This window comes from Hesperophylax consimilis, chromosome 20 (assembly GCF_061612785.1).
Source record: "Hesperophylax consimilis isolate HC1 chromosome 20, BYU_Hcon_1.0, whole genome shotgun sequence".
Lineage (NCBI taxonomy): Eukaryota > Metazoa > Arthropoda > Insecta > Trichoptera > Limnephilidae > Hesperophylax > Hesperophylax consimilis.
In genome coordinates this window covers 25,364,581-25,508,759 of record NC_142855.1, presented here as the reverse complement: position 1 = coordinate 25,508,759, position 144,179 = coordinate 25,364,581, and the positions used below count along the sequence as shown (strand labels likewise).

General features: G+C 35.0%; 2 protein-coding genes and 1 long non-coding RNA gene across 6 annotated transcripts; 2 read left to right on the top strand and 1 right to left on the bottom strand.

Annotated features, from left to right (window-relative positions):
• Positions 1 to 73,041: 73,041 nt before the first annotated feature.
• LOC149414424 (uncharacterized) lies at positions 73,042 to 77,278 on the top strand. 4 transcript variants are annotated; one of them, XM_089643813.1, is made up of 4 exons: positions 73,042 to 73,871; positions 73,950 to 74,898; positions 75,050 to 75,184; positions 75,335 to 77,278. In XM_089643813.1, the coding sequence occupies exons 2-4, from the start codon at positions 74,820 to 74,822 to the stop codon at positions 77,230 to 77,232; spliced, it is 2,112 nt and encodes a 703-aa protein (XP_089499939.1). In that variant the 5' UTR covers positions 73,042 to 73,871; positions 73,950 to 74,819; the 3' UTR covers positions 77,233 to 77,278. The 4 variants fall into 4 exon arrangements, with proteins under 4 accessions (XP_089499939.1, XP_089499938.1, XP_089499937.1 ...); XM_089643812.1 differs by having other exon boundaries at positions 73,042 to 74,039; positions 74,192 to 74,898; XM_089643811.1 differs by having other exon boundaries at positions 73,042 to 74,326; positions 74,478 to 74,898.
• A 3,877-nt stretch (positions 77,279 to 81,155) lies between these two features.
• Positions 81,156 to 115,834, bottom strand: LOC149414423 (salivary endonuclease-like). The gene is made up of 7 exons (XM_089644170.1): positions 115,681 to 115,834; positions 113,567 to 113,716; positions 89,892 to 90,079; positions 88,667 to 88,961; positions 88,291 to 88,544; positions 87,597 to 87,752; positions 81,156 to 81,161 (listed from the first exon to the last, which is right to left on the bottom strand). The coding sequence occupies exons 1-7, from the start codon at positions 115,832 to 115,834 to the stop codon at positions 81,156 to 81,158; spliced, it is 1,203 nt and encodes a 400-aa protein (XP_089500296.1).
• A 20,162-nt stretch (positions 115,835 to 135,996) lies between these two features.
• On the top strand, positions 135,997 to 143,976 carry LOC149414422 (uncharacterized). The gene is made up of 4 exons (XR_016304015.1): positions 135,997 to 136,136; positions 138,413 to 138,585; positions 139,356 to 139,544; positions 140,935 to 143,976. It is a non-coding gene; the product is annotated as an uncharacterized LOC149414422 (long non-coding RNA).
• The last annotated feature ends 203 nt before the right edge of the window (positions 143,977 to 144,179 follow it).

Here is a 144,179-nt window from a genome sequence, read left to right as displayed (position 1 = left end):
AGGAAGCAAACACTTTGTGGCTTGACATTATTACACAAATAAAAGAATATCTTTGTTTTAAACCACTTTATTACATTTATATACGTCGACCGGTTTCGGTTGAACTCAACCTTCATCAGGACAGTACAAATATAAACTAAAATATAATACAGAGTGTTGCGGCGTGATTGGACTGTAATTGCGGTATTTGTGATATTGTTTGATTGACTTACCAATATCTCCAAACTGTCGGCACCTTCCACTTTGCTCTGCGGTAATCACCGGTGGGGGTAATTGTTAGTATTGGAGGAGGTCAAGGAAAAGGAATAGTGATATTAGAATTGCGAAATGGTTCAATGCGTTATAGATTGCTATTTTTATGCACTTTTCACGGCGTTCTTTGCGGTATAACATTTGCCGTTTTTAGCGCGGCGCGGTGGTTTTTAACTCAAGATAGGTTATGCGGAAAGCGGTTGCACTTGCGGCGCGGTTACTTAAACAACTGACTCATGTAGGTGAAAGGCGCGGAACGCGGGTGGGAAACAACTCGAACCAAATACTATGCAACAATAACTGGCCCGAGCATGCCCCCCGCCTTGACCAATGGTCAAAGTAACTAATACAACAAAGAAAAAAAAATGAAAAACAAAAACACGTTATGAATGGATTCAATAAACAATACTGAACCCGCGGTAGAACTAAATTCTAAATTAACTAAATCTAAGATAACGTTAAAGTTATTGTGTAGGCAGGGGACAGAGTTTAACGACTGCCCTGCGATATGTTCCGGAGTTAGTCTTAACGTCCGCAACGCGGATCACCCCATCTACGCCGGGGTGGACGTTTACCACTACGCCAATAGGCCATTGTAGTGGTGCGATATTGTCACTCTTAATTATTACCACGGTGCCTTTCGTTATTGGATTCGAATTTGTATTCCATTTCTGACGCGATTGCAGCGTGTTCAGATACTCCATTCGCCATCGATTCCAGAAAGTCTGGACGAGACGATCGACAAGATGTTTTCGTTGCAGCAAATTTACTGGCGCATCTGACAAATCAGCAGCGGGTAAAGATTGTAATGGAGTGAGCGTTAAAAAATGCGCGGGTGTTAAAGGCAATGGAGCCGAAACATCGGTAACGCTGAGCACTGATAATGGGCGTGAATTTAGAATAGCTTCAATCTGATGAAGAACCGTTTGCATCTCTTCGTATGTGAGAAGAGATGTACCCACAACTTTATTTAAGTAACATTTAATGCACTTAATGTTACTCTCCCAGATCCCACCGAAGTGGGGTGCTTGTGGAGGATTCATCTTCCACTCGATACGGTTTTCCAACAAATTTTCTGAGAATTCTTTCTTGTAGTCCGGTGACTCTAAAAGTTCGAATAAAGCCTTCAAATGCGATTTAGCTCCTACGAAATTTGTCCCATTATCAGAATACATTACATTTACAGGCCCTCGACGGGATAGAAAACGTTTGAACGCGTTGAGAAAGACTTCGGTCGAGAGGTCTGAAGCGAGTTCAATGTGAACCGCGCGGGTCACCAGACAGATAAATAAGTAAATGTATGCCTTTTGGCTTCTAACACCCCGACGTCTATGCGGGATTATTTGAAGCGGCCCAGCGTAGTCAACCCCCGTGTGCAGAAAGGCCTTAGCTTCGCGGACGCGGCAAGCGGGTAAATCTGCCATTATTGGGAATTGCGGTTTGGGATTGACTTTAAAACATGTATTGCACTGATGCACGCGTTTCCGAATCAAATTGCGCGAAGAATGTATCCAAAACCTTTGCCTCAACAGAGACATAAGTAAGGTGGGTCCCGTATGCAAGTTCTTAGTGTGGTAATAATCTACTATTAAATCAACTATATGATCATGAGCGGGTAATAAAATAGGATGACGACTATCAAATTCGAGTTCGGCGTTTCTCAATCTGCCTCCTACTCTTAGGAGACCGTCCTGAATAAATGGATTTAATTTAGCAAGAACTTGCCGTACTTTCTTGCCGTCGTTCACTGACTTCATATCATCGGAAAAATGTACTTGCTGAACTGCCTTTATAATAGCGATTTCTGCAATGTCAATATGGCTTAACTCAAATTTACGCGGCAATTTCCTAATGAAGCGAAACACGTAAATGACAATTCGAATTAATTTCGACCACGAATGAATGCGAGAAGCCAACGTGCATAATAAAGGTGACACGATTGTCTTGAGGCGATTATCGGTTTTAGGTTTCATTTCGGGTGGATCAGCTACACGAGAGCACAAGCCAAAAGTAGTTGGCTGTTCATACTGATTGGGTTTCAATTCCGGTAACTGTTCTGAATTTGCGTGCTTAAATGGTGAAATAGGCCACTCGAAATGCGGCTGGCAAAGCCATTTTGGACCATTCCACCAAATGTCATTTGCTATCAATTGCGATGGTAGCATACCTTTTGACAGGCAGTCGCTAGGGTTATCAGCACCTGCGACATGATAAAAATGACTACTGTTTAAATTTTCGTGTATTTTTGCTACACGATTGGCAACAAAGGTTTGCCAGCGGTGAGGTGATGAATGAATCCAACTTAAAGTTACAGTCGAATCAGAAAAGGCAAATGTTGAATGAATAGTAAACCTAGCGGAGTAATTATCAATTACCTTTTTTAACAGGTGCGATAACAATAATGCAGCGCATAATTCTAGGCGTGCTAAGGAGACGATTTTTAGCGGCGCTACCTTTGATTTTGCGCAAACTAATTGAACCTTAATTCGGTTATCAGGAGTGGTCACATGAGCGTATACCACTCCTCCATATGCTTTTTCGCTGGCATCCGCAAATCCAACAAGTATTAACGTGCATCCTTCCGTGACTCCTATATGACGTGGAATACGAATCGACGATATTGACGGCAATTCCGCGTTGAACTGCTGCCACTGTTGTGATATCCTTGCGGGTGGGATTTCGTCCCAATCGATTTTCAAATTCCACAGCTCCTTTATTAGAAGCTTGGCTTGTACAATTATAGGTGCTACCAGACCCATCACGTCAAAGAGTCTAGCGACAGATGATAAAATATTGCGTTTCGTACAAGTTCGATTGTCTGGAGTAACTTCAAATGCGAAAATGTCATCCGAAGGATGCCATCGTAGCCCAAGGATTTTTAGCGATGCATCATTATCGAAAGTCACACTTTGCGACAGGCGAAGTTCCAATGGAACGTTTTCTAAAACTGTGCTGGAATTGGATGCCCACTTAGCGAGTTGAAAACCTCCTGACTGGAAGAGCTCAATCAACTCTTCAGCCGCGCGGATAGCTTCTTGCTCATTTAAAGCAGAGCTAGCGATGTCGTCTACATAAACATCTCTATTAATAATATCCTTTGCAAGAGGGAAGCGAGCGCCTTCATCTAACATTAATTGTTTGATTGCTCGAAGGGCTAAGAACGGACTACATTTAAGACCGAATGTTACGCGATTGTATTGGTAAGCCTGAAGCGGCTTTTGCGGATCGAATCTATATAAAATTCGTTGATACCGACGATCTTCTTTGCGAACATTTATACATAAATACATTTGACGAACGTCTGCGGATATTGCGATAGGAAAAAGGCGTAAATTCAGAAGAATGCAAAATAAATCATTCTGTAGGCTTGGTCCCGTGTGTAAAATATCGTTCAAAGATAAACCAGTTTTCGTCTTTGCGCTTGCGTCCAGAACCACTCTCACCTTTGTTGTCATTTTATCTTCACGCCTAACTGCGTGATGCGGGATGTAGTATGCGTTTTCTGACGGTAAGGCTTCCACCTGGGACAGATAACCTTTATGAATATGTTCTCTTATCACTTCATCATAAAGCGGTTTTAGTTCTGGCAGATGATTAAATTTTCTTTCTAGTGCATAAAACCGATTTTGCGCAGCTTGCAATGAATCACCTAAGTCACAAGGGTTGCTTTTGAATGGCAAAGCCACTTCATAAGAACCGTCCTCGAGGCGAGTTGTGGTGCCTTTAAAAATGTCTTCAGCTTCTTTTTCTTCGAGGCTGTGAACTGGTTCCGAACCAATATCTTCGATTTCCCAGAATTTTTGCATTAAGTTCTCAATTTCGTGCGTAGCGCAGAAAGTTAATGCGGTGTTTGGTTGAGAATTTACTTTTTTTTTTTTTTTTTTTTATATGTGTTTATTCAGTTTTTTTTATTTGTACATTATTTTCTCTTACTTAGATCTTACAAAACTGATCAATCAGTTTAATTGTAAGAAATCTCTCAGTTTTTCTATTTATTAGCTTATAACAATATATTTAATTTCAACTTGATATCTTGGTACCACAATATTAATTGTTTTTATGTTTGACGGAGGTAGAACGATCTAATTTTCGTTTTTATTTTTGAATGACATGTCTCATTTTTAATATCTTCTGGTAATGAGTTAAACAATTCCGGAATTTTATGTCATTTTGTTCTATCTCTGTATACATTTTGCGATATTTTAATAATAAACATTTGTGCTTCTCTATGCCTAGTAGGGTAGTTATGGTTTACAGGTTTTTTGAATTCTGTATTCCAGAATTCATCTAGCGTTAGTTGGTAATCTATCCTACTATGTATAGAGAGCACATTACACAAAGAAAACATTTACTGGGGCGTCACCCATAAAAACATAACCTAATGTGGTTTGAATCGCGACTAGAAAGCCGGGGGTGATTATCTTATTTGGTAGCAACAGTTGAGAGAACAGACTGACGCCAATTAGCAAATCGATTGGGCCTGGCATTGCCCAGGTGTCGTCTGCCAGCGGAACATTTATAAATTTATGTGACGTCAAGTCCACCTTGCAAGTAGGTAAATGAGCGGTAATTTTTTCTAAAACTAGATCGGTTATGGAGTATTTGAAGTAGGGATCAATCCTAGATTGAATTGTCAATGTGACACTTCCTCTTATTGATTGCGTTTTGCCACCTAAACCCTGGACTGCGAAGCGCGTTCCTGAACTGACTGCCAGGCCTAATTTTTCACAACATTGTGAAGTTATATAATGTTTTTGTGAGCCTGGGTCTAGAAGACAGCGGACGGTATTCTCTTCACCGTTTCGATCAACAGTGTGAACTTTGGCGGTAGCAAGAACTTCAGTGGTTGCCCCTTGTCGCGTGGTTGCTGACATAGTACATATCGGCGGTTCTGCATCGTTAGGTTGAGTTTCTCCATTGGATGTGGAGGCGTTTGCTTGACTGGGTTTATCAAAATGAAGAAAAGTATGGTGCTTGCCATGACACTTATGACAAGTGCCTTTTGATTTACATTTTGTAGATGTATGTTGCGGGCTCAAGCAATTAAAACACAAAGATTTTTCCTTTGCGAAGGAAAACCTTTTCTTTGGTGATAATTTTAAAAATTGTGTACAAGTGTACAGTTGCGTGTGGTTCTCATTTTGACAATAAAGGCATTTTGATTGCGTACTCGTGTAAGTATGATGTGTGCGGAGTTGAGCTGTGCGACCAGTTCCACCGGAACTGGTTGAATGTGTGTTGGCGGTGTTAGGTCCACGAGTTGTTGAAGTTCGTTGCAGAATTTTGACCTGATCTTGCACAAACGACACCAATTGCTTGCAGGTGGGAATCTCAATTTCTCGAACTGAGAGCTCAAATGCTTGTGCAGTTTGCGACTCTAACTTCTGCAAAGCGCATTGTAGTAATATAAAATCCGAAAGGTCTTCTATTCCCAATTGTTTTAGTGCGGCGATAGATGCTGAATATTTTTCTATAAAAACTGTCAGATTGTTTGCGTTGTGAGCTACGGTTTTTGAATGAAATATGTTATTCAGATAATAAGTGGCAAGAGATCGCTTATCTTGATATTTATTGACTAGCGTATCCCAGATTATTTTATATGTGTCTCCAGTTGGCACTAAACCTGACGTAACATTTTTCGCGGTTCCAGTTAATTTTCCAATTAAATATTGTACGCGTTGCGAATCAGATAGTTGTGAATTTAAATGAACATTTGTTTTGAATGTTTCATAAAATATGTGCCAATTTTCCATCCGTCCATCAAACGTAGGTAATTCTATAGCGGGTAACTTAATTAAATTATTATTATTAGTCGTAGCAGCACACGCAGATGTAGATGTTTGCGGTTTTGTAGCTAAATTTGGTTTTAAATTATTTCGTGCGCGAATAATACGTGTGTATAATTCTTCAAACTGTTCCCAGCTTGAATAATCTGGTTCAGAATTCGGGTCTGACGTAAGAGTATTCTCGTTAATTTGATCAATAATTAATTCAAATTTATTTTTAATTTCTAAAATACTTTCAGATTCGGACATAAATGCTTCACCTGAGCGTGACGCTTCGAAATTAATTGGCAAATTATTTGCAAGCAAAACTAAATTTTGAACCCTTTTTAGAATAATATCTCTTTTACCTTTTAGTCAAACTAATTGTCTTTTTAGTTTGTCTTCCATTTTTAGAATTATTTGCAAACTAAAAGTTTAATTATTTATAAAATAATGCGCAAGAAACACAAGTGTACTGGGCGACAATTTGTACTGACGAATTATAGTGGAGAAGTTATTTTCCAAATAATTAAATATATTGTGCCATAAACTCAAGCGATGTTTACGTACGTACTTAGGTTGGCATTAATACATAGACGAATATATTACGCTGGAATATCTTTGCGATTTGCACCGAATAAATTTGCTACAACAACATCGATAAATAATTTAATTACCCAAAATATCAAAGAGTACCTATACCTAGGCATGTAATTTCAAATAGCGGGCGAGTATTGCTAACTGAATTCTTACACAAAATGAATGTAATTTGCGATTGAATAGGAACAAATATGGTTCTAGAATTACCAAAATGTAATTCTCAATTTAAATAATGCGGCTCGAATAGGACCAAATGTTGCGGCGTGATTGGACTGTAATTGCGGTATTTGTGATATTGTTTGATTGACTTACCAATATCTCCAAACTGTCGGCACCTTCCACTTTGCTCTGCGGTAATCACCGGTGGGGGTAATTGTTAGTATTGGAGGAGGTCAAGGAAAAGGAATAGTGATATTAGAATTGCGAAATGGTTCAATGCGTTATAGATTGCTATTTTTATGCACTTTTCACGGCGTTCTTTGCGGTATAAAATTTGCCGTTTTTAGCGCGGCGCGGTGGTTTTTAACTCAAGATAGGTTATGCGGAAAGCGGTTGCACTTGCGGCGCGGTTACTTAAACAACTGACTCATGTAGGTGAAAGGCGCGGAACGCGGGTGGGAAACAACTCGAACCAAATACTATGCAACAATAACTGGCCCGAGCACAGAGGAAGATTATTAAGTAAACAATTGGTAAAAATTAATATTAATAGATAATACTCTGTACTTAATAGAATATATTTTATACAATTTTGCTTTTTCAGTCGTACTCACTGATATTAAATTATCGAAGGAAGCAAACACTTTTTGGCTTGACATTATTATATTATTCTTTGACAATACTTCACGTATTGCATCTTCAATGTTTTCTTCATTGATATTTTTTCTATTAGTTTTGGGTTTGTACGTGCGCACCATTTTCTGAAAAAAAGAAAAAAAACAATAAAATAAACTATTGTTTTTGACGGGGCACTTTAATACAATAAAGGGGCAGATTGATACGTATCATTGTACCCCGCACATTACCGTATCAAAGTGCCCCAAAGGACTTTTTCCACAAACTATTAATTTTATCAAATATATAATAATCTTGCAATCAAAAACATTTTAAAATACAATAATAACTATATTTACTTACCTTTAAATACAAATAATAACAAAAACAACTGAGAGTATCCTCCTGAGACACAATTACATTTCACGTATTTTTTTGTAGGCAGCGGCGCACGCCACTTTCAACACGTCAGTGACCGTAGAGGCCATAAATATACCACTCTCTAGATCGATATCTTCCGGCTTTTTGTATCCAACAGAATTATACAGTACTTAACCACAGATATACAAGCAGTACCTACCGTGCGGAGCAGAGCAGTAGACAAGGTAGAGGAAACTCAAGGCCATTTAAAAAAAGATACGACCATAGACAACATAATTGCTCTCAGCCTACTCTATTCACTCACTAGCCCAAAAAAACTATTATAAAAATAAAAATGTCCTTGAAGCAGAAAAATGTCGAAATGTTTTCCAAGGGCAAGGTTCATCTGACTAAGAAAATAAACTTTTACAGTGCATTTCCTTAAGATGAAACTTGTTAATCTGAGAAGAAGAAACCCAAAATGACAAGAAATTTGCAAAAACACTGAAGAAAATTTCCAAAACATGATTGTCCGACAGTACGACGAAAAATTCCGACATTTTTCAGCCTCATGAACTCATGGTTACATATGTTTAAAAATCTTTAATTTCACCAAAACAATAAGATAATACAGGATAACACTAATCAATAACATGAATAAGTTTATCGATATAATAAATAACATTTATACGTTGTGGAGGAAGACATATGTCAAGTATCAAGCATTGTTCAAAAAACCGAACGAATAACCTAAAACTGTTCATTCACTTTAAACTTGAACTTACGTAGGTAGGTTGAATATAATATGTTTATAACTCGCTAACACTATACTGGCTTATATTGTATTTTTATCACGAACAACTTTAACACGCAATATTTTCGACGGAAATGATAGTATTTCGGCAGCAAATGACAACCCGCGTGTATAAATAAACCACTGTCATTTTGTTTGAATGATTTGAAAACTGTCAAACGGCATAATTCCGTCATCTCTTTCTGTTACACGAGTCATTATGGTAGAGAGCGAGAGAGATCAAACCAATCCTTCTGTTCTCACCAATGAGATCTGAGCTTTTAGCCATATTATTCGTTTTCTATAAGAATTTTGAGGTGGGCGTGGCGGTTTCAAATGAGTTTCATGGCCAAAGCTTAGTTAAATGCCCCTGGTAGAGGCCCAACGGCAAACTGGCGGCGAGCGGCAGGGTTGCCAACCGTAAAAAAAAATTCCCTCGTACGGATGCAGCTAAAAATCTCGTACTTTGACTTTCAAACCTCGTACCAGGGATGGTATGCCCAAAATAATTATTTCCCCAGATTTCGAGGCGAAATTTCCCTAGAATTTCCCTACATTTCGCAAACCTTGAACAAAACAAGATCTTGGCAAACAAAACCCGCTTCGGGGGGGGGGGGGATTTGTGTGGTATTAAAAAAATTCTTTATTGTTACTCTAGTTAAATCACAAAAAATTAAATGTAAATCAAGGTAACGAATCTAATTTACATCTCCTCTCCAAATATTACGTCAGGAACATCCTCACTGTCATCGTTTCATCGTTTTTTTCTGCCGTATATATTTAAACTAAACAATTGGACGAAACAACGAAAAGACTAGGCATTTAACAATAAAAATCTTCTTCTTTTCAAAAACTTCAATTAGCTACACGTATTAACGTAGTACAACTAAACACGGCCGGCATGCAACAAATGGAACTCGTAAAAAACAGAGATAGTAGAAATTTGCGCTCTGTGTCACAGCGACGACTAATGCGAAGAACGAACGAACTGTTTTATTATTCAGGGATTTCAATAATTTTATTATTCGGGGATTTCTCGGTTGATGGGATAACTACCATAGACAATCATCGCGCAAATACGGCAATGTAATTTTTGGTGTAAGAAGTTCCTACAAGTTCTGATAGATGGCACTAGTTTTTACTGTTATATAATAGTGATGTAAAATGTTCGTATAGCCATAGGTATTATCGAAATCTCGTACATAATTGTACGAGGTTGATAGTCTCCTCGTACCTCGTACGGAAGGCCACAAATCTCGTATTTGTACGAGGAACCTCGTACGTTTGGCAACACTGGCGAGCGGTGTCACAACTGTCATTCTTGTGAATGTCCTTGAGCATTCTAGTGATGTGCCGGACTGTGTAGCGTTTATCGGTTTTGAGATATAGATACTGTACCAATGTGCCCCGTGAATCAATGTGCCCCCCTCCCCCTATGTGATGCTATCCCATGCTCTAGAATATGAAATCCGCTAGTAAAATCCCTCCCAATGGTTGATTCCTCAGCCCTTTTTATAATTATTTTAACATTGTTTCAAATGTGATTTGTAATTCATAGAACCAGTAAATAAAATAAAAACGTTGAAGGAACTTCTATTGTTCTAGTTGTCTGCGTGGGACCATTGTCGACCATTTTTCTGCATGCGCTATTTGGCATATCTGTTCATTTCTCATTCCAGGTAGCATTAATGTGGAGACTGTTATAATTAAGTCAAAACCTGGACCACTAGAAGAATATGGAAATGGAGTTCCTTTTCCGGTGATTGGCATTGATCCCCTCGACGTTAAAAACGAATGCTTAGAGCACTCTGGAAAAATTACCAAGAGAGAAGGTAAAACTGATTTTGTTGTTGTCAATATTCACAATTCGTTTTTTCTAACTTTTGCGTTATTTAACTGTACTATTAAGTTTCATTCGCAGTATTTTTCAGACTTATTCACAGACATGAAGACGCATCATGGGGAAAACACATTATCTTGTTCCCATGGTATGGGAAAATCTTTATCATATTCCGACTCCGACTGTTCGAGTTCTTACAAGGGACATTTAAAGTCACATATGCTGACTCACAGTGGAGAAAAACCCTGTTCTTGTCTTAACTGCAACTATTCGTATTCTCAAAGTGGAGATTTGAAACTTTACATGCCGACTCACAGTGGAGAAAAACCCTTTTCTTGTCTTGACTGCAACTATTCGTGTTCTCAAAGGGGAGATTTGAAGCGTCACATGCTAACTCACAGTGGAGAAAAACCTTTTTCGTGTACCAACTGTAGTTATTCATCACCACGAATGGGAAATTTGAAGAGTCACATGCTGACTCACAGTGGAGAAAAACCTTTTTCATGTTCCATCTGTAGCTATTCGTTTTCAATAAAGGAAAATTTGAAGAGGCACAAACTTCAATATTAAAAATATTTTACAAAACAATATGTAGCATCAACAAAAAAAGCAGTAACATCATCAATTCAAACCTATTTTATATTTCTTGATACTACCACATTCTAGACTCTTCAACAAAATCCCACTCCCATTCAAAACTCAACAGTATTTTATCATTTAAATCTCATATAATAGCTGGATCCCAAACATTGGGAGATCAGAAAGAGATAATATACTGACACCAAATACAGTCTGAAACCGCTCGACTGAAAAAAACATGTAATATATTTACAATTATTTCACAAGAACACTATTTAATATATTTATCATTACTTTATTTTATCCATACTACGAATTTTTTTGTAATATCGAAATGACATCCTCAGCACGGGAGATCTCAGTGAGGATATCATTTATATCAAATATATATATATATATATATATAGAGTGGAAGATACTACCAGTATCGCCCTGGTGTAAGACCACCATTCAGAATTGAAACGTTGCTCCAAATGGCTTTAGCCGTGTTTAGTGACTAGATCTGAATAGCCAGGTACTTCCCCACCTTCCTCTTCCCCATCTCCCTCCCCTCCCCAATACCCTCAGCCTCACAACATACCCCAATTGGGGATGCCATAGTCTCACTGGCTCCAGACGGGAGCAGTTGGGACTATTGTGCGGTAATACTGTAAAAAAAAATAAAAATATATATATATATATATTTATATGCAGAATAATGTTCTCGGTTTACCCGCGTAAAGTAGTCCTTAAAAGGACTTTTTAATTTCTGACGTTTCGGACAGATCTCACTGTCCATCTTCAGAGGCCTTATGTCCTGAATTTCGTCTCAAACTGTGAGATCTGTCCGAAACGTCAGAAATTAAAAAGTCCTTTTAAGGACTACTTTACGCGGGTAAACCGAGAACATTATTCTGCATCTTACACCCGTGAAAACCTTAACCATAACATAAATATATATATATTTATTTTTTTATTTTTTATATTTACTCCACACAGGAGGCCCTGAAGAAAATAATTTCCCTCAGGGCCTATGTCATCTTTGGGGATGCTGTGTGGAGAGTCTTTTTGTGGAGAGGAAGGAGTGAACATGGGTCTTGAAGAGTCCCATGTTGTAGGAGGGAGGAAACACAGAGGCCGGCAGTTCGTTCCACAGTCGAGCTGTTGAACTTAAGAACGAATCGTAGAAGCGACCCGTTCTCACGTGACAAATGTCAACCGTGTATAAATGTTGGGCGCGCGTTTGGCGTGTATCCCGACTATGCACCGGTGCCGAAGGGATCAATGAAGCTAGTTCCTCAGAGCATCTTCCATTGTAATACCGATAGAACAAGGACAGCATACCTACCTGACGCCTGTGCTCTAAAGATTGCAGTCCGCTTGTTAAGATTGGGGAATCTATCAAACGGACCGCCCGTTTTTGCACAGAGTCAAGGGTTTTTTTCAGGTATTTAGGGGCTCCGGACCAGAGATGGCTACCAAATTCGAGAGTAGGGCGCACTTGCGATTTGTACAGGGTCAGCAGTTGTGTACTATTAAAGTATCTGCGGGCCCTGTACAGTACGCCCAGCTTCTGAGAGGCCAACTTTACCCTGGCTTCAATGGAGCCCCCGTACCTGAGCTGGTCACTTATAGTTACACCAAGCATATCAATGGAAGGCCTGTTCGGAAGATTGCTTCCGTTGAAGGAGACTAGATTGTCATTCGGATCCCTTTTAGACGTAATCAGACGGGATTGGGTCTTTAAAACATTAAATTCGACGAGATTATTTGTACCCCAGGAGGAAATACTCCCGAGATAACCGTCCATTCTCTGCTTCAAAGCCCTCCGAGCCGTTGGAGTTTGTGTGCCCTTTGGGGGCTTGTCAAACAAAAAGCTATCATGAACTGTACTGTCATCCGCGTAACAATGAATTGGTGCACATGTCAAAAGGTCATTGATGTGCAACAAAAACAAAGTCGGAGACAGAACCGATCCCTGTGGGACGCCAGCATTTATGGAGTGTAAGGAAGAGGTGAAACCGTCAGCAACCGCCTGAATCTTACCTATCCCTTAAAAAGTCAGCAATCCACGTACACAGGGATGCTGGAAGTCCGTAAGAAGGCAATTTGTTGACAAGTCCTCGGTGCCAGACCCGGTCAAAGGCCTTGGATATGTCTAGTGCGACCGTTTGGGTCTCACCGTGACGTTCCAGGCCCCGGCCCCAAACATGCGTCACATACGCGAGAAGATCACCGCACGAGCGGTTCCGCCGGAATCCGTATTGACGGTCGTTGATAATTTTGTTCTTCTCGAGGTATGTGAGCAGTTTGTCGTTGATCACACGTTCCATAACTTTGGACATAACTGATGTGATCGCTATGGGGCGGTAATTGGCCGGGTTGGAGCGGCCACCTTTCTTGGGAATAGGGTGAATGATCGCTTTTTTCCAACCAGAGGGCACAGTGCCACACTTCAGGGACATTTTGAAGAGCTTTGTCAAAACTGGAACTATTTCCGCAGCACACCTCTGCAATACCAGGGCAGGTATTCCATCAGGTCCACTAGCTTTGTTAACATCGAGCCCCCGTATAACGTGGAGTACATCCCGATGCCAGATCCTCAGCTTTTTCATAAAGAAGCCGCAGTAAAACCGACGGCGGAACAGCACCCCCGTCATCGAGGGTCGAGTTTTCCGCAAACATTTTCCATAATAAGTTAGCCTTTTCGGTGGCGGTGTTTGCTAGTGAGCCGTCAGGTCTGGTAAGAGGTGGCAAACTGGGTTTGCGAAAATTCCGACCTATTGAGCCCGCAAGCGACCAGAATGCTCTGCTGCCATGCGGGCAGGCAGCCAGCTTTTTATATATGCTTTCACATATAAAAAAGCTGGCTGCCTGCCCGCATGGTAGCAGATTATATATGCTTTTTATATATGCTTTCATGATAACTTAACACAGTGACAATTCAAAACACTTTAAAAAAGTGATATAAAGTCATTAGAATCAATGAAAATAATAAAATTAAACCTAACCTAACCTAACCTACTTAACCCAGTTAATAAAGCTTATGTTTCATCATTTTCCATGACTTTATGTAACTTTTTAAAGATGTGATGAATTATCATTTTGATGAGTTATCCGGTTATATATATATATATATATATATATTTTTTTTTTTTTTAACATATCCTCTTGAAATATTATTTCATCATTGGAAATAACTAATAGCTTATTGTCGCAATTTATTATGTTCATACTCTTGCAATATCAGCTCTACTTTATTCCAACTAAAAGATAGATAACTATAACTCAATGTACTTACCACGTACCATTAGAGTGGAGTGAAATTTTTTTTTTCACTGGACGGTAATGTAAGGTAAGAGTCAAAATTTGGTGCCTTTTAGGTTTACTTTAAGCCATGTAAAATATTATACCATTTGGTTTAGGGTAACTGCCTCCGCAACGGCATCGAATTTATGAAAATAATCGGTTTTACACTCTAATTTGAAGTAATATTTATGTACGATATTTTTGAATAAACATACCTACCTATTTTTATCAAGAAAGTTTACTTGGTATAATATAGATTTGACACCATGCAAAGAACTCGGAGTGTATTCAAATGTCCTCTATTTGGTGATGTTTGTGAGATGAAAGAAAACGTTCTACCTACTTATGAAGATGTAGTGAAATACTATGAGTGGACGAGACATCAACTGAAATTGCAATTAGAAACTGCAAAAGAACCAATTTTTGGCGAGATAGCAGACATAGTAACGTCGAGAATTGAAAATATATGGCAAACGGCATCTATTCCTACAGTGACGCGAACAAGGATCATTCAAATGTTGAAAGCATATCATCTGAAGTGCAAAAATCTACTCAAATCTATCAAGAGGCTCTCTCCGGACGAGTTAAATAGTTTTTAGCAAAGAAGTAAGATACTTTTTGATATTTCAGCATGCAAGTGCAAAGAATTCGCTCAATGTATCTGTCCTAAGGATAAAAAGGTTCCTAAACGAGAGCAAACTTTTTTGACCGATCAAAGAACGTCTCGGATAATGGTAATCAGCGGAATCGACGTAACTGCTACAAAGAACATGCAAAAAACTCTAAAAAGGAACCATGAACGAGAGAATCGCCGAAACACATCCTTAAGCACTTCAACGTTAGCTGATTTAAATGCTAGTATTTCTTCAGCGACATCATCAGAGACAGAAAAATCTGATTGCTCCATGATCAAAGGCGTTATTAAAAAGAAAATAAAAAAAATCGACGCTTAATTTTCCTACGTTATCAAAGACATGTGATAGGTATGGAGTGTCTGACAGAGCAGCAGCAGCAATAGCATCATCTGTTTTGTTCGACATTGGGTCTGATGTTGAGGTCATTGATCGGCACAAGTTACGAAGAGAGAGAACTAAAACTAGAGAAAAAATAACGGAAAATGCAACATCAACATAAAATAAGACATCTGCCCTGATGATGGACACTGCAATGCTGTCCGAAACGTTGGCTAAAGAAGGAGTTAGCGCAACACGGCATAATACCCCAAAAACAAATAACGAAAATGCAACAATTACAGAGCTCTTGGCCTTATACTTTGACGGGAAAAAAGACAAAACTTTGAATATTGTTAAAAAGGGCGGTAAATGCTACAGGACTATGGTTGTGGAGGAACATATCTCACTAATTCAAGAGCCGGGATCCATTTACATGGGATACGTGGTACCTGATGTTGGGACAGCAAAAGGAATAGAACCGCGATAACAGGGTTTCCGTTACATAAAGAAGTTTCCCAAGATAGAATTATGGCAATTGGTTGCGATGGTACGAATGTAAATACTGGAAAGTATGCTGGAATTATAAGACTGCTTGAGAAAAAGCTACAAAAACCACTTCAGTGGATAATTTGTTTGCTTCACATGAACGAACTGCCTTTGAGACATCTGTTTCTTCATCTCGATGGGTGTACTTCGGGACCTAAATCTTATATTGGTCCACTGGGAAAATCACTGGAAACCTGTGAAAAGCTGCCTGATAAAAAATTTGAACGCATCGAAGGTCAAATGCTACCAGAAAAGGCCAAAGATCTGAGTTCAGACTAACAGTACTTGCATAAAATTGTCTCGGCGGTAATTTCAGGTGAATTTCCAGAAGACCTAGGCAATGAATCTCCAGGAAAACTATCACATGCCCGTTGGATCACGCGTGCTAACCGAATACTACGTTTGTATGTATCTACTGAAGAACCATCTGAAAATTTGAAAACTCTGGCTACTTTTGTGGTCAAAGTTTACGCACCGTCTTGGTTCTCAATTAAAAATAAACCATCATGCAAAGATGGCACGTGTCATCTGTTCAATATCATTAAGGCCTCCAGATACCTGCCAGAAACTCTAAAAAAATTATAGACCCTGTTATCCAAAGAAACGGCTACATCCTGAAGGGATTCTACTTGCAATGATAACAGATGATAAAAAAACATGTTAGAGAGCTGGCAGCCAGCTAGCATTTTGAAAAACTTATCGGACCAGGAAATTCAGAATATCGTGGAATCTGGTGGCGAAAGCGAACTATTGTTATTGTTTATAAGGCTTCCCTGCCATACTCAAGCTGTCGAAAGAGCTGTAAAAAATACGACAGAAGCTTCCATTTCTCAGTGCACAAGAAAGTCGCGACTAGGTGCCATAAATGCCAAGCTGGAATCGCGGAACATAATGCCTAAATTTGAAACTAAAAAGGATTTTAAACCTCAATAATAAATGTATAATTTTTCAAGTTTGTTTCAAATTTCAAGAGCTGTAAAGGCTACGACAGAAGCTTCCATTTCTCAGTGTACAAGAAAGTCGCGGCTAGGTGATGCCAGGCTTGAATCGCGGAACAAAATACCTAAATTTTAAACTAAAAAAGGATTTTAAACCTAAATAATAAATGTATAATTATGTTTCAATTTTTTTTTTAGAGCGATGCCTTAATAAACATCTTAATATATATTGTTTATCATTTAACACCTACTTACCACTAAAATTAATCATAATGTATCGCCTTATAAACTTTTAACTTTTTTACCCTAATTTTCAATTTTCGGGGTCACTGCGGAGGCAGAAGATCTTAATTAAATGAATTGAAAAATCCCACGTATTTTTATTTTAACATAAGGCACAAATCCCCCCCTCTTAGAACTCTGAATCATAATTTTTTTTTTTCATACATCCGTGCTCTAGGCTACGTACCATCTACTTATTAATCGAAATGTAATAATATTATTTGTATTTTACTGCATCCATATTCTTAATTTATTTACATTTAATGTGTATCTAATTTAGTAACTGCCACATTAGACTATTTCATTATCTATACTTTTGTTATCGTGCTATATAAATTAGTTTGTTTTCTTAATTTAAAAATAAAACTTTATTTCTTTTCTTTGTCTTATGTATATAATAATGGCACTACTCCCCAACTCAAATTCCGGAAACGTTTTTTTCTCTATTGAATTGGGTAGTTACGTTAAAAAGAAGACATTTAATTGTAATTACTTTTTAGAACCATATGCTTTTCTTTTGTAAATCTGTCATGTGCATGTATTTAAAAAAATGTACTTGTTACAAATTATCATTTTTAAATCCTATACCAAACTCAAGTTCTAGTTCTATTTACTGGCGTAAGAATACTAATTTATTGTTTTGGTGTTTAATTCGTAGAACTCCATTTTATTTTTTTTAAATAAATTTAAAATAAATCAAATTTAATAATGTTATAATAATTATTAAGTTCTGCAAGTATTTCTGTTATTTTTACAGTTTTTAATGTGACAGCTGTTTCGGCTTTTGAGGCCATTATCAAACTGTGGATATGTCCACACGGCAACGACTTATTTATATGATTTTATTTATCCCCACCCATTTAAATTTCTGTAATGTTCAAAAATGATTCATTAAGAATTGGAATAACCAAAATATTTGGGAATCCAGCAGTGTTTGCACACCTGTTGAAATTAATGACCTAAGGGTTTTCTTAATTGTTGGTACGTGGGTGATTATGTTAAGGAATTATATTGTTTAGGTTTTTTGAAAATAGCAGGGGAGAATTGATCATTTTTGTTTGATTATTAATTAGGGTTATGTTTGGATCATTAGTTCTTTTATTTGTCTCTAATTGTCCTAGTAAATTTAATCTAAAACCCTTTCTTTCTATGTGTAAAGGTTTAGGCTCGTTGTTGTCAAGCGGGGCGTGGTTTTTCTCCAAGAGGTAAGCTGCGAATTTTGAATCAATTTTATTATTTTTATAGCGACGCATATGTTCTTTGAATATAGTTGAAAAGGCTCTCCCAGTCTGTCCAATATAAACGGCATCACAGTCTATATGGTCGCATTTTAATTCATAAATGCCGCTATTTTTAAGTTAAGGGATTTTACTTTTAGAGTTTTTGAGTTTTTGAAATTGTGGTAAAATACTTTTCACCAGATTGAACCACAAAATAAGAAAATATTAAGGTCATATATGACCTTAAAACGCTGGAGGAGTTAAAATGTGTTTTAGTAAAATACTTAACACAAGATTGAACCTCAAAATAAGAAAATATTTAGGTCATATATGACCTTCAACCGCTGGGGGAGTTAAAATTTGTTATTGTAAAATACTTTACTCAAGATTGAACCTCAAAATCAGAAAATATTAAGGTCACATATGACCTTCAAACGCTGTGGGAGTTAAAATATGTTATTGTAAAATACTTTACACAAGATTGAACCTCAAAATAAGAAAATATTGAGGTCATATATGACCTTCAACCGCTGGGGGAGTTCAAATATGTTATTGTAAAATACTTTACTCAAGATTGAACCTCAAAATCAGAAAATATTAAGGTCACATATGACCTTCAAACGCTGGAGAAATTAAAATATATATTAGTAAAATACAAAAGATTGAAACACAGCATCAGAAAATGTTAAATAGATTATAAGAATTCGTCTTTGCAAGCTTTGACACCAAATAACATGTAGACAAGAAAAGAAACCTTAAAAACTTGATGATTGTACTTTATCTTTAAAATATCTACATATATAAATACAATACAGATGTATAATAAAAACACATAAATTTGTTTTTGACCACGATAGTTTTATTTTCACTCTTCCGAAACCGGTAGAGTGAAAATAAAACTATCGTGGTCAAAAACAAGTTTATGTGTTTTTATTATAAATTATGATGAGCCACAAAGTGAATGCTTTTTACAATTACAATACAGATGGTTCTGAAAATTCTTTTGGGTATTGAAGGCTCCGTAGTAAGCGTTTAAACATGGTATGAAAGGTAGATTTGTAAATATGTATGTTAATTTAGTGCGCTAATATTAAAAACCGATTATAATTAAGCGAAAATGGCGAAAATATTTAATAAAACACGACTCGTTTAAAATACAGCAAAATCTCTCGACAAAAGATTTAGTTGCATTTAAAGATCCACTGTGAATTTTTACATGCCTATAACATATTAAATAACAGAACAAATGTGTTTTTAATATTTTTCGGAGCCAACTTTGCGATTTTTTTCTTTCGAGGGGAATTTCATATTTTTAACGTTTCGGCATAACATATGTACAGATATTATATCATATATATTTTTTGGAACTTAAAGAGTTAAATAGAAACTTGTTATAAATCGGCAGAAATTGGGAATGTGGGGCTTAAATGAGCAAAAGAAATGATTTTGAAGAACCTTGTCCAACTGAGATGATGAAGTGATAAAACGAAGCATGGTTACATAATACGTAAGGTCATGGTTTATTTGTTTGTTGTTTGTGTGTTCTCTTTCTTAACTTTCCTTCTCTTTTCTGTTTTGTCGGGTCAGTGAGACTGACACCCACTTTTATTTTTGAACTCGGTTATTTTTGGAACCTGTTTCTTTTGGAATATTTATAAAAAATGATAAAATATTTTGGAATTTTACCCCCCAAAGTTTTTTTTAGTAACCAGTTCCAAAAGTAAATGTATAAGGGACCAGTTTCACATCGGTATCCGGTAACTGGAACCACAATTACAACCGTTTTAGGAGCCGCAATGACTTCTAAGTTCATGATAAAACCTTATAAAAAATGTCAAAATAAATAATAAAATAAAAATGGTTTGACTGAGGATTGAACCATCCTCCCCAGGGCAACAACTGAGCCAAATCCCGATCGGGTACGATTAACATTTACTTCATAAATTAACAGCTGTAATGTCATCCAATTCAAGAGAAATGCACATATGTTCGCGTTTGTGTGCGTGACTGCCATAAAAAATGAAGTTGAAGTAAAATACATTGTCATCTACAACGAGTCTATAAGCCGAGTTTCATCTCGATCAGACGTAGGGAAGTGGGTTAATTTCCACTTCCGAGATTTGCATTAATCCATTCAAATTTAAAAAAGGCCTTACTTTTTCAGAAGATATCTTGTTCGTTGATATAACTGCAAATCCACTTGTGTTTTGTACGACGATTAGCATCACCGGTAAAACAAGTAACTCGAGGTGGTATACTGATAACATGGCTGCGTTATTCTACTTTCAGTGTATTAGTATCTGTTTGTCTGCAATGACCACTGTAATAATTGCACTAAGTATAAATAGTTCATTTTATAATTGCAAGTTTGTGAACCAATCGCTTGCCTGCATTGTGTAAGTACAGGGGTGTAGTGCGAAAAAATTAACACAAAAATAAAAATGTATTATAGCTAGTGACATTCTTTTACATTAACGTGAAATATATGTTGGTACTAGGAAATTATTTTCCTATACATTCTTTGGGAATTCCGTGGGGATTGTTTTTTTAACCTTTCCTTATCTGCTTTGTGTATTTACTACACATTGCTTCTAATAACTGTAATAACTCTATAAAAATAATAAATTCTGGGTTCAGATTTTAGGCATTCCACTATTATACATTTATTAACTGAATTAAAAAATAATATTTTACACAGTTTTCAAATTCAATTAAAAATCAGAGATTTTTGTTAAAAATCGTAAACAAATACACTAAGACAATCAACCGTTTGACACTGCTACGCGAAGAGTGTGCGAGGAAATGACACGCTATTGATGTTTCGCTTTAGTTCGCTATGCGAGAATATGAGAAATCCACACGTCCGCAGTTGTATTTTGATTTAGACCATCGATACCTATGACCGCATGTGTGTGCCAGCCGACAGCCAGTCGGACGCGGACCGTCGTTAGGTGTGGACCCCTCGCACGTTTTTTAGCATCTACCGATGGTTTTTTCATGTTTTCAGCAATTAAATACAATTATTATCACTTTTGAAATAAAATATAATAAACATAAGCAATTAGCTATGAATATTCATATTTTTCCGATGGTAAATCGCTTATTTTGAGATGTGTATTAGCCTGGAGCACGGATGTATGAAAAAAAAAAAAAATTATGTATCAGAGTTCTAAGAGGGGGGGATTTGTGCCTTATGTTAAAATAAAAATATGTGGGATTTTTCATTTCATTTAATTAAGATCTTCTGCCTCCGCAGTGACCCCAAAAATTGAAAATAAGGGTAAAAAAGTTAAAAGTTTATAAGGCGATACATTATGACTAATTTAGTAGTAAGTAAGTAAATGTTAAATGATAAACAATATATATTAAGATGTTTATTAAGGCATCGCTCTAAAAAAAAAAAAAATTGTAACATAATTATACATTTATTATTTAGGTTTAAAAACCTTTTTTAGTTTAAAATTTAGGTATTTTGTTCCGCGATTCCAGCCTGGCATCACCTAGCCGCGACTTTCTTGTACACTGAGAAATGGAAGCTTCTGTCGTAGTCTTTACAGCTCTTGAAATTTGAAACAAACATGAAAAATTATACATTTATTATTGAGGTTTAAAATCCTTTTTAGTTTCAAATTTAGGCATTATGTTCCGCGATTCCAGCTTGGTATTTATGGCACCTAGTCGCGACTTTCTTGTGCACTGAGAAATGGAAGCTTCTGTCGTATTCTTTACATCTCTTTCAACAGCTTGAGTATGGCAGAGAAGCCTTATAAACAATAGTTCGCTTTCGCCACCAGATTCCACGATATTCTGAATTTCCTGGTCCGATAAGTTTTTTAAAATCGGTGGTTCGGTTAAGTTTTCCTGCCAATTTATTAAATCAATATATGTAGAAGCATTGAAATCTATCAATGGCACTTGAAACATTCTAGGTGTTGGAGGTTGAGCAGTACTGCGTGCCTTTAGTATGCGGCGGGATGCCAGCTCTCTAACATGTTTTTTATCATCTGTTATCATCGCAAGTAGAATCCCTTCAGGATGCGCAAAGTAGCAGTTTCTTTGGATAACAGGATCTATAATTTTTTTTAGAGTTTCTGGCAGGTATCTGGAGGCCTTAATGATATTGAACAGATGACGCGTGCCATCTTTGCATGATGGTTTATTTTTAATTGAGAACCAAGACGGTGCGTAAACTTTGACCACAAAAGTAGCCAGAGTTTTCAAATTTTCAGATGGTTCTTCAGTAGATACATACAAACGTAGTATTCGGTTAGCACGCGTGATCCAACGGGCATGTGATAGTTTTCCTGGAGATTTATTGCCTAGGTCTTCTGGAAATTCACCTGAAATTACCGCCGAGACAATTTTATGCAAGTACTGTTGGTCTGAACTCAGATCTTTGGCCTTTTCTGGTAGCATTTGACCTTCGATGCGTTTAAATTTTTTAACAGGCAGCTTTTCACAGGTTTCCAGTGATTTTCCCAGTGGACCAATATAAGATTTAGGTCCCGAAGTACACCCATCGAGATGAAGAAACAGATGTCTCAAAGGCAGTTCGTTCATGTGAAGCAAACAAATTATTAGCAGTCTTATAATTCCAGCATACTATCCAGTATTTACATTCGTACCATCGCAACCAATTGCCATAATTCTATCTTGGGAAACTTCTTTATGTAACAGAAACCCTGTTATCGCGGTTTCTATTCCTTTTGCTGTCCCAACGTCAGGTACCACGTATCCCATGTAAATAGATCCCGGCTCTTGAATTAGTGAGATATGTTCCTCCACAACCATAGTCCTGTAGCATTTACCGCCCTTTTTAACAATATTCAAAGTTTTGTCTTTTTTTCCCGTCAAAGCATAAGGCCAAGAGCTCTGTAATTGTTGCATTTTCCGTTATTTTTTCTCTAGTTTTAGTTCTCTCTCTTCGTAACTTGTGCCGATCAATGACCTCAACATCAGACCCAATGTCGAACAAAACAGATGATGCTATTGCTGCTGCTGCTCTGTCAGACACTCCATACCTATCACATGTCTTCGATAACGTAGGAAAATTAAGCGTCGATTTTTTTATTTTCTTTTTAATAACGCCTTTGATCATGGAACAATCAGATTTTTCTGTCTCTGATGATGTCGCTGAAGAAATACTAGCATTTAAATCAGCTAACGTTGAAGTGCTTAAGGATGTGTTTCCGCAATTCTCTCGTTCATGGTTCCTTTTTAGAGTTTTTTGCATGTTCTTTGTAGCAGTTACGTCGATTCCACTGATTACCATTATCCGAGACGTTCTTTGATCGGTCAAAAAAGTTTGCTCTCGTTTAGGAACCTTTTTATCCTTAGGACAGATACATTGAGCGAATTCTTTGCACTTGCATGCTGAAATATCAAAAAGTATCTTACTTCTTTGCTGAAAACTATTTAACTCGTCCGGGGAGAGCCTCTTGATAGATTTGAGTAGATTTTTGCACTTAGATGATATGCTTTCAACATTTGAATGATCCTTGTTCGCGTCACTGTAGGAATAGATGCCGTTTGCCATATATTTTCAATTCTCGACGTTACTATGTCTGCTATCTCGCCAAAAATTGGTTCTTTTGCAGTTTCTAATTGCAATTTCAGTTGATGTCTCGTCCACTCATAGTATTTCACTACATCTTCATAAGTAGGTAGAACGTTTTCTTTCATCTCACAAATATCACCAAATAGAGGACATTTGAATACACTCCGAGTTCTTTGCATGGTTGCAACGAAAGATTATCGAACGTATTTTTAACGATAAACGAGCGTGCGACTGATCCGAGCCACGAACGATAGAGCACTGACGACGCGCGACTCGAGACGCGACAAGTGCAAGCAAGCTCAGTATCACCTCCCGCGCTTCCTCTCTCCCCTTATTTAAATTATAAAACACAAATTCGAACTTCTTTTTATTTTGTGTCAAATCTATATTATACCAAGTAAATTTTCTTGATAAAAATAGGTAGGTATGTTTATTAAAAAATATAGTACATAAACATTACTTCAAATTAGAGTGTAAAACCGATTATTTTCATAAATTCGATGCCGTTGCGGAGGCAGTTACCCTAAACCAAATGGTATAATATTTTACATGGCTTAAATTAAACCTAAAAGGCACCAAATTTTGACTCTTACATTACCGTCCAGTGAAAAAAAAGATTTCACTCCACCCTAATGTGTATTGACTACACAGCACCGGAACGCGTGGATTTTTTAGCACAGTAAGGGAAAGGTTAAAGAAATTCAGGAGGGGAGGTACTGGGAAGGTATCTGGGGGTTAGTGTGTCCAGGAGTTACAAAAGTACAAATCTATCCCTCCCACTGCGGCGCAAGGCGATTAGTAACATAGTATATCTGCTACAGCACAATATATACCTCGTGCCTTGGTTCTGAATTATTTCCATTCTTATAACTTGTGTTTTATTGATAAAAAAACTGTTTTTGTGCAGTTAATTTAGTATACGTTTTGTAAACCCGTACTTCTTGGAGCTTGTTCAAAATTATTTTCAAAAGAGGTGCAGTTAAAAACAACAACTCTGGCCGCAAGAGGCGCTGGTGTACCATATTGACTTTGACATTCCTTTCAATGGCGTCAAACTGAATTTATTTAATACTGGCGAAGTTTTTCGTTTTCTAATTTGTATTTTGATAAATATTGAAATCAAAAAGTAGGTTTCCTGGTTCATTTACCTAGCAAACAACAAAAACATTCTCAAGTCATTTTCCAAGATGCCAAACGTTTGTGAAATTATTTTTTTAAATACTGGCAAATAAATTATAACATTTCAAAATCAGTTTTTAGGTTTCGGATACGTTCAGAAATATTGCATTAATTTGGATTTTATTGTCAAAAGGAAATACTTACACATATGACATAATATGCCAGAGGCCTGAGGAGTTTGTTTTTCGTAAATAATTAATAAATTTGGGAGGCGGGCTTGGGTACCGCCGCCCCGGGAACCATTTATTGGATAACTAACACCTCTGCCATAGGTCACCCAAGTGGTTCGCTACATTTGTTGACTTAGCAGGGTTCAAAGGGTGAGGCGTGTTCAGGATGCACCTGCCCACCAGCTGCATGGCGTGTCAGACCTAGTCGTCACTCCTGGACTCATTAAGGCGAAAATTAATGCCAAATCACTATTTAGATTGATCTTTATGACGAATTGGTGCACATTATGAATACTTAAAAATATGCTTTAGATAAATTGAAGGTTTTCCCTATCGTTTCGCTTGGGTAGAATACAAATAAAATAATAAATTACTCAATAAAAAATATAATTGTTAACTACTAAAAAGAATATTTTTTCAACAGAAATGTATGAACGCATAAAGAAAACAGCTTTTAAAAAATACAGTATTATAGCTAAGATTATCTGTGACAGTTTCATTTGATTAACTTTTTGTATTCTTATAAAATTATTTACAAAATAAATAAAAACCAGTTTTGTGTTTTATATCGACCGTTTTTAGACTCCGTTTGTCAAGAGATTTTAAAGCCTATTGCCTGCAATATAAGGTATACCAAGAATATACACCTTTTTGGCTTGTAACTTCCTCTTAATCCCTACCCACCCCTCATACCCTTTTCCTTCACAGAACTTCATCTCCTTCGTTTCCTTTTTTTTCCCCTACGAAGGACCTTTCGAAGTCAAAGAACGTGACGATAAAACTTATGTTATCATGGTCAACGGTAAACCAAAAAGAGTCTCAATAGATCGACTGAAACCCCAGTATGGCAGTGTGGAGTCGCCAGTATGATAGCGATGTGTTGAGTGTAATTTACGATGGCTGCCGGTATCGTAAATCTGTGTTCAAGGAATTCGGATGATTGAAAGATAAAGGTCTGCGATCTTTGTTGAATTTATTTGCGAGAGTGAATTTACAAGTTATGCGAACGCAGAGACGGTGGTAGTGGAGAGTGGTGGTCTGGTCGAAAGTTGAAACTAGAATGACGGAGAGTCGTCTTCCCGTCCGCGCCTAGCTCCTCCGGGGCTTCAGGCGGCGGAATAATTATTTTAGTGTTATCATATGTGGGATGAGTTAAAGTAGTCCCACAGATTTATAAGGTGTGTCAGCGGGAAGGTAATTTCTTCACTGAGATGTTTTATTGCATTGGTTGAGATTACATCATCCCCTGATGACAAATTGGTTTTAGGGAAGTAATTATGTTTTTGATTTCGTCAGCGGTTATTTGTTTGAAATTAAGTTCTTTTTCCAGATTTCGAGCTTCATTTGGTTTGTCTGCATCATTTTTAACACGTAATTTAATTTGTTTGGCTAATTTTGAACCAATATTTGTAAAAAAATCATTAACATGATCAAGAATTTTGTCAGGGTTTTCGGCGTATAGAGTGGGAACCTTATGTTATGTTTATGTTCAGTTCATCGATTTCTTATGTATTACTGGTGGATTTAGAATTCGTGAGTTCATTTATGATTTGCCACATTTTTCTGGGATTATCGTTACATGCTTCTATTTTATTTTTATAATAGGATTCTTTTGTGGTGTTAATGATGTTTTTGGAGTTGTTTCTATATATTTTATAGTATCGCAGCTTGTGTATATCATAAGGATTTTGTTTAAGTTTTTTATGTAATTCGTCTCTTTTTCGTATGCAGTTTATAATATTCTGCGAGATCCAAGGCTTTATGTGTATATTCTTGTGTGAAATTTTCTTCGTAGTTTTTTTGGTATTGGACACTATGTTATGTTGGATTATATCAATGAAGCTATTCCACTCATCATTTGTGTTGTCAATATTTTGAATTTTTTCCCAATCAGTACATTGCAAATTATGCTTAACGGCATTCCAGTTTGTTTCTGTTTTTTCTATTATCGACGGTCTATTTTGAATTTTCCTTGTTTTGTTTTGGTTTATTGCTAGGATTGTTGTAAAATGATCAGTTATTGTTGATTCGTATATGACAGATTGCGTATGTTTTTTAGTTTTACTCATTATATGGTCAATGCAGGTTTTGGAATTTTCAACTTTTCGAGTGGGTTCATTTATAAGACTTTTAAGACCATGAGAGGCTAATGTCTGGAGATATTAATTTTTTTAGGGGTGACCGTTATCGAGAATATTTATATTTAGATCTCCAATAAGAAAAACATTTTTAGTTTCTTTTTGTAGAGAGAGTACCTCATCCAAGGAATTAATAAAAGGATCCAAATTGTAAGATGAAGGTGATCGATAGATTGCTAGTATAGTTGATTCATTTCCAATTTTAATTTTAAGACAATTGGCATTTATTATTGTGGTTTCCTTCACTTCAGCATTTATATCGATTTTTACGTAGACAATTACGCCATCATTTTGTTTATTACTAATAAAGGTTGAGTAGGTAGTATATCCAGCAATCTCCATGGGTGAAGATTTCTCATTAATCCAACATTCAGTGAGAATTATGATGTCAAAGCGAAGTCCGATAGATTTTAATAGAATTTGCAATTCAACGAAATTTTTATTTATGCTTCTTATATTTGAACGTAGAATTTTGAAGTAATTATTTATTTTTAGGTTTCCCTGTTTTACTGCATTTCATGTAATATGGCAGACTGGGATTGCACTATCCTCCCAGTCCTGCTGGATTAAAACTTAAATAAATAAAATAATACATAATAATGATTTAAGGAAATATGATTATTGTAAAAATACATGTAAATAAACAAATAAAAATTTATATTTACTAAGAAAATGAGAACTAATAATGATTAAACTATGGATAACACAAGGAATATTAAACTGTATTCGTAAACGAGACAAAATTCACAAACAAATTAAACAAACACCGTATAACATGGAACAACTTAATTACTATAAAAGATATAGAAACATTTGCACTAAAATTATTAGAGTAGCTAAGGAGATGTACTACAAAGAAAAACTTAAAAAAGCAAACAATTACCCAAAGGAAATATGGAAAATATTAAAGGAAGTTACATACACACAAAAATACTATCGAACATCTAAATATTAACTCGAAAAAAATAGATGCCAAAACAAATATAGAAATGATGGCAAACCACGCAAATAACTTTTTTGCAACTATAGGGAAAGTTTTAGCGAATCGTAAAAAACACAGCACAAACACACTAACACAAACAAACAGATCAAACATCGATACCCAACCAACACAACACAGATTTATATTAAAAACAAGTTCAGAAATGGAAATTAACAAAATAATAAATACATTAAAAAACCAGATTGCTCCTGGATTAGATGAGATAACAACGGATTGCATTAAAATAATAAAAAATGAAATATTAAAACCTATAACACACCTAATCAACCTTAGCATAACACATGCCTGCTTTCCTAATACTCTTAAAAAAGGACTGGTAATCCCTATGTATAAATCCGGAAATAAAATGGAAATAACTAACTATAGACCAATCACTTTGTTAAACTCTCTATCAAAGATTTTCGAAAGACTATTAAAAAACCAAATAATAAAATACCTGGAAGAAAACAAATTAATCTCGGACAAACAATATGGTTTTAGAGAAAAAAGAAGCACAAAAGAAGCTTTAGCAAGTACAATAGATTATATACATAGCAACTTAGATCAAGGGTTTAAATGCATAGCGATATATTTAGATTTGGCTAAAGCTTTTGATTCAATATGCCACAAAACACTTTTTAAAAAATTAGAAAATATGGGTATCAAAGACAAAGAACTACAACTATTAAAAAGTTACATGAGCGACAGAACACAACAAGTCAAAATTAATAACTATATTAGCAAACCACTGCCGATTACACACGGAGTTCCACAAGGAAGCATACTAGGGCCCGTTCTTTTCATAATTTACATAAATGAACTTTGCAGCATGGAAATAGATGGAGAAATAATTAGTTACGCAGACGACACAGTTTTACTATTTAAATCTAAGGATTGGAATAAGGCTTATAACATAGCGAATCTAGGAATCACGCATGTGAAAAAATGGTTGGACTCAAATACACTCACACTAAACATATCGAAAACAAAATTCACAACGTACAGCATAACTAACACAGGACAGCCAAAAAACAATACAAACACCATAAAAATACACGAATGCATAAACACCAACATCTGCGATTGCCCCCCTATAGAAAAAACAGAACAAATAAAGTATCTAGGAATCGTAATTGACCATAATCTTAGATGGACACATCACATCAAACAAATCACAAATAGACTCCTCAGAACAATACACATTTTCCTAAACAAAAGAAACATATATAAAATAAAACAATTGAAAACAATATATTATGCACTATGCCAATCAATAATAGAATATGGAATAATTGCTTGGGGAGGAGCAACAAACGCAGCTATCGCTCAAATAGAAATCGCACAGAAAACGATATTAAAGGTAATACTCAAAAAACATAAACTAACCGACACAGACCAAATATTTAAAAGCTGTGACGTACTTGATATACGCCAATTATATGTTAAAACACTACTTAACTACATTTTCGACCAAAAAAACAAACCCCAACAAACACAAAATATCACTAATAGACCGGTCAGACAAGCATACAAAGAAAACATAAAAACTCCGACGGTAAACACTACCTTTGGACAAAGACAACATAAATACCACGCTATTAAAGCATTCAACAGTCTTCCACTTGAAACAAAAATTGAGGAAAATAAAAATAAATTCAAACACAAAATAAAAAAATGGATTAAAGAACAAAAAGACAATATTACCAAAATTCTATAACGTAAAAGAATAAAACATATACACGCAACACAAAAAAATATATAAAACACGCAACACGCACAAACACATATATCATTATAAATGCCGATTTACATTCTCTTTTGATATTTTTCTTTTAGTGTTATAATTATATTTTAAATTTTAATCTTTATTTTTATTTTAAATTTATCTTTATTTTAATGTTGTTTTTCTTTTTGTTTTAAATGTATAAATTCTTAAATTATAAAATGGGGGCCTCAGCACGGGTAAACAACCCAGTGAGGCCAACATTACTGAATTGAAATATGAAATATTGTAAAAAAAATGTAGAACAATAAAAAAATAAAAAAATAAAAAAAGTTAGTAAAATGACATGGTTCACAATGCTACAACTGGGCCACTCGGCCTACTTCTATTTTACAGTGTTAATTATAATGTTTATACAATCGAATCAAAAGATGTACATTTAAAAGAAAAAACATTAATTTATTATTAATAACTGGCTATCATAGGAGTTACAAATAAAGGTAGGTACGAGGAATAATAATTAGAGTTTTTTTGTATAATTTCGAACACCGATGAAGTATTATTATTGTCACAATAATATTTGGAAATACTCAAGTGGCTCGAAGGTAAATAAAGAATAAAGGGTTCCAAATATCACATTTAATTTTTTTTTAATAATCATTCGCCCATTTTGCATTACTTTCAGCAGATGTTTTTAAAAAACGAAAATTATTAAGAAAATAAAGCGAGAATAATGGGAGAATAGTTTCAGTTTTCGGTACCATCGGTTACATCCGCTGTCGTAAGCAAGACTTTGATGATGAATGTGTATATTTGTTTGTGAGATCATTAACATCCCCGTCCCGAGTTCACTCCGAGAGACAGCTAATTGCTTGCGGAGTAGTAAAGTTAAATTTGTTTATAAACCAGGTTATTAAACCAGAATAGCTGGTACTAGATATAAAGTATCTTTTTTGCAAAATATAGGTCATTTAGTACAATTTTAAATAAGCGCGGCCAATTGGCCGGCATTGTCGATTTTCAAAAACATCCATCATTTCGTTCGTGTTTGCCGCATTATCATTTTTTTCTTTTTGAGATACACTTTGAACGTTCGCAGATGCACGAGCTGTGTGAGAGTCAGATCTGCTTCAAACTATATAAAATGAAACAAAGCTTTTTAACCTTAGCTTTACTAACGATTATAAATTTTTGGTTAGCACCATAACCTTGCATTTCATAAAAAATTGATGAAAAGCAATGTAGTTGAATATTTAAAATAAAAATGTTTCCGGTAAACTTTAAACTGTGAGTCAGCATGTGACTCGTCAGAAAAGATAATTATTAGTTTCAATCGTAACGTGACAAAGGTTTTCTTTCACTGTGAGTCAGCATGTGTCTTATCAGATTGCCCTTCGGAGAAAATGAGAAGTTGCACTCGGAACATGAAAAAAGTTTTTCTCCACTGTGAGTCAGCATGTGACGCGTCAGATCGCCCCTTCGAGAACATGAATAATTGCACTCGGAACATGAAAAAGGTTTTTCTCCACTGTGAGTAAGCATATGGCTCTTCAAAGTGCCCCTTCGAGAACATGAATAATTGCACTTAGAACATGAAAAAGGTTTTTCTCCACTGTGAGTCAGCATGTGACGCGTCAGATTGCCCCTTTGAAAACATGAATAATTGCACTCAGAACATGAAAAAGGTTTTTCTCCACTGTGAGTCGGCATATGTTTCGTCATAAAGCCGCTTTGAGAACATGAATAATTGCACTCAGAACATGAAAAAGGTTTTTCTCCACTGTGAGTCAGCATGTGACTCGTCAGATTGCTCTTTTGAGAACATAAATAGTTGCACTCGGAACATGCAAAAGGTTTTTCTCCACTGTGATTCAGCATGTGCCTCGTAAGATGGCTTTTTCGAGAATTTGAATAGTTGCACTCAGCACATGAAAAAGGTTTTTCTCCACTGTGAGTAAACATATGTCTCTTCAAAGTGCCCTTTCGAGAACATGAATAATTGCACTTGGAACATGAAAAAGGTTTTTCTCCACTGTGAGTAAGCATATGGCTCTTCAAAGTACCCCTTCGAGAACATGAATAATCACACTTAGAACATGAAAAAGGTTTTTCTCCACTGTGAGTCAGCATGTGGTTCTTCAGCGTGCCCCTTTGAGAACATGAATAATTGCACTCAGAACATGAAAAAGGTTTTTCTCCACTGTGAGTCAGCATGTGACTCGTCAGATTGCTCTTTTGAGAACATGAATAGTTGCACTCGGAACATGCAAAAGGTTTTTCTCCACTGTGATTCAGCATGTGCCTCGTAAGATTGCTTTTTAGAGAATATGAATAGTTGCACTCAGCACATGAAAAAGGTTTTTCTCCACTGTGAGTAAACATATGTCTTTTCAAAGTGCCCCTTCGAGAACATGAATAATTGCACTTGGAACATGAAAAAGGTTTTTCTCCACTGTGAGTAAGCATATGGCTCTTCAAAGTGCCCCTTCGAGAACATGAATAATTGCACTTAGAACATGAAAAAGGTTTTTCTCCACTGTGAGTCAGCATGTGCATCTTTAGATGCCCCTTTCGAGAAAATGAATATTCACACTCAAGACATGAAAAAGGTTTTTCTCCACTGTGAGTCAGCATGTGGTTCTTCAGCGTGCCCCTTTGAGAACATGTATAATTGCACTCAGAACACGAAAAAGGTTTTTCTCCATAGTGAGTCAGTATGTGCCTCGTAAGATGGCTTTTTTGAGAAGATGAGTAGTTGCACTCAGAACATAAAAGAGGTTTTTTCCCTGTATGGGTGCTTAAGTGCCTTTTGAAATTCGACTTACGAAAGTTGGAATAGGTGCAATGAGGACAAAATAATTGTTTTTCCATAGGATGCGTCTTCAGATCTGTAGAAAAAATAAAGAAATACGATTATAAAGACTCAGTACGACTTAATATCAATACTAAGGATAAGAAAGCACAGAAAATTGATAAAAATTTACAAAAAAATAAGTAGGCAGAAATTATTCAAAAAGAAATTATTTTTACCGGACTGGTCAATTCTTTCAAAGCGTTCTAAGCATTCCCTTTTTACATCTTGCAGGTCTATATCAATTTCCATACAAGAGAATCCCCCATCATTATCTTCTCGGCGTCCGAGTTCCGCCTTGACCGTTATAGTCTCATCATTAATGTAAGCTATAAAACAACATGTTGGTATATATTGACAATATATGTAAAACAAAAAAAAAATTATATAAAATATTTTCGATAAAAAAAATCGTTGACTAACCCTGCAGAAGTGAGAATTAGGAGAAGAGAGTTCAAGATTAATTGAAGATAATTAATAAGAATGACCCGGATGTCCGCTTCAGGAAGGAAAAGGTATTTGTTCTTAAGCACCTTCAGTGTGGAGTCATTTTAAGTCAACGAAATGATGTTTTCTTCCATCAATATGTATTTTTAACGTATGAGTAAAAAGTGGACAACTTGATGAATAAAGCACTTATTGTGAGCATTGGCGTCTTCTGTGATTGAAGCGTATGGCTCTCGACTAGTAATCTGGAGGTCCCGGGATAAAATTCCAGCGGACTCAAGTAAATTTTATTTGATGGCTTCATGATATCTCACAATTTATTTTTGTAGTATATCTATTATGTTTTGTATATCTCACAATTTATTTCCAGCGTGGGAGATACTTTCGGTATCGCCTTGGTGAAATATAAACAATTCACAATTTAAACATTGATTGAAATGACACCATCTGAATAGCCAGGACTTCACACCTATGACCTCCCCATCTTCATCCCCTCCTTTCTACCAGCCTTACAACATACACCAATTAAACCAAGAGGTTCAGAGCAGTTAGGACTCATTTGGGGAATTCACAAAAACTAAATAAAAATTACTAACTTTGACTAATGTTGTAGTTTGGCTGTTCTGGTAAAGATATATATCATGATAAAAATTAAAATTACTACGGCAAAAGAGGATCGCGTGAACAAGCATATTATGTTCTGTCACCATGGCAATCCAAAATGGACTTGGATTAATAATATATAATTTATTTGACGTATGTAATGCAACTAAATGGCTGTTTGAGTACTCTCCACACATTCCTTCTTTACATCTGGGAGGTCGAAATCCATAAACGTGTTCGGCATTACACATCCGCCTCCTTCCTGGGGCCCTGGTTCCGTCTTGACGGAAACAGTTTCTTGGTTTTCTAGATCCATGGCACTGCTGTGGTAGGGTTTGGTAATTGGTACAAGCCCAAACAAATATATATGTACCTGAAACAGAACATAGTTGTAACGGAATCCTCCTTTGAAAGAGGTAAATATTTTTTGGTTGAAATGTTAAGTCAAAACAATGATATCTTATGCGAAACTCATATTTGGAAATAGGGATATACATATTGTGACTATCTTGACCTTGAAGGTGACATTTGAAATCTGTTGAAAGATTCGTCGTTAATCGTCTGTTAAGTTAATATAACACTAACTATAAGTAAAGTAAAGCTCGTAAACCCTTTGTTAAGTCGCTAATCCGCTTTTAATAAAATATTTGTAACTAATAATTAAAATATTTTCAAAACACTTTATTAAAATAAGCAGACGTCTAATTGACAGTTTGAACGTTACGCAAACAAAACACTTTATTAAAATAAGCAGACGTCTAATTGACAGTTAGAACGTTACGCAAACAAAACACTGTATTAAAATAAGCAGACGTCTAATTGACAGTTTGAACGTTACGCAAACAAAACACTTTATTAACCCTAGAAAGATAACCATATTTTGTAGTACATAAAAGATAACCATACGCTGCAGAGGCGCATAATATATTTATCATTTTTTAAAAATTAAATACCTAGGTAATGTATTTCTTTAGCGGAATTATTTTAATGTGTGGTTAATGAACTAATAATAAAAAACTTTTTTACTGAAATTATTTATTTATTTTAAACATTAAACTTAAATTAAAAAAACCTCTAGAAAAAAACAATAAAATTAACCGTATTCTGTTTACAGGAAAATATTATCACAAATTTATATTTTTTTTATATAAAACTAATAAAATTATTTTAATTTACTAATAAACTATAAAATAATCAGTCAAAACTATAATTATTTTGCTAAAAATTTGGTTTAGAGGCATTCAAAGCAAACATCTTTTTTGTGTTCGCCGCAAACTGTTTTTTTGCATTTGGCGCAAGTCATCATTGACATTCTTTTTTTTTTACTTAAGCAAAAGCTGCAATACCGTCTTTTCTTGGCTGGAGGTTCTTCTTCATTATCACTAGAGCTCTGCACATCTGGATTCGGAAGAATATTGGTGATATTTTCTCGCACACGCTTGAGCAAAGTAGGAGCTTCGAGTCTTTCCGTCATCCACGGTTCAGAAAACTGAGTGCTTAACTTTTTCATATATTCCCTTCTATTTAGAGGCTTTTCATGTTTCGCTAGAACGTTGTGACAGTATATGACATAAGAATTGACGAATGCCATGTTCAGTATGCCATAAAGCATAGCCATTGGCCACCTATTGGTTTTTCTTGAACATGACATTAAGGAACACATTTGATCGAACGTGTCCACCCCGCCTTTAGTCTGATTATAATACATTATAATATCAGGCTTACCGGTTGTGGCGTTGATGACACCTTCTTCATCACACGATGATATCAGGTAAACCATCTTAGAGGGCTTCGGCTTGTACGAGACTAGGGTCAAACATCCATCATAGCAGAACATTGACGTGCCTACGGATCGAGACCGTGTATTTTTCAAGTCTTCGGGGATCTCCCGTTTATTGGATCGTATGGTTCCAACGAGGGTTAGTTTGTACGGCTCGTGAAGAAGGGATTTCGCGAGAGGAACCGAAGTGAACCAATTGTCACACGTAATATTCCGGTTTGTGCCATGCAAGGGCCGAGACAACTCCTTTACATAATATTCACCTTGTGGCAAACCATTAGTGTTTGTGGCTCTTCCAATATACGGCATTGCATTTAGCATGTACTTTGTTCCGCTATCACACATCATAGGGATTTTTATCCCGTATTTGCTGGGTTTATTGGGGATGTACATGCGGAATGGGCACCGTCCTCGAAACCCCAATAATTGCTCATCAATTGTGACGTGCTCACCCGGTGTATAATTCAGTTTACACTGAGTTATAAATAATTCCCACAGTTTTCTAATGGGAACAAGTGGATCTTCATGACGTAAGGAGGGCCGTATAGATTTGTCATCAAATCTCAGACATCTAATCAAGAAATCGAAACGATCTCTACTCATCACTGCCACGTAACGTGTTCCTGAAAAACTACTATTGAACAGCTCATCGGTAGACAAGTGATTGTCTTTCATCGCCGCACTCAAGGTCAGTATCCCAAACAAAGCTCGGACTTCTGTCATAGACGTATCTTTGAAAGTGGCTTTGGTCATGTTTTCTCGACGTTTTACAGAGATCTCAATATTCGTCCAACGGACGATCTCACCCACTATTTCGTCGGTAACAAACAAAGTAAAACATAATACTGGGTCATACACATTGCGACACATACGCGTTGGACCTCTGTTTGTGCGAATTATATTTATGGCAGATATCCTACCACGACTTTGTCCTTTTATTGTTGACCAGCAATGTTGATTTTTACCCCTTAGCACACGGCGATCAGGAACAATTATACGGCCCGTCACGACGTGATGTTTCCAAACTTCCAGGCTCTGAAGATACTGGTGGAGTTATAATGTCTTCATTTTGTGTATCATTCAATTCTTCTGGCACCTCATCATCGATGAACTCATCTTCATAGTCACTCTGCATTTCATCTTCACTCACATGATCTTCTGTTTCACTGCCACTCTCCTGATGTCCATCATGCTCGTTCTCTTCTTCTTCAGTTAAAAATCTCAATATTTGATCATCAGATATAATTCTTCGGCTCGTCATTATGAAGGTTAAAAAAACCATGCTAAAACAAACAATAAAATACCTATAATAAACATGTAATGTAAGTATAAACAAATTTATACTTTTACTAAAAGTCACGCAAAAGATAACCATACGCCTTTGGAGCGCATTACCTGGTCATAACTTGAAAAATATGGTACTTACCGCGTAAAAACGATCGTCCCGCGACGCTGTGCACCGACGACTGAGCTAATGAAAAAGGACAGCTAGATGCGCGAGCTCATTAGAAAGAGACAGCGTTTTCTTACCGTCGCGGGCGCCTCTGAGGCGTAGGTTATCTTTCTAGGGTTAAAATAAGCAGACGTCTAATTGACAGTTTGAACGTTACGCAAACAAAACGCCAATAGATTTCCTAACTTAGGTGTACCGATAAGGGCCACTACCGAAATGATTAGAGTAATTATTAAAAGCATTAGAACTCACTTATAAATATCACAAGTATGGGAATATAAATTGAACTTCGTGGGTTAAACAGTGTAAGGGATAAAATGTAGAATTAGAGAGTAAAAACCGGGTGATACGACTGGCGATGACAAAAGGATGAGTCAACAAATTAGGTTAGTTTTACAAAGACAATAATGAAGTCATAGACAAGTATTATGACATCAGCAGAATCACACTTAGCCCGCGCCAAAGCAACGTAACGCGGCGCAACGTTCTTGTTCTTGTCGGTGTTTACACTGGCCTACGTACGTACGCGTGCACGTACCGCGTAATAATAAATTTATTCCCATAAAAATCATGCAATAAAACATGCGGAAACTTTGACTAGCCAACTAGGAATGGATACTGTTTTAGGCCAGTCAAATTGAAAAGTTTAGTTCGTATCATAATTTAGCACTTAATATAAAACAAAACCGGTAAAGTAAATAACAGCCAGATTGTAGTTGTGCGATAGCCGCGTGGACCATCAACACATGGGTGAGGTTATAATTAGAATAATCTCGGCAGGTGTGTGCCGATGTGAATTAACGCTTAGATCGCACACCAAACAGAAAGGTAATCGCATTGAAACTTACGGCTTCGGTGAGCGCTCGGTGGTGGAGGAATTCACATGCACCTGGAGAGGATTGCACATATCGGTACGGTACACGGTAAAAGTCGTTAACTGTCATTCGATCCTGGTTTCGTTAAGGCGCAGGCGCGGGCAGCTCAGTCAACTCAAAGCCACACTGCGCAGAGACAAACTGATAATTTTGCATCCTAGCCTTATTGGTTGGAGCGGAAAAAGTGTCGAAACAATACAACGTCACGAAACAGTGTTAATAAAAAGACATCTCACCGCAGGAGTTGTAAGGTAGAAAAAATGTGAAGTGTATAAGTTTATAATATAGTTGGGTGATTAGAAAATAATCGATAGCATTGGTAAATAAAGTATAGATTAATACAGAATAGACAAATGTGTTTAGGGGTGATAAATATGTGTTTTTATATTGAATGGTCTTTATAAAATTATGTATGACAATAATGCGCATGTATATTTTTATAATGAGATTATCTATTGATCTACAAACCTTCACTTTTTACCCTCCCTAAATCGGGGAGCCAGTCGTTGGCCAATTTGCGCAAAACATTTGTACTTTTCGTTTTCCAAGCATTAGGAATTATATTAAATAATTTAGATCCTAAGAACGAGAAATGCCATTGCCCAAGGGACGTCGAGGTTTTTATTGGGACTATTGGATAATTCCTTGAAAGTCGGGTGTCGTGAAGGTGGTCGATGGAAGGAAAGTGCTGACGTTGTTTTTGTGCAAGTAATATAATCTTTCTAATATACAGTTGTCTGACATCGAGAACTCTTATTTCTTTATTTTATTTTATAAACTTTTATTAAGTGGATTTGACATTTACTTTATAGGTTATGTTTATGTTATTCTCTTCTCAGCAGACGATAGCTTTGCCATGTCTTCTGAAAGCGATTTTGAAGATGATTTACTTCGAGTATTATTATTATTTTTTTATTTGTTATATAAGTACATTTTTGTTTATTTGTTACAATATATGATCAAATATTTCAAGACTCCTCTTCCATAGAAGCATTAGCTTGTGGCTGGAAGAGGAGTGTACATTGTTTTATTACAATAAGTAAGTAATTAAAAATAAAATGATTACTTATTTGAAGTGAGTTATTCTTAAGATTAATTCAATTGGAAACATTTTTATTTTTTGTAAGTTTGTCTTTAAAATATTTTTTCACAGTGTTTATTATTTGGATGTTATCATTAATGTTTCTAATTTCTTCAGGTAGTCGATTGAAAAAAATTCTTGCTCGGTAAGTGTAATAATTTTGTGCAAAGGAAGTGTTTAATTTTGGGCATGGAAAAATATATTTAAGTCGAGTACGGTTTTCAGTTAGAAATTGATACTTGTCTTTTTCTTTTATGATTTGAATTAATGCATTTTTAGTATAAAGATCTTTAAATGAAGGCACTTGAAATTCTTCGAATAATCGATCCGTTGGGTAATCGGAAGGTTTTCGTAATATTATTTTAATTATTAACCTTTGTATCACTTCTATTGGAGTAAGGTTAGTTTTGTATGTGGATCCCCAACTAATGATACCATATTGTAGAGTTGATTGGACCAAGGCATAATATATTAAATATAGGTTTTTTAAAGACAAAAAATTTCTGATTCTTAAAAATACATATATCAGTTTTCTGATTTTTTTTACAATTTGACATATTTGTTCCTTCCAATTCAAATTTTTATCGATAATTACTCCTAGATATTTGATTGTGTTTGTGTTTTTTAGTATTGTGCAGTTTTGGAGACAGTAATTTTTATTATGTATTTTGGAATTGTCATGAATGATAATGTTAAAATTTTTAGGGATGTCTTTTGTGTGTATTGCAAATGGAATTACATATATTTTATCACTATTTAGTGATAGCAAATTAATGTCGAAGAAATTCTTAAGAGTATTTATGTCTTTAGTGGCTTTAAGTATTACGTTTTCCCAAGTTTTTTCGCTTATTATTAGAACTGTGTCGTCGGCATACGAAGTAATTTGGCCATGTAGTGGTTGAAAAAAAATGTCGTTAACATATATGGTGAAAAGAATTGGTCCAAGCACTGTACCTTGCGGGATTCCAAAGTCAGAATGTTCTTTATCGCTATTAACATTATTTATTTTTACGACTTGTGGTCGATTTTTTAGGTAGTTTGAAATCCATTTAATCGCGTTGTCTTTTATGCCTATATTATTCAATTTTTTTAGTAGAATCTTATGCGATATGCTATCAAAAGCTTTCCTAAGATCAATAAATATACCTGCACATTTTTTACCTTTATCTAAAGATTCGTAAATGTATGAAGTTACGTTAGCAATAGCATCTTGTATGCTGAGAGATTTTATAAATCCAAACTGGTTTTTGTGTAGTATTTTATTATTATCTAGGAAATTGACTAATTGTTTTTTTACTATTTTTTCAAAGATTTTTCCTATATTTGAAATTAAACAGATTGGTCGATAATTTGTTACTTGATGTGGATCTCCAGATTTGTAAATAGGTGAGATTGTTGTATTTTTGTAGTTCGTTGGAAATATCCCTTTTGTTAAACTTAAGTTTATTAAATGAGTGATTGGTTTTATTAAATAAGGTTTCATAGATTTTAACATATGTGCCGTAATAGAATCAAAATCGGGAGACGAATCTCCTTTCATATTATCTATTATTTTTATGATTTCGCATTCTGTTGACGATTCAAACGTTGAGAGTATATTACGTTCCTGTAAGTTTTCATTATTATGATTTTCCGGGATAAAAGATTTTTGGATATTTTTCGCAAGATTTTTTCCGACATTAGCAAAAAAAGAGTTAAATATGTTTGCACATTGTTTAGGTTGCATATTGGCATCTATAATTTTGTTATCATGCTCAATATATTTTACGTTTTGTGTTTTTTTTTTGTATTGTCAATATCCAAATTAACTGTTTTCCACATTTGATTTGGTTATTTTCTGAAAATAATATTTTATTTAAAAAAAAATCTTCTTTACTTTTTTTAATATAGGCTGTTAATTTATTTTTATATTTTTTATATAAAATATATGCATTTTCATTCTGGGGATTTTTTAAAGTTGTCTTGTAAAGTTTTTCTTTGTTTCTAATAGATATTATAAGTCCTTGGGTAATCCAAGGCTTTAAACATCTTAATTTAGATTTTATGTGTGTTGTTGTTTCATTTGTTGAATTTCTAATGTGTTGCGCCAGGGTATTTTCAAAGTTAGTCGAACATGTTTCAGTGTCATCAAAAGATTGTTCCAATCCTCTTTTTTTAGCTTTTCAGTGAGAATGGTCATATTAATGGTGGATTTTTTAGTTATTATATTATGTTTTTTTTGTTTAATATTGTTATTATATAGAAGTAAGCATGAATGATGGTCAGTTATGTTAGTTTTCCAAACAATTGATTTTAATTTGTGAAGATTTTTAATATTTACGTTTGTCCAGATATGATCTAAGCAGGATGGAGTATGTTCTTTTATTTCTCTTGTGTTTTTATTTATGCAAGATATGAAGTTTTGTTCAGTCATACAGTTAATTTATTCATTTTTGCAACCATTTTCAATTTTGTCATTAATGTTTAAGTTAAAATCACCTACAATGAAGCAAAGCTTATTTTTAAATTTCGATAATATGCATTTAAGGTCATTAATAAATGTAATTATATTCGAGCCGTGCGTTCTATAGATAGCTATTAGATGGTACATTGATTTGCCGAGTTTGAAATGTATTTCGATGCAGTTAACTAAATGTATTGGGTGTTCAATTATTTTAATAATACTAAATTTATTACTTGCAAATATTACTATTCCACTATTTGTATTGATATCTATTTTGGTAGAAATATAATTGTATTCGGGTAAGCAATAAGAAGGTGACTCAGCATTTGTAAATGTTTTGGATAATACTATGAAGTCCGGATTTTTTATTAAATTATTTATTTTTAGAGTTAGCTCTTCAAAATTTTTTTGAACACTACGAATGTTTAGGTGCATAATAATTATATCACTGTTGTTTTTAGAAATAATTTTGTTACATGAATCAGTGGATATGCATTCATATTCTTGAATTTTAATATTTTTTTCTAATTCATTATTTATGAAATCATCTGAAATCATCATGAAATATTGTGTTACAGATGAATGAGTGTGCAAATAAATATGTTCGGAAGTATATTTTGTTAGTAATTAAGAACTCTTTTCTATTAATAACGTCATAATTGGGCGGAACAATAATAATCATATACTTATAAATAATAATGTAACTCGACTGTGAGTTGTTAGTACTTAAGTAGATACTGCAAATTTGAACAGGCGCTATTAAACAGGGTGTCGACATTGATATGCTGTAAACAAAGTATAGTTGAGATATTAATTTCTTACTTGTTTTTTTAAATGAATATAGCATTTTAATTATAGTCAATTTTCTGGTAAGCAGATTCTGTCATTTTCTTGACGTAGTGGCACTTGCTGTCATTCGCTCGATGGTTAGAATTTATTTTCCCATTTCTTTTTTTATTAAAGGCTAGACAATTGTAGCACTTTGGTGTTTGATTTTTATTTGGGCAGTTCGCTAGAATGTGTTCTTCTGCGCAGTGGAGACATTTGGGTTTTTCTGTTTTCTTTCGGCACTTGTTGGCAGTATGTTCGAACCACAGGCAGTGGTAGCATTGGGACAATGGGTTGGAGTCCTCTACGTGAACCCGCATAAATCCCAGGTTTATTCTTCCTTTTTCGATTAATAGTTTTCTCATTTGACCGGTTGTTTCTAGGATATAGTTGGATAGTTGATCGCTTCTTTTGTTTTTTATTTTTTATATTATTTTGGGCATGTGTTTGCTGTCTTCTTTGGTAAGTTGATAAATGTCTTCATTTTGTTCTATAAAATCTTCGTTAAAATCTTGAATGTTGTAGTCTTTATGTATTCCTTTGATGATAACGTTCGGTTTACGTTTTTTTTATTTCTGATGCAGATATGCTGTTATTTTCTCTTTTGTTTATTTCTTTCATAATTTTATCAGCGTCTTCTTTTTTGGGGCAAGTGATGATAACATTGCTATTAATTGTTTTTTTTATTCCAGAAACTTCAACTCCCAATTTACCGACTCTAATTTGTTTTTGTATGTTTATTTTTATTTGGTCAGTGTTTTCATTATTATTCGAAATTATCTTAATTGTATGCAGCTCTTCTTTTGGCAAGTTTGATTTTCCTTTTTCAATTACGCTAGCGTATGTTTTTTTGTCGTCCGCCGTTGATTGTTGCGGGGGTTGGGAGACAATTTTTTCATATGTCATTAATTTACCCTCAATTATTCCAACCTTGGTACCAACGTCAATCATTTTGCTTGAAAGGGTAGATAATTTTGTCAAAAGTTTAGCCATTTGGTCTTTAGTAATTTTGAGAGATGGATCCGTAATGGCATTATGGATGCCGTCAATGAGTTCTTTTGCTTCATTAATAGATATGAGGGCGTTATCGTTAATATTCATGTTGTTGTGTGTGACAGCCCTGCTTGAGTACACAATGTAATTTATTTGATGCGGTAGTATATTTGCATCATGTTGTGCGCACCGTTACACCGATACATGCGAGGTAGGTACTGTGAACTGTGATTGTATGCGTCCAAAATGAAATGTTATTATCACTTGTTCTGTCACTGTCACTGAAGATTTTAATTTCACTTTAAAATATTTAAATATTGTTCGGTTTTAACCAACTACTAATCTTGTTTATTAGTTGTCCCTCAAGGGACTACTTTCGATTTAAATATATGCTCTAAGCGGACTTTTTACCGGGTTTAATACAAATTTAACACGGAGCAAAGTGTCTTTGCTTAATTTAATATATATCGAATAACTTAACGGGATTGAAAATTACGAAGGCAAAGGAAGAAGATAAAGGCAATTACTGCATGAAGATAGAACTGCGGTACTCCATAACCAGTAGCATACAGGAAAAATAAATATCTGGGACATATCCTAACCGAAGATATGAAGGATATAGAAGACATGGAACGACAAAGAAGGGCAATCAATATACGGGCCGGAATGCTCTCAAGGCGGTTCTACCACTGAAGCGATGATGTCAGAAAACTACTTTTCAAGGCATTCTGCACTGCACTGTGGTGACACATCTGAGCTGTGGACACAATACCCAGCAGCGCAATGGGACAAGCTGAGGGTGTGCTACAATAATGCATACAGGCGGCTCATGCAACTACCGAGGTTCTGCAGTGCCTCCACAATGCTTACTGAAGGGAGGGTGCACTCATTCCCCGCCTTACTTCGCCACCGACTAGCCAGCTTCTGGGGTAGGACTCGGTAGTCAACCAACATCATCGTTGTGGCTGCATCCGAGTGGCTCAGTTCCCCACTCAATGAGCGATGGATGCAGATGATGCGGCGACCTCCCTGATGGACGGTTTGATTAAACTTAATCTAATTGTTTTTTATTGTATTCATATGATTATTTTATTTTTGATTTATATTTTAATTTTATATTAAGGTACCTGCCTATTTTTTTTTTCTCTTTGTTTTATCTTATTTCCATTTTTATATTTTTTTTTTACTTTATTTTATTGTTTCCCTGTTTTATTTCATGTAATATGGCAGACTGGGATTGCACTATCCTCCCAGTCCTGCTGGATTAAAACTTAAATAAATAATTAATTAAATAAATTTGAAATCTGTAGCAATTTATGAACATAAATTCGCCATTTCAGGCCATTTCTGGAATTAAAGTCCCACTACACAATACGTTTTCGATTATTTCGTTTTACGATTAATTAATTTATTTCAAATTTGAAGGTTTGAATGTATTTTACAAAATATAAGTATTTACATTAATTATTTTGAATATAAAATATATAGTGGACTGATGAGAAGCAGAGGGAGACGAGGGATTGGGCCAGCCGCTGGTGCCGCTCCAGTATCAGCACTAGCTGCAGAACGAGGGCGAGGTCGTGGACGTAGGCGAGGAGCTGTAGCTACAGCTCGTTTTGGAGTGTTAGTATTTTTTAATATTTTTAAAGTCTCTCTTTTATTGTGGATCTGTGTTGTGCTATCATATATTTTTTTTATATTTTAACAGTGATCCAGCTTTTCTAATAGTGAGAGAGGATCGCCAAGGCCCAAAAGGCAGCAAGGGCCCAGTCTGCTTCCTTCCAACTGGAATTTGAATTCAGAAAGTTCCAGAAGCAGGCGGCGCGGATCCTTCTCCCCACTGCGCCCCCAAGAAAAACAAAAAAAAGTAAGTGAACGTGTTTAAATATGCATGATACAATATTATTGTTTTCCTGAGTGTTCTGCAACAGTGAGAGTGAGTTGGATTAGCGTTAGTTAAATGTGCATTGTACACATGAGGTAGAATCGAAGCTGTCCATGACACTGATGTTGATTTTTCATTTATTTTACCTACTGGCTTTTTACAGATTCAGTTCACGCGTGAATGAGAACAATCCGTTAATGTGATTAATGTATATGTTTTTAGAATTCCATCTCCGGAGAGAATATGGTGTCTTTTTCACTAGGGACACCAGCAACATTAACTTCACCAGTTCCCCCAACGTTGACATCTCTCTGTACCTTCACTCCCTTACCTGGGACATCACGGGATGAACCGCGGTGGGGTGATGATAGCGAGTTGTGGGTGGACGTCCCACTCTACCAAGAAGTGTCTGCGTTTGGAAACGGTGAGTTTATTTTTTAAAACACTCTACCGGGTGCGGACCGTAATTGAAAAATAGACGCATTAAATTAATTTGTGATTTCTGTTGTTTCAGAAACGAACATGGTGGATAGCCGCGGGAGCGATGTGGACGATGAAGCGAGCGACGTGGACGCAGCAGCTCGCTATCAAGAAAAGTCAACACTTAGGAACCGTAAGTTAAAAAACTAAATTACTAACCACCAAATCCACCATACCATTTCCCCGCAGGGGTAGGCAGAAATTATGGACCGCTACACAACTGCGTCTTGGCAGACATACTCTTTGCTTTATTCACATGCATACATCGTCTCATACATACAATGATGTTATTCTAAACCTTGACATTGCCCGCCTCAAGTATTTGATTCGTTTGATCGTGCTATAAGTTTATTTTTTAAACGTCGTACCAGAGGCGGTCCGTAATTGAAATACAGACCCATTAAATTAATTTGTGATTTCTGTTGTTTCAGAAACGGACATGGTGGATAGCCGCGCAAGCAACGTGGACGACGAAGCGAGCGACGTGGACGATGAAGCAAGCGACGTCGACCACGGAGTGAGCAACGAGGATACTTTATGCATGTTACCAGAACCATCTCAAATTTTTAGCAATGCACTTGACCCCGCTTTGGCCATAGAACTTAGGAGACAAGACCAGGATGATAGGCCGGCAATGCGATCGATTCTGCCGCCTGAGGTTTTTTTGTGTGATAGCATCCCCAATTGGGGGTATGTTGTGAGACTGAAGTTATGGAAGGAGATGGGGAAGAGGAAGGTGGTGAAGTACTTGGCTATTCACTTGTGTTTGGAGACCAGATCTTTCCGCATTCTTTCCAGGTTCTTTCCGTGTATTTACATCTCATTAAAATGTTGTTACGACAAAGCCCCAAAAGGTTCGATTTTGGGGTCCTTTTGGAGAAGGTTTGGTGGACGTTTAATATGTATATTTCAATCCTGATCATTGAAATATACATATTGAAAAATGCATAGGTATTTTCGTTTTTCCCTGTATATTGTACACATTACTTGTTTTGTTTTTGTCTTTTTATATATGTTTTTTCAATTTACCTATATCTAGCAAAGTAGCTATTTTAGATCTAGTCACTATACATTATGAAACCATTTCAAGCAATGTTCAATTTTGAATGGTGGTCTGACACCAGGGCGATACTATGAGTATAACTCTGGAACGAGGCATAATGATACTGTATATTGATTTGTTTAAATTATATGAAACCAATATAAAATTTGATTATTTTTATTGCATGTAATAAATAAATAAATTGTTTGTTCTATAATTTATTTCCCTCCCAACTATTTTTTTTTAAAACCCAACTTTTAGGTATAAAAATCATAAAGATTTTAATAAAATAAAATACTTTTTGTTTTAAAACCACGAGTTTTAAATAATTTTTACAACCGACCGGTTTCGCTTTACTCAAGCATCTTCAGGGTACAAATTATTACTACTTGTGGTTTTAAAACTAAAAGTATTTTATTAAATATGTCAAACCACAAAGTGATTGCTTTCTACAATAATATAAAGATTTTAATTACCGATCTAAGCTCCTACAAGTTTGACATGAAAAGTTTCATCACCATCATCAACTTTGCTAGGTTAATTCGACGGGTGTGTACTGAGCTTAAACGCTGTCAGATCACGTATTCTGGAGGAAAAATGTCAAAATAACACGGAATTTAAGAAATTTACAAAGTATTTTCTAAAAGATTAGTAATATGTATTGCTTTGATATACCCATATCTTATTAAAAACCTTGTTTCTTGTTTTACTATCCAATATAAAAACATGGTCATAAATATCCATTATTAGATCTCAATTATATAAAAAACGGCGCTTCGATTTTGACATTGTAAAATAGACTGTCTGTATTATACTTTTCAATTGGTTAAAAAATGCAAAAATTGTAATAATTGTTATTGTTGATTGTAGACAATGAAATTATCTTTTTAATTTAATACAATTTCAGTGTGCTAAATATACTAAATATAATAAGTTAGTTCTTTACATTTGAACAGCCCGTGATCAAATTCTTTAAAATATTTTTTCACCCACGATCTTTAAAAGGTTGTTTACGGTTAAAATCAAGTCTTTTTTCCATAGACATTTACCATTTATTAACAAGTAAACCACAGACAACATACAGAAATATAAAATATTTAATGTTGACTCGTAAAAGTACCTGTCACAGCAGTTTCGAAGTAAAAAACACGCAGGATTCGCGCAATTATAAATTTTACGTTTTTTCAATATTTTTTCTATAAATCCTACAAAAATGAAAAAAACAACAAAATACAGGTTAACTCATTGGCTATATAGCTTATTAATAAGTTTGTATGACTTCGTGTAAAAATTCTAAGTTATGTTTTTTTTAATGTTGGCGAAAAATTAAAAAAATGATCGTCTGGATATCTCGAGCAATCGAGGCAAAATAATTTATTTCGCGTGGTCGCTCCAGTGGATAAGATGTCAGAGAATTAAATGTGATAAGAGAGTTCACAAAATTGAACTAGATTCTCTCTACGACACTATCGTGAAAACACTGAGAAATTCCCCAATAAAAGCATTAAAAAATAAAGGACCCAAAAAAAAGTTTGACATTGTTCCAGGGTGGAATGATCAAGTATCAACTCTGTATCACCATTCAAGGCATGCATTCCTTTGCTGGGTCCAAGCCGGAAAGCCTACGGAAGGTCGTATTGCAGACGAAAGAAAAACTAGTAAGAAATCTTTTAAAATTGCTCTCCCAAAATGTCAGCACTCGGAAAATCAAGCAAGAATGAATAGCATAGCTACGGCTATGCACAACAAAGACCTCAAAAAGTTTTGGCAAAAAACTTCAACTGTGCTGAAAGCCAATAGCAAAGGATCAAGGAGATAGCATGAAACCATATATGATGACATGTTTGCAAATGATGACCTGATCATGAACATTATTCCATGAAATGATCGAATGCGCGATTAAGCAAACCGCCCTCGGTAAAAGTCCTGGATACGACGGTATTGGTATCGAGCACATAAGGAAATCATCTCCATACTATTCTAGCCGTCCTGTACTCAAGCCTCTTACGACACACACATATGCCTATGGACATGAGTCGAGCTGATATCATACCAATCTTGAAATCCAATCAACTGGATGCATCGATACTAGGAAACTACCGACCTTTTTTCCATTTCCCTAGCGACAATGATCTCAAGACTATTTGAAAAAATTCTATTCACGCTAGTAAAAGACAAGCTATTTACCCTAGATAATAATTCGGCTTCAAAAGCACCTCATCAACCGATATGGCCATCGATGGAGTTAAACAAACAATAGAATACTACAAAAAAAGAAAAACCACCGTTTATGGGTGCTTTTTCGACCTAAGCAAGGCCTTTGACCGTGTTTCTCATAAATTATTATGGGAAAAACTCATAAAACGAGATGTCCCAGCAGCAGTTTTCAATATGTTGGCTATTTAGTACGAACAGCAGAAAAATTACGTTGAATGGGCAGGAGCTTCTTCAAGACACTTATTCCTAAAAAGCGGAGTAAGGCAAGGGGGTAATATGTCTCCTATTCTATTTAATGTGTACATTAATGACCTCTTACAAGAACTGAATGATACACGAATTGGTTGTCATATCTGCGGTCAAGGCAGTAACAATATTAATTACGCGGATGATATGGTGCTGTTGGTGCCTTCGATTAAAGCGATGAGACGACTTATGCAAATATGCGAAGAGTATGCAATCTCACACAACCTGCTATACAATGCAAAAAAGTCAGTAATCGTGGTTTTTAAATACAACAAGGAGCCAAATAAATATTCCTCCAATCTGTTTAGACGGAAAAGAACTACTTGTAGTCTCGCAGGTTAAATATCTGGGACATATGCTAACCGAAGATATAAAGGATATAGAAGACATGGAACGACAAAGAAGAGCAATCAATATTCGGTCAGGAATGCTCTCAAGGCGGTTTTACCACTGTAGCGATGAAGTCAGAAAATTACTCTTCAAGGTATTCTGCACTGCACTGTGGTGACACATCTGAGCTGTGGACACAATACCCATCAGCGCAATGGGACAAGCTGAGGGTGTGCTACAACAATGCATACAGGCAGCTCATGCAACTACCGAGGTTCTGCAGTGCCTCCACAATGTTTACTGAAGGGAGGGTGCACTCATTCCCCGCCTTACTTCGCCACCGACTAGCCAGCTTCTGGGGTAGGACTCGGAAGTCAACCAACATCATCGTTGTGGCTGCATCCGAGTGGCTCAGTTCCCCACTCAATGAGCGATGGATGCAGATGATGCGGCGACCTCCCTGATGGACGGTTTAATTTAATCTAATTGTTTTTTATTGTATTACCTATTTATATGACTATTTTATTTTTGATTTATATTTTAATTTTATATTTAGGTACCTGCCTAATATTTTTTTTTTCTCTTTGTTTTTTCTTATTTCCATTTTTATATATTTTTTTACTTTATTTTATTGTTTCCCTGTTTTACTGCATTTCATGTAATATGGCAGACTGGGATTGCACTATCCTCCCAGTCCTGCTGGATTAAAACTTAAATAAATAATAAATAAAATAAATTTGAAATCTGTAGCAATTTATGAACATAAATTCGCCATTTCAGGCCTTTTCTGGAATTAAGGTCCCACTACACAATACGTTTTCGATTATTTCGTTTTATGATTAATTAATTTATTTCAAATTTGAAGTTTTGAATGTATTTTACAAAATATAAGTATTTACATTAATTATTTTGAATATAAAATATATAGTGGACTAATGAGAAGCAGAGGGAGACGAGGGATTGGGCCAGCCGCTGGTGCTTATGTTTAGGTACCTACCTAATATATATATTTTTTTTTCTTTTTCTCTCTTTGTTTTATCTTATTTCCATTTTTATAATTTTTTACTTTTTTTTTTTCTTTGTTTTACAAGATATAATTAAAATATTTTGTGATCATCGATTATTGTACCTTATCAAGTCGAAATTATTGGTTCCTAACTAGGCAAATTGCCCGTTCCAAAAAACCAAAAAATATGTGAAATTAAGTGTGGGATTTGTGTATGTCTATAATATATCTCATTAATGTTTTAATTTGTGATGTTTAATCGTTACAATCTTATGATAGAGTCGAACTTGAGCTGTTGTGTATGTTGCAATTATGTATGAGCAATAATTAGAATAATGGAAGATATATATAGTGTGTGATTAGTCTATGTCTATTTATTACGTGACGTTTTTTAACATTTTATCAGATTCTCCTCTGCCCAGTCCAATCAACCATTTAGTTATTATTGGGCCTATGTTTGATATATTACAAGTTTTTATGTTTAATTCAGGGGGGATTTTGGTGTACAATTTAGGTCCCAAGTATGTGTGTGTCTTTTGGTACTTTGCCGTATTGCTCGTTGGGATCAGAAGGTCTTTATTTTATTGTTTACCGGTTTTACTGCATTTCATGTAATATGGCAGACTGGGATTGCACTATCCTCCCAGTCCTGCTGGATTAAAACTTAAATAAATAAAATAATACATTGTAATGATTTAAGGAAATATGATTATTTATAAAAATTATGATTATTATAAAAAGCATGTAAATAAACAAATAAAAATTTATATTTATTAAGAAAATGAGAACTAATAATGAAGTAAGTAAAATTACATGGTTCACAATGCTACAACTGAGCCACTCGGCCTACTTCTATTTTACAGTGTTAATTATAATGATTATACAATCGAATTAAAATATGTACATTTAAAAGAAATAACATTAATTGATTATAAATAACTGGCTATCATAGGAGTTACAAATAAAGGTAGGTACGAGGAAAAATAATTAGAGTTTTTTTGTATAATTTCGAACACCGATGGAATATTATTATTTTCACAATAATATTTGGAAATACTCAAGTAGCTCGAAGGTACACAAAGAATAAAGCGTTCCAAATATCACATTTAAATTTATTAATAATAATTCGCCCATTTTGCATTACTTTCAGAAGATGTTTTTAAAAAACGATAATAATTAAAAAAATAAAGCGAGAATAATAGGTAAGTTTCAGTTTTAGGTACCATCGGTTACAGTGCATCCGCTGTCGTTAGCAAGACTTTGATGATGGATGTGTATATTTGTTTGTAAGATCATTTACATCGTTCAATATCTCCGTCCCGAGTTCACTCCGAGAAAAGTTTATTTTTTTTCTAAACCAGGTTATTAAACCAGAATAGCTGGTACTAGATAAAAAGTATCTTTTTTGCGAAATGTAGATCATTTAGTCCAATTTAAATTAAGCGCGGCCAATTGGCCGGCATTATCGATCTTCAACACATCCATCATTTCGTTCGGGTTTGACGCATAATGATTTTTCTTTTTGAGATTCACTTTGAACGTTCGCAGATGCACGAGGGTAACCCCCATTGTGGGTAAGCATGTGGTTGGTCAGTAATATTTTTCGAGAACTTGAATAATTGCACTCAGAACATGAAAAAGGTTTTTCTACACTGTGAGTCAGCATGTGACTCGTCAGATTGTCCCTTCGAGAACATGAATAATTGCACTCGGAACATGAAAAAGGTTTTTATCCACTGTGATTCAGCATGTGCCTCGTTAGATGGCTTTTATGAGAATATAAATAGTTGCACTCAGCACATGAAAAAGGTTTTTCTCCACTGTGAGTCAGCATGTGACTCGTCAGATTGCCCCTTTGAGAACATGAATAATTGCACTCAGAACATGAAAAAGGTTTTTCTCCACTGTGAGTCAGCATGTGACTCGTCAGATTGCCCCTTCGAGAACATGAATACTTGCACTCAGAACATGAAAAGGGTTTTTCTTCACTGTGAGTCAGCGAGTGGCTCTTCAGATTCCCTTTTCAAGAACATGAATAATTGCACACAGAACATGAAAAAAAATTTTCTCCACTGTGAGTCAGCATGTGACTCGTCAGATTGCTCCTTTGAGAACATGAATAATTGCACTCAGAACATGAAAAAGGTTTTTCTCCACTATGAGTCAGCATGTGACTCGTAAGATTGTCCCTTCGAGAACATGAATAGTTGGACTCAGAACATGAAAAAGGTTTTTCTCTACTGTGAGTCAGCATGTGTTTAGTCATACATCCTCTTTGACAACATGAATAATTGCACTCAGAACATGAAAAAGGTTTTTCTCCACTGTGAGTCAGCATGTGCCTCGCTAGATGGCTTTTTTTAGAATATGAATAGTTGCACTCAGCACATGAAAAAGGTTTTTCCCCACTGTGGGTAAGCATGTGGTTGGTCAGTAATATTTTTCGAGAACTTGAATAATTGCACTCAGAACATGAAAAAGTTTTTTCTACACTGTGAGTCAACATGTGACTCGTCAGATTGCCCCTTCGAGAACATGAATAAATGCACTCGAAACATGAAAAAGGTTTTTCTCCACTGTGAGTCAGCATGTGCATCGTTAGATGGCTTTTTTGAGAAAATGAATAGTAGCACTCAGAACATGTAAAAGGTTTTTCTCCACTGTGAGTCAGCATGTGACTCGTCAGATTGCTCTTTTGAGAACATGAATAATTGCACTTAGAACAAGAAAAAGGTTTTTCTCCACTGTGAGTCAGCACGTGACTCGTAAGATGGCTTTTTTGATTAGATGAGTAGTTGAACTCAGAACATAAAAAAGGTTTTTCACCACTGTGAGTCAGCGTGCGCCTTGTCAGATAGCTTTTTTGAGAACATGCATTGTTGCATTCGGAACATAAAAAATGTTTTTTCCCTGTATGGGTCACTGTGAGTCAGCGTGTGCCTTGTCAGATAGCTTTTTTGAGAACATGCATTGTTGCATTCGGAACATAAAAAATGTTTTTTCCCTGTATGGGTGCTTAAGTGACTTTTGAAATTCGACTTATCAAAATTGGAATAGGTGCAATGAGGACAAAATAATTGTTTTTCCACAGGATGCGTCTTCAGATCTGTAGAAAAAAATAAAGAAATACGATTATAAAGGCTCAGTACGACTTAATATCAATACTAAGGATAAGAAAGCACAGAAAATTGATAAAAAATAATAATAATAAAAAAATAAGAAGGCATAAATTATAAACACAAAGAAATTATTTTTACCGGACTGGACAATTCTTTCAAAGCGTTCTAAGCATTCCTTTTTTACATCCTGCAGGTCTATGTCAATTTCCATACAAGAGAATCCCCCATCATTATCTTCTCGGCGTCCGAGTTCCACCTTGACCGTTATAGTCTTCTCATTAATGTAAGCTATAAAACAACATGTTCGTACATTGAAAATTGATGTTAAACAAAAAAAAAATATATAAAATTTTTTCGATAGAAAAAATCGTTGACTAACCCTGCAGAAGTGAGAATTAGGAGAAGAGAGTTCAAGATTAATTGAAAAGAATTAATAAGAATGACCCGGATGTCCGCTTCAGGAAGGAAAAGGTATTTGTTCTTAAGAACCTTCAGTGTGGAGTCATTTTAAGTCAACGAAATGATGTTTTCTTCCATCAAAATGTATTTTTAACGTATGAGTATAAAGTGGACAACTTGATGAATCAAGCACTTATTGTGAGCATTAGAGGCTTCTGTGATTGTAGGGTATAGCTCTTGACTAGTAATCTGGAGGTCCTGGGATAAAATTCCAGCGGACGCAAGTAAATTTTATTTGATGGCTTCATGATATCTCACAATTTATTTTTGTAGAGCGTTCCAGCGTGGGAGATACTTTCCGTATCGCCTTGGTGTAATATAAACAATACACAATATAAACATTAATTGAAATGACGCCATCTGAAGAGCCAGGACTTCACACCTATCACCTCCCCATCTTCATCCCCTCCTTTCTACCAGCCTTACAACATACACCAATTAAACCAAGAGGTTCAGAGCAGTTAGGACTCATTTGGGGAATTCACAAAAACTAAATAAAAATTACTAACTTTGACTAATGTTGTAGTTTGGTTGTTCTGGTAAAGATATATATAATGATAAAAATTAAAATTACTACGGCAAAAGAGGACCGCGTGAACAAGCATATTATGTTCTGTCGCCATGGCAATCAAAAATGGACTTGGATTAATAAAAAAATAATTTATTTTACGTAAGAAATGCAACTAACTGGCTATCTGAGTACTCTCCGCATATTGCAAACATTCCTTCTTTACATCTGGGAGGTCGAAATCCATAAACGTGTTCGGCATTACACATCCGCCTCCTTCCTGGGGCCCTGGTTCCGTCTTGACGGAAACAGTTTCTTGGTTTTCTAGATCCATGGCACTGCTGTGGTAGGGTTTGGTAATTGGTACAAGCCCAAACAAATATGTATGTACCTGAAACAGAACATAGTTGTAACGGAACCCTCCTTTGAAAGAGATAAATATTTTTTGGTTGAAATATTCTATCAAAACAATGATATCTTATGCGAAACTCATATTTGGAAATAGGGATATAAATATTGTCACTATCTTGACCTTGAAGTTGACATTTGAAATCTGTTGAAAGATTCGTCGTTAATCGTCTGATAAGTTAATATAACTATAACTATAAGTAAAGTAAAGCTCGTAAATATTTCTATTTTTGAGACCGATAATTCGTGGTGGAATTCCATTATAATATATTATAATAAAACAAATAAAAAACTTTATTCCACTTAATTTTATTTTGACCGTAACCGGTTTCAGCTCGTCAAAGCCATCTTCAGACTTCAGAGTCTGAAGATGGCTTTGACGAGCTGAAACCGGTTACGGTCAAAATAAAATTAAGTGGAATAAAGTTTTTTATTTGTTTTATTATAATATATTAAAGCTCGTAAACCTTTTGTTAAGTCCGCTAATCCGCTTTTAATAAAATATTTGTAATTAATAATTAAATATTTTCATTATTAAAATAAGCAGACGTCTAATTGACAGTTTGAACGTTACGCAAACAAAACGCCAATAGATTTCCTAACTTAGGTGTACCGATAAGGGCCACTACCGAAATGATTAGAGTAATTATTAAAAGCATTAGAACTCACTTATAAACATCACAAGTATGGGTGTTCGACGAACGAACAGGGGTTGGAATAGCCGCACTTTAAAGGGCTATTCCACACAGATAAAGTATAAATGAATTATATAGTTTGTGACAGGCGATGCGAAAACACAATGCATAACGTTAATTCACAATCAACTTACCGGGAGGAGATGGTGAAATCTGCATAGTGAGCATCATCTGTCAGCACTGGAACGTTTAGCGTGGTTGTTAGCACTCGTTATTTTGGTTAAATTGCGATAAAAAATACGTATTATGATTAATCCGATAAGACAACCGGGGATCGATATTTGACAGGACAAACGGTTTTTGTGCGACTGCTCGGCCCACGGCCTCCGTGGATCCAGCTGACATGTGCGAAATTTAAACTATACAGTTAAAATTCTGACGGTACGATTGGTTAATACACAGCCTGTCAAAAGCCATCGGCGTTACGGAACATATGGGAATATAAATTAAACTTCGTGGGTTAAACAGTGTAAGGGATAAAATGTAGAATTAGAGAGAAAAAAACCGGGTGATACGACTGGCGATGACAAAAGGATGAGTCAACAAATTAGGTTAGTTTTACAAAGACAATAATGAAGTCATAGACAAGTATTATGACATCAGCAGAATCACACTTAGGCTGATTTTAGTGTCACGCCGACCGCACGCGCACCGTCGGCGCTGATGGTCGAGATATATGAACTTCTAGGAAGCGTTTTTGAATAACGCGTAGCTATCAGCGCGCAAGGTGGTCAGCGCTGATGGCTACGCGGCCGTACGCGTCGCGCGTCGGCGCCGCGTAGCTGTCAGCGCTGACGATCGCACGAGCGCCTCTGCTTTCAGTGAGCGTTCTAGTGTCGAGCGGAGCAGACATTATCGCGTGTACAGTCATGGCGAATCGCGAAGTCATTGACATTCGAAAGTAATTAAAGAATTTGCTTTCGTCAGCCCTCAAAGTGCCATATAACAAGACAAATCTCCAGCAACGGCTCTCTGCTCAGTCAATTGATGAACATGGAGTCTTCGTCGTCGCCGGTTTTTATTTTTTGGGATAGGTAGTACAAAGCAGCAATAACTAATACACTCCGCATTTTGGTCTTCGACTGTACAGTAAGGCGGTCAGTACGATACTGAAACGAGCCACGCTGAGCCTCAGCGCTGACGAACTACACGCTGATCTATGAGCGCTGACGGTGAGCGTGACACTAAAATCAGCCTTAGCCCGCGCCACGCAACGTAACGCGGCGCAACGTTCTTGTCAGTGTTTACACTGGCCCACGTACGTACGCGAGCACATACCACGTACGTGCGCGTCAGTTAATAATAATAATAAATTTATTCCCATAAAAATCATGCAATAAAACATGCGGAAACTTTGACTAGCCAACTAGGAATGGATACTGTTTTAGGCCAGTCAAATTGAAAAGTTTAGTTCATATCATAATTTAGCACTTAATATAAAACAAAACCGGGAAAGTAAATAACAGCCAGATAGTAGTTGTGCAATAGCCGCGTGGACCATCAACACATGGGTGAGGTTATAATTAGAATAATCTCGGCAGGTGTGTGCCGATGTGAATTAACACTTAGATCGCACACCAAACAGAAAGGTACTCGCAATGTAAACTTACGGTTTTCGGTGAGCGCTCGGTGGTGGAAGAATTCACATGCACCTGGAGAGGATTGCACATATCGGTACGGTACACGGTAAAAGTCGTTAACTGTCATTCGATCCTGGTTTCGTTAAGGCGCAGGCGCGGGCAGCTCAGTCAACTCAAAGCCACACTGCGCAGAGACAAACTGATAATTTTGCATCCTAGCCTTATTGGTTGGAGCGGAAAAAGTGTCGAAACAATACAACGTCACGAAACAGTGTTAATAAAAAGACATCTCACCGCAGGAGTTGTAAGGTAGAAAAAATGTGAAGTGTATAAGTTTATAATATAGTTGGGTGATTAGAAAATAATCGATAGCATTGGTAAATAAAGTATAGATTAATACAGAATAGACAAATGTGTTTAGGGGTGATAAATATGTGTTTTTATATTGAATGGTCTTTATAAAATTATGTATGACAAAAATGCGCATGTATATTTTTATAATGAGATTATCTATTGATCTACAAACCTTTACTTTTTACCCTCCCTAAATCGGGGAGCCAGTCGTTGGCCAATTTGCGCAAAACATTTGTACTTTTCGTTTTCCAAGCATTAGGAATTATATTAAATAATTTAGATCCTAAGAACGAGAAATGCCGTTGCCCAAGGGACGTCGAGGTTTTTATTGGGACTATTGGATTATTCCTTGAAAGTCTGGTGTCGTGAAGGTGGTCGATGGAAGAAAAGTGCTGACGTTGTTTTTGTGCAAGTAATATAATCTTTCTAATATACAGTTGTCTGAAATCGAGAACTTTTATTTCTTTATTTTATTTTATAAACTTTTAAGTGGATTTGACATTTACTTTTTAGGTTATGTTTATGTTATTCTCTTCTCAGCAGACGATAGCTTTGCTGTTATGATGCAGGGCTAGACTCCTTTTGTTTTAATATTTAATTCATTAATTTATTCTGCATCATCACATTTATCCTCGCCGATTCTCTAACCTAGTTAGGAACTGGGCGATTGTCGCGGGTATTGGTTTTGGTAAAATTTCGAATCATAATTTAAAATTTAAAATCTGTACCGGGCGGAAACAAAAGAAAAAAAAAACACTTGCTTGCCTGCAGAGAAACCGGGGAGTGGGCCTGATCTCTCGGCAGACGACAGTCACAGTTTTCCGGAGTGAAATTGTTTGGGAATGGTTTTCCTTTAATCGGAGTGGCGAAGTCTAGTTTTATAGAGTCGTATAAATGGAGTAAAATACGAGGTTCCATAGTGGAATTGGTTCCGTGGCTCGTTCGAATATTGCAACCACGCGGCATCATGAATCGCAAACGGAGTCAGACGTATGATCTGCTTGAATCCGACCCATCCTTTATGGGATGAAGAAGCCAGTGGCTTAAAATATTGTGCCCGGTTACCGGAAACCTAAGGATAGTATTCTTTCTCGCGGTTTGGCACTACGCCAACCGTATTTTCACCAGGGCCGTAGGGAGGCCTATTTTTCCTTGCATTTTTTTTTTTTATTTTTTTTTTTTTTTTATTGGTTTTCAAGCTACAATCCCGTTAAACTTCAATAAAGCAGTTTGTCAACAGGATGTTAATGATCAATTACATACATACAAAAAATAATATTATTACTATAACTATACAATTAACACACCTAAATTAATATAAACTATCTCTATTTAGTAACCATTGTTTCAGCATATATCTCAATCTATTTGTGGAATCGCATTTTTTTATATTTATGGGTAACATATTAAGCATTTTTGGCACGTTAAATTCTAGGGTTCGCCGTCCGTATTTATTATTATATTTTGGAACAAGCATTCCTTCATTCTTCGTAAACCTTGTATTATATTCATGTTCCACTTTCCTTTTATAATCAGACTCAGATATATGTTTAATCAATATTTTGTACCATAATAAGGCCTGCACCGGTAATATTGTTAAATTCCGATACAACAAGGATATGTTTCGTCTCTGTGAAAAAATATGTTTTTGAGCTAATAACTTAACCATAGAATTTTGTACTGATTGCAGGTGGTTTAAATTAGTTTTACAAGAGTGACCCCAAGTAGTTAAACCATATCGTAAAGTTGATTCTGCGAGTGATAGGTAAATAATTTTTAAAATATTCACTGGAACGAAACATTTCAGTTTGTATATCCTACCCACTATCGCTCTCAACCGCTTGCAAATTTTGTTTATTTGTGTATCCCATTTGAAATGACAATCAACAGTCACCCCCAAATAAACGTATTCATTTACCAGTTCAATACTTTCACACATACATGGCTGTAAAATGTTTTGATGAATACATATAAAGTTATGTGAAATTATTTTAGGCATGATCTGAAATGAAGCATGTGGAGACCGTATGTGCATCAATTTAGTTTTCTTGGTATTAATGATTAGACCTGCGTCATGTGACCATTTTATCAGGGACGTAAAGTCATGTTGCATATATTTAATCGCAATGGATAATTGTTCATCAGATATGACAAGAGCAGTGTCGTCAGCATATACAAAGTGTCTTACATATTTAAATAATTTTTTCATTATTGATACAAATATAATATAAAGGGTTGGACCCAAAATCGACCCCTGCGGGACTCCAGCACAGATTTTTTTCCTCCCACTCATTTTTTCTAATATTTTTACACATATATGTCTATTAGATAAATAATTTTTAAACAAATTAAGTAGGTTACCTCTAATTCCAATTGCTTCTAAGATTTTTAATAATTTTTGTGGGTCAATTGTATCAAACGCTTTGGAGTTATCTATAAATAGTACTAAAACATGTCTTTTATGGTTTAATTCATTATTAATATAATTTGAAAAATCCTGTAATAAATTCTCTGTGCTTTTTTTCTTTTGAAAGCCATATTGTTTTTGGTCTATAATGTCAAATTTTTCTAAGTATTTATTTAATTTTAAGGAAATATATTTTTCAAAAATTTTTTCAAGTGCAGGCATTATACTGATAGGTCGATAGTTTCCTATTTCTGAGTGCTTTCCTCCTTTGTATACAGGTCTAATAATAGCACATTTAAGATCATTTGGCAATTCAGCTTCTATAATAAGTCTATTAACTAAGTGCGTTATAATAGGTCCTAAAATATCTATATGTCTTTTTATGTCGTACATTCTTATGTTGTCCATTCCCAAGGATTTTGAATTTTTCATTTTCTTAACAATATTTTTTATCTCAGTGAGAGTTGCCTTTGGTAAATACATACCGTGAGGTAATTCTATTTGATTAACATTGGATGCCTTAAAATCACATCTGTGCAACATTTGGCTTATACTATCTGAGAAATAATTTACATATTGGTTTGTTACACTTTCCACCATCTGTTCCTTTAACACATATCGTGAGATGACTTCATCACAATTACTTTTAGTTTTTCTTCCCAACAATTTATTTATTTCATCCCATGTTTGCTTAGTATTATTGAAACTACGTTTGAATTTATCTTTAAAATAACAATTTTTTCTTTTAGTAATTAATTTGTTGACATTATTTCGCATGTACCTGTATTCATTTTCATAAGTTTTATTACAAGGAGAATTTTTCCATCTTCGAAACAATAAATCCCTTTTTTTTATTAACTCTAAAATATCTGTAGTTATCCATTTTTTGATCGCATGTGGTCTTTTGGTTGGTTTTTCAAAAAATGATACAGTGCTTTTTTCATATAAATTAATGAAATTATTTTTAATTTGATGATACAAAAAGGTACTTTCTTGTGCATTAAGTAAAGAATTCCAATGTATTTCTCGTATGTGATTATCAATATGTTTTTGGGACAAAATTGTTATCTTTTTCATGTTTTTTAATGGTTCTTTTTGCATATCATATTTAATATTAACGGCTGTCATATAGTGATCTGCTATGGAAATCTCGCATACACACGATGATAGCGAGTCCACTTGTTTAAGCCCGTTACTGTACCTTACGTATATATGATCTATGCATGATTGTGTTATGCGCCCGCTAACAATTGCTTCCCGCGTCACACCGTCTATGCATTTGATCAAATAATTGCTTGCAAGAATATTTTCATATGAGTTTACTACAGGATCATTAAAATTCATCAAGTTTATATTAGTGTCCCCAAAGAACAAAACATTGTCTCGAAGGCCTATGAAATCCGTCAGAATGGATTCAATTTCCCTGATAAAAGATAGTTTGTTAAGATTCGGTGGTCGATATATCGCTAATATACTCAAACTTTGTTTATTTGGAAGAGTAATTACACCAAAAACATTTTCAAAATAATTTGATTCTAGTGGTGATTGTTTAAATACCATACTGTTTCTTATATATAGCGATATGCCCCCACCTGATTTATTATTACGACAATAGTTGTAATTTGAATAGCCCGGAATCTCATACATATTAATTTGGTCAGCTTGTATATTTGTTTCGCTAATCATTAAAATATCTATACGCTCCCAACAATTTCTTAAATAAACATGTAAAACATCCCAATTCTTACATAATGATCTGATATTTACATGAATACATATTAATTCCCCTACATCACTTTTTTTAATATTTATCCACTGTTGTAGATCGTTTGTTCTTAAAAAATCTACTTCATTATCTTCTTCTAGATAATTACTTAAAGCAATATTTTATAAAAGAATTAGTTCAAATTCTGTGCTATTAATATGATAATTTATTACAACCTCTCTGGTTACTATACCTAAGTATTTATTTGAGTAATGATTGAAAGGTAGGTTTACATATGTCATTTTTATATTTATTTCTATTTGAATGCAGTTTGTAAGAATTATTGGGTAATCTAAAATATTAACAATAATGAATTTCGTCAGAATGAGTACTGCAACACCTCTATTATTATTTTTGTTTATTGTCGTCTGAATATATTTAAAATAAGAGTGCCGTCGCTGATAAGCAATCGGCAGTGACTCATGATTTGTAAATGGCTTGTTTAACACTATGCCGTCAGGCTGAATATTTAAATTATTGATTTTAATTAAAATAGTGAATTTATTCTGCATTGTAATCAATTTTTTGTTTGGCAACTTTTAACATATAATTTCTAAACTTACATGCTATACTATTTGGTAGGTGATCCGTAGGGAAGTTTCTTTTGATTAGAATCCCAGCAGTTGGCACATTTGGGGGGGCAGTCCAGAGATTTGCATTCCCGGTATTGGTGGTCTCCGGCGCAGTGCATACATTTTGGATCCTTTATTTTATCTAGGCATTTATGTGCAGTATGGCCAAATCTTAGACAATGGTAGCATTGCGTTAAAGGGTAGCAGTCTTCAACATATATCCTCAAGAATCCTAAGTTGACACGTTTTTTTCTTATAAGGTAATCTCTCATGTTTCCATTTGTTTCGACAATTATATTGTGGGACTTATTTCTTTTGTTGTTGGTGATAGCTTTCACCTGAAATATATCAGGATTTTGATCTGTCATTGTTTTAATGTCATCATTTTGGAGTCTTAAGTCTGTTAAAAATTCTTCTTTTGTGTAATTTGTTTGTATTCCTTTGAATATTACACACGGTTTTTTTCTTTGTATTTCTTCTGCCGTAATGTCTTTTTTTGATATTTTGTTTATTTCATTTTTCAGTTTGGTTGCATCTTCTTTTTTAGGGCAAGTTATAATTAATCTGTTGTTAGTTATTTTTTTCATGCTGTTTACTCCGATGCCCAGAGCAGATATTTTAATTTTATTTTGTATTGTTTCCTTAAGTTGGTCTTGATTTTGTTTCGTATTTAATGAAGTTATTTTAATTGGAAAGTTTTTTTCTTCAATCTCTTCTTGGTGATAGTTGGTTTTTACTGCTGACGCGTACGTTACTCTTTCATTTTTAGTTTTTAGCATTTCCTTCAGCATTGTATTTTTTTCTTTCAGTTTTGCTAGGTCTATCGCCATATGCGAAATATTTTCCATAATAGAGCTCATTTTTTTCGAGATTTCTATTTTTGTTTCTTTTGTGATTCTTGATTCATCGAATAATGCGGTCATTTCAGCAATTTCTTTCTTAGCTTTGTATATGTAGTCATGCGGATCAACTTCTTCCTCCATCGCAAACGTTTTATTTATCCTGTTTTGTATTCGGGTCTCAACGTGTTAGTGCGACTAACGTACAGTTACACGCGTCCGTTGCCTGCCAGGTTGCAGACTGTACTGGGAAGGGAAAGACTGGGAAGGTAAAAACATAAAGGGAATCCTCGCCAGGATACACGGATGCGACCGCGGGCACCAGATTCCTCTTCCTCAGTCGCCAGATTGCCAGTTTCCTGCCACGAACAGTCGCCAGGAGGCGGAACTGACTCTTCCTCTTGCTCCGTCTGGAGCCCCCTGGAGCTCAGCCTGATGAGGTGCTGCTCCAGCTCGAGTGGGATGTTACTTAATTAGCTAGATAGATAAAGCGTGGTCGGAACCTTGGGGGTAAGCTTGTATCTGGCTTTTATTATATTGTTTTCATTATAACTCACACGGTAGAGTGTATAGACTTGTATTGTATTCGAAATAATATACATTAATGTTACTTTAAACCTTCTTTCCTTGACTCTAAATTACACATTGTAACCTGACACATTTCTGGTTTCGAACCCAACCCCCTGAGAACCCTGGGATCACAAACATTCTTGTGGGTATCTGACCCTCAAGAATTGGCGCTTCCAGTAATGGATAAAGTTTGTGATTCCACATTCATTATTATAACCTGAAATGTCTGGTGAGTATTGTAGGTTGCACGTAGCAGGTAACCTTAGCATCAACTCAACGTAGCATTGCCATGTCTTCTGAAAGCGATTTTGAAGATGATTTACTATGAGTATTATTATTAAATCAATATTCTCGTAAAAAGAAAAATAAAATAGCGAGAAGAAGTATTTGGGTCCACAACATTAACAAAAAAAGAAAAATGTTGGGAGAGTTCCATACTTTAGTGAAGGAACTAGAATCAGATAAGGGAATATTCTTCATGTACTTCCGTATTAGCAAAATGGCATTTGAAGAGCTTCACAGCATTATTGAATGTCATTTAAGGAAACAATACACGTTTTCGAAAGTCAATTGGTACCAGAGAAAGACTGGCAGTTTATCTAAGGTGTGATTGTCATTCATTATATGGGTATAATATTGAAAGTAGTTATTTATTTAAGTATTTATTTATTTTTTAACGCCCTATTGGGCTTTTAGATAATCACACTATGTGAGTACAAGTATGAATAGATTGTGATATTAGTTACAGTATATAAGTATAATACCAGTACAACAAGTATGAACATATTATTATGTTAGTTTTACGGGTCTTGCAATGAAAGGCTGAAATTTCTTCCCAAGCCGCACTACGTACAGCAGAATCTTTGTATTCTTTTGATTTGATGTTGTATATCACGTCATGCTGTCTAACAGTTTCAGTGAACTGTTCGTCACTCATTTTTTTATTATCGAGCGACAAAACCGATATATGCTGGTAGAGTGTTGCATAGTGTGATTCTAAAGCATCCATTTCCATTGAAAATGTATGGATCGTAAGTAGTCCAGATATGGAAATGGTGACGTCGACTCACGTTGCGTGGGGTGGCGCGGGCTAAGTGTGATCTACCTTTATGTAAGTAGTCCAGATATGGAAATGGTGACGTGGACCCACGTTGCGTGGCGTGGCGCGGGCTAAGTTTGATCTACCTTTATGTAAGTAGTCCAGATATGGAAATGGTGACGTGGACCCACGTTGCGTGGCGTGGCGCGGGCTAAGTGTGATCTACCTTTATGTAAGTAGTCCAGATATGGAAATGGTGACGTGGACCCACGTTGCGTGGCGTGGCGCGGGCTAAGTGTGATCTACCTTTATGCTTATATTTTTTTTTTTTACAAAAAACCGATGGATGCAAAAAGTTTCAGACGGGTTAATTGATTATTCGATATTATTATCTTAATTCTGTAGTTTCTATGAAAAGAAACCTCCCGCAAACCTTTCTGTGACTTATTTGTTGGTTGTGATATTTTTCTTTTTTGCGACAACATTTACACCATCTTTTAAGAACTTCGTTAAACCCTACTTTAGTTCTAAGTTGATTTCATTACGCGTCGTAAGGAACTGGTGTTGTGGAAATTTATTCTAATGTAATAAACCCGCCCGTGTCTATAATGTAATGAACGGTTAGGTTGGGTTAGATTAGTAAAGGTTGGTTAAGGTTGGGTTTAGTTAATATATTTTAGGTTTGGTTAGATCCGGTAAGGAGGGCTTATGTAAGGTTATTTTTTTTTTATTTACAAAAATATTTAAAAATCGTTTAAAAAAAACTTGCCTCAATACACTAATAAAAAAAAATAACGGGGTTTTTATTTACGTTATTTTTTATCGTATAAATAAATAAAAACATATAAATTACGAAAAATGGTTTATCATCAGTTAGCAGTTTCTACAAACAAGTGCGAAATATGCGCAAACTGCATGTTGTATTTCTGTCAAAATGGTGTGTCAGTTTGCAAATTTTCGAGTTAATTATTATTTAGGAAAATAATATTAAATATCAATCTTTTTCATAATCGTAAATGCAAATAGTTTTTGTTTATTGTAAATAAGTTGAATCAAATGTTAGTTTTTTTAAAGCGTAGTACAAACGGAAGTTCTAAATAAAATTTTACATTTTAAATGCTTTTAAAACATTTATATTTTAATAGGGAGACGTAAAATTGACAGTAAACGTTCTTCAAACAAAACGCCAATGGATTCCCCAACAAAGGTGTACCGAATCGCGAAAGTTAAGCTAGGTTGCGTTAGAGACAGTGCAGTTGTGCATTTGAGTATCCCATAGCCAATATCAAAGAAAAGTGGTCGACCAATCTGATTTTGTAATAACTGCCGTTGCAAAAATGATAAGGGTGATTGATAAAAGCATTAGTACTCACCAGAAACTATCACAAGTATGGGATGATAAATTCAACTACGTAACCCACGCAGTGCAAGGGATATAAAGTATAATTAGAGAGTGTGAAACGGCTGGCGATGAAGAAAGTCAAATGTGTCAAAAAGGTAAATTAGTTTTACATAGACAATAATAATGTCATAGACAAGCATTGTGATATCGGCATTATACTGGTATATTTTGTGAAAAATAACCGATGGATGGCCAATTTCATAATTCTGTTTAAAAAAAAACGCTCCTAATTTTAGAAAAATCTTTGGTTAAATAACGAAAAGCGCCCACTTATATTGTACACAGGTTCCTATTTTTAATAATTTTGTGATAATCTACTGTTACCAGCTCTGTACCGTTTATGTTAAGTATGTTATGTTATGTTTATGTTATGTTATGTTTTGTTATGTTTTGTTATGTTATGTTATGTTAATGTTATGTTTATGTTATGTTATGTTATGTTTTGTTTTGTTTTGTTTTGTTTTGTTATGTTATGTTATGTTATGTTATGCTATGTTATGTTATGTTTGGTTTATTTATGTTACGTTATGTTATGTTATGTAATCAATTTTATCCTGTAATTTGTTGTATTTATTAATAAGAATAATGTTGTAATGTATGGCCAAGATCACTCTTAATGGGTAAAAGCCAATATAAAGAATAAAAAAATAAAATAAAAACCGATGGATGCAAAAAAATACCCACGGGTTCTTTAATTATTGCTCTCTGGCGGCCAAAATGTGAATTAATTTTGCATTTAGAACAAAGGTGGTTGACTTTGGCCATAGCTTCTTGTAAGTTTCAACAGACCAGGCATGATCTAGTCTGCATGAAAAGGAAAAGTTATATTTATTTATTTAATTATTATTTTTTTGATAAATTAATGTCCCGTTGGCGTCATGTATTTTTTATCAGGATATTTTTTCAATGTGGATGAGTGTTTCAGGCGAACAATTATTGCTTATAAAAATATTTATTTATTTATTAATTTACGGACAATATGTCCATTAAAACCATATTATTGACACGAATAAGAAAACATGAATGGAGAGTACATGTATGTGAAGGACAAAGACAATGTAAAATAGAAAATGTACATATAGAAAATAACTACAAGTCAGAGCATCAATAACGATTAAGTTGTGAAAAATTACACATTACGTATCGCTTTTTGAAAGTCATTTAGACTTACACCAAAAAATTCAATGCTCTGACTTGAGTTTACAAGTCTCGACATTCTAGACAAAGAAGAATGGTACCCATAGTTAGTTGAGTGGTGATTGAGGAACAACAATTCATTATTTCGGAGTCTACGTGATGGGATGTTGAATTGAATGAGTTGTAAAGGTGCCTGTAAACGATCAAATTTGTTTGTCAAATTTTACGTTTGCTCGTCACGTGTTTGATGAGCAAGGCCTGGCAAGGCCGCAAACGTTCAAATGAAGTTTGTCAAATATTAGTTCATTTATTTACAGCTTTCGCCGGGAATTGTCTTTTGACGTTTATTGTATCCGGTCTGAAGTGGGGTGAATAGCGAAATATTTTGTGTTGTTAAAAATGACGGATGCGGACCAAGCATTTTTTGCGTTCACATTAGCTCTGTGTCTTAAAAAGAAAAAAAGAAGGTGTTGGTCTAGAGAATGGCTAAAATTAAGAGCTAAATATACCCATGAAAATTTGCTTAGGGATATATTACGTACAGAACCAGAAGATTATGGTAACTTTCTGCGAATGGATAACCCAGCCTTTAATTACTTGTTAGAATTACTTCGTCCTCGCATTGAAAAAAAGGATACAGTTATGAGAATGTCTATTCCCGCATCTCAAAGGCTATCGATAACTCTGCGATATTTGGCAAGTGGAGCTGATTTTGAAGATTTAAAATTCCAATCCTGCATTGCGCCTCGTACACTCAGCCTCATTATTTTAGAAACATGTGAAGCGATAAATGGAAAATTACTCAATATTCAGCTAAGTTTTATTAATTTTAATCATACAGTACATCAAAAGATTTTAAATAATTAGCTGCTGTTTCAACTTCTTCTTCATCGGTAGAACTAATAATTGTCCGATTTGACGGTGAACGAATGTAAATCACAGACTGCTGTCCTGACTGCAAAGTCCCATATTCTATTGCTGGAGTATGTGATGGTGGCGGAGTATGTGATGGTGATGGAGTATGTGATGGTAGTAGTAGTAGATTGGTGTAGGAGATGGAGAGTGTGGAGTAGGTGAGGAAGTGTATTGTCTATGGGACCATGTTTGGGTTTCAGGAGGTGGGCTAATTATGACAGAATATCTATGAAGGCTTCCAACTTCTCCTTCAAATAATATGTCATTGATAAATTTTTCTGCAAGCCTTCTTTGGTCAACAGACATTCTTTACAACTTAAAGGCCCAATTCCTCGCCATTACTGCAACTTCACTTTCCGGTTTCTTAAAATGCTCTTTTGCCAATAACATTTAGTCCTGTTGCAAATTATCATGTTTTTTCTTCTTTTTTGCCGGCTCTGAACTTATCGATGATTGAGATGAATCAAGTGTCGGTGTTTCCTGTAAACAATGAACAACAAATTATAAATATAATAATGCCCATTTATTTTCTTTCAGTTACCAACAACACAAGAAAATTGGAGGACGCTGGCGAGACAATTTGAAAACCGATGGCAATTTTCTAACTGCATTGGGGCTGTAGACGGAAAACATGTTACACTATTAAAACCTGAGAATTCTGGTTCCCATTATTATAATTACAAGGGATCATTTAGCATAGTGCTTATGGCCATAGCCAATGCAGACTATGAATTCATCATGGTTGATGTTGGCACTAATGGTAGAATATCAGATGGAGGAGTGATAAAAAATACAAAGTTTTGGAATCACTTTGAAAATAAACAGTTACATATTCCAGGTCCTGAAGCATTACCAAATACAGAAAAAAGAATGCCCTATGTATTTGTGGGCGACGAAGCTTTCCAGTTGCATCCAAATTTTATTAAACCTTATAACAAAAACGTCTTAAATGATAACAGAAGGATTTTCAATTATCGTTTGTCTCGTGCTCGACGAATTATTGAAAATGTGTTTGGTATTCTTTCAAATCGTTTCAAGATTTTTCAAAAATCTATAAAACTATCTCCAGATAAAGCGAAAATCATAGTCATGGCGTGTTGTCGTTTACACAATTTACTTATGAAACAAAAAAAATTATATTCGACCCGGAGAAATAGATGTCGAAGATGCTGTCACGGGGACTATTATACCTGGTTCTTGGAGAAATGAACAAAATCAAATGTTAGAAATTGAACAAACTCGAGCAAGGAACGCTGCTTTACAAGCAAAACAAGTTACAGATGACTTTTGTGAATATTTTAATACCGTGGGCGCTGTTACATGGCAAAACAAATGCTTACAGTGATTTAATACTACGTGACTACGATAAAATTGTGCTTCTACTGCTACCTGTTGCTCTATGCTGCAAATACTTGGGTCCTCTTCCATCTGATCCTCCAAAAATTGCAGCTCCTTATAGTACCACAGTGTGGGTGCATATACATCATCGATTCCAGAGCCAGAAAGCTTCGATTTTTTTATTTTGTTCGACTCACGTCTGTATGTCGTTCGTAAAATGTTGATTTTTTTTTCACGTCTTCTTCCGTAATATTGGCGCGAAATACTTTTAATAAATCCGTTATTGTTTTTATTCCTATGTTTCTTTTATTCTTGTCCATATAGTCCCTGCATTTTACTTTCCACAGTTGCGGCAGATCGCGATATATGGATATAAAATGTAATAAAAAGTCTCTTTCACTTATAACATTCGATGACGCAGCACTCCCCATAGTGATGGCAACACGAAACTGACGTTTGTTTGATAAACACCTGTTATGAAGCGATTTTAAAGTAGTTAGGTACTATTTCAATGTATTAGTCGTATATGTTGGCGGTACTGCTTAATTTTTTTGGGCGCGAGCGTGGCCGGCCTGTTTTGTTTTTCCGTTTCCGCACTCTGGTTTTGACAGCGGATTGTGCGGCCCGCTGTTAAAACGACAGTCACGGAATTTAAAATTGCAAATGTGCTAATGCAATAAGAAGTTCGGAATTGACGACATTCGGGCGAAGAAAATGTCAAGTTATTAATTAAAAAGTATTTCTGCATTCATCCGCGTAATAAGCGAGATTTTTTGGACTGGGATTTAAAACACGAGGACAGTGCCGGCCCGGCTCGTATGTTTAATATAATGTTCCGGATTAATCAAAAGAATCGTTCTACTGAGTAGGCGTTACGCCCGCGAGTTTTGATAACTGCAGCAAGAGATTTCCCGTCGGGAATATATTTAAAACGGATGCACCGCCAACACAATACGGGGCTCTCAATCTTATCGGCTGGAAGTCTGGATGATAATCACGCACACAGAAGGTCTAAGGGTCCCTTCCCACCAGCTGGTCGTCACGGAGGACGAATTATCTTGATGTCGCGCAGGACAAGGCGTCAAAATCACCACGAGGAGGCGAGATGGGCCTCTTCCACTGCAGATTTACCGCCGTGGATGATTCATAGTTAGTTTAGAGTAGGGAAAGTGTAATAATGGTCCCGGGGTGAGTCCTACTTTATTAATTTGTATAAATACTTATCATCACAATAGAATGTTCAAAATTATCTACCTACCTCTGCTTTTTATTTGTAGAGAAACCCTGATCAAAACCTTTGCAGGAATGTCATATTAATTAATTGCCCATGCTCTGAGACGGGGTATTCGTGCTCTCCGCATTTTAACATACTCTGATTTAGTCAGAGTTTGGCGTCCAAGACTCCCCTGGACGGGAGTCAAAGTTGATTTGCGGGGTCCACAATCAGTCACAAAGTGACGTATTATTTAGCTAACACACCCCCGCAAACGTTTAAACATGTTGTCAAATATCGTTCAAACTTTCCGTCAATCAGAATTTCTGACAAACACGTCAAACACGTAGTTTGTTTGACAAGCACATCAAACAAGGCCGCAGACGTTCAAATAATTTGACAAACACGTAAATTTGACAAACAAATTTGATCGTTTACAGGCACCTTAACAGTTCAGGTGAGTCGGTTATACTATTGATTATTTTAAATATGCAAATTAGATCGGAGTCTTTTCTACGTTTTTCTAAAGAAGATAGGTTTAAAGTTTGTTCAATTTCCTCATATGAGTAATCGCCTCTTTCGAGTCCTAACCTCCAAGCAATTCGCCGTAGGAAGCGATGTTGGACAGATTCGATGTGACTAATGTGGATAGCATAGAAAGGAAACCAAATGACACTGGCATATTCAAGGTTAGGGCGGACCAACGAACAATAGAGAGTTTTAAGTGTTCTTATATGTTTAAAGTCTGAAGTAATTCTATGAATGAACCCGAGTAGTTTAAGTGATTTATTTACGATGTTATTTATATGATCTCGAAAAGAGAGTTTGCAATCAAGAGTGACCCCAAGGTCCTTGATGGATGTGACAGTTGATATACAAGCACCATTTAGTTTATACTCAAACTGAATAGGTTTATTGGCTCTATAAACGGACAAAACTTTGCATTTATCAACATTAAGTTCCAAGCAGTTTAGTTTGCACCAATCATTAAATGAATCAATATCAAGATGTAATAGTTAACAGTCAAGAAAGGATTTAAGTATCTTAAGAATCTTATTTTCATCAGCAAAAAGCCAGAAGCGTGTGTGCGAAAAGACTTTAGTTAAGTCGTTAATAAAAAGGTTAAAAAGAAGCGGTGCCAAATGGGCTCCTTGGGGAACACCGGACGTTACATCAATGTTAAAGGATTCAAAGTTATTTATTTTAACTCTTTGTTTTCTATCACTCAAGTAAGATTGAAAAAATGATAACAAGGGGTTTCTAATACCTATAGCATAAAGTTTGGCCATGAGGATTGAGTGATTTACTTTGTCAAAGGCTTTAGAGAAGTCAGTGTAAAGGACATCAGCCTGAGAGTTGTCTTCTAAAGCTTTAACAATGATGTTTGTAAAAGACAGTAAATTAGTTGTAGATTTCGCCGATCTAAATCCATGCTGTTCCTCAATCAGAACATTTTTGAAAATAGGAGTGATTTTCTTTGTAATTATTGACTCAAATATTTTCGGAATATTAGATATAATTGATATTGGTGTGTAATTTCCAATATTTGATTTGTTCCCAGACTTGACAATGGGTCGAATATACGAAATTTTCCATGAGTCTGCAAATGTTCCAGATGATAGTGATAAGTTTTACAACATACAAATTGGGTTAGATAATGTATATTTACATTCTTTTAGTAAGATTTCTGGAATGCCATCAGGTCCGGAAGTTTTTTTATGAGAAAGATTATTTAAGGCTTGGTATACCTCTACAAGTCAATATTATGGTCATAGTTAAGTGGAGGGATGGTGCATGACGCATCAGAATATACAGAGGAGAAATGTTTAGCAAAAAGGTTGGCGATGTCATGACCATTAGTAGCATGAGTTTCATTATAAAACATACTTGAAGGGAGATCATTATCAGCACGCTTTTGCGCAACAAATTGCCAAAATTGTTTATGATTTTTGAGTAGTTTTGTCTCTGTAACTTCAACAAAGGATTTATAGCACTTGGCTGATTCGATTTTGGACAATTCCCTTAGCTGAGAGAATTTTCGATAAAAGTTTAAGTTTCCAATCACTTTAAATAACTTATGGGTTTTCTTTTTTTCAATTATTAATTGTTTAAGAGTCGAGCTAAACCAATTAGGAAACTTGGGTTGACAGTATAATCCCTTAGGAATAAACAAATCAATAGCACTTGATAAACATTCAATAAATTTATATACAGCGTCATTAATATCGTCGCCGTAGATGTCAAGAGAGTCAAGCCACAAATTTGGCGAAAATGAGTTAAGTATGCAGAAGTGTTTGAAAACCTTCAAAGTTGCCGTGGTCAAAAGATTTAAGCCATAAAACACTCCGTTATTGAGTATTTTGAAATTTGCCAATAGATCTAACACACATCGATGAAAACAATCAAAGCAGTCAAAAACTACAAGCCGCATAGACTTTTGACTTTCGAATAATTTTACACAAGTTAAAGCAGTCTATGACGACAAGCCACATAGATCTTTTGACTTCCCAATAATTTAATTTTATGCGTGGCTTGACGCCATTGGCAACACAAACTTCTCTCGAAAGCGTGCGCACCTCTACTCACATTCGACAATGATTTATAGTGTTGTCTTCCTCTAACTCAGCAAAATGCCTATCGTGTCGGTTTGTTCACGCTTGCACATACGTCTGCGCCCACGACAGTATCGCGAATCGCGAACTGTCAGTTCAGTGTTCAGTGCGTCGGTCAGTGTTATTTTAATACAACATCAGTTCGGTTCGTTCAGCGATTCTGTGCTTTATTTCGTTTTGTGCCTACAAACGTTTGTACTTTCAACTTTATTTAGTGAAACAGTGATAAGAAATGAATCATTCACGCGGAAAACAAATGGTTGCAGCAGCCAGAGCTGCTTTAAATCCACCGGTTCGACATAACATATTGGAATCTTCACGTGGCAAACAAATGATTGCATCAACTAAAGCTGCTAATCCACAGAACCTAATGAGTTCTTCACGTGCTAAACAAATGGATGCAGCAGTTTTAAATCCACAGGATCAACATAACCTCAAAGGTAAGAATCTAGTTAAAAATGTTGATTCCGATTGTTTGAAAACAATGCGACAATCTGACAGTTTTACTTGTTTTGTAGATTCTGAGGGGAATGCTGTACAAGCTGGACGTGCAGAACACGACCTGAACATGCAAAATCTGGACGTCTCTCGAAGCATGTATGTGGGAGGTTAGTATTTTTATTTGTTATCAATACAATATGCATACTAGTTATTATGTTGGCTGTGTAAAACCTGTGACTATCAGAGAAGCATTTGCTTGTAAAATTCAATGTTTATCTCGGTGTTTCAAAGAAGTAAACTACTTTGTTTTGTTTTACAGGCTCTCCTCTAAATGGTGTGCAAGCTGGATGTGCAGAACACAGCCAGAACGGTGGCATGCAAGTTCCGGATGAAATTGCTGTCCCAGCATTATACGCAGAGCTCCGAAGCTTCGCTTCAAGCACGCATGCGGGAGGTCAGTATTTTTATTTGTTATTAATACTAATGCATACTAGTTATTATGTTGGCTGTGTAAAACCTGTGACTATCAGAGAAGCATTTGCTTGTAAAATTCAATGTTTATCTCGGTGTTTCAAAGAAGTAAACTACTTTGTTTTGTTTTACAGGCTCTCCTCTAAATGGTGTGCAAGCTGGATGTGCAGAACACAGCCAGAACGGTGGCATGCAAGTTCCGGATGAGATTGCTGTCCCAGCATTATACGCAGAGCTCCGAAGCTTCGCTTCAAGCACGCATGCGGGAGGTCAGTATTTTTATTTGTTATTAATACTAATGCATACTAGTTATTATGTTGGCTGTGTAAAACCTGTGACTATCAGAGAAGCATTTGCTTGTAAAATTCAATGTTTATCTCGGTGTTTCAAAGAAGTAAACTACTTTGTTTTGTTTTACAGGCTCTCCTCTAAATGGTGTGCAAGCTGGATGTGCAGAACACAGCCAGAACGGTGGCATGCAAGTTCCGGATGAGATTGCTGTCCCAGCATTATACGCAGAGCTCCGAAGCTTCGCTTCAAGCACGCATGCGGGAGGTCAGTATTTTTATTTGTTATTAATACTAATGCATACTAGTTATTATGTTGGCTGTGTAAAACCTGTGACTATCAGAGAAGCATTTGCTTGTAAAATTCAATGTTTATCTCGGTGTTTCAAAGAAGTAAACTACTTTGTTTTGTTTTACAGGCTCTCCTCTAAATGGTGTGCAAGCTGGATGTGCAGAACACAGCCAGAACGGTGGCATGCAAGTTCCGGATGAGATTGCTGTCCCAGCATTATACGCAGAGCTCCGAAGCTTCGCTCCAAGCACGCATGTGGGAGGTCAGTATTTTTATTTGTTAACAATACTACTGCATACTAGTTGTTATGTTGGCTTGTAAAACCTGTGATTATCAGCGAATCATTTGCTTGTAAAATTCAATAATTATTTCAGTGTTTCAAAGAAATAAACCACTTTGTTCGGTTTTACAGACTTGAACGTGAACCTTTCCGAAAATGAAGACAATAACAGGCAAGAACATTCAAATCAACACCACGTTAATGCCTCAGGAACATCCATTTCTGAAATATTGGAAAGCAACCAACAGACAGATGATTTAAGTAGGAAACGCAAGAGAACCCCAAACCAATGGAAACGGAATTCCCAAAAGATATTGAGAATGGCAGGTAAAGAATACCAAAGCAGATCCGGAAAGACAGTTCAAGCAAGGACAATTAGAGATGTTAGCTGTAAATGCCATTATAATTGCGCATCCAAAATAGGAAAATCTCAACAGGAGCAAATGTTGGCTGACTATCTGAGTCTGGATTCCGACAGAGCGAGATGGGCCTTCATTGGTGGCAATGTAAATTGTATTCCAGTAAAACGACGATACCGTAGTGGAGACACCATCAAACGACAACATACATTCGAATATACGGTAATGTTAAATGGAGAGAGAGTCCAAGTGTGCAAAAAATTTTTTTTGGCCACCTTTGTCATCTCGGGAACAAAAGTTGAAAGTGCAATGAAAAAGTTGACTCCTTCAGGTGTCACTGAAATAGATCAGAGAGGTCGCAAGGAACCGCCAAACAAAAAATCCGAGGAAGTTAGGAATATAATCAGGGACCACATCAAGTCATTGCCCGTAGTTGCCTCGCATTACTGTCGGAGCAGCAGTAAAAGAAAATACTTGCCATCTGGTTTGAGCGAGACAAGAATTTACTTAGACTATGTTGAGTATTGTAAAGAACGTAACGTGGTACCAGAAAAGCTCGGCTTCTACAAACAAATATTTGTGACAGAATTCAATTATGGATTTCACACACCAAAAAAGGATCAGTGTGATTTTTGTACGCAGTACAAAAATAAGTCTGACGAAGAGAAGTCAAGAGACGAAGATCAATTTAATCTTCATTTAACAAGAAAAACAGAAGCAAGGGAACACAAACAAATTGACAAAGCCCAAGCTATGAATGATCCTAGCATCAGTTGCTTCACTATGGATCTGGAAAAAATATTATTGACTCCGAGCTTACAAGTGGGACAGTTATATTATACAAAAAAATTAAAAACGTATAACTTCACGGTGTATGAGCTGGCTTCCAGACAAGCAACGAATTACATGTGGCACGAAGGTGTGGGCACAAAGGGTGCTTCGGAGATCGCTACGTGTCTGTGGAACCTCTTGGTGTCATTAGGCCCCAAAAAAGTAGTGACGCTGTACTCGGACACGGCTTCTGGTCAAAATCGGAACTCAGTAGTATCCGCTATGTTCCTACGTGCAGTGGAACAGCTGCCGATTGACGTCATCAATCAAAAATTTATGGAATCAGGGCACTCAGAGATGGAGTGCGATTCTGTGCACTCCACAATAGAGGCCCGAGGAAGAAAAATAGACGTGTTCACACCAGATGGATGGTACGTTGTTGCCCGTACTGCAAAAACTTCTAAACCATACCACAAGGTTGTGGAAATGGATTATGCTGACTTCCTTAACTATAAAAAATACAGCAATAAAGTTATGACAAACAAAAATATATCAGAAAATGGAGACAAATTAAAGTGGCTCAAAGTAAAGTGGTTTCAATACCGAAAAGGTGAACCCACTACTGTTTTTTATAAGTATCAATTGAGCCGAAATGACTTTGATACCCTTAACATTCAGCGAAGACGGCTTCGAACGTTATCCTGTGCAAGCGTAGAAGTAGAAAGACTGTATTTTTCAAAGCCAAAAATAGGCCAAGACAAATTAAAGGACCTACTCAAATTGTGTGATAAAGGCAGCATTCCGTCCACCTATCATGATTTTTATAAAAATTTGCAGCCTGAGGACGGTCCATCTCGGGAGAATGATGGCTCGGAGAGTGACGGAGAAGATGGAATTTAAAAATTATTATAACATTTTTGTAATAAATATTTTCTTCAGAATCTAACTTTGTATTAATTTTTTTTATGTACCTCAGCCAACTTTATTTCAACAGGTATAAACATAGTAACCATACGATAGATTGCTTGACTATGGACCAAATTTTAAGGGATGATACAGTAGTACATTCACAGACTTAAAATGCAAAAAATGGAATGCTGATACCAATCTTAATGTGTATGGCAATGAGGCATAGAACTGGCAGAGGAAGTATACTATGAGCGTAGAATGATAGATTAGCCTGATTTATTTTGGGTTTTATGCCGTATTGCGCTACCTTCTTCTAATAATGGACACTAACGCTGTTCGACACATTGAAGAAGGTCGTAGCACAACACGGCATAATACCCCAAAAATCAATCGCTAATACTTTTGGTCGTGAAAATCTCAAATCTTGTCTGAATGAATTTTGGACAAATAAGATCTCTGAGGTGTATGTGTGGTAAAACCATGTTTTTATTGTGTGAAAAATGTGGTAATTTGCAAATAATGTAAGCGTGATGAGAAAAATTAAGAAAAGGATGGTTTGAGCGTGTGATCGGAATAACGAAGCATGTAGAGTGGATGAACAATGACATGTAGGAGGACTCCTGAGAAAAACTTGGCGCGATTAAGTGAACCAGATACTATTGTCGGGCCGTGCCATGAGTCAGAATAACTGAAGGGTTATGTATGAATGTGAATGAAGCAAGCAGTGCCAAGCTCTGTTTGGCGGTCCATCCTCTCTGCTCAACCCTTAGAGAAACAGCGCGGTGGTTAGATAGTTAATAGACTTTCCTTTAGAGTTTAGAGTATAGTCCAAAAAAAGTTAGTAATTTGTCCGCAAATTCTCAGTAGTCAACAGGCGTAAGAGGCTTAACTCTTTTGACTACCACACAAATGTACCATCTGTTTATTTCAATATTCAGTGGTCAAGAGATATAACCCAAATAACTTTTATAATACTGTTTTTTACATGTATTCAATCTAACTAATAAAAAGATAACATCACAAAATATCTATGTCTAAAATTACACTCTTCTATCTTTAAAAACAAAAAAGTTATGACAAAAAAATGTGATTTTTTTGTAGCCAAAAATCTTTGAGGGCCGTTTTCTCAGCTTTCTGGTTTTGTGGCTTGACTCTCTTGGCATCTACGGCGACGATATAAAAATTTAAAAATAGTGTTGACCAGTTAATCTGAGAAAGATAATTGTTTAAATTTGAATAGTCACCATAGAGAAATTTGTAGTGATATGAGACATTTGGTTTCAATGAAGCTAGTTTGAAAAAAATTGAGATGTTAATCGAGAGAGGTGGATGATATCAATCAATTGGTAACAAAGAGATATCAGCTTCAATTACTATGACATTTTGTATTCTAGTGAAAATTAAATCCAGGCAAGAATCCAAACAGTTAGTGACAGCATTTACTTGAAACGTATTCAAATAGGCAAAACAATTAACAATTTCAATAGCTTGTGAGGAAAGATTACTAGTGAGAGTGTTGACACCTTTATTGTCATTTAGCCACAATATTTTGGGCAAATTATAATCACCACAAATAAATAATGAACCAGCGTTTCTAGATACATGCTCAATTAAAGCAGTATGTGACTTGTAGACTTCTAACGAGGAAGACGGGGGAAAGTAAACACAACCAAGTACAAGCTTTTTGGTACCAAATAGAACACACAAGAATAATTGATCACAAACATTGTTGGATGATTCTAGAATATGGCAAGCGTATTTTTTGTTTACACATATCATCACTCCACCTCCTTTTGACTTCCCAGAAGTAGTAGAACGGTCACTACGAAAAATATTATAATCAAACAGTCCAAGTTCAGCAGATGCGACATTATCAGAGAGACATGTTTCGGTAAAGAATAAAAAGTCATAATGACATACACTGACGTTACAGCGAATAGTGTTTAGTTTTGTATTTAGACCACGGACATTTTGGTAGTACGCCGAGAAAGAATTTTTCACGGAATGATTGTTCAGGTTCAACCTAAAAAATTTGTCCTAGAAAGTTCACGTCTCTCTGCAGCTTGGCGGGCGGGGCAGTCTTGAGCTCCAGTGTTGTGGGAAGCCGGTTTCCTATAGAAAGTACAGGTGGCACATACAGGAGATTTCTCCTTTTTGGGGCAGGCATCTCGATTGTGGCCAACTTTGGCACAGTGAGGACAGGTGGGTAAGTCTGCTTGGCACTTCGAGGCTATGTGACCATACAATTGACAGTGGCCACACTTCAAACTATCTACCCAGTCTCTTACCCGGTGTAGCTGCCAGTCAATGGCAAGTTTAGTGCGAGATATCAACGAGTGGCGCACAGATGGAGGAACTCTGAGGAAAATGTGGATGCAATTTCCTATGCCGGGGCCAGATTTATGAGAAAAGGTCATATTCTCCTTTAAATGTTCTAAAGATAGACCTGTATCGTTGGAGGATTGATGATGGACGGCACTTATAATTTTATCAGGCGAAATATTTTGAGGAAGGTCGTGGATAGCAATGCGAGGGAGGCGGTTTGGGGCGATGGTTGCTTTTAGGCCCGCTTCAGATAGCGCTGGAGCATTTGCCAATTTTTCCGCTTCGGCTGAAGTGCTAGGGTGGATTAACACCCCACTACTTTTTGACTCACGCAACTCGGTCACTTGAATGCCCAGGGTGGCAGGATTTATGGCAGTTTTCAGTGTTTTTAGGGTAGCTTCAGTGGACTGTGAATTTTCAGCTGGAAAAACTAAAACTGAAGGTCTAGCAGGGCCAGGAAGGGCATTGTTCCTGGTTATAGGTGGCAAGCGGGGAAATTGGCTACTTGACTGAGAGTGGGTAGCAGCAACCGTATTCAAGGCACCTTATGGTCTTTGATCTACTTCCGACAGTTTGACTTCCAGGCACTTTATTTGATTGTCCTTTTCGACAAGCGTATTTTTCAGTGACTCAACCAATTTAGTAATGGTTTCCATTTTAGCCATAAGATTGTCATATTGTCTGCTGATCAAATCTCTCGAGTTTGTACTTTCTAGGTTTTCATCGTCAATTTTTTTTTATAATCGTTGATTAAGAGGCTTCTAGTTTTGTTGTCATTAATATAAAAAGCATAAATATAAAAATATAAAAAGCAATTCTGTTACGATGAATATAATAAGAATAATAATATGAGAAACTCTAGTTAAGGATTTATATAACGCAGAGGTTATTGTCTGATGGGGCGGGAAATTTTTTTCTTTTATGACTGTATAGAAACAAGTCAACTTCATAATAAATAGTTTCTGTGAGATATTTATTAACTAAGCTCTAGCGCATTCTCTCTGTCAACATTATTGTTTTCAGGGGCGTGTATGCAAGTTCAATAATTGAAATGGCAACACTGAGATATCATTTCAATTTAAATTTTTAAATCTTAATTCTGTACTTTCGACGGAAAAGCCTGTCGCTTGCTAGTTGTCACTTATCCAGGGGCTTATATCTCCGGTCTGACCTTGTAACCCAAGGTCCAGAGAGAGAGAGAGAGATCAAAGTACAATGTTTGCAAATTTAGTTTTAAAATTAACAGAAATTTCCAAGACGCCATTTAGCGTCTGTGTGGTAAAACCATGTATGATCATGTGAGGTATATGGAGATCCGCAAAGAGTGCAAGGCAGATGTCAGCGAAATGAGTAAGATTAAGAAAGAGACGAATAGACTGTTCGGGTATGTAGACCGAATGAGCGAAGGAGTGTAAGGAGAATATATGCGAATGATAGCCGAAGTCGGGGACGCCCGAGGAAGACACGATCAGTTGAATGAGATATATAAGAAGGGCCATGTCAAGAGTCAGAATAGGACGATGTATGAATGTGAATGAGGCAAGAAGTGTGTGCCAAGACCGAGTGGTTTGGCGGTTCCTCCTCTCTGCCTATCCCTGCGGAGAAACGGCGTGATGTTAGAAGTTAGTTAGAATAATTATGTGTACAATACTAGAATAGTGTATTCTTGGTCTCGAACTTTGTCTTTTTCTAGGTAAGAGGAAGGGCATTTCGAGCTTCATTGGTCCGACAGCAGCCTTTTCTCCCAGGAAACAGAAGACGCATTTGGAGATTTCGTGGACCAGGCGGCATCTGCGATATGTCAAAGGAAACCAATATAATTCTTTAAAAAAACCGCCATGAAAACTCTCTATACAGTGTTCAGCTTAGAAGATTCTTGTTTTATTTTTAATCACATCCTCTCTAGATTAATTTTTCACAAGAGGGAAATTTTTTTAAATTTACATAATATATCTTTATAATGGAATTCGACCACGAATTGTACCAAAATAGAAACTTCAAATGCATATTCCTAGCTTAAAATGCATATTAGGAAGGTGATTTTTTTGTTTGAATATAAGCATAATGTTTTGATTCGTTGTAATAAATACCTGTGATAAAACTGTGTTTGATTATTAGTTTACATACCAACCTTAACTTTCCATCGAAAAATAGGGCACAAGTAGGTATATTTTGGCCTACTGGCTGTCATTTACATGAGTACGCCTCTGAGACGTATGCATTAGGTATGTACCTATAAAATAGAATAGGCTTCTAGGGTTATTACTTACGCGATTTGTATCCCATGTATAATGTTTTATGTCTCATGATTTAAATTATACCATGTAAAAGTCGAAAGGCGTTACTATTGTTGTTCGTCAATTTAGACATTAGAACGTCTTTTCACGTAAACGCGCGAGATTTTACAAAAAATGATTTATTTCCATCACTAGTATACGGATTCCCATGATTTAAAAAACAGAGTATCGATGATGAATAACGCTACGCATGATGAATAACAATACTAAGTATTCAAGAATATCTATGGAACGTAGAGGTGCATTATCTAAGCCGATTGAAACTGTCAAGATGTTCGTTAATAATTTATTGCGTTTCTAAATAATTTATTAAAAATATTTTAGTTTGGACGGAAATAATGGTAAGCGATTTTTACATATTGTTGACGTTTTCATAAAATGTATATTTAGAAACGCAAAATATTTACGTATAACAACACAGTGCGATAGTGGATTTCATAATCTTTCAAAAACATTTTTTAGAACAAGGCTACGTTTCCCAAAACGTGAGTTATGAAGCTTTTAGTAAAACTCGTAAATAACACAAAAATTATCACGTTCTGACAGTTCTCAAAGGGACACATAATAAATAAAATTCTATGTCTGAGAGGTTAACTTATTTCGGATCGCTACTCTACGGGGGGGAAATCTTAACTTTACACTATCTGCAAATTTGATCGCTTGATGATAAAATTTAATTTCAACTTTTAAATACATTTCTTATTTTCTCTTGTTTGTTGACAAACCAAAATCTAGTTGGCATGATACATCTTTTACTACATGTCATAATATTAAACACTGTATATGTTATACAGGTGAGCCTCTATAATTATTTTATAAATGCAAATTTAATCGACTGCTTACAGCAAGTAAACTGACTAAATGAATACATATGCAACATATTTTGTCAGATTATATACCCCATCTAGCGGGGACAGATTTTCCACCCTTTTACGGCCGACAGCCAAATGAAACTATCGCGCCTGCCAAATTTGATATAAGCAGCGCATTTAAAGAAAATAAATCAGTTCATCTTTACCACTAGACAGGTCTTTTTATTTATTTATTGTTTAGGAACATTTACAGACTATTGACATGAAAAAAAAATCATTAGATAAGCTCTGCAAAAAAACGTATATGTCAACAGTCCACTTAAAAATGTTCACATCATACACAGCACAGCAAATTTCATTATACACTATGTATTAACAAAAAAAATTTAAACAGCAAAACGTGAGCAATGGCAAAAAAAGAGATATCAAAAAAAAAACATGCAGATAAATATATTTTTGTTATTTGTTTTTGGGGTGTTATGGTCAGTTCTTCTTGTCACATGATATCCTATTCTTTAACGTTCCATTTCCAGTCATTTAGTCAAAATGTCCTCAAACTTAGTTTTGAATTCTGTGTGAAGTGCATTTAAATGTTAAACGTCCTGGACGTTTTTCAAAAACCAGTTGGGGAACTAGGAAAATTCGTGGCTTCCAATGTGCAATGTTTTGCATGAATATATTAATTCTGACGAGAAAAGGAACGTAGACTATATTTATAAACCTCAATTGAAAACCTTACGAAATATAAAAATACAAATAGGATCAAATAAGTAATTTCTCAGTCTATTATATTTGTGTTAGGTCTATTGTGTCATTTACGGAACTACTAAATGTTGACTTGGGGTAAATGGGGGTCCGCTCGTATGTATCCCCATTTGAATTTTGTGGACCCCCAAATTTTATTCCCGCTGACATAGACCCCCAGCAAGCCGATATCGACCCCTGGTGGTCCATATAGACCACTTTGGGAACCTCTGTTCTAAAATAGAACATTTCTTCCTACAGGTTATGGATATTATATTTACAGATAGTAGATAAAAGTCGAGCAACGCCGGGTTCACGTCAGTTAGTAACTAATAAAATGCATTATTTTCCATATAGAACACTTTGGGAACCTCTGTTCTAAAGTATGCAACGGAGTTTGATATGGTTTTCACTATCATTTAGAGAATTTCTTCCTACAGGTTATGGATATTATATTTACAGATAGTAGATAAAAGTCGAGCAACGCCGGGTTCACGTCAGTTAGTAACTAATAAAATGCATTATTTTCCATATAGAACACTTTGGGAACCTCTGTTCTAAAGTATGCAACGGAGTTTGATATGGTTTTCACTATCATTTAGAGAATTTCTTCCTACAGGTTATGGATATTATATTTACAGATAGTAGATAAAAGTCGAGCAACGCCGGGTTCACGTCAGTTAGTAACTAATAAAATGCATTATTTTCCATATAGAACACTTTGGGAACCTCTGTTCTAAAGTATGCAACGGAGTTTGATATGGTTTTCACTATCATTTAGAGAATTTCTTCCTACAGGTTATGGATATTATATTTACAGATAGTAGATAAAAGTCGAGCAACGCCGGGTTCACGTCAGTTAGTAACTAATAAAATGCATTATTTTCCATATAGAACACTTTGGGAACCTCTGTTCTAAAGTATGCAACGGAGTTTGATATGGTTTTCACTATCATTTAGAGAATTTCTTCCTACAGGTTATGGATATTATATTTACAGATAGTAGATAAAAGTCGAGCAACGCCGGGTTCACGTCAGTTAGTAACTAATAAAATGCATTATTTTCCATATAGAACACTTTGGGAACCTCTGTTCTAAAGTATGCAACGGAGTTTGATATGGTTTTCACTATCATTTAGAGAATTTCTTCCTACAGGTTATGGATATTATATTTACAGATAGTAGATAAAAGTCGAGCAACGCCGGGTTCACGTCAGTTAGTAACTAATAAAATGCATTATTTTCCATATAGAACACTTTGGGAACCTCTGTTCTAAAGTATGCAACGGAGTTTGATATGGTTTTCACTATCATTTAGAGAATTTCTTCCTACAGGTTATGGATATTATATTTACAGATAGTAGATAAAAGTCGAGCAACGCCGGGTTCACGTCAGTTAGTAACTAATAAAATGCATTATTTTCCATATAGAACACTTTGGGAACCTCTGTTCTAAAGTATGCAACGGAGTTTGATATGGTTTTCACTATCATTTAGAGAATTTCTTCCTACAGGTTATGGATATTATATTTACAGATAGTAGATAAAAGTCGAGCAACGCCGGGTTCACGTCAGTTAGTAACTAATAAAATGCATTATTTTCCATATAGAACACTTTGGGAACCTCTGTTCTAAAGTATGCAACGGAGTTTGATATGGTTTTCACTATCATTTAGAGAATTTCTTCCTACAGGTTATGGATATTATATTTACAGATAGTAGATAAAAGTCGAGCAACGCCGGGTTCACGTCAGTTAGTAACTAATAAAATGCATTATTTTCCATATAGAACACTTTGGGAACCTCTGTTCTAAAGTATGCAACGGAGTTTGATATGGTTTTCACTATCATTTAGAGAATTTCTTCCTACAGGTTATGGATATTATATTTACAGATAGTAGATAAAAGTCGAGCAACGCCGGGTTCACGTCAGTTAGTAACTAATAAAATGCATTATTTTCCATATAGAACACTTTGGGAACCTCTGTTCTAAAGTATGCAACGGAGTTTGATATGGTTTTCACTATCATTTAGAGAATTTCTTCCTACAGGTTATGGATATTATATTTACAGATAGTAGATAAAAGTCGAGCAACGCCGGGTTCACGTCAGTTAGTAACTAATAAAATGCATTATTTTCCATATAGAACACTTTGGGAACCTCTGTTCTAAAGTATGCAACGGAGTTTGATATGGTTTTCACTATCATTTAGAGAATTTCTTCCTACAGGTTATGGATATTATATTTACAGATAGTAGATAAAAGTCGAGCAACGCCGGGTTCACGTCAGTTAGTAACTAATAAAATGCATTATTTTCCATATAGAACACTTTGGGAACCTCTGTTCTAAAGTATGCAACGGAGTTTGATATGGTTTTCACTATCATTTAGAGAATTTCTTCCTACAGGTTATGGATATTATATTTACAGATAGTAGATAAAAGTCGAGCAACGCCGGGTTCACGTCAGTTAGTAACTAATAAAATGCATTATTTTCCATATAGAACACTTTGGGAACCTCTGTTCTAAAGTATGCAACGGAGTTTGATATGGTTTTCACTATCATTTAGAGAATTTCTTCCTACAGGTTATGGATATTATATTTACAGATAGTAGATAAAAGTCGAGCAACGCCGGGTTCACGTCAGTTAGTAACTAATAAAATGCATTATTTTCCATATAGAACACTTTGGGAACCTCTGTTCTAAAGTATGCAACGGAGTTTGATATGGTTTTCACTATCATTTAGAGAATTTCTTCCTACAGGTTATGGATATTATATTTACAGATAGTAGATAAAAGTCGAGCAACGCCGGGTTCACGTCAGTTAGTAACTAATAAAATGCATTATTTTCCATATAGAACACTTTGGGAACCTCTGTTCTAAAGTATGCAACGGAGTTTGATATGGTTTTCACTATCATTTAGAGAATTTCTTCCTACAGGTTATGGATATTATATTTACAGATAGTAGATAAAAGTCGAGCAACGCCGGGTTCACGTCAGTTAGTAACTAATAAAATGCATTATTTTCCATATAGAACACTTTGGGAACCTCTGTTCTAAAGTATGCAACGGAGTTTGATATGGTTTTCACTATCATTTAGAGAATTTCTTCCTACAGGTTATGGATATTATATTTACAGATAGTAGATAAAAGTCGAGCAACGCCGGGTTCACGTCAGTTAGTAACTAATAAAATGCATTATTTTCCATTTCCAGAAACTGAAATATTTACTTCTCATTATTATCTTAGTCATAAGTCATTTGATATAAGTCTTAGATGTAAGTCAGTAGTTTTAAGTCAGTAGTTCTAGTATTAATTATTAAATTTTTTTTTTGTGTTTCTTTATTCATAAAAATTTAAATGATTACGGTTTTTTGTTTCTACAACTACCATACTAGGCACATGCCCGTATTATGGTAGCCATATTTCTTTAGATTTCAATGTTAGGATATACAGAAATAAGAGAGAGAATAAGAGAGAAAAATGCAATAATTATCCAAATTTATAAAGATAATATAATCACAAAATTTGAAACCCACTTATCTAAAAGATATCAATACAATATCAAAATTCCAAAATGTAATACCAAACAAATGCAAAATAACTATAAATATTTAGGAATAAAGTATTTCAACAACCTTCCGATTGAAATAAAAAAAATAAAGGATATTAACATACTTAAACTAAAACTAAAGTTACTCTTTCAGAAATAATTAACTAAATAATTGCCTGTTTTTCCCTTCATTGATATTTATTATCAGTCTATACTCATCTCCACTGTATTTAGATTTTGTCTCTTTATATATTGTTCCTATCATATATATACTTACTTATAGCATAATGATATTCTATTTTTCTTATAATTAGTGTAACTCTCTCACCAAGCACAAGAACCAGTTTCTTCATTGGCGAGATTGCGAACATAAATATATTTTGTAATGAAAATATATTTTTTTATGTACTCATATTATATTACTGTACCCACTTATATATAATAAAAATATATATATATATATTTAATCAGTGCCCTTGAAAACGGTGTTATTTAAATTATTATTAATGCAAAGTATTTTAAAAATAAAAAGTGCATATTTAGCGTTCCTGTTTTCTGTATACCAAGGTAGTGTTTATATGGAAAAGAAATGATTTGCTGTAAAGTTTGATGTTACCTTATAGAACCAGAGAGGAATGGGCACCTTCATATCTTCCGGACTGAGGTACATATTCTGCAGATTACCTCTGTGGTCCCGCAACTTCAGTATCCTCAGGGTGCCGGTATAGATCTTCGTCCTGGCGCCTTGGCGAGCAATCCTCCTCTTCAGGTCCTGGAAAAGATGAAAGTGAAGTCGTTGTAATAAATAGGCAAAACTGTGCTTAACCATGATTACGAAATTTAAATGGAATGATGATATTTAAGGTCAGGCTAAATGACCCGTAAGAGAGACTTAAATGGTTTAGAACCAAAAGTCAATGGCGACAAATGTTACAATTTTTAATTTGAATGGAAGGCAAGACTACTTTTTTTCTTTATTCTATGAATAGAACATTAAAGAAAAGTTAAGATAAATGAAGGAAAAAACCCAAACCTTTCGTATTCGTTTATCATGTTACAAGGTGCTACATTGAAAGAAAAGTAACCTACTATAGAATGTTCAATTTCCCCTGTCGAAGTTCACCAAGGGACTAGGCACATTGAAAGAGAAATCATCTGCTCTAGAGTGTTCCAATTGACCCCGTTAAGGTTCCAATTACCCCTGTTGAAGTTCACAAAGGGAATACATTGAAAGAGAAGTCACATACTCTAGGGTGTTCTAATTGCCCGCATTGAAGTTCACCAAGGGGCTACAATGAAAGAGAAATTACCTGCTCTAGAGTATTCCAATTACCCCCGTTGAAGTTCTCCCACTGCGGTGCCACGTTGAGGAAGGAGAAAGTGGCTCTCTGCCCGGCGGCCAGGGAGAAGTCCGTCTTAGCCGCCAGGTGGCCACGGTTGATAAAGTTGGAATTGCTGATGTACTGGTTACCCATGCCAGAGCCAAGCGTGTAGTCGAAGGCGGCTAGCTGAGAGCCGCGCGAAAAGAGGCGGTTCATGTCGAGGTCTGTGAAGAACTTCTGGTCTGAAAGAAAAAATATATCTTACTAAGTGTGATTTGTTTTATTCTGATTTCCTAGTATTATTGTAGAAAATTTTAAAACAAATCTTTCCCTTCCCTCTTTGACCTTGCCCTTCCCACCTCACCTTGGATGAAGAATGGCCGCGGCACCTTTATCATGAAGTCCGAGTTCTCGGGCTCCTGCCTGTACGTCACGTACGACGGCTGGGCTTCTCGGCGCTGGAAGCAGCTCGAGTACAGCTCGTGGAGTAAGCCAGACACGTTTAGCCCGACGCTGACGGCAAAGTCCCCGCCGTCACATGCGCCGGCTTGAATCTCCAAGGCAGACGGGTCGGCGAAGCAGGACAAGGAGTTGAAATCGGCTGGCGAGGGAAGCCAGCTGGGACTGGAGAACAACGTCCCTCCAGTGCAAAGGAAGACCTGAACAAGTGCTACTAATTACATGTTGGGGTCAGCACGGAACACTCACTAAATATTTAGACACTTTGTACAGGCAATACTTATTACTACAAATAATAATAACATACATCTGTCAACTATTTGAATTCCTGGGATTTATAAATTTTTTTTAGAAATCTAATGTAGACAGTGACTTTCCTCGTGTTTTGAAAGTCAAGTGTGCAAAATTTCAGAATGTCGGAATAAAATGAAATCAACATGTTTAAATAAATTTGAATAAAATAAAGGTTTTCGGCGACAAAATTAAAATTCTTAAGCTGCAAACTTTTGGACATATTTTGGTTAGGTTAAATTAGGTTTGATTGGATTTATTTTCGCTGAAATTCGTCTTCTGTACGGTGCATTATTTTTAGGTAAGGTTAGGTGGTGTTATGTAATGTTTGGAATGTGTCTTCCAACGCCCCCAAGTCACTTACTGCTTCCATCTTTAGCAATGGATCTCAGGAACACCAGGAAATCGTTGGAGACATGGTAATCTTTATTTTAAGTAATACTAGGATAGTTTAGTTTGGGTGAGGTTAAGTTAGGTTATTTGATATCATGTTAAGTTAGATTGGGATGTGTATTTCACCGCCCACCAAAACACTAACTAACCGTCTTTAGTAATGGGTGCATCAGGAAACCGTTAGAGACTTGGTAATCTTAAGGTTAAGTGATACTAGGATAGTTTTGTTTGGGTGAGGTTGTAAGGTTATGTGATATCATGTTAAGTTAGGTTGGGATGTGTCTTTCACCGCCCACCAAGACACTTACTGCTTCCGTCTTTAGCAATGGGTGCATCAGGAAAGCGCTAGAGACATGGTAATCTTAAGGTAAAGTGAAGCTAGGATAGTTTAGTTTATGTTATATTATGTAATATTAATTTTGGTGAGGTTGGATTGAGTGTCTCACCGCCTCCGTCTTCAGCACGGTGGCACTGGGGTGCACTAGGTAGCTTCCTGGACAAGCAACGGTGACTGCACCACCGTACGGGAACACCAGATACCCGTTGCCGTTGGTAGTTAGCAGAGAACCGTTGGAGACGTAAACAGGTTGCGGCCGGGACGGATTGAAGCTATGAAGTGGTACGGAGCATCGGGCTGGAACCGTCAACAAATTATGGTGTTGGAGAGGCACAAAAAATTAAGTAGGAACACACTGAGAGAAATTTATTCCTTAGGGCCTATGTCATCAATGCCGTGTGGAGGGTTTTTTGGAGGAGAGGAAGGAGTGAACGTGGGTCTTGAAAAGATCCATGTTGTAGAAGGGAGGAAACACAGAAGCAGACAAATCGTTCCACAGCCAAGTTGTTGAACTCAAGACCGAGTCGTAGAAGTGACCCGTTCTCATGTAACAAATGGCAATGTGTTGGCCGCGGGTGATGAAGAGATCATCAGCGCTAGATCCTCAGAGCATTTTCAATTGTAATGCCGGTAGAACGAGGACAGCATACCTACTTAACGCCTTTGCTCTAAAGGTTGCGATCCGTTTTTTAAGATAGGGGAATCTATGACCGAATCTACGGACCGCCCGTTTCAGCAGTCTAGGGTTTTTATAGGTATTTTGGTGCTCCAGACCAGAGGTAACTGCCAAATTCAACAGTGGGGGGCACTTGATAGGGTTTCCTCATGCGGTAAGAATAACTTTGTCTGGAGGGTCTTTCAAAGAAAGAAGGAGTGGAGCTTCTGAGAAGGAAAAACATATAATGTCAAGTGATCAGCTCAGCCACGGGGGCTCCATCTAGTTATCATAAGGTGTAAAGGGCCCGGTTATTATGGCGTGTTGCGCTACCTCCTTCTTTAGCCAACGTTTCGGACAGCGTTGCAGTGTTCATCATAAGGGCAGATGTTTAATCAAATTACAAGATTACTAAATAAGGAAGTAGCGCAACACGGCACAATACCCCAAAAAACAAATCACTATAAACCTTTGCCATAGGTCCACACCAAGTGGTTCGTTGCGTTTAGTGATTTGACGAGGTGTGTTTAGGTCTTGGCGGCGGATGCGCCTGGGATCGGGAGAGGCTGGTTCACGGAGACCCTTGTCTTACACCGCAGCGGGGGGGATTGATTTAAATGTTCGTCACTCTTGGACGCACTGATCCCTAGATTCTTACCCACCCCTTTTTCCTTTCATTAAAAGACCCCCCCCACAGACCATCCTCAAAGATGACGTAGCCCCTGAGTGAAATTATTTTCTTCAGGACCTCCTGAAAAACCAACTTATCAATCACGTTATTGCTACCAACCTCGAACGTGTGGCAAACCCGTCGTGCTCTGCCTTTTGAGGTGCATCCAAAACTCGAAATAGTCTTGAAATTCCTCCTCTGACAAGCGAAACATCTGTTCTTCGGGTGTCGGAAGGTTCTCGAAGGGAACTCCTTCCAGCTCCAAGGACCTGACAATTTCTGGCACATCGTATGTTCTCACCGATACCAGAAACGCCAATAAACATACCAATATCAAAATACTCCTCGGCCACATTTTGTTAAAGTTTACCAATTTTAAATTTAATTTCTGATTTTAATTAATGAATGGATAATTTTCAAAAGTCACTACAAGTTTCTGATTTTTTCTATTGATAACCGATTTTCTTTTTCCATTTAAATTTTTTGCTAAAAATCACTTGTTATTTTAATATTTAGTTTAATTTTGTATTTGTCTTTGTCTTATTACAAATGATATTCTTTGAATTCACAACAAAACATTATACTTAGTTAATTTTGCTTTAAATATTGCGATTTAAATAATTTAGATAAAAACGATCCTCTGTACAACTGTCAATTTTGGGAAAATTATTGGACTTAAAAAACTTAAACGTCATCACTTATTTAATTTTGAATAAAGAAAACCATAATTTACTTAAAAAAACGTTTTCTACTTTATGGCTACTAGCAGACTTTACCTAACTTTGGAAACATTTTGAAAATATTTTTTTCTCATTCATTGGTTCCACCTACACGATCATATTGAGATATCAGATCTGTCAAAGGGAGATTTCATTACTAATCCTGATTCCTTATTGTACATGGATCTGATTGTTTTTACTTTAATTTTTACTCTCTGACTTGTACTCGGCGTTCTGGGGGTTAACTTTTGGAGATAGACACATGCCATCACGGACTTCCAGACCTTTTTAAGATATACAATTCCGTTGTACATTATTTTGATGTATCTCATAAGGTTTAGCCAGAGTTAGCAATGTAGCGCCTGAAAATATAGATTTTTACGACTTGATTAAAAAACATCGAGTTTTCTCACTTTCTACAAATAATAATAATAATAATATTGGACAATTTTATAGCGCCGCTTTTGTGAGCTATCACCTCAGGGGCGCAATATAATATGCATGTTTTGTGTACATACATTTTCCGGAAGAAATTCTCTAAATGATAGTGAAAACGTCGCTCTAGTTCGTTTTTATCCAACAGACCATTTTTGGCGAAATTAAGTTAAGTATGCAGTTGTACTCAGAAAGCATTTATTTATACGATACAGCTGAATAAAATCAATATGTATTTTTAATGTGTTTTTGAAACGCAGTTTGTCTTAAGTACACCAAAATTAAACAATACTTCGAGCGTGTTTATCCAACATCCGCACGTTGGCCAAAATGACCCTCATTTTTAAGCCGGCCTTTAAATTACATTTCATATAAATGTATCCAACATCCAAGCCATATCTTAAATGAAACAGCCAATGGCAGCACAGCGGGATGGCCACGTGATTGCTTTTATACCATACATTGGTTCGTTAGTGCAACAAAAGTAAATATCTTCACTTATGATTTTGCTTTTTACAAAGTTATTTTAGTGTCTTTCCGGGAGATTCCAACACACACAGTGCCTAAAGATGTATACTGTAGAGAACGATACAATTTTTTCTTGGAAAATGCAACAGATAAATAATATTTCAATCTTTTATCAGCAAATTGTATCAACTTATCGTCCGTTACAATAAACTCTATACACGGTGGTCATAATAAGATTTGGGTATTCAGAATGTTTTTTATATAACATTTTGTAAAACATGCCAATTTTTAAATTATGGTAAAATATCGTTTTAAACTAAAATTTAATCGCGCAGTCATTGAATCAATTGAAATCAAATAAATGAATTGAAATAAATGAAAAACAGTGAGGTATGTTTCTGAGAGTAGGACGAAATTAAACTTGAATTGAAAATGAGATCCCTAAGGAGTATGTACGGTAAAGGATCATGATACAAGATGTAATTATGAAAGAGTATCTGAGATGATTTTCGAATGCATCGTTCGTTGCTTGCGATGTAGTAAGGTTTGCTCGTTTCAGTATAGCTTGGACTGGATTTCGGCGGCCAATTGGCCGGTACCATTGTTCTTCAACATTATTATTATTTTTTCTTCTAAATTTTGATTAACTTTTAACGTCCTCAGATGTACGAGCTGTGAGAGAGTAGGAGCTGCTTCCGAGAATATTATAACTGTCTTTTTTACTTTTTTTTTATTTATTTTTTTTATTTTTTTATTTAATATTTGTATGTTTTATACAATAAATATACAATTTATACAGTGTTATAAAGGTAAATAATAATAGCTTTTCCTCACCATAAAGAGACGAGGCTCTTGTGTTTGGTGAGTGAATCCTAGCTCAATTATATGGAATCATGTAAGTAAGTAAATAATATATTTGCAAAACCAAAAGGATAAGTAAGAAATAGGCAAGATTTATCAATAATACAGTTTCAAGATTTGAAGGAAATAATAATAAAAGTAAGATATGGACTTTTATAGTAGTTTTAGGTAATTTTTTAATTTTATTTTAAATTCCTGAATATCTTTAATATTTTTTAGATATAATGGAAGGATGTTAAAATATGTTATACCTAGATAGAGATAGGTATTTTGTGTGTGCTTTGTATTGAGTTTTGGGATTTTGATAGTTTTTTGATATCTTGCTGATGAATTGAATTGTAAGTTATTTAACTGTATTTCTTTATAAATTTGTAGAATTGAATATTTTTTATATATATTGTCTATTGTGGGTACATTGAATATTGAAAAGAGAATCTTAGTAGAAAATTTGGATGTATTTTTCAATATTACTTTAATTATCAATCTTTGAACTATTTTAAGTGGATTTAATATATTTTTATAAGTTCCTCCCCAGCCAATAATACCATATTGTAATATAGATTGTACAATTGCATAGTACACTCTTTTTAGGTTTTCTAGTCTAAGAATATTTCTAAGTCTTATAAATATATAAATACATTTTCTAATTCTTTTGACAAGTTCACAAATTTGTTTTTTCCACTAAAAATGTTGATCTATATATATACCAAGATATTTAATTTCAGAAGTTAGACTAAGTATAGAACATTCTTGATTGCAATTAGTTCTGTTACATTTAAGTTGATGTATTATAATTTTTAATTCTGGTATTTATTTTAATTTGTTGATAGAGAATGGGATACATTTTTTTTTCAGTATTTAATGAGAGGAGGTTTTTATCGAACCAATTTTTCAGTATATTAATATCAGTATTTGCTAAGTTATTAACATTATTCCAATCAGTACCTTCAATTATTATGACAGTGTCATCAGCATAAGATATTATTTTTCCATTTAATCTTTGATTGAATATGTCATTTACATAAATGATAAACAGTAACGGTCCCAGGACTGTACCTTGAGGTATGCCGAAGTGACTTGTTTTTTGTTGACTAAGTACATCGTTGATTTTTAAGACTTGAGGGCGATTGAAAAGGTAGCTTTTTATCCATTCTATAGCTGTACCACTTAATCCAATGTTTCTTAATTTACTTATAAGTTTGTCGTGTGATATGCTATCAAAAGCTTTTTTTAGATCTATGAAAATTCCAATGTATTTTAATGATTTATCTAATGAATTATGAACAAGACTAGTTAATTTTGCAATTGCATCCTGAGTGCTTCTACCTTCCATAAAACCGAACTGATTTTCATTAATTGATTTATTACATTTTACAAATTGGTTTATCCTTTTTATAACTATCTTTTCAAAAAATTTTGCTATGTTCGAGATTACTGATATGGGTCGGTAATTGCTAACTTCTTCTGGGTTACCAGATTTAAATATTGGAGTAATGGTAGTTTGTTTGTAGATTGATGGAAACACTCCGCTTTGGAAACTTACATTTATTATGTGTTTTAACGGTTTAGAAATTTGATTTTTAATATTTTTTAAAATATTAACTGTTATTCCATCAAAACCCGGGGCAGAACCTCCTTGCATACCGTTTATAATTGATATTATTTCGTTCTCTGTGGTTACTTGGAATGTTGCTATATTATTGTCAATATCAATACTACAGTCTGGAAATGTTATATTTGGGTCAGTATTTTTTTTTTAATTTTTTTATTATTTATTATTTAACATTATAAATGATAACAATATGCAGACTTATAAATAATTTGTTCATTATTATTCTATTTCTCCATAAGTTGAGCTCCAGGAGCTCGTGTTTATGGGAGGAGTCTTTACATTTAGTTCTAATGATTTAACAATAATCAAAAACTTTTGAAATAAATACAAACATAATATTAACATAGGTACACAAATTAGAAAATTGTTTTTTTAAAGATAATTAAAATAATTCATCTTTTTACAGATTAAGTAAGCGTGAGGAAATTAAGGGTACAATATATCAAGAAAAATTTAGAAAAGTAGTTTTTTTTAAAGACAATCAAATTAATATATATATTTTACAGATTGAGTAAGTGTAAGAAAATTAGGGATTGAGATTGATATGAATGAGATTGGCAAGATTTTCCCCCACGGTCGCAAAGAAGGTGTTAAATATGTTTGCAGCTTTTGAGGGATTTTCTTTACAACATGTTTTCATGTTGTCATGAAATATATTGGCGATGTCGTTATTCTTGTTTTTTTTCTTGTCAATTATTTCATTTATAACTGTCCACACTCTTTTATTATCATTTTCAGCCTGATTCAACTTTTGTTTATAGTACTTTTGTTTCGTATTTTTTACAATAAGAACTTTTTTCGATCTAGTATTTCTATTTAAAATCTTGCATAATACAATTGACAGCCCTGAATTATTGGCGCTCATAAATTTGAATGTGCCAGCCAGAAACACAAGGTCAGTAATACCGTTTTATTGTGGTAATACTACGACCAGGGCGCAGTTCAATATACCACTCCACAGAATTCAAAACTTGGGAAATATGTATTCGCACATAGATGTATGGAATATGTCACTGATACAATATTAACATGAAATAATCAAATTATTTATCCATGATACAAGTTCTCACTAAAGAAGTTTATTGTTAAATTTATCAACTACATCAGCAAATTAAATGTATGATTCATAGAAGCATTAAAAACCATCATAATCTGTAATATTATTTAGTTATATAAAAAAAAGTTTTTTCATCATTAAAATTAACTTATATATAATATTAAAATACAAATCGGACAGTTGCGAACTCCTGCAACTAGCTAATTCCCCGGTACAGCGGTTTCGTACTATGCTAAACCAATACCGAACCAATACCGTAACAATAATGTTGTGATTCTCTGATCACAGTACTTTAAATTTTGGTCTTTATTTTTCACTGAACTTAAAATTTAAATTTTTATTGCATTTATTTTTAATTCATTTATGTATGTATGTATATTTCTTTCTCATGTTAAATTGTACTGCCTTTATGTATATATGTAAAAGCCCTCTGGGCGTAAAATATAATAAATAAATAAATAATATATGAAAGTTTGTTTTTATATGCTTTAAAATGATTAAGTAAATTTTTATTGTTTGGTTGTTGAGTAGTAAATTTGTAAAGAGCTTGCTTATGTCGTACAGATACTACTAAACCATGAGTAAGCCACGGTTTTATAGGTTTCAAGTTCGACACTTTGGATTTGGTTATTATATTATTATTTGTCGAGTCATTTATGCATTTAGATATTTTTTCTTCAAACATTTTACAACATATATTGACATCATTACATTGTAATAATTTATTCCAATTTTCTGATTCTAATTGGTGTTTTAATGTATCCATATTAAGTACTTTTTTGAGTAATTATTTTGTTTAAGTAATGGCAAAGTTGGATTGCTTAATTTATAGTTAAAAATACATGAATAATGATCAGTGATAGATGTATGAATGACAGCTGATTTTATATTTTGGATATCAGGAATATTTGTAAAAATGTGATCTAAGCATGAGGGGCGTTGACCTTTAACATTTCTAGTATAAGAATTTATGCACGATAAATAATTGAGTTCTGCTAACATATTTAGATATGTGTCTTTATCTTTACTAGAATAGTGGTTTGCAATATTTAAATTTATATCTCCAACAATAATAGTATTTTATTTCTAAAATTTAAGAGAATATTTTTTAATTCATCTATAAATTGAGGTATTATCGATGTATGCATACGATAAATAGCAATAATGTTATAATATTAATACTACTTTACATCCTCTTTTGGCAAAAAATCTTTCAAAATTTGTCAGTCAACCTCAAAATTTTCCAAATTTTCTAACTAAGGGTATTACTTATATGTTACCCAAAAGCGAAAATATTAATAATCCTTCTCAGTACAGACCCATTACATGTTTACCGACAATATACAAAATTTTAACCTCTTGTTTAACAGATTTAATATATACTCATTTAGATGAAAAAAATATTTTATCTGAACAACAAAAAGGTTGTCGCAGAAAACATATGGGATGTAAAGAACAATTAGTTATCGATTCTGTAATTCTAAAACAGATTCAAACTCGAAAACGTAATTTACATACTTGCTATATAGACTACCAAAAGGCTTTCGATAGTGTCCCGCACTCGTGGCTGATCAAAGTATTAAAAATATATAAAATTAACCCCATTATTATTAGCTTTTTGGAAAATATTATGTCCTTTTGGAATACCAATTTACTTATCAATTTAAAAGGTAAGAAAATAGTAATACCGGGCATTTCAATTAAAAGAGGGATTTTTCAAGGAGACTCATTGAGTCCTCTTTGGTTTTGCTTAGCATTGAATCCTCTATCTAAAATGTTAATTAAAAGCAAGTTTGGAATAAAAGTTAAGGGTAATACAAGGGAGAGTAGTACAATTTCGCATTTATTATTTATGGATGATATAAAATTATTTTCGAATTCTGAACAAAATTTAGAGAAAATGATCGAGGTAGTTAAAAACTTTTCAGATGATATCAAAATGACATTTGGTTTAGATAAATGTAGAACGATCCATATAGAGAAAGGCAAAATTGTAGATGGGGACGAGAGTATATTTAGAAATTTCCAAATTACTAGTATGAAAAGGGATGAGGTTTATAAGTATTTAGGATACCCACAATCAAATAGATTAGACCATAGTAGTATTAAAAATGATATTAGAATTAAATTTCAAACTAGGATAAGGAAAATTTTAAAATGCAATCTATCTGCTAAAAATTTAGTAAAAGCAATAAATACTTGGGCAATACCTCTATTAACGTACTCATTTGGCATAATTAAATGGTCTAATACAGATTTAGATAACTTAGAAAGATTAATTAGAACTACGCTAACAAAGTTTAATTGCCATCATCCAAATTCAGCTATAGAACGAGTTAATTTACCTAGAAATTTAGGAGGTAGAGGTATAGTCAAAATAACTTCTTTGAAACATAATCAGGTAGAAATGCTAAGAACTTTTTTCCATAGGAAAGCTCATAGCTCAGAAATGCACAAAATAATTTGCAAGGCAGATAGAAATATTACACCTTTAAATTTATACGATGAGAATGCCAACATTTTTATAAATCCCAACCAGGAATTATTAGATTCCTGGTCAAATAAAATTTTACACGCAAAACACTTCAATTATCTCAACCAAACGTATGTTGACAAAATTAAGTCAAACAAATGGTTGAGTATTGGAGAGTTGAGCGCAGAAATAGAAGGATTTATGCTTGCAATTCAGGATAGAGTCATTAATACTAAAAATTATAGAAAGCATATAATCAAAGATACAAATCAAATTGATGATTTGTGTAGAAAATGTTTGGCTTTTCCGGAAACTATAGAACATATTATATCGGGATGTTCTATATTAGCACCGTCCGAGTATACATTTAGGCACAATCAAGTTTTAAAAATAATTCACCAAAATTTGGTAATTAAACATAACTTGATTGACTGCCGTAATGTAGTACCATATTATGAATACGAACCAAATTCATTTTTAGAAAACGAATTTTATAAAATATATTATGATAAAACTATACTAACAGACCGAGCGATTAGTCATAATAGACCCGATATAGTTTTACATGACAAAATTAAAAAAATAACTTATATCATTGATGTTGCTATTCCAAATTCATGTAATATTCAAAAATCTGTTAATGAAAAAATAAGAAAATACACAGATTTAGGAAATGAAATAAAAAGAATTTGGCATTCTCAGACTATAAAAATATTACCATTCGTTATTTCGGCTACTGGCATTATACCTAGCTCTCTAATTAAAAATTTAGGCGTAATAGATCTATCAAAAAATTTATATATAAAGATGCAAAAGTTGGTCATTTTGAATACATGTAGGATAACAAAAGATTTTTTAAATATTTATGTTGAGGGATCAGTAGGATTTATAGGCCCTGTTAGAAGTTCTACCGAGCCGAACCCTCTGATATGAAAATATCTGGAGACGGTGAATTTTTTTTTCCCATTTGATATCTGGTGATTTGACGTGTTGTTGTTCTTGTATTGTTTTGTATTTATTTTACTTATATAATGCACTTACATAGTGTTGATTGACTAGCTGATCATTTGTGGAAAAGTGAGTGGAAGGGTTAAGTTTTTCCTTTGGGGAAGACTTAACCCGGACAACTAAATCGGAAGTTTAAAAAAAAAACGTATTTAAATTCTATATTTAATATGTTAACATTACTAACATTAATTATTTCTTTAATATTGAGAACATTATACTGGTTAGAAATAAATAATCCGATACCTGAGTTTTTGTTTATTTTGTTTATTGTCGCATGGTATGTGTAGCCTGGAATAGTGTAATTGATTTCGCTTGCAGAGTGTGTCTCTGTTAACACAATCAGGCCCGGGAAAAAATTTAATTCTTTTAATGTTATAACTAATTCATCCATGTTTCGTTCTAAACTTTTAATATTTACATGAAATAGGGTAAATCCTTTTTCAGAGCAAACTTAGTTAAAATCTTTCATAGATTAACATAAATTTTCTTCAATATACATTTTTTTATCTAATGCGTTACATAAAAAATCATTCATCTTTAAGTTTTAGATTAGAGTTTAAAAAAATGAAATTTACCATATTATTCATAGTCGATGCGCTCTCTAGCTAGTTGAAGCATTTTTTGCCGATAGAGACATTTCATGCTATCAACTCTGTGTTCTGTAGAATAATTCATATTAAATCTTTTGTTTTGAAGACAGCAATTGTTGCATGTTGGAGGTTGTTTTTTATTTTCACATTTAGACAGAATGTGCTCCTTTGTGCAATGAGGGCAAATGGGGGGCTGCGTCCTGGCGAGACATCTTTGCGCTGTGTGGCCGAACTTAAGACAGTGGTAGCATTGAGTAAGCGGGTTACAGTCTTCTATGTATACTCTTTGGAATTTGATGTTTATTTTGTTTTTTTCTAGTAGCGTTTTTCTTAATTTACCGGTTGTTTCAATAATGTAGTTAGTGGTGTCTTTTTCTTTTCATTCATTGTATTTGTTTTTTAGTTCCTTGATAAGCTTGATGTTGTTTTTGTCTTCCAGGATTAATCCTTCATTTTGTTGTACAATCCCATCTATAATTTCCTCTTCAGTCAATTGGCATTGCAGCCTTTTCAACATTAATCACGGTTTCTTTTTTTTAAATTTCTTAGGCCAATATTTCTTTTCCAATTACCTTATTAATTTCTTCGGTTAACTTTTCTGCATCTTTTTTTTTTTGACATGAGATCAGTAATTTTTGCCCTCCGATTTTTTTTACTCCATTTACTCCAACTTTTATTTTAGTTAAATTAATGTTTTAATGAATTTTTATTTTTATATCTTCGGCCTTCAAGGTGTTTTTAGATGTAATTATGATGGTGTGCTTCTGTTCTGGGATGTGTGCACCTGTATTCACAAAGTTTTTATCGTCACCTAATACATTTGCATATGTCCTTTTATTATTATTATGAATTTCTTCTAGTTTCTGTGCGTAGTGATGATTGTTTTTAATATTAGTTTCTTGTAATTCTATAATCTTTTTTTGTAGGTTTATCAGTTCATGTTGATTTTTTTCTTCCAGTGATATAATGTTCTGTTCCAGTGTTAATTTTATTTTTGAGTCCTTCACTGAAGTGATCTTGTTTATTAAATCTTTAATGTTTTTAATAATTTCTTGAGTTTCCATATCGGATGGAATGGATCGCCCAGGTGGGCGAGTTATTAATGTAAACTATATTACTTGATTTACTTGTCACAAAATTACGCGACTGTACTCCTTCGACGTGGAGCGAGTAATGATTTTTTCATGTTTACCATTACCGTGCATCTCATTGAGAATTTTGAGAATAACTGTGTGGTTGAAATCTTTAATTACACATGTTTTCCGAAAATGTTTTATAGCAAGTCAGCATGTTGTTCGTCAGAAAACTTTTTTGAGGGTATAAATAATTGCAATAAGATCATGAAAACTCTTTTCCCCACTCTTCTGTGAATTACAACTTCTGTCAAAACACCTTTCGAAATTGTATTTGTTTCACTCGTACCATTACAAAGGTGTACCTTCACGGTTAGTTAGCATGTGATTTGTCAGATTACCCTTTTGAGAACATGCACTTAGAACATGAAAATGGTTTTTCTCATAAGTCATAATGTGTTTTGTCAAACATCCCTTTGAAAAACATGAATAGTTGCACTCAGAACATGAACACGGTTTTTATCCACTGTGTCACAACCTGTGTTTCGTAAAACATAACTAACTAACTAACTAACCATCAAGTTTTTTCCCCTCAGGGGGAAGCAGAGAGGACGGACCGCCAAACAACTCAGTCTTGGCCACACACTCATATTCATACATCGTCTCATAGATACTATTGTATAATTCTGACTCTTTACATGACCCGACTCAGTAGGTACCTGATTCACTTGGTCGTGTCGTGTCTTCCTCGGGCGTCCCCGACTTCTGATACCATTCACATTTGCATATATTCTACTTACATTCCTTTCTTCGTTCATTCGCTCTACATGCCCAAACCATCTAAGCGTGACTTTCTAGATCTTACTCATTACTTTTACATCAGCCTAAAACTCGTTATTCCTTACATCCTTAGAATAGTTGTACTAAAAACATGAAAACGGTTTTTCTTCAATGTGAGTCAGCACGTGTCTGGTCGGAGATCCCCATTTGTACTCGGCAACATATTGTAGCGATAGTAACTAAAATGTTCGGAAACGTTCTTTGGTGCAAATTGAATAGCATGTGAATGTACTAGAGCACACCATAGGTACTGCCCATCTACCTACCCCCTGGATGATTCTCGATGCATTCGAACCTGATATAACTCATGCAGTCTACTACATACATATCTTGAATGAGCTAATCAAAACAACTTAATCCTTTCGCGCCGCGATTAATTAAGTAATGCTTGCTGTGTCTGTTATGATTAATTACATGTGGAATGTAAAGTATGGTCAAAATCTATTCACAACAGTTTTATCCCCGCAATAGAATGAATCTATTACAAAATGTTACATAGTTTAATTTCAACCCGTTAATTATTTGGAGACCAAATTTGGTCCCAAACATCTATGAATTTGGTTTCCTAAGATTTAAAAGGTTAACAACAAACACATCTTTAACCTTCGCAACACATCTTTCGCTACAATAATCTTTCTATTAGGATCCCCAATTAAGCGTATATATATTATACCAAAGTTCTACGGAAAATATTTTGATGAGCACTATTGTCTTATGGACGAATGGAATAAAGATAATTTCGGATAACAACTAACGAGAACAGGGGATTATGAACCAATACTTAACGAGAAGTTATTACAAAAAGAACAGCCAACAGACAGTTCCTATTAACCGTGGCCTTAACCTTTCTCTTACTGTGCTAAAAAAATCCACGCGTTCCTGTGCTGTGTAGTCAATACACATCTAAAAATGAGCGATTTTATATCGGAAAAATATGAATGTTCATAGCTAATCGCTTATGTTTACAATATTTTTATTTTTTTATTTATTTATTAATTTTCAACGCCCTGATGGGCTTTTACATGACAAGTTCATAATACAGAGACGGTTTTATAAATAAAAAAGATAACTATAAAAATATAACTAGTAAACATCATATGAAAGGTATACAGATAAATTTAAGCAAAGATAGTGCACAATAAAAGAGAAAGATTCTAAGTTGTAAATGGCATAGAAATAAACTAGTATTTATGTTAGTAATTACAAAATTTACAGGTGACTAATTAAATGTGATGAATAATACATGACAAAATGCAAGATACATAAACAGAAAACGGTAATAGGTTTTTACATTGTAGATTAATATAGAAATACACAAATATGTATATGCAATAGACCCTATGTGATGCTCCATAGATATCAAAATATTCTACGTAAAAATATTGTTCAGATATTTCTTGAATAAAGGTAAACTTGTATTAAATACATCACAATAATTTTATCTACCTACAGACTTGACGTTTCATCATTGCTCATACAAATTTAAAGAAATAAACGCATATAAAGCTATATTTAAGCAGTAAAAAGTGCAGAATACATTGATTTCGCAATCGTGCGTTGTTTGTGCGTTTTTAAACTTCAAAAAAGTGAATCTGTGCTCTATTTCATTGTTTATGAAAAAAGGACAATAAGACACAACAATTTAGTGAATTAAACCATTAATAAACAGTGAAACATAACGAAATTTAAATTTTATCCTAAATATCTAGAACCTTAATAAAAACGGTGTTTTTTACTTCAAAAAAAATGAATCCACATCAATTCATGGATTCTGCGAAGGAGGCAATTGATGATTTATTGAATTGTGTTCAAGATAAAGTGAATAAATTTAATAAAGAACAAATTTACTTAATTACAACTAAAACAAGTGCTATATTAAACTGGATGGGACATCTTACTCTTCAGTTATCTGAAGCAAAGGAAAAAATAATAGAACCAACATATGGATACGGCAAAGTAGCTGAAAACCAAAACAAAATATTGAAAAGTGATTACAAATTAATAGTTTCATCGAACAATACTGAAGAATCTTCAGAAAATATACAAAATAAAATCAGGAAGAAAATTAACTTAAGTAAGATTGGTGCCAAAGTGATTGGTGTTAATGCGATATCTAAAAATAGAATACTTATAAAATGTTCGACAAAGTACGATGCGGAAAAAATGAGTAAAGCTATTGGGGACGAGTTCAAAGACATCAGTGCTACAGAAATTAAAAAGAAAAGACCAACTATAATACTTAAGGGCATTGCTAATGACTATAATAAGGATGATATTATCCAAGATATAGTCGAACAGAATGAAGATATCAAGGATGTGATGATAGATAAACCAGAAATTGAGATGACGTTAAAAAAGATCTTGAAAAACAAATATAATAACACATCTAATTACATAATAGAAGTTAGTACTGAAATAAGAAGAAGGCTAGTATATATCGGTAAAATCTATGTGGGATACCAGAGAATACAAGTAGAGGATGCCCATCCTCTAGTGCAATGCTATCACTGCCTGGGCTTTGGACATACTTCTGTCAGGTGTCTTCATAAAGAAAAGGACAAACCATTGTGTACACACTGTGCTGGTGATCATTCATACAAAGATTGTGCTAACAAAGATAAAGAACCTAAATGTAAAAATTGTGATAAAAAAAATAAAAAAATGAACTGGAATATTGACATCAGGCATTCTGCAAACGATAAAACGAAATGCATTGTGTATAAAAAAATGAGCTTTTTAGCAAAAGAAAAAATAGAATATTGACTAGAAATAAGATTAAACCTGTCCCAAAGTAGATTTAGTGTTATTACATTTTATTACATAAATATTGTTATAAAAATTATAAAAAATCACAAATTAACTAACAAAAATAACATTATTATATTACAATATTTTTTTAATAGTAATATCATAACGTCACCTTCAACAACATTTTTTTGTTTACTTAAACATGCATTTTTTCACTGTGTACTATATTTCACATTCATAATTATAAAAACAGCTTTTAAAAGTTTTTTAAAATATGACAAATATTCTGAAATAACACTAGATGTGAACATACAGTTTATTTTATATTTATTAAGCCTTTATCAAAAAGTACTTGTACAAATTAGCTTCAATTACAATCACTTTTATATTGTTAAATATTTAACATTAAATTCTTCAATTTATACTCAAAACATGTCTGTTAAACAAAACAAGAAAATAAAATTACCATCACGAATTAAATGGCGCAGAATAATTTTTCTTATATAGATAATGATAATGAAATAGAAAGTAGTACAGTAAATAATTTAGAAGATTGGATAAAAAAAAACAAAAGACAAATTCGTCTGATAATCTTGTTTGTATTCAATTAAATATAAGATCTATACAAAAATATTGGGATGTATTGCATATATATTTACTTAATTGTTTGAAGCATATTGACATTCTGATGCTATGTGAAACATCTATTCAAACTGAAAGTATGTATATTTACAATATTCCTGGATATAATGCATATAACTACTGCAGGACTGATAAGTCAGGAGGAGGTATTATATTGTATATAAGAAACAAATTTGAATTTAGACTAAAAACATTAAAATCAATACATTTTGAAAATATATCAGGAAAGCTCATACTCCAGGACAAAACTAAAGTCAATATAATAGCTATCTATAGACCTCCTAATTTCAGTAAATCTTCATTTCTGACGGAATTATCATCATATCTTGAGACAATTAATAGTAAGGAAAATATTATCTTACTTGGAGATATAAATCTTAATTTGCTTGATTTTAGTTCTCAGCAAATTCAACCAAATTCAATATTGAAGGTAACAATAACCTCAATACTAAACTACTGTACAGATTGAAAATAAAAATGCTAATGTACCTATGTATACCAGATTTTATTTTTGTTTAATTTTCAACATAATTTCTCAGTAATTATTCTGTTTAACATAATACTGTTTCGCTCCTGTGAACCACTGTAAACATAAATCATGTATATTGTAAAAGCCTTTTACGGCGTCTAAATAAATAAATAAATAAATAAATAAATATAAAAAATGGAAAAGTACACCAACAAACAAAACATATGAAACAGAATACAAAAAATCACGAAACCTTGTCAATAAACTTATAAATAAAGATAAAACTAACTACTATAATAATAAATTTAAAAACTGTTTTAATGATACAAAAAAAACCTGGGATGTGATAAATAATATTTTAGGACGTAAACCCAAAAACGATTGTGATGAAACAATAACACGATATATGTTAAAAAATAGAACTGAGGATTCTGTGTCAAATTTTGTGATTTTGTGAATTACTTCTCGGATAGCATCAGCAACATGTTACATAAATGCAATCACAAAGCTACTAATATTGTACTGGAAGAACTGCCTCACAGTTTATTTATACCAAGAGCTACTATAACTGATTTGAAAATATTGTTAAAAAAATGAAAAACTCTAAAAGCACAGGTATTGACAATATAAGAATGTTTGATTTAAAAAGAAATATAAAAACTCTTGGGCCAATAATTACTCATTTAATCAATACGATAATAAAGCAAGCAAAAATTCCACAAGAATTTAAATGTAGCATTACTAGACCAATATTTAAAGGTGGAAAACACATTGAACTGGGAAATTATAGGCCTATTAGTATACTACCTGCGTTAGAAAAAATTCTCGAAAATTTTTTATCAAATAAATTAAATAATTACATTGAAAAATTCGCTATCATAGATCCAAATCAATATGGCTTTCAAAGAAAAAAAAATACTGAAAAATTACTGCAAGATTTTTCCAATTACATAAATAATCAATTAAATAATAAATTACATGTTATTGTTTTATTTATCGATAACTCTAAAGCTTTTGACACAATTAACTCTAAAAAACTGCTAGAAACCTTAGAAAAAATTGGAATAAGAGGAAATGTGTTAAATTTATTTAAAGATTATCTTAGAAATAGAAAAATATGTACCAAAATAAATAATACTTTTAGTAAAACAAAGAATGTATCTGCAGGAGTTCCACAAGGTTCCATATTGGGACCTACACTATATATAATTAATGTAACTATAATGAAAAAACTTTTCTCTTTTGTTAAACATTTTGTATTTGCAGATGATACGGCATTGGTCATATCACATAAAGATCTAAAAATTGCAATTGAACTCATGCAAATTGACTTTAATCAACTTTGTAAATGGTCACATGATGCAGGACTATTAATAAATGCAAAAAAAAACAAAGTTATGCACATAAGATCACCTAATGCCAGATTTCAATTTAATCCTAATATTATTTTTCATAATTTTAATAGCATCCATAAAAATTTCCCGACTAATTGTAAATGTGAAAGCTTAGAATTAGTTACAGAATATGTCTATCTTGGTGTTACAGTAGATTGCTTTTTCAAATGGGACAAACATATTAAAAAAACCTGTAAAAGACTCAGATCAATTGCTGGCAGAATGTACACATTAAATTTTTTCCTATCAATTGAAACACTGAAAATAATTTATATGTCAATGGCAGAATCTATTATAAGGTATGGATTAACCATATAGGGAAATACTAGTATAACCAATCTGAAACAAGTCCAAGTTGTACAAAACGCAATTGTAAAATTACTAGTCGTCCCTAATATTTTTAAACAGAGACATAATACACCGTTGCTGTTTCAGAGTGCCAAAATTTTACCTGTTAAGGCTGTTCTATGGCAGAAAATCATAATTCAATATATATTTACCCCGCAGCATAAAGAAAAATTAGAACATAAATACAGTACTAGATTCACGCGCAATGACGGGTTAATAGTTCCGAAATGTAATAATAAATACGGACAGAGACCGTTTGAATACAACATACCGAAGATATTTAATTTATTACCTGACACTATAAAGCAATGTAAATCTATGAATAAGGTTAAATATATGGTGAAAAATTGGCTATCGGAAAAAAATTATTTACTTTAATATGTATGAAAAATTGTATGAAAAAATTGTTGATTCTGTAGATATAAGATGTAAATTATACCTTATAAAATGTATATGAAACTAAACTTTAAGCACCTGTTGACAAGCCAATTCAATTGGCTTAGCAGGACTTGTTTGTTGATATGTATTAACTATTTTTATTCAATAAAAAAAAATAAAAAAAAATAAAAATGTTTGAGGTGAATTTGTTCCCTAGTGTGTGTAGTCGTGAAATTGGTGCATAAGTGTGATAGTTGGTTACAGAATTATTGTTGCAGAATAATATGTTTTGCCTTGTTTCTCGAGTAGGTACTTTAAAATCAATGAGATTCAGGAGTTCGCAACAATCTAGAAAAACGATTAAAATTATAATTTAATTGCTGCAAACTTGAACAAACCATCGGCAGATGCTAAAACAACGTGCGTGGAGTCCATATCGACAGCCGGCGACCGACTGACTGCCGGCTTTGGATGGGCGCTAAACGCACACACACAGCTATGCGGTCGTAGGTATCGAAGGTCCAAATACAACTGCGGACGTGTGGATTTCTCATGATCCCAAATAGCGAACTAAAGCGGGACTTAGAGTAGCAGTGTCACACGGTTGATTGTATTGGTGTATTTGTTCCCGATTTTAAACAAAAATTTCTTATTTTTATTGAATTTGAAAACTATGGAAAATATTATTTTTTAATTCACTGCATAAATGTATAACGGAAGAATACCTAAAATCTGAACCCAGAATTTAATATATTTATAGAGTTATTTAAGTTATAAGAAGCAATGTGTAGTAAAAATACACCACAGATGAGGAAAGGTTAAAGCATAATCCATGATTCGATATGAGAACATTTATTTTAATAAATTAAAAATACGCTTTCATTTGAAGAGTCTTTGTTAGCACTTTAAAACTTTTTGGATTGTTATTGATTTCCTTTGATGTTGATCTTTCGAGGCTAAATTTGCGCTAAATTGTGGCTTTTTAAAAAATCTGATGTAAAAATTAAATTTGGAAAATTAAATTGCTTTTGTGATAAAAAAAATTCATAGGTAAGTAACATAAATAATTAAAAAGTTTGATTAATACTGATGGATTCGCTATTATTTTTAAAATATGAAATTTAGAACTTACAGATTATAGGTGCATACAACAAGATATTATAAGATGAATGTTTGTATCAAACTTTGTATTTATTTTTATTATTTATTAAAAAATAATCAATTACAGATTATCATCATTTATGTTAACTAAAATAATTCGTAAAATTGCTCTTGACTGCTTTTCCTTTTTGGAATGTTGTTCTTCTAAAGAAGCAAGTGCTTGTTTTTAAAAGAATTGTGAGAATCAAGATGAAGAATATATATGTTTGTTATCAATAATGATTTAAGAAAACATGATACAAAAATACATGTAATTAAACAAATTAAAATTGATATTTAATAAGAAAAAGAGAAATAATGATGAAGTATGTAAAATGACATGGTTCACAATGCTCCAAATTGGTCACTCGGCTTACTTCTATTTTATAGTGTTATTTATAATGTTTATATAATTGAGTTGAAATATGTAAACTTATAAGTTATAAAATTAATTTATTGTTTTTCGCTGGCTATCACAGGAGTTACAAATACAGGAAGGTGGGTAGCTGGAAGAATGTTAGTAATTAATTAATCATTAGATTTTTTTGTATAGTTTTGACAACTGACAACAAAAAAAAACAATTGGCCGGCATTATCGTTCTTCAACAGATCCATAAATTCGATCTAGTTGGCCGTATTTAATTTTTTATTAAAAACTGAGATACACGTTTAACGTTCTCAGATGCACGAGCTGTGTGAGTCGGAGCTACTTCCAAAAAATATTAAATAAAATAAAGCTTTTTAACCTTAGCTTTACTAACGATTGAAACATTTTTCGTGTGAACATATTACCTTGCATTTTATAGAGAAGTATGTGAATAGCAGTGTGGTTGAATATTTGAATTCAAAATGTTTTCCGTAAACTTTTAATTGTAAGTCAGCATGTGCTCGTCAGAAAATATAATAATTAAACATATTATAATAATTGAGACAAAGGTTTCCTTTTACTGTAGGTCAGGATGTGTCTGTCAGATAGCTATTCCGAGAAAATGAACATTTGCACTAAGAACATAAGTCAGCATGTGGCTCTTCAGATTGCCACTTTGAGAACATGAATAATTGCACTCGGAACATGAAACAGGTTTTTCTCCACGGTCAGTCAGCATGTGTTTCGTCATATCGCCCCTTCGAGAACAAGAATAATTGCACTCGGACATGAAAAAGGTTTTTCTCCACTGTGAGTCAGCATGTGCCTCTTTATATCGCCCTTTCGAGAAAATACATAATTGCACTCAGAACATGAAAAAGGTTTTTCTCCACTGTGAGTCAGCACGTGGCTTGTCAGAGTGTCTCTTCGAGAACATGAATAATTGAACTCAGAACATGCTAAAAGGTTTTTCTCCACTGTGAGTCAGCATGTGGCTCGTAAGATTGCCCCTTTGAGAACATGAATAGGTGCACTCAGAACATGAAAAAGGTTTTTCTCCACTGTGAGTTAGCATATGTTTCTTCAGCGTGCCCCTTTGAGAAAATGAATAATTGCATTCAGAACATGAAAAAGGTTTTTCTACACTGTGAGTCAGCATATGCCTCTTTAGATGGCCCCTTCGAGAAAATAAATTGCTGCACTCGGAACATGAAAAAGGTTTTTCTCCACTGTGAGTCAGCATGTGGCTCTTTAGACTGCCACTTACATAAGATGAATAAGTGCACTCGGAACATGAAAAAGCTTTTTCTCCACTGTGAGTTAGCATATGTTTCTTCAGCGTGCCCCTTTGAGAAAATGAATAATTGCATTCAGAACATAAAAAAGGTTTTTCTCCACTGTGAGTCAGCATATGCCTCTTTAGATGGCCCCTTCGAGAAAATAAATTGCTGCACTCGGAACATGAAAAAGGTTTTTCTCCACTGTGTGTCAGCATGTGGCTCTTTAGACTGCCACTTACATAAGATGAATAAGTGCACTCGGAACATGAAAAAGCTTTTTCTCCACTGTGAGTTAGCATATGTTTCTTCAGCGTGCCCCTTTGAGAAAATGAATAATTGCATTCAGAACATGAAAAAGGTTTTTCTCCACTGTGAGTCAGCATATGCCTCTTTAGATGGCCCCTTCGAGAAAATAAATTGTTGCACTCAGAACATGAAAAAGGTTTTTCTCCACTGTGAGTCAGCATGTGGTTCTTCAGAGTGCCCCTTCGAGAAAATGAATAATTGCACTCGGAACATGAAAAAGGTTTTTCTCCACTGTGAGTCAGCATGTGGCTCTTTAGACTGCCACTTACATAAGATGAGTTTCTTCAGCGTCCCCTTTTGAGAAAATGAATAGTCGCATTCAGAACATGAAAAAGGTTTTTCTCCACTGTGAGTCAGCATGTGGCTCTTCAGACTGCCACTTAAATAAGATGAATAAGTGCACTCGGAACATGAAAACGGCTTTTCTCCACTGTGAGTCAGCATATGCCTCTTTAGATGGCCCCTTCGAGAAAATAAATTGTTGCACTCAGAACATGAAAAAGGCTTTTCTCCACTGTGAGTCAGCATATGCCTCTTTAGATGGCCCCTTCGAGAAAATAAATTGTTGCACTCAGAACATGAAAAAGGTTTTTCTCCACTGTGAGTCAGCATGTGGTTCAGAGTGCCCCTTCGAGAAAATGAATAATTGCACTCAGAACATGAAAAAGGTTTTTCTCCACAGTGAGTCAGCATGTGCCTCTTTATATCGCCTTTTCGAGAAAATACATAATTGCACTCGGAACATGAAAAAGCTTTTTCTCCACTGTGAGTCAGCATGTGCCTCTTTAGATAATCCTTTTGAGAAAATAAATGGTTGCACTCGGTACATGAAAAAGGTTTTTTTCCACTGTGAGTCAGCATGTGCCTCTTTAGATAATCCTTTTGAGAAAATAAATGGTTGCACTCAGAACATGAAAAAGGTTTTTCTCCACTGTGAGTCAGCATATGTTTCTTCAGCGTGCCCTTTTGAGAAAATGAATAGTTGCATTCAGAACATAAAAAAGGTTTTTCTCCACTGTGAGTCAGCATGTGGCTCTTAAGACTGCCACTAAGATAAGATGAATAAGTGCACTCGGAACATGAAAAAGCTTTTTCTCCACTGTGAGTCAGCATGTGGCTCTTTAGACTGCCACTAAGATAAGATGAATAAGTGCACTCGGAACATGAAAAAGCTTTTTCTCCACTGTGAATCAGCATGTGGTACTTCAGTTGGCCACTTCCAGAACAAGAATAATTGCCCTCGGTACATGAAAAAGGTTTTTCTCCACTGTGAGTCAGCATATGCCTCTTCAGATAATCCTTTTGAGAAAATAAATTGTTGCACTCGGAACATGAAAAAGGTTTTTCTCCACTGTGAGTCAGCATATGCCTCTTAAGATGGCTTCTTCGAGAAAATAAATTGCTGCACTCGGAACATGAAAAAGGTTTTTCTCCACTGTGAGTCAGCATGTGGCTCTTTAGACTGCCACTTAGATAAGATGAATAAGTGCACTCGGAACATGAAAAAGGTTTTTCTCCACTGTGAGTCAGCATATGCCTCTTTAGATAATCCTTTCGAGAAAATAAATTGTTGCACTCGGAACATGAAAAAGGTTTTTCTCCACTGTGAGTTTAGCATGTGCCTCTTAAGACTGCCCTTTCGAAAAAATAAATTGTTGCACTCGGAACATGAAAAAGCTTTTTCTCCACTGTGAGTCAGCATGTGTTTCTTCAGCGTGCCCCTTTGAGAAAATGAATAGTTGCATTCAGAACATGAAAAAGGTTTTTCTCCACTGTGAGTCAGAATGTGCCTCTTTAGATGGCCCTTCTGAGAAAATGAATAGTGGCACTCGGAACACGAAAAGGTTTTTTCTCCACTGTGAGTCAGCATGTGTCTCGTCAAAGCGTCCCTTTGAGAAAATGAATAGTTGCACTCAGAGCATGAAAAAGGTTTTTCTCCACTGTGAGTCAGAATGTGTTTCTTCAGATTGCAACTTAGATAAAATGAATGGGTGCACTCAGAACATGAAAAATGTTTTTTTCCAGTATGGGTTAGTAATTGCCTTTTAAAATTCGACTTATGAGAATGGGAGTAGGTACAACGAGGAAAAGATAATTGTTTTTCCAAAGGATGCGTCTTGAGATCTGTCGAAAAAATAAAAAATGAACGATTATAAAAGCTTAATATCTACACTTGGCGAAAGAAAGCACAGAAATTGATAACAAAATACGATTGCAGAATTGTTAAATTTCAGAAAAAAAGTGTTTTTACCTGACTGGACAATTCTTTCAAAGCGTTCTAAGCATTCCTTTTTTACATCCTGCAGGTCAATGTCAATTTCCATACAAGAGTATCCCCCATCATTATCTTCTCGGCGTCCGAGTTCCTCCTTGACGGTAATAGTCTCCACATTAATGCCAGCTATAAAACAACATGTACCTTCATTGATCATCGATGTTAAACTCGTTTAAAAAAAGCTTAAGCTAGAAACAATAAAATAAAACATTGATTAACCCTGCAGAAGTGAGAAATAAGTGAAGAGAGTTCAAGGTTTATTTAGGAAAATTAATAAGAACGTCTCCGAATGTCCGCTTCAGAAGGAATAAGCATTTGCTCTTGAGTACCTTCAGTATGGAGTTGTTGTTTTAATTCAATAGCTCCAGGTACGGGGGCTCCATCGAAGCCATAGTAAAGCTGGCCTCTCAGAAGCTGGGCGTACTGTACAGGGCCCGCAGATACTTTAATAATACACAACTGCTGACCCTGTACAAATCGCAAGTGCGCCCTACTGTCGAATTTGGCAGCCATCTCTGGTCTGGAGCCCCTAAATACCTGAAAAAACCCTTGACTCTGTGCAGAAACGGGCGGTCCGTTTGATAGATTCCCCAATCTTAACAAACGGACTGCAATCTTTAGAGCACAGGCGTCAGGTAGGTATGCTGTCCTTGTTCTATCGGTATTACAATGGAAGATGCTCTGAGGAACTAGCGTCATTGATCCCTTCGGCACCGGTGCGTAGTCGGGATACACGCCAAACGCGCGCCCAATATTTGTACACGGTTGACATTTGTCAAATGAGAACGGGTCGCTTCTACGATTCGTTCATAAGTTCAACAGCTCGGCTGTGGAACGAGCTGCTGGCCTCTGTGTTTCCTCCCTCCTACAAAATGGGACTCTTCAAGACCCATGTTCACTCCTTCCTCTCCACAAAAAGACACTCCACACAGCAACTCCAAAGATGAGATAGGCCCTGAGGGAAATTATTTTCTTCAGGGCCTCCTGTGTGGAGTTAATATAAAAAAAAATAATTTAAACAAATAGAATGATGATTTCTTTTTTTAATATGTATTTTTAACGAATGAGAATGAGGTGTAAACTTGAGGAATCAAGCACTTATTGTAAGCATTGGCGGCTTCTGTGGTCGTAGGGTATGGTCACATCAAACAAATCACAAATAAACTCTTCAAAACAATACATATTATTGTAAACATATGAATTATATATAAAATAAAACGATTGAAAACAATATACTTGTTACTTTGCCAATCATTTATAAAATATGGAATAAATGCTTTGAAAAGAGCAACAAACTGGTCTATCGATTCATTAGAAATCGCACGGAAACCGATCTGAAAGGTAATATTAAAAAAACATAGACTGACTCATACAGAGCAAATATTCAACAGTTGTGACGTACTACATATACGCCAATCATACGTTAAGACACTACTAAACTACATTTTTGACCAAAAAAATAAATTTAAACAAGCACAAAATATCACTAACAGACCAGTTAGACAAGCGTACAAAGAAAACATAAAAACTCCGACGGTAAATACAAGTTTTGGACAAATACACTATCAATACCATGCTATAAAAGTTTTCAACAGTCTAACACTTGAAAATAAAATTGAGGATCTCAAAAATAAATTCAGACACAAAATTACACAATGGATTTAAGAACAAAAAAGACAATATTACCAAAATTTTATAAAATAAAATAATAAAAACTATACTTAACACACAAAACTTTGGCTGTTTCCGGCAAAGATAAAAAAAAATCTGGTAAAAACTAAAATAACTGCCACCAAAGAGGACAACGTTAACAAACATATAATGTTCTGTCGCCATGGCAATCCAAAATGGACTTGTATTTTTATTTTTTTATTTAAGAAACAAACATTCCCGGGTTACGAATAACCTGAGAACATTGGAAAATCTCCAACTACCACCACAGTAAGCGGATAAAGTTGCTTGTGTTGTGATGGAAGACTTAGCCAGCCGAGGAATTGAACACACTACGCCTGGGCGGGACCCAAGCGCGATGTCAACTCAGCCACCGACCGGTCTAATACAAATTATTTAACATAATCAATGAAACTCACTGGCTGTCTGAGTACTTTCCGCATATCGCAAACATTCCTTCTTTACATCTGGGAGGTCGAAATCCATATAAGTGTACGGCATTTCACCTCCGCCTTCTTCCTGGGGCCCTGGTTCCGTTTTGATGGGAACAGTTTCTGGATTTACTAGATCCATGGCACCGCTGTTGCAGAGTTTGGTAATTGGTAAACGCACAAACAAATATATATATACCTGAAACAAACATAGTTGTAACGTAATCCTATGAGCACACGAAAGCATTTAAACTATCGATTAGATCAACAGATATGAAGTGTCAACTTCAAGGTCAAGATAGTCACAATATGTATCCCTTATTTCAAATATCAGTTTCATATAAGATATCATTGTTTTAACAGAATATTCCAAGCAAACAAAATTAAATAATATTAAATACAATATTTTGTTTGCTTGTAATATTCTGTCCAAACAATGATATTTATATGAAACTGATATTTAAAATAAGGGATACATATTGTGACTATCTTGACCGTGAAGTTGACACTTCATATCTGTTGATCTAATCGATAATTTAAATTCTTTCGTAACACTTTTTTAAAATGGGTTGAGGTCTAACTGATAGTTAAACCATTCCTCAAACAAAATGCCAATAGAGTACCTAATTCAGATGCACCGATGGGCGGAAGTTAAAATTGCTCGCTTTAGATACAGTACAGTTGTGCATTTAAGCATCCCGCAGCCAAAGTTAAAGAACAGTTTTCCATTTGGAATAACGGCCGCTATCAAAATGATAATATCGATTAATATAAGCATCAGTTCTTACCAGTAACTATCACAAGCATATCATGATAAATTTGACTGCGTGGGTAAAACAGTTAAAGCGATATTAAGTAGAAGAATTACAAAGTAGAAACGAGTTGAAACGGCTGGCAATGAAAAAATCAAAAGGCGTTATGTCAAATATATAGAAAGTAGTTTAGTTTTACATAGACAATAATAATGTCGTAGACCATGGATGAAAATAATTACCCACGGGTTCATTAATTATTCCTCTTCGGCGGCTAATAAATGCATTCATTTTGCAATTAGGTAAAGGTGGTTGGAAACTTACCATTTTATAATGGTAAAGAACCAATTCACTTTCACGGGCATGGCGATGGGCCTATCGCATTCAATCTGCCAACATTTATATTTTCCTTTACGTGAACGGTAGTTAAAAATGAAATTGCAACACTGAGTTTTCATCTAAAACACTAAATTATTAATTATTTTTATAAGCAATAATTATTAGCCTGAAACACACATCCACATTGAAAAATCTCCCGATGAAAGACACATGACGCCAACGGGACGTAATAAAATGTAATATAATTGTAATAATTATTGCTTATAAAAATAATTGTTACTATCTGTGCTATGTATAAAAAATCTTGTCTTAAACATTAGTTTACCAAAAAAAAAATAATAATTACTAAATTATTACTATAATTCTGTAATTTCTATGGTAAAGCCGTTCGCCAGCTAGTTGTCACTTATTTGTTGGTTGTGTGATTTTGCGTTTACTAGTTTCGTCTTTTTTGTAAAACTTCGTCGAAAACATTTACACCTCTCGAGGAATCCATCAATCTCGTTATAAAATTAAAGTAAAACAGAGTTCACGGGTCCTTGCAAAAAAGCATGAATGCATAAAGATTGACAACTCGACCTTCTATAGGATTGGTTTGGTCTAGATTTTAACCTTAGATCTGGCAAATTTTAAGACAATCGGGCATCGGTGACGTCACACCACACCATCGAAAAAAAATAGAAGAAATTTTTAAAAAAGGCGCTACTATAGACAATATAATTCTGCTTCGGAACCTACCGAATTCAATTAATTAGCCTAAAACATAAGTAAATTGTCTCCCAAGACCACAAAGTCCCATCTGACAAAGCGCTGTCCTAAGAAAGAAAATAAGCCTTAAAGAATTCTTCTTTACAGCTTGTTATAACTATACTTAGGGCAGTTCTAACATTCAAACTGCGCATGTAAAAAGAAAGGAGGAAAACCTTAAAAAGAAGTAACGTGGTTACAAAAATAAAAAACATTTATTTTAAAAAAAATTTAAAAGTTGAGGGATAGTTTTAATCTAGACTTATTAATTAATTGTCCTTTTTCTTAATTCTAATTTATTGTCTATTCAATATTTTTCAAAAGTTAGTTCGCGTTACAAAGTAAATATACAAAACTGTTCAGGCACTTCCCTCTTCTATGATTCTGGAACCTGCCGATCTCCGAGTTCACATTTATCAGTAATAAAAACACGCGCCAACTTGGGCTTATTCCGAAAGGCGGAATCAATATATTGTTGAGAGTCGGGCTGTCACTCGCAGTTCAGCCTAGGCCAAAGCTCCGAAGGGCGGAGTCGGCAGGCAGCGATTTATGAGAGGGCATATTTTTGAATGGTTTCGATATCCAGTCATTTTCAAGGATTTACTCGTGATATCACTGATATGTACATCAAACTTAAATTTTGAATCAAGTTTGATTCCTAGATCTCTAATAGTGGTGACTGCTTATTGTTAAATATTTTCATAATACATATTTTCAACACGACTTTCAAATATTTTCAATATAGCCCAGCCTGTCGCCGGCTCAAAATTTACCCATTTCAGATTTCCAACTTTATGAGGGGTCTAGAGCTAAATCTGATTCTATTGTTAGTATGGTCGCTTCATTCCCGTGCTGGCAAATTTCCTGGGTGAATTCTGCGGACTAATAAGTATATTCGTAGGTTAGCTGTGTAATTTTTATGACGGTTGCCGGCCAATCTATACAACTAAATTTGAAGTCCAATAATACTAACTGCCGCTTCCCTCTGCGTGCAAAATAATAGATAACATAATCGTGCGCATGTGTTCAAATTTGGTCGTTCTGTGAATTCTAGTCACGTAGATACCAAGGAGTATATCATGCTCATATTCTCAGGACTGTGTTTTATCAGAAGCTGAAAAACAAACTCGTAATTAGGTACATGTACAATAATTTTATTTTTTTAAATATAAACATGAAATACAATAATATAAGCACAAAACACATTTAGAAGGTGAACAAAGAAGTACTGTATCAATATATAACTAGCCGTTGGAAATAATAGTTTATTTCAACATCCAACGCTATCACCTCAACTTCGATGATGGGTCTGATTTGACCCAGTGTTTTTTAAATAAAAGATTTTGCCGCAAATATCTCGTTTAGGCTAATTTCCTTTTGTCTATTCTTTCATCAAATATTTACCCACATTTTGATACATTATTCGCAGGCAGTTCTCCATGGGAGTATAGTCGTGGATAGTCAGGTAATTGTGTTCTTGTATATCCATAAATCTAAAACGCCCACGAAACACTCTTTTCAAGTGATTTTAAGATCTGTGCCGTGATTAATGCTAGTTATCGTTGCAAAGGAACTAACAGAATACTATACCTGTCAGTTTAAATGCTTATAGCACTTAATATACGAACATTTTCACGATCGCGGCCACAGTTGTCGACTCGCTAACTTTTTACCTAAAGTATAATGCCATTTTATCTTTTCTTCATCAAGAAAATATAATCAACAGTGACAGAAAATATATCAGTAACTAAGATATCAAAATCTCGAAAACAAGACAACTACGAGAAGTTACGCTAACATCACAAGGGTAAAATACACGACACCTAAGATTTCAGTATTCCTCGTTATAATAAAAACTAAAAATGATACTGAAGACACAAAAGAAACAATCATGGAGAATGTCAAAATATCTTGTAGTTATCTTGGTGTACAAATAAAAGTCTCGTTCAACTTTGATACAGCGTTAATTGGTTAATTAAAAATCGATTTTACAGTCGCAATATTTACGCGTTTAATATTCACAATACTATAGAATGCGGGCGATATCTAGGTCAAGGTTCCCTAGCGCTGTAGTACTTGGCTGACGGTTTGGAGACTGAATACTGACTGCTCGCTGCGTCGGGTTTATTTATACGGTACAGCCGGCGGTGACAGTAGGTAGGTGGAATTACAAATAAATCGGAGCCACTCGCTCAGTCTGGGCCTTTCGGGAACTTTCGGTCGGCGTTGCAATTACGCATAGGCGATCGGCTAGAACCTTCTAGCGAGTTGGCGTAATGTGCCAGACCGACTTGCAATCGTATTTTCGTAGGTAGGTCGCTTTGTTTACGATTTTAGCTGTCAGTAAGTAACTCGCAAGTAGGTACTCGTAGAAAGGTAGGTTGTGTTTTTTACGTTTTGGTTCTCGGTATTAATTTGCAAGTACCTAGGAGTAAGTAGGTCGAGCTGTTTATTATTAATGATTTAGTCTTCTCTTGACGCCAACTAGGAATCGGAGTAAGTAGTATCAGGAAGACACCCAAAAAGAATAAATATTTTTTTTTATAAAAAGCAGATGATATGGCCAACATCAAAAATGAAATTGCAAAATCAAAACTTGAAGGAATACAAATTGAAAACAATGATAAAAAAGACCGTGCATGATCTTTAAAGGAATCAACGAAAAATTCACACATGAAGAATTTATGTCGGACCTAATTCTGATAAATGAAGACATAAAAATAATGTACGAAAAGGACCCAAATAAAATAAAATATAAAGGAACTACACCAAAAAAAAATTTCTACAAAAAAATATCATCCCCGAAACCAGTGGAGATTTGAGAAATCTACTAACTGAGAAAAAAAAGTAAACCTTGGTTTTTACCAAATCAAAGGAGAAGATTGTAAGATTCTAATGCAGTGTTACCAGTGCCAAAAATATGGGTACACAGCAATGCGTTGCCTTCAACTTCCAAACACAAAAATGCATTAATTACACAGAAGTCAATTTAAAATGTAAAATCACGAAACTAACAGACCACAAATCAAATAGCGAAAATGCAAACACAGAATGAAGATGGCCTTTGCTCAAGAAAAAAATGATAACAATTAAAAATGACCGATTTTATAGTAAAACAAATTGACGAAAAATACAAAATAAACAAAGAAAAATGTCAAAATATTACAGAAAATAAGTGGTGCATTATAACCCATTTTCATATTTCGTATGAACATTCATAGCATCGCCAAAACCTCAATGAACTTTGAATAAATATTAATGTTCTGCATTCATCACCACCTGAATAATGTTAACGGAAACGCACTGTAATAATTATCAATACATTCATGCGCTTTCCAACTACAAAGGCATCGCAACAACACCACGGATTAAAAAGATAGTGATTTAATTATATTTCTTCATGATGTGTGTGAAATTTCTGAAATGGAAGAAATTTAAATACAATATGTAGACTGTCTAAAAATAGATATGAGATTAAGAAATAAATTATACAGAATTATCACAGTGTACAGAACACACAAATCAAACATAATTAACTTTATAAACGAACTATGTGAATATCTAAGCAAATTACCGCGAAAACTTACTTTAGTGTGTAGTGATTTAAATATAAATATTTTTTACAAAACATAACTCAAAAGAAAAAATAATTTCATTAACATGATGACGCACCTCAATTTTAAATCTTATGTAAAAAGAAACACTCGAGAAATTACAAACCAAACGCCATCATGCATAGATCATATCTGGTGTAATAAACATTTAAATGAAATAAAAAATATTAAATCTACCGTTTGGGAAAACCAATATAATTGATAACTACGCATGTCTTATATTACATGATACAATAAGAAAACTAAACACGAAACCCAAATTAAATCTTTCATATTCCCAAGTAGACTATCAATTATTAGAAAAATCATTCAAAACAGAAAAATAGGAAGAAATTTAAAAAAATAAATGCGCCAACCAAAGTACCTGAAGGTAGGCCAATCTCACGGGTGTGTTTTTCTAGCGCATAGTGTCTACATATTATAGGTTTGTATCTGCGCAATGTTTGCATGAATGTCCGGTTAAATCTCTGACGCGGCAAACAGTCCAGTTTACAAATACTTTCTACTGTTCAGTTATTAATTTAAGCATGGTAGCGGGCATTTCATAAATACGATGTTTCCTGAGCGAGCACCAGCAAAGTAACTTAATTTACAGCACGTAATGGTTGTAACACCCGAGTGTTGAGACCCTTAATTTACAGCACGTAATGGTTGTAACACCCGAGTGTTGAGACCCTTAAAAATTCTTTGTCAGTCAGGTCCCGCGGTATTCTAAAAAAATTTACTATCGGAAATCGCTTGGTCGATAGTCGGTCCTGAATTGTGCTCGATTTGTCGAAGCTGGATGCATTTAATAGTTTTTGCTGGTCGCTTGCAATTGCCGTGTTTATTGAGATACATTTATTTATTATTTTTTATTCCCGTGACCCGAACACCTAGCTCAAATGACCGAATTATGTCTTGGATAATCTTTTGATACGGTTACACTTTTTGGTGGCGTCTGCATCTGTTGGAAATATGCATATGGCAGGTATCTGTGCTCCGACAGCTGAGATACGAATCTAAAAACTTCCGATACGTTTAAGAGACCTTCGACTGCTTCTCTGACAAAACATCATGTATAGCTGTCAGACGTGTTTGAAATTCACTAAACACTCTACTCCTGAGGCGCAAGGATATTGTATTTCTTACTAACGTCAATAATCATTTAAAAATACGCTTTCATTTTAAAAGAGTCATCATCAGTAATTTATAACTTTTTGGATTGTTATTGATATCCTTTAATGTTAATCTTTCGGGGATAAATTTGCGCTAAATTGTGAGTTATTTTATTACATCTAATATATAAATAAAATTTTGAAAATAATGTTGCTTTATTGATTTAAAAAAAATGAATTACTAACATTAATAATTGAAAATTGTGACTAATACTGATGCATTCGCTATTATTTAAAATATGTAAACATAAAAAAAGAAATAATTTATTGTGCATTCAAAAAGATATTATAGGATGAATATTTGTCTCAAGCTGTTTTTATATTTTAGTTAATAATTAACCAATTTACAGAGAATAATCATTTATGCTAACTAAAATAATTCGTAAAATTAGTTTTCACCTCCTTTGATTTTTTAAAAATGTTTTTCTTTTATAGAAGTAAGTACTTGTGTTTAAAAGGGTGGTGATAATCAACATTTTGTAATCAATAATGATTTAAGGAAATATGATTATTATAAAAATACTTGTAAATAAACAAATAAAAATTAATATTTACTAAGAAAATGAGAACTAATAATGAAGTTAGTAAAATGACATCGTACACAATGCTACAACTGGGCCACTCGGTATACTTCTATTTTAAAAATGTTTATACAATCGAATTAAAATATGTACATTTAAAAGTTATAACATTAATACATAAATATATGTTTATACAATCGAGTTGAAATATGTACATTTAAAAGTTATAACATTAATATATTCTTAATAGCTGGCTATCATAGGAGTTTAAAATAAAGGAAGGTAGGTACGAGGAAAAATGTTATACATTGATTAAAAATTAGAGTTTTTTTGTATAATTTCGAACACCGAGGGAGTATTATTATTGTCACAATAAAATGTGCAAAAACTCAAGTGGCTCGAAGGTACAAAGGGTTCCAAATATCACATTAAAAATTTCAATAATCATTCGCCCATTGTGCATTACTTTCAGAAGATGTTTTTAAAAAACAATTATTATTAAAAAATTTAAGCGAGAATTATGAGTAACTTTCAATTTTCGGTACCATCGGTTACAGTGCATCCGCTGTCGTTAACAAGACTTTGATGATGAATGTATATTTGTTTGTGAGATCATTTACATCGTTCAATATCCCCGTCTTCACTCCGAGAGACAATTAATTGCTTGCGATGTAGTAAAGAATTTTTTTTTTCTAAACCAGGTTATTAAATCAGAATAGCTTGCAATAGATAAAAAGTATATGTTTTGCGAAATATAGGTCATTTAGTTCAATTTAAATTAAACGCGGCCAGTTGGCCAGCATTATCGTTCTTCAACACATCCATCGTTTCGTTCTCGTTGGCCGCATAGACATTTTTTTCTTTTTAAGATACACTTTGAACGTTCGCAGATGCACGAGCTGTGTGAGTCAGAACTGCTTCCAAACTATATAAAATTAAAAAGAGCTTTTTAAGCTTAACTTCAGTAACGATTATAAATTTTTCGTGTGTACCATAACCTTGCATTTCATAGAGAAGTTGATGAAAAGCAATGTTGTTGAATATTTAAATAAAAAATGTTATCCATCAACTTTTAACTGTGATTCAGCGCGTGGCTCGTCAGAAAAGATAATTATTAGTTTCACTCGTAACGTGACAAAGGTTTTCTTTCACTATGAGTGAGCTGTGTCTTATCAGTTTGCACTTCGGAGAAAATGAGTAGTTGCAATCGGAATATGAAAAAGGTTTTTCTCGACTGTGAGTCAGCAAGTGGCTTATCAGAGAGCCCCTTTGATAGCATGAATAGTTGCACTCGGCACATGAAAAATGTTTTCCTCCACGGTGAGTGAGCATGTGGTTCTTCAGATTGCCCTTTAGAGAAAATGAATAGTTGCACTTGAAATATGAAAAAGGTTTTTCTCCACTGTGAGTCAGCACATGCCTCGTTTGATAGCTTTTTCGAGAAGATGAGTAGTTGCAATTAGAACATGAAAAACAGGAAAGGTTTTTCTCCACTGTGAGTCAGCATGTGCCGGGTCAGATTGCCCCTTTGAGAATATGAATAATTGCACTCAGAACAGAGAAAAGGTTTTTCTCCATTGTGAGTCAGCATGTGTCTTGTCAGAAAACTTTATTGAGAACATAAATAGTTGCACTCAGATCATGAAAAAGGTTTTTCACCACTGTGAGTCAGCATGTGGTTGGTCAGTAATCTTATTCGAGAACTTGAATATTTGCATTCGAAACATGAAATAGTTTTTAAAAACTGTGAATCATCACGTGGCGTGTCAGAGAGACCTTTTGAGAACATGAATAGTTACACTCAGCACATGAAAAAGGTTTTTCTCCACTGTGAGTTCGCATGTGGCTCGTCAGATAGCTCCTTTGATAGCATGAATAATTGCACTCAGAACATGAAAAAGGTTTTTTTCCACTGTGAGTCAGCATGTGTTTTGTCATATAGCCCCTTTGAGAACATGAATAGTTACACTCAGCACATGAAAAAGGTTTTCCTCCACGATGAGTGAGCATGTGGCTCTTCAGATTGCCCTTTAGAGAAAATGAATAGTTGCACTTGAAATATGAAAAAGGTTTTTCTCCACTGTGAGTCAGCACATGCCTCGTTTGATAGCTTTTTCGAGAAGATGAGTAGTTGCAATTAGAACATGAAAAACAGGAAAGGTTTTTATCCACTGTGAGTCAGCATGTGCCGGGTCAGATTGCCCCTTTGAGAATATGAATAATTGCACTCAGAACAGAGAAAAGGTTTTTCTCCATTGTGAGTCAGCATGTGTCTTTGTCAGAAAACTTTATTGAGAACATAAATAGTTGCACTCAGATCATGAAAAAGGTTTTTCACCACTGTGAGTCAGCATGTGGTTGGTCAGTTATCTTATTCGAGAACTTGAATATTTGCATTCGAAACATGAAATAGTTTTTAAAAACTGTGAATCATCACGTGGCGTGTCAGAGAGACCTTTTGAGAACATGAATAGTTACACTCAGCACATGAAAAAGGTTTTTCTCCACTGTGAGTTCGCATGTGGCTCGTCAGATAGCTCCTTTGATAGCATGAATAATTGCACTCAGAACATGAAAAAGGTTTTTTTCCACTGTGAGTCAGCATGTGCCGGGTCAGATTGCCCCTTTGAGAACATGAATAGTTACACTCAGCACATGAAAAAGGTTTTTCTCCACTGTGACTCAACATGTGCCTCGTTAGATGGCTATTTCGAGAAGATGAGTAGTTGCATTCAGAACATGAAAAAGGTTTTTCTCCACTGTGAGTCCGCATGTGGCTCGTCAGATAGCTCCTTTGATAGCATGAATAATTGCACTCAGAACATGAAAAAGGTTTTTCACCAATGTGAGTCAGCATGTGGCTCTTCAGATTGCCCTTTAGAGAAAATGAATAGTTGCACTCAGAACATGAAAAAGGTTTTTCTCCACTGTGACTCAACATGTGCCTCGTCAGATGGCTATTTCGAGAAGATGAGTAGTTGCATTCAGAACATGAAAAAGGTTTTTCTCCACTGTGAGTCCGCATGTGGCTCGTCAGATAGCTCCTTTGATAGGATGAATAATTGCACTCAGAACATGAAAAAGGTTTTTCACCACTGTGAGTCAGCATGTGGCTCTTCAGATGGCTCTTTAGAGAAAATGAATAGTTGCACTCAGAACATGAAAAAGGTTTTTCTCCACTGTGAGTCAGCATGTGTTTCGTAAGATTGCCCCTTTGACAACATGAATAGTTACACTCAGCACATGAAAAAGGTTTTTCTCCACTGTGACTCAACATGTGAATCGTTAGATCGCCTTTTCGGGAAGATGAGTAGTTGCACTTAGAACATGAAAAAGGTTTTTCTCCACTGTGAGTCAGCATGTGACTCGTCAGATTGCTCCTTCGAGAACATGAATAGTTACACTCAGCACATGAAAAAGGTTTTTCTCCACTGTGACTCAACATGTGCCTCGTTAGATGGCTATTTCGCGAAGATGAGTAGTTGCATTCAGAACATGAAAAAGGTTTTTCTCCACTGTGAGTCCGCATGTGGCTCGTCAGATAGCTCCTTTGATAGCATGAATAATTGCACTCAGAACATGAAAAAGGTTTTTCTCCACAGTGAGTCAGCATGTGGTACTTCAGTTGGCCACTTCCAGAACAAGAATAATTGCACTCAGAACATGAAAAAGGTTTTACTCCACTGTGAGTTTGCGTGTGACTCGTCACATTGCCTGTATGGGTGCTTAAGTGCCTTTTGAAAATCGACTTATGAGAGTTGGAATAGGTGCAATGAGGACAAAGTAATTGTTTTTCCATAGGCTGCGTCTTCAGATCTGTAGATAAAAATAAAGAAATACGATTATAAAGACTCAACACGACTAAATATCAACACTTAGCATAAGGAAGCACAGAAAATTAATAAAAATGTATAAAAAAATAAGAAGGCAGAAATTATAAACAAAAATAAATTATTTTTACCGGACTGGTCAATTCTTTCAAAGCGTTCTAAGCATTCCTTTTTTACATCCTGCAGGTCAATGTCAATTTCCAAACAAGAAAATCCCCCATCATTTTCTTCTCGGCGTCCGACTTTTGCCTTGACCGTTATAGTCTCCATATTAATGCAAGCTATAAAACAACATGTTCGTACATCGACAATTTAAACAAAAAAAAACATTTTTAAATAAAATATTTTCTATAAAAAAAAATCGTAGATTAACCCCGTAGTAGTGAATATTAGGAGAAAAGAGTTCAAGGTTAATTGAAGAAAATTAATAAGTATGACCAAGACGTCCGCTTCAGGAAGGAAAAGGTTTTTGTTCTTAAGCACCTTCAGTGTGGAGTCATTTTACGTCAACGAAATGATGTTTTCTTCCATCAATATGTATTTTAAACGTATGAGTAAAAAGTGAACAACTTGATGAATCAAGCACTTATTGTGAGCATTAGAGGCTTCTGTGATTGTGGGGTATGGCTCTCGACTAGTAATCTGGAGGTCCCGGGATAAAATTCCAGCGGACGCAAGCAAATTTTATTTGATTGCTTCATAACATCTTACAATTTATTCTCGTAGCGCGTTCCAGCGTGGAAGATACTCTCGGTATCGCCTTGGTGTAATATAAACAATTCACAATTTAAACATTGATTGAGATGACGCCATCTGAATAGCCAGGACTTCACACCTATCACCTCCCCATTTTCATCCCCTCCTTTCTACCAGCCTTACAACATACACCAATTAAACCAAGAGGTTCAGAGCAGTTAGGACTCATTTGGGGAATTCACAAAAACTAAATAAAAATTACTAACTTTGACTAATGTTGTAGTTTGGCTGTTCTGGTAAAGATATATATCTAGATAAAAATTAAAATTACTACGGCAACAGAGGACCGCGTGAACAAGCATATTATGTTCTGTCGCCATGGTAATCCAAAATGGACTCGGAATAATAATATATAACTTATTTTACGCATGTAATGCAACTAACTGGCTGTCTGAGTACTCTCCGCACATTCCTTCTTTACATCTAGGAGGTCGAAATCCATAAACGTGTTCGGCATTACACATCCGCCTCCTTCCTGGGGCCCTGGTTCCGTCTTGACGGAAACAGTTTCTTGGTTTTCTAGATCCATGGCACTGCTGTGGTAGGGTTTGGTAATTGGTACAAGCCCAAACAAATATATATGTACCTGAAACAGAACATAGTTGTAACGGAACCCTCTTTTGAATGAGCTTAATATTTTTTGATTGAAACATTCTGTCAAAACAATGATATCTTATGCGATACTCATATTTGGAAATAGGTATATACATATTGTGACTATCTTGACCTTGAAATTGTCATTTGAAATCTGTTGAAAGATTTGTCATTAATCGTCTGATAAGTTAATACAACTATAACCATAAGTAAAGTTTAGCGGGTAAACCCTTTGTTAAGTCCGCTAATCCGCTTTTAATAAAATATTTTATACTAAAAATTAAAATATTTTCCAAACACTTTATTTAATAAAGTAGTAGTATAAGCAGACGTCTAATTGACAGTTTGAACGTTACGCAAACAAAACGCCAATATATTTCCTAACTTAGTGTACCGATAAGGGCCACTACCGAAATGATTAGAGTAATTATTAAAAGCATTAGAACTCACTTATTAATATCACAAGTATGGAAAGATAAATTGAAAATCGTGGGTTAAACAAGGGATAAAATGTAGAATTAGAGAGTAAAAACCGGGTGATACGACTGGCGATGACAAAAGGATGAGTCAACAAATTAGGTTAGTTTTACAAAGACAATAATGAAGTCATAGACAAGTATTATGACATCAGCAGAATCACACTTAGCCCGCGCCACGCAACGTAACGCGGCGCAACGTTCTTGTCGGTGTTTACACTGGCCCATAAATAAACCAATCACTAGATTGATAACTCCGAGCTTTTGTAGGGGGAAATTTTGTCATTACAGCCCATAAATATACCACTCTCTAGATCGATATCTTCGGGCTTTTTGTATGTAACGGAATTATACAGTACTTAACCACAGATATACAAGCAGCATACAAGCAGTACCTACCGTGCGGAGCAGAGCAGTAGACAAGGTAGAGGAAACTCAAGGCCATTTAAAAAAAGATGCGACCATAGACAACATAATTGCTCTCGGCCTACTTTATTCATTCACTAGCCCAAAAAAACTATTATAAAAATAAAAATGTCCTTGAAGCAGAAAAATTTCGAAATGTTTTCCAAGGGCAAGGTTCATCTGACTAAGAAAATAAACTTTTACAGTGCATTTCCTTTAGATGAAACTTGTTAATCTGAGAAGAAGAAACCCAAAATGACAAGAAATTTGCAAAAACACTGAAGAAAATTTCCAAAACATGATTGTCCGACAGTACGACGAAGAATTCCGACATTTTTCAGCCTCATGAACTCATGGTTACATATGTTTAAAAATCTTTAATTTCACCAAAACAATAAGATAATACAGGATAACACTAATCAATAACATGAATAAGTTTATCGATATAATAAATAACATTTATACGTTGTGGAGGAAGACATATGCCAAGTATGAAGCATTGTTCAAAAAACCGAACGAATAACCTAAAACTGTCAATTCACTTTAAACTTGAACTTACGTAGGTAGGTTGAATATATGTTTGTAACTTGCTAACACTATACTGGCTTATATTGTATTTTTATCACGAACAACTTTAACACGCAATATTTTCGACGGAAATGATAGTATTTCGGCAGCAAATGACAACCCGCGTGTATAAATAAACCACATTCATTTTGTTTGAATGATTTGAAACTGTCAAACGGCAAAATTCCGTCATCTCTTTCTGTTACACGAGTCATTATGGTAGAGAGCGAGAGATCAAACCAATCCTTCTTTTCTCACCAATGAGATCTGAGCTTTTAGCCATATTATTCGTTTTTTATAAGAATTTTTAGGTGGGCGTGGCGGTTTCAAATGAGTTTCAAGGCCAAAGCTTAGGTAAATGCCCCTGTTACAGCCTTTGATTTCATAGACAAGGTAGCCGAAACAATAAAAAAAGGCGCGGCAATAGACAATATGATCTTTCCTAGGTAGACACCTAGGAAAGATCATATTGTGCCATTCATCTGCAAAAATAAATGTTAGAAATGTTTACAAATTCTCTCAGGACGACAAGGTTCCAACTCACAAAGTGCGGTCCTCCAAAAATGAGCTATAAGGTATCTTTCACATTTTCTCAGGACGGCGCTTTGTAAGTTGAAAATCTGTCGTCCCGAGGCTGTCGTATAAATAGCTTCAAATTACAGTGGGTTGCCATATTAAAAGGGACAGTTCCAATATTTCCTGATTTTTATATTTACGTTGTCTCTATTTCTAAATAACTTAGATATAATGGCCATTCTTTCGTTATTTTTGTTGCTGGTATCACCACTGATACTTTTAAGAAGTGGCAACACTCGCAAAGTGCCACATCCCTCGAAAATTTAAGGTTTTTTCCATGTGGCCAGCATTTTTGTGAAAAAACGTTATTGATGTTCTGGTAAATACATATACATAATAATTATATTTAAGAGTTTTAACAGTTTAGCTGTACAAAAATTTAATTAATTATTAATTATCTATTAATTTTGTAATTTTTTTTTCATATCTTATTTCAGTGAATAGTTTTTCCATATTGAGTCCAATGTTCTGTTTTTTCAGTTGGCTAGGTCTTCAGACACGTCCCCAAGAAAATGTGCGGAAGTGAAGACACTATTGTTAAACACTCAACATTCCTAAAGGGAAAAAGCAACCATTACAGGTATTTTAAAGTCTGTGGTTAACAGAATAAATTAGAAAATCAATCAAAACCTGCCCCTTGAATTGAATTACAATGGGAAATGTGGCAGAAAACGAATCACTACACTTCGTACTGACCGCAAAATCAAAGACGTCTGTCTCCAAAACCGCAAAAAGAGTGTGGCTCGTCTGACCTTGATGATCAACGAAGATGATATCGAAGTATCCCAAAGGAGAGTCCAGAGGAGATTGGCTGAGGAGAACCTCATTGGTCATCGGCCAGCTAAAAAACCTCGCCTCACAGTAGATATGAGGAAATAACTACTGGAATGGGCCAACGCACACCAAAACATGACTATAGAGAACTGGAATATGGTAATTAACAATTTTGTGGTTATCAAACTTAAAAAAATTCCATTTGTTTGATTATGGCCTTTTTTTAGGTGTGCTTCTCTGACGAGACCATATTCCAAATTTTGTTGAACAAATCATCGTTCGTCCGACGACGCTCAGGAGAGAAATTTCATCCGGACTGCCTTGTAGAGACGATCAAACACCCTACCAGTATCATGGTGTGGTCATTCATCTCTTCCAAAGGGATGGGGCGCCTCCACATCGTGCAAGGGACCATGAGGAAGGATCAGTACAGACAAATACTAGAAAATCGATTACTGCCTCAAGTCGGAGAATGGTTCCTTGGTGACCAGGAATACGTCTTTATGCATAACTCCGCCCCCTTTCACAAATCCAGGACTGTCACTGCATTCCTGGCTGAAAAAAATGTGCAGGTTCTACCTTGGCCGGGGAATTCCCCTAACATGAACCTTATTGAAAACCTGTAGGAGCTCACCAAAAGGGAGATTGCCAAGGAGGTGATCACAGCGAAGCAGCAGATCATCGAAACCCTCATCCGGGTGTGGCATCATTCTCCTGACTTAAAGATCACTGCAAAATTGTGCATTGAGAGTATACCATGGTATGCCATGGCGTGTACAAGCTGTTAGTGCGGCTATAGGCGAAATTACGAAATATTAGCTTTTTGTTCGATAATGTTTAAAAATAATAATAAAAATATATATAATTGCAAATTAAGGACAAAAACGGTTTTTAAATTTTCAAAATTTAATATCCTTGTTAATAAATAATAATAACCACACCTAAAATCATAAACATCTGTGTTTTATGAACACAAAGTGTGAAAAACACATTTTTCATAGGTGTCCCTATTAATATGGCAACCCACTGCAATGTTACGGGCATTCTTATTTTTGTAAACTTCTTGCTTTTGATCCCAAAGATAAGGATGGCTTTGGTATAGATCCATAAATTTAAACATCATATCATCCAATCAGTAAATAATCACGTCCTGCTTGACAACAATGAACTTAAACCCTTACATATAGAAAGAAAGGGCATTAGATTAAATTTACTTGAACAATTCTAAATCAATAAAAGGACCAATGACCCTAATATTACATATAGTAATAAAAAATATTTATTCCCCGCTTCTAAGAATGTTCACAAAACCGGAACAATATAACACACTGCTACATCATTATTAAGCAATTAAGATAACATAAAACAGACTTCAAAATAGCCCCAAAGAATATGAAATCTATTGTCACAATTATTTTATCAGTACGGTAATAAATCATTTTGAATTGGGAGGGGTAAAATAGAATCATATAAATACGTCGTCTAAACGTGGCTAAAACCACAGTTTGAAAATGGAATTGAAACCCGAAACAGCTGTAACAATAACAAAAACCAAAAAATAATTGAAGAACTTAATAATTGTATTATTAAATTTGATTTTAATTACACTCAGTAGAAAGGTCTAACGTCTACTTTCAACCGCATGAACTAAAAGTCGCCTGCAACTTGAAACATATGTTCACAAGTTTCGATTCGGCGGGAAAATCGAACGATTTCATGAACGATTTCATGAACGATCGAACGATTTCATGAACAACAAAAGTAGACGGGCTTTCAACTTTCGTCGTTCAACTAAAAACTTGATCAACTCTTTTGAACATTTGTCGATGAGCTTTCAAGTATCATTCAACTCCGACTTGATCAACTAAAATCGCTCTGTGTGAAGGGGTATCTCGGAGCAATTAAAATGCCGCGAAAACGAAACTCGGAGAAAAAATACCAAATTGATAACCGTATTTTATTATGTTTTATTTATTACATTTAATTACAATAATGACGTATTGCCCATCTCTCTAGGTGTGATACGCCTGTGTTGCAGGGCCGTATTTGTACTTTTCACAAGTATAGGCCACTTCGTTTGCGCCGCTCCCTACCACCTTCTTGGAAATTGTCACCGATAATATCTATCATAAAAAAAAATTAAAATTTAAAAAAAAATTAGAAAAACATAATCACTCACGTTTAGGCTGCCATTAGGTGACACACAATTTTCAGAATAAATATTCAAATGTAGGAATTAGGTATTCAAAAATAATATAAACAAACGAATTAATACAATTTAATTTAATAAGTAAAATTAAATAACAAGAATTACAATTTTTTCGGGTTTTTTATTGAAAAAATCATCTATAATATCTTCATAGCTTATAGTATTCATTAAGTCTGCTTCAATGCTCAGAAGAGCCAAAGAGTTTTTCTTACAGTTTTTCTTGCGACAGTGAAGACCTTTGGTAATTTTTCACACGCTTTAAACAGGAAAAACTCCTTTCTCCACAACAATTTGTGGCCGGGGTGCAAAGTGCAATGCGGAGAGCTATATCCAAGTTTGGATAAACATTACACAGAGATTGTTTCCTCAAAAACTTTAAAAGATTCAGTAATGATGTCGATTCAGGTTTCTCTGCCGTCTTATAAGAGGAAATGTGACTACAAAAGTGTACACATTCCTGAACTAAATCGTCTTCTAAATCATTACAGTAATATTGCACAAGAGACTGAGCTTTTTCTGAGACTCTTTGTGTTGAAAGTTCACTCATTCTTGTTAAAAATGAAAATTTTTCTTTAAAGATTATATATGCACCATGTCTTCTCTCTAATTCAGCTCTCAGTCTGTCCAGAATTACCAAAAAGGTGTTGACTCTGAAAGAGTCTCTGGAGGTTGTTTCAATTTCCTCATTTGATGCTTGCCTTAGTAACCGTAAGTACTTCATCCCAGGAATCTCTTACACTTTGATAGGCATCTGCTCTTGCTGACCAACGTGTGAGGTTTACTCTCTTCAGCGTCTTTTGTTTTCCTATTTCACTAGCCAATTTTTTCCAATGATCGGTTGACTTCACAAAGAAAGTATTTACCTCTTACAGCAACATGAAGAAGTAACAGGCTTCTGTACAAGACTTAGCGGCCGAGGTTCCCACCAAATTTAATGAATGAGCTGCACAAGGGACGAACATGGCAAGTGGTGCTTGTTCTTGAATTTTGGCTTGTAAACCATTATAAATTCCTGACATGTTCGAGGCATTATCATATGACTGACCCCGGCAGTCTTCTAGATATATGTTCAACTTTTCTAGCTCTAAAGTAATGGCATCAAACATATCTTGAGCCTTGTGTCCAACAGAAGGTAAGAATTTAAGAAATCTCTCACATGGCTCTCCATTATTTAAAACATATCTAATCACAAGTGTCAGTTGATCTACGTGTGCTGCATCCGGTGTAGAGTCTACAATTAAAGAAAAGTATTTCGCTTCTTTTATCTCATCACTAATGCATTTCAGTACTTTCTCAGCCATTGAGCAAATGAACTCGTCGAAGACAGTTTTTGATAGGTAGCTAGTGGTTCCAGATCCTGCTATTAATTCAAGTAGCATTATGTAATTCCCACTGTGCGGGTCACCAAATTTTTCATTACTTCCTCTGAAAGCGAGACCTCTTGATGCCAATCCTTTCATTACAGCAACGACCCTCTTTAAAATGTCCTTCCAATAAGCAATTTCCTCGCTTAGTTGGGCAGTTAGTGAAGATTGAATACAACCGCAAATCAAACCTCTAGATCTTAAAGCGAGAATACAGGGCTTATGATTTGGAGAGTTTTCGTGTTGAGCTGGCCGACCGACATATTCGTAAACAGGGAATTTTTATCTAAATTCTGACATCGATTTCATTCGTGTGGCCGACGAGATATTTTGCCGCATTTAGAGGATACCTACAATGTCATTCGTTAGGTATTTCTCCCCACACAAAAGTTGGCCGAACGATTTTTTTTTTCAAAACAAATTTGCAATCAACTTTTGCCGTAAGTTTTGGCAATGTGGCACGTAGGATATTTTCATCCCAAAAATAAAACCGGAAGTGGTCGCTTTCCAGGACTCCTCCCGGGCCGAAATCTGGATGAATGCGTTTTTTTAACTAATCTTATTTGGGGTTAAAGCCCAGTACTAATTTAGTTCATGTGGCCTATAGGATGGGATTTTCCCGGTCATCGCTTGGACTACAAGTAAACACACGAAACTGCCGCTTTGCATTGCCGGGCAGCCCGGCGCGCGCGTGATACGGTATATAATGTGTTCGTACGGACTGTTCATCACATCACCCGCCTCCGATCCGCCGCCCGCCACCTTGCCGCCCGGGCAGTAGCATCAATATAACTAACTATCTAACTAAAGTACTAGGAATTAGCGCCTTTCAAAAATGATATTTATCGTCTAATCGTTATAAAACTCTGTCTATCCACAGGGACTTTTTTTGTTTATAATCGCATACACGGCTTAACAAAGCGAGCGAGTGCCGCCCCCTGAACTCTGCCGCCCCTAGGCCGCGGCCTATAAGGCCTATTGACAAATTCAGGACTGCTGTGTTGAGATGGCAATTTTCACAGTTATTGTTATTAGAATAATACACAAATAACTTTGTTGGTCGCATCTTTTTTTAAATGACCTTGAGTTTCCTCTACCTTGTCTACTGCTCTGCTCCGCTCGGTAGGTACTGCTTGTATGCTGCTTGTATATCTGTGGTTAAGTACTGTATAATTCCGTTACATACAAAAAGCCCGAAGATATCGATCAAGAGAGTGGTTTATTTAAGATTTAAGATCATTGCGTTATGATTTTGGTTGACGACCGGTGTATATCGTGTTTGTGAAATAATTTAAACGAAATCAAAATTTGAAGTGTTGATTTTTGGTTTTCCCCAACATTTATACTAACTTTTAGTAATAATATAACTAAATTCAAGTATTAATTCAAAGTAAACATTCCATATTTACCGTGAAGCGGAATTCAAAACCTTTACCCAAATATTGACCACCTCTAGTGACGTTTCTATTTCTTTGTGCAGAGGCATATAACTCCGGTCTGTCCTTGAAACCCATTTGCAACCGACACGCCTAACTCTGTTTTCTTATGGAAAAAAATATTGTGGCAGAAAGCTGAGATCTCATTGGCTTAGAGTTTGACATCTCGCTCGAGGCCACACGGGACACGACGCAGTTGTGTGATGGCGTAAGATCATTTCGTGTCTAAAATTTAGCTAGTTAAATTTATTTGTGATGAAAATATAATCCGTGTAGTGTTAGCGAGGTAAAAATATATATTCAACCTAACCTAAATGTACTCCCTACGTAAGTTCAAATTTATAATGAATTGACAGTTTTTAGGTTATTACGCATCAGGATTTTGCAATCGCAAAATACGTTAAATGGCTTGTTAAAAGTGCTTCTTACCTACTTATTTACATTATGACATATGCCTTCTTGGCAAATATGTCTACCTTCACAGCGTATAAATGTTATCGATTACATTGACTCACTTTTCATAATAAAATAAAAATAGTATTAGGATGAATTGTACAGCGCCGTCTTTTGTGCAAAATCATCTCAAGGGCGCTGTTTATCAATGATTATCACGTTTTATCTTATTGTTTTAGTGACATTCAATAATATTAAACATGTGACCATGAGTTAATTTATTTTTCTTTTCAAAATAAGCAGATAAGCACAATCATGTTTGCAAATTTTTATTTTTCATTGTTCTTTTCGTTTTTCATTTGTTCAAGTTTTTTGTTACTTTTGGGTTTTTTGTCTCAAATTAACAAGTGTCCACTGACAAAGTTTCCTCTTGATAACACGAGCCCTGATAGTTAATTTTCTTAGAACAATGCTTTGTCAGATGAACTTTGCTGTCAGGTAACATTTTGATATTTTTCTGCTTCAAAGACGTTTTTAATTTTAAAATTGTTTTTGGGCCAAAGAATGAATGGCTGAGCGGAATATTATTGTCTACGGTCGCACATTTTTTTATATGACTTTGATTTTTTCTGCCTTGCATATCATCAACGCTCCGTCGGCTATATCTGTGGTTAAGAAGTGTGCTTACTTTTCCCATACAAAAAACCCGAAAGTGACCTAGTGAGTGGTTTATTTACGTCTTCGTGCATTTTGCTTAGTAACGCAATGCCATTGTTGTTCCTTTTTTCTGAAGTAGTATTGTATTCTGCATAATATTTGTTTTCCATTTATACAGTTTTGTATCACTTCAGTGAACATCACATTTTTTATTCCGAAGTAAATCACATTCTTGCACTTCTAATTTTCTAGTGACATTTCTTCAACACATTCGAACTGTTGCCTTGTACTCGTGTTAGTAGGTTCATGTTATATTGACTAAGTAAGACCTGAGCAACCTAATTGATTCATGTTAATTATAAGAATATATCAGTTTTACATCATTCGCTTTATAATATATTGAGTTACCCAACACCAACCAGGTTAACTCGCGACAGACGGTACATGGGGTTGTTTATATCTTTACACTGAGTGGAAAACTTAAGCTTATTCTAATTAGTCAATTCCACTAGAAGTTACATAACATATGTTGTCTTGCGTTTACTCATTGTCAGTAATAGACATCACCAAGTTTGTTTTACTTAGCACCCTGAAATTGAAACTAATATCAAAAATTTTGCTTTATACCAAATCTGGTCGCAAAAAACGGCTTAAGCCATTTAAAGAAACCTTTCTCATCTGTATAAGGATTCAGGGTGATACTGAGAGTATCTAGCACTCAGATAACATTGTAGCAACTGGTTCAACTCTTGCAAAACTCAACTCTAATAACGTATTTACATCGGTTATATTAATCCAGTCAAAATTTTGACCGGTCGGTGGCCGAGTTGACATCGCGCTTGGGTCCCACTCAGGCGTGGCGTGTTCAATTCCTCGGCCGGCCAAGTCCTCCATCACAACACAAGCAACATTTTCAGCTTTCTGTGGTGGTAGTAGGAGATTTTCAAATATTGTCAGGTTATTCGTAACCCGGGAATGTTTGTCTTTCTTTTTAAAAAAAAAAATATATATATATATATTTACTGCCAGTCATGTTTGTAAAGTCAACGCCGCTTTTAACTCTCTAAATGGTCTCTTTTCTGTCGTGTTATTGGTGAAAGCGGATATTTAAAATTTAAAAAAATTAAAAGTTTAATGTGTTAATGATTTTAAACATGCATCGAGTTTAAATTTAAAGCATAGTGGCAAGTGTATCCATGAAATATATTTCTTTTGATTTTGTTTAATTCCATGTTGGACTTATATACTAAGCGTAATTAACAAACTGTCAACTGGACACTTGTGAAATAAATAAGATTCCTTGAAAGCATTCTTAACTTTATGCGATAAAAAATTACCTTAATCGTATAGCAGGCAAAATTTTTAGACATCTGCTCTCCATATTGATATTGGACATCTTTGATGCTAGAGGTCAAAAAACGCTCCATATTATTTATTGTATGTGGTCCATTTCACTTTCGAGGTTTTGAGTATGTCGTTCCAACTGAAGGTGATCACTTTAAACTAATTATAACCCTCGTAAATATGATTATTTCATAAATATTCCGTTTAAGCTCTAACATATTTTGAGTTTGGACCATTTACCAGAAGGCCATGGATCTTCTTAACACGGAGAGTGTTTCCATCAAGGTGGAAGCAGGGTCGCAGGATGAGGACGGAGGTGAAATGCCGTATACCGATATAGATATCTACCTCCCCGACGTAAAGAAGGAATGTTTGGCGAGTAGTAAGTTGCATTGTAATGGATAGGTTTCCTAGAAACTGCACGTATTGTACAGGGCTAGCAGATTCTTCAATGACGACCATCTGCAAACCCTATAGAGATCTTAATTATGCCGAAATACTTGATTAACCTACATGACTGCAAATGAGGGCGATGCGTCCGACAATCCATTATTACGTTTTTTCCATGGAGTTTCGGGGGATACGGAGAATATCTACCAATCAGATTATATATAATACTATTTACTGCCAGTCATGTTTGTGAAGTCAACATCGTACTGAGTTCTCTTTAGGAGCTGAGCGGTCTCTCTTCTGCCGTATTATTGGTTAAAGCGGCCGTGATATATTTTTAAATATAAATCTAAATTTTATTGCGCACTGATTTTTGCCGCACGGTTATTGATTGTAAACATTATTTTTGTTTAAATTTAAATCACGATGTCAAGTAAATCCATAAAATATAATGCGTTCGATTTAGTTTAATTCCAAGTATGACTAATATGATAGGAACCACAATTAACAAACTGTCAACTGGACAATGATTATTTAATTTTTTTTACAATAATCATTTTTAGCTTAATGCGATAACATTATAACTTCTTGTATAAAATACTGTATAATTTTATGTACCTGCTCTCCATCTTGATATTTGACATCTTTAATGCACGAGGTCAAATAATCGTCCGTGATATTACTGTAGGTGGTCCAGTTTACATCCGAGATCTTACATATTTCTTTCCAACTGAATGTGATCATTATGTTATTTATTTTAAGCTGGGACCATTTACCAGGAGGCAATGGGTCTTCCCAACAGTGTTTCCATCAAGGTGGAACCAGGGTCCCAGGAAGAGGGTGGATGTGAAATGCCGTATACAGATATAGTTATCTACCACCCGGACGTGAAGACTGTGTGTTTGCAGTATGCGGATAGTACTCCGACAACCTCCAAGTTGGGTTACAAAGGTATGTTGGTTTCAGATGTTCGGAATTCCTGCCTGATTCGAAGACAGGACGTATATTCTTGTTAATTAAGTCCTTGCCGTTCATTAGTTATTCTGTTCACAAAAGACCTCTTCTTTTATATGATTTAAATTACATACCTATTTATTATGTGCTAGCTATACCCCGCCACGCTTTGCTGTGGCTCATTCTGTCTGTGCAGATAGTGAAACATTAGCGCGTGTTTCTTTTACGTCCAACAGATAGCACTACTAATAAAACAAGTTTTTCTAACAGACGGCGCCGGTTTTCAAAAAATTGTGTTTTCACCTGTCACAGGTGACATCTACCTATAGGGTTTTCCAATAAGAGTTGTTATTTTGATATTCTATTGTGAAATATCAATTGTTTCGTTGCTTGTGTGGCACGTAGCGCCGCTTGTTGAAAGTAAACGTTGTCCAGATCAATACCATCCATTTCCGGCCATAAAAAAATCAAATCATCTCTCGATAGCGCAATCCATTCACCGTAATTGTTGCTCCAGCCTCATTTTCTAAAAAATAAGGTCCAATGACTCTATTTATACAGTTTTGTATCACTTCAGTGAACATCATATTTTTTATTCCGAAGTAAATCACATTCTTGCACTTCTAATTTTCTAGTGACATTTTTTCTAGTAACATTTTGTCCAAATCAATACCATCCAATTCCGGCCATAAAAAATCATTAAAGATCTCTCGATAGCGCAATCCATTCACCGTAACTGTTGCTCCAGCCTCATTTTCGAAAAAGTAAAGTTCAATGACTCCGCCGGACCATAAACCGCACCAAACAGTCACACGTTGAGGATAGATAGGCTTTTCAACAATAACTCTTGGGTTTTCCGAGCCCCAGATGCGACAATTTTGCTTGTTGACGAAGCCACCGAGGTGGAAATGGGCCTCATCACTCAAGATGATTTGCATTTGATTCACTCAAGTGAATTTTAATCATTCGTTCCATTTTTATTAATGGTGTAGTTTCTACTTGTCAAATGTCAAAAAAGGACACCTTCAAAAGTAACGAAATAGCGGTCTATTCAAAATAACAACTCCTATTGGAAAACGCTGTATATAAAATGGGTTTATAAAAACACACGAGTATTCGAATGCAAAGTTGTGTCAAAACTTTAAAGCTATCGGTGAAGAACTTTCGGGGATTTGAGATTTTAAACAAACGATCCATTGACATATTTATTTTTATAGATTGTTACATATAGCGCTGTGAAAAAATTAAACAGACCGCCGACACATCCGATTTTTGTTTGTTAAAGATAACCATTTATGCGTATCTTGTTTAAAAATATATATATATATATATATATATATATATTAACTGTACTTCACTAATTAAGCTTTTTTCCAATTCTTTTCAGACTTATTAGCGAACCCTAAGACGCATCCTGGTGAAAAACGATACTATTGTCCCCTTTGTAACTATTCTTGCATTCGAAATTCATCGTTAAAACAACACTTTCGCATCCATACTGAAAAGGAAAAAGAAAAACCCTTTTCATGTTCCGAATGCCGTTATACGTGTTTTCAAAGGAGGGTTTTAAAAATTCATATGTTTACACACGGTGGAGAAAAACCTTTTTCATGTTCCGACTGCAACTATTCATTTTCAACAAAGACACATCTAAAATATCACCTGTTTACCCACAGTGGAGAAAAACCTTTTTCATGTCCCGACTGCAACTATTCATGTTCAAAAAAGGGACGGCTAAAAGATCACATGTTCACCCACAGTGGAGAAAAACCTTTTTCATGTCCCAACTGCAACTATTCATGTTCAACAAAGAGACAACTAAAAATTCACATGTTTTCCCACAGTGGAGTAAAACCTTATTCATGTTCCGACTGCAACTATCAATGTTCTATAAAGTGGAATCTTAAAATTCACATGCTTACCCACAGTGGAGAAAAACCTTTTTTATGTCCCGATTGCAACCATTCATTTTCAACAAAGGGACGGCTGAAAGTTCACATGTTCACCCACAGTGGAGAAAAACCTTTTTCATGTCCCGACTGCAACCATTCATGTTCAACAAAGGGACGGCTAAAAGTTCACATGTTCACCCACAGTGGAGAAAAACCTTTTTCATGTCCCGACTGCAACCATTCATGTTCAACAAAGGGACGGCTAAAAGTTCACATGTTCACCCACAGTGGAGAAAAACCTTTTTCATGTAATAAGTGCAACTATTCCAGTTTTCAAAGGGGAAATTTGAATACTCACGTACGCAAAATTCATCAGAATCGGTTCTAGGGGCCCGGAGTCTTAGTTGTTTGAAAACTGTATGTGCGACATGTAAACGATATCGAGAGACCATCCTCAGCTCAGGGAATATTCTTGCCATTTAGCTATTCAATTGATGCAGATGCTCCTTCTCTACCTCGCTTCCGTAGTTTAATCTTGCTTCACCGTTATGTATGTATTCCAACTTATTAATTCAATGTCGAATTATTAAAAAACGTGAACTTTATTCAAGTTCTTGACGTATAATGTAATTCATTTTCAAAATAAATGTACTAAAATAGCTTGAGACCTATTGAACGTCTAGAAAACTATTCATAAAAAGATCTAGCCATTTATTGTATGAATTTTATGTTTCTAGTGGGGTAATTCAGGAATCTCATGTAGGTCCGATTCTGTGTTTACTGTTTATCAAGTTAATATTTTTATTTTTTGCAACGTATATCTTTTAAAAGTATAACTTATCATGGGAACAACATGGGAAACACTTACATGTCTGACATCGTACAAAGATGTGATGTATAAATTCTCAAATATTGTTATTTTTCACTCTGGTTACCTTTATACAACATCCATTTTTTATTTTATTTTTATATATTAACATTCAAAACCTGCTAAACAACTAATGTAGTTTGTGAGCAGGTACATAATGACAACATTATTTGCAATAACATGGTACAATGGTAAACAGTATGTAGGTATATATAATGTTGATAATAAATTAACAATAAAGATAAGTTGGTTAAATTACAGAATTGTTTAAATATAAATATGTAAAAAGCAGTATAAGCCTCATATAGCAAACAAGCACAAATGAGTTTAGTATGAACAAATGAATGTAATCAACAAGTACTTCTATTATTAATATACATAAGGTAATACAAATTTATAACGATTTTCCATTTCCTTAGAATGTGAATTCCAATTAGGAAAACAAAGTCTTCAGTAGGGCATCAATATAAATCCTCAGTATCTAATAGCCATTTCCTTAGATTATATTTGACTTTATCTGTAAAAACGTTTATATTTTTAATTGTCATTGGTAGTTTATTAAATAATCTGAGTACAATAAAGTTTAGGGTTCTTTCACCGTATTTATTGGTACATTTCGGAACCACGAATCCTTCATTTTGAGTGAATCTTGTATTATGTTTATGGAAAACTCTTTTCCTATACAAGGAATCAAACAATATAAGATGTTGACTTACAATATTATAAAACAATAATCCTCTGACAGGTAAAACATTCAGAGACTTGTATATTAATTTGGTGTCGCTTCTGTGTGCATTTATGGATTAACAATTTTGTGAGGGAGTTTTTTAATGTTAGGATATAACTTATATTAGTTTTACAAGAATGTGCCCAAGAAGTGATTCCATAACGGATTGTGGATTCAGCCAGAGATAGGTAGATAAATTTTAAAGTATTTATAGACACAAAATATTTTATTTTATAAATTCTACCCACAATAGACCGTAGACGTTTACAAACATTAGTAATGTGTACATCCCATTTCATGTAGCAGTCAATAGTAACACCAATATATACATATTCTTTGACAAAATCAATGGTTTCACATGAACAGGGCTGTGCAACATTTCTGTGTAAGCAGTCAAAAGTATGTGTATATAACGAAGGGATTAAATTGTATCTGGCGTGTGGTGATCTTATGTGCATAGTTTTAGTTTTTTTGGCATTTATTATGAGACCAGCGTCATGAGACCATTTTAGGAGAGCAATAAAATCAAGCTGCATAAGGTTCATGGACGGCCGGCGTGGTCTAGTGGTATACGCTTTTGACTACAGATCCGAAGGTCGCGGGTTCGAACCCGGCGTGCGCAAATAAATTTTATTTGATTAATTTGTGTTATTTCACAATTAATTAATTTAAAATAATATATAGTATATTTGCGGCACGTTCCAGAGTGGAAGATACTCTCAGTATCGCCCTGGTGTAAGACCACCATTCAGAATTGAAACGTTGCTTGAAATGGCTTTAGCCGTGTTTGGTGACCAGATCTGAATAGCCAGGTACTTCCCCACCTTCTTCTTCCCCATCTCCCTCCCCTCCCCAATACCCTCAGCCTCACAACATACCCCAATTGGGGATGCCATAGTCTCACTGGCTCCAGACGGGAGCAGTTGGGACTCTTGTGCGGTAATACTGTAAAAAAAAAAAAAAAAAAAAAATTGGAGTAATCAAATCCTCGTGTGATATTACGAGTGCCGTATCGTCTGCGTACACAAAATGTTCAACGAAAGAAAACAATTTACTCATAATTGAGATGAATATAATATACAGGGTTTGCCCTAAAATTGACCCCTGTGCAACACCTGTTGAAATATATTTTCTTTTGCTATTTT

Excerpts from the sequence above, each read along its gene's own strand:
- LOC149414424 (XM_089643813.1), top strand. The coding sequence starts at position 74,820 with ATGCAAGTTCCGGATGAGATTGCTGTCCCAGCATTATACGCAGAGCTC. Across the intron at positions 74,899-75,049 it reads TTCAAGCACGCATGCGGGAG|GCTCTCCTCTAAATGGTGTG; the intron begins GTCAGTATTTTT and ends TTTGTTTTACAG. Across the intron at positions 75,185-75,334 it reads TCCAAGCACGCATGTGGGAG|ACTTGAACGTGAACCTTTCC; the intron begins GTCAGTATTTTT and ends TCGGTTTTACAG.
- LOC149414423 (XM_089644170.1), bottom strand. The coding sequence starts at position 115,834 with ATGGATCTAGTAAATCCAGAAACTGTTCCCATCAAAACGGAACCAGGG. Across the intron at positions 90,080-113,566 it reads TGAAAGAATTGTCCAGTCAG|CCCGATGCTCCGTACCACTT; the intron begins GTAAAAACACTT and ends TGACGGTTCCAG. Across the intron at positions 88,545-88,666 it reads GCGGCCATTCTTCATCCAAG|ACCAGAAGTTCTTCACAGAC; the intron begins GTGAGGTGGGAA and ends TTTTTCTTTCAG.